Below are 113,509 nucleotides of genomic sequence, written 5' to 3' on the forward strand. Positions count from 1 at the left end.
TTTCTGACATACGCGTTTCTTGTGCCTCAATCTTCGATGTTATACGGTTCTCCTGTGATTCTAGTTGTTTTTCCATCTTGGATGTTATGCGTGTCTCCTGCGATTCCAGTTGAGATGTTATATCTGTCTTTTGCACTTCGAGCTGTGTTGACATATCGGTTGATATTTGTGACGACATTTGCTTCAGCACTGCTAGTATCGCGTTAGTGTCTACACTCGCCAATGGATTCGGTGTCTATATCTTCTCTTCCAATTTAGTCGCTGGCTCTTCCACATCGGGGTAAAAGACATACTCGTCCACATCAATTCCTTCCAACTCCATTACCTCTCGTAGCCGTGCTTGAAGTTCGATCTTATTGCCGGTTGTATTCAATCCACGGCTCTCCAGCTCGTTCTTCAGTTGCTGGATCTTCAATTCACTGAATTTTGCCATGTCCTTGTAGTCCTCTGGAATTTATTCAACAATTCCTCTTCTGACACCAATTGTAACGATTTTACTGCAAATTCCTCTTATTTGCCCTTTTGCTAGGTTCGTATCGCTAAACTGTTGAATAAATAACTCCAATATTGAATAATGGAAAAATGGCCTTTATTAAAATACTTCACAATAACACTCAAACTGTGCAACGAATAGTTTAATAACCAAACTGATAGCTCAAATGAAACTCCACTATTCAAAATAATACTGCTATTGCTCGCTAGATATCGTCTTAGTCGTAACTGCTTGACAACTCAAATCAAACTCAAACTCCTCGCCTTTACTGTCGCGCCTTTTATACTTTTTGATTTCTAATTGCATACTTCTAGGCTTTTCCATTCCAGAACTTACTAGTTAGTTTCGGCTACAAAATCGCCAGCCACAACTACGTGCACAAATTATTGCCCTCTCTTGTGACAACTCAGATAAGATATATGCATGTGTTTGTGCATTGCCGCTCCACTGCTCGTATACGTACATATGTGTAGACGCAATTATTTATTCGTTTATGTAGATACATAATGATTGAATTATTGATGTGAATGTTTGTAGTTTACAGTCTCTCGAGTACACATAGGCGTATAAGTAAATGCATCTGTGTGTAACATCTCTCTGGGTTGCCTTATATATGTGTATACTTGATTTGATTATTGACGTAAATACTGCTTGGCATGGCCTTAGCATCGCCTTAGTGATGGTATAGCTTAGTGATGCTAATATCCGTGACTGTATCCAATATAAGCACCTAAGTATGTATTTCTTGGGGGTTGTACACATATGTGTAACTTTACGCAGGGATATGCTTATATATACATATAACCATATTTACTATAAGCACCTAAGTATATATTTTTATGTTGTTGTACACATATGTGTAATTTTACGTATGTATATGCTTATATATGTATATAACTATATTTAATATAAGCAACTAAGTATATAATTCAAGGGGGTTGTACACATACGGACTTAACCCTTAAATGTGGTTCCGGTTGCGGTGACCGGGCTCTGCAGAAGACCTATGTGCACGGTCCTGCTGTTGTTGTAGCTGGTGTTGTTGTGCGTACGGTAGGCGCTATTGGTCGTGGTGGTCGGGTGCGGTTTTGGCGCGCAATGTTGGTGGTGGTGGCCTGGTTCGGCGCGCGATGACGGTACGTTGTTCCGAGCTACTGGCTACCGATTTAGCTTTCGATTTTGTTGTGCAGGTGGTTGTTGCTGAGTTCGTTCAACCCCCATATTGGCTCATGTCCCTGTCACACCTACCATGTTCCGATTTTAAAGTCGAATTCAGAGAACGTAACTTTCGCGTCGTGAGGGAATTGTGCGAGTCCAGAATTAACTGGACTTACCAATCGAAGTCGCTTTAAGCGCTGAAAAAAAAAACAATATTCACTATCATGCAGCAGTAATTAGCACGTGTTGATTATGTTTGCTTTCGTTATCCTTTTTGACAGTCTCTATACCAGCGAAATGGAAGAAAAAAATCAGCTGATGGGATAAAATTCTCGGAGATGCCACCTGCACTAAATTAGTAAAGAGGGTGTGTAACCACCCCAGGCAACTATTTTTCCCTATCACTATCCAAGGTTGACTCTCCCAAGTGGACTATAACAGCTTGTTGGGTATATTCGACGCCATTTCGAACGAACGCGAATAACTGATAGGTTACATAGAGTTTAACCCTAACAGATCGGCCGCTTAAGCTTAGCTTAAACTTGAGTGAAAGTAAACTGAAAAACTGCAGAATAAGTTTAAGCGTAGTTTAACTGATAAAGTGAGTTGAACTTGTACTGCAAAACGGGGCCTTAAACTCGAATATAAATGCATAGTTGAAACTAGGCCTAACTATTTTTTTTATCACACAAGTTGTGAATCGGTCCTACCCGGTTTTAAAAACTTATAATTCTAAATTCTTTGAAGCACCCTGCATCTGTTCTACTTCATAAATTTTGCTGCCGACAACTTTATTACTCATGGTGTAGAATGCTTTGATGAAATTAATTAGTTCACTTAGGAAGTTCAATTTTTTTACAATGAACTTTTAGAAACTGAAGAAAAAATGTTACCTTCGCTTGGCCTATTCAAAGGATTCCCGTGCCCATATTACGCGGGAGCAAGTAATGCGAACATTGGTTCGATGTCATGCCATAGGCCCTACTGCCATTTTAAGCATGTCAGGAAAGGTAAGTTGGTCCTTTTTTTACTATATTCCGTTTTAATAATCCTTTGGACTACAGATGAAAATCAAGCATCGGAAAGTGTATCGGTACCGGAGTATAAGCCTACCCCCAAACTACTACCCTTACCACCCTTACCCTCGACCATGGCAAAGTCTAAACCGAAATTGGAATATCAGCCAGAAAAACCAGCATTGAATGCTAGCCCTTCAAAGCCTTATAAACCAATTGAAATACATGCACCAATTTATATACCAGGAACTTGCAAAAATGATAGCAATGCAATGTATAGTTTAAATTTGGACGATTGTGAAGAGGAATTAAATGAACTAAGCGAAATATTTGATGATGAAGTAGCTGACAAAAACGGTGAATCCGAGAACAAAAACCAAAGTGAAGTTGCAATGATTCTAAGCACTGATACAAATATAAAAAAGAAATCCAGAGATAAGGACTTAGAACACAATGTCAATAAAAAAAAAGCATTTATTAATAATAAAGAAAAAAATTCCTCGTGCGGTAGTAAGGAGGTTGAATTAGAACACTCCGCCGCCATAAAAAAGGAAGCAGTTGTTGAACAGCAACACCATAGATCTCAAGATAAAGTAGTTATACAAAAAGAGATTACAAAGGAAAAAACTAAAGATAAGCATAAGTCAGAAGGTAAAAAATACAAAGAGCATAAGCGAGATGAAAGTTCTAAAAGTGGAAAAGATAAAAAAAGAAGTCATCACGAAAGGAAAAATGAACATAAAACCATCTCCTCATCAAAATCAAAGACGTCGTCGTCATCGTCATATTCAAAAAAAGATCGCCCATCTTCTACTTCATCTGAAAGTAGAGAAAATTCTAACAAGCATCGTAGTAGTTCAAGTAAATCAGCACCATCATCAAAATCACAAGTTCACACCCAATCAAACAGTGTAAAACATGCACCCTCAACTAACTCTGCGCCATTAGAGAACTATAATATAGAAGTACTAAGCGAAAAGGTACCTGATATGTTACCAACGTCAGAAGAAATTGATAAGGAATGTCAGATGATTTATGAACAATTAGAAAAAGATTTTGCGTCAATGCACAAGGATAACAATGGAAGTAATAAAACAAATAATACAAATGCCTCAATAAATCCGCTGAAACGTAAGCACTCGCAGGATGATGAGACCGTTAATAGCGCTAATTTATCCAAAAAACGCGTCGCCTACGAAAACGCAGACAAGTTAAAGATACAATCTCCAATATTGTTGCGCAAGCCTAATCATATACGCAACGCTATGCAAGTCAGTATTCATTTTATTGTAAATGATTTAAAACGTGTATTTTAATGAGTGACATATTTTTGTTTTACCATTTATAATACCCCAAAAGACTGAGATAGGTTGAGTACCCATTTGAATAAGACTTATAGTCTGAGAATGCACTTGGATGTTGTTGGTTTTGTTGTAGCAATGCTCGCCCCACCTAATATCCGCAACCGATCACAAATTGTCATCAATATCCTCTAACGGGAGTCCAAGGAAACTTGCCGTTTCAACAGGGGTGGACCATAAGGAAAGGGGTGTTAGAGGCGTTGGTTCCACATTACAATTGAAGAGATGGTTGGTGTCATGTGGGGACACATTGCAAGCGGGGCATACATTTTGTATGTCGGGGTTGATTCTGAATAGGTAAGAGTTTAACCTGTTACAGTATCCAGAACGAAGTTGAGCAAGAGTGACACGCGTTTCCCTGGGGAGTATGCGTTCCTCTTCCGCAAGTTTTGGATAATTTTCGTTAAGTACTGGATTCACCGGGAAATTCCCGGCATAAAGGTCCGACGCCTGTTTATGGAGTTCACCAAGGACCTGCTTGTGTTTTTTCACTTCATACGGCTGGGTTCTCAGGTGCCGTATTTCCTCAAAATGCTTACGGAGATGACTCCTAAAGTCCCTAGGCGGTGTTGGCTCATCAATCAGATGTCTGTTGGGATGCCCAGGTTTCTGGGTATTCAACAGGAACTGTTTGGTTAGCATCTCATTTCTCTCCCTGATGGGGAGTATTCTCGCCTCATTATGCAGATGGTGTTCTGGGGACATAAGAAGACAGCCCGTGGCGATTCTGAGAGCAGTATTTGGGCAGGCCTGAAGTTTCTTCCAGTGGGTGATTTTTAGGCTTGGCGACCATATGGGTGACGCGTAGCACGTAATCGGCTGGCTAATTGCTTTGTATGTAGTCATGAGCGTTTCTTTATCTTTTCCCCAAGTACTGCCAGCGAGGGATTTGAGGATTTTGTTACGGCTCTGAATTCTCGGAACAATTGCGGCTGCGTGCTCACCAAAATGTAGATCCTGATCAAACATCACACCCAAGATTTTGGGGTGTCGGACAGTCGGTAGCGTAGTGCCATCGACGTGGATGTTCAAAATGGTCGACATTTGGGGCGTCCATGTTGTAAATAAGGTCGCGGAAGATTTGGTCGGTGATAATGCCAGGTTTCGCGAGGCGAAAAAACTGGAGAGATCAGGGAGGTAGCCGTTTATTTTATTGCATAGCGCATCGATCTTTGGGCCTGGCCCTGTGGCCATTATTGTGCAGTCATCGGCGTAGGAAACGATTGTGACTCCTTCCGGTGGTGAAGGTAGCTTAGATATGTAGAAATTAAAAAAAAGTGGGGATAGGACACCACCCTGTGGCACCCCCTGTTTAATTCTCCTTGGTTTTGATGTTTCGTAAATTGCACCGATGCCTGCCGACCACCCAGATAATTTGCGGTCCACCTTTTAAGACATGGGGGAAGGGTAGACCCTTCCAGGTCCTGCAGTAACGAGCCATGGTTGACCGTATCAAAAGCTTTTGATAGGTCTAGCGCTACGAGTACTGTTCTATGGTGGGGGTATTGATTTAAACCGCAATTTATCTGGGTGCTAATGGCATTTAGCGCGGTAGTGGTGCTATGGAGTTTTCTGAAGCCATGCTGATGAAGGGCTAGCTGCAAATTTGCTTGGAAATAAGGGAGCAAAATGGCTTCAAGCGTCTTTGCCACTGGCGATAGGAGAGATATCGGACGATACGACTCACCTATGTTAGCTGGTTTCCCAGGCTTTAGTAGCGGGACCACCTTGGCCATTTTCCATTTCTCAGGTATGACAAAGGTGGAAAGAGACAGATTGAAGACATGCGCTAAATATTTGAACCCCTCTTTCCCTAGGTTTTTAAGCATCGGCATGGCTATGCCGTCTGGGCCCACTGCTTTGGATGGTTTAGCACGACCAATGGCGTCCTCAACCTCTTTTGCGGTGATGGTGATTGGTGACGCGCTGAATTTGTGTTTATGTGCGTATTGGCTCTCCGTCTATCTTTGTCGACCGTAGGATGCATTATATATTGTCGGCAGAAAGCGCTCGCGCATTTTTTCGCGTCCGACAGCACTTTGTCGCCAAAGGCGATGGAAACTTTGTCTTTGTGCTTAGTCGGATTCGATAGGGACTTTACGGTGGACCAAAGTTTACCCACACCGGTAGAGAGGTTACAACCTCTTAGATGCTCCTCCCATTTCGCCCGCTTGTGTTCATCTACAAGCAATCTGATGCGTTGGTTTATATCCCTTATTTGGGGGTCGCCTGGGTCAAGCTGTCTTATAAGGTCACGTTCTCTCGCTAAGTTTGCGGCCTCCGCCGGGAAGTGATCCGGATTTCGGGAATTCTCCCGGCGGGAATGAAATGTGCCGAGGCGGATTTAATGACCTTACGGAAGGGACGCTCCCCTTGGCGGGCATCAGTCGGGATAGGGAGGGCAGCTAGGCGGCTGTCTGTGAAGGATTTATATTCTTCCCACTTTCCTTTTTTGAATTTTATGAAAGTGCGTTTTTCAGTGACGATGAAGTCGGCGTTACGCTCAAGCGAAATAAGTGGTGAAGGTAGCTTAGATATGTAGAAATTAAAAAAAAGTGGGGATAGGACACCACCCTGTGGCACCCCCTGTTTAATTCTCCTTGGTTTTGATGTTTCGTAAATTGCACCGATGCCTGCCGACCACCCAGATAATTTGCGGTCCACCTTTTAAGACATGGGGGAAGGGTAGACCTTTCCAGGTCCTGCAGTAACGAGCCATGGTTGACCGTATCAAAAGCTTTTGATAGGTCTAGCGCTACGAGTACTGTTCTATGGTGGGGGTATTGATTTAAACCGCATTTTATCTGGGTGCTAATGGCATTTAGCGCGGTGGTGGTGCTATGGAGTTTTCTGAAGCCATGCCGATGAGGGGCTAGCTGCAAATTTGCTTGGAAATAAGGGAGCAAAATGGCTTCAAGCGTCTTTGCCACTGGCGATAGGAGAGATATCGGACGATACGACTCACCTATTTTAGCTGGTTTCCCAGGCTTTAGTAGCGGGACCACCTTGGCCATTTTCCATTTCTCAGGTATGACAAAGGTGGAAAGAGACAGATTGAAGACATGCGCTAAATATTTGAACCCCTCTTTTCCTAGGTTTTTAAGCATCGCCATGGCTATGCCGTCTGGGCCCACTGCTTTGGATGGTTTAGCACGACCAATGGCGTCCTCAACCTCTTTTGCGGTGATTGTGATTGGTGACGCGCTGAATTTGTGTTTATGTGCGCGTCTATTGGCTCTCCGTCTATCTTTGTCGACCGTAGGATGCATTATATATTGTCGGCAGAAAGCGCTCGCGCATTTTTTCGCGTCCGACAGCACTTTGTCGCCAAAGGCGATGGAAACTTTGTCTTTGTGCTTAGTCGGATTCGATAGGGACTTTACGGTGGACCAAAGTTTACCCACACCGGTAGAGAGGTTACAACCTCTTAGATGCTCCTCCCATTTCGCACGCTTGTGTTCATCTACAAGCAATCTGATGCGTTGGTTTATATCCCTTATTTGGGGGTCGCCTGGGTCAAGCTGTCTTATAAGGTCACGTTCTCTCGCTAAGTTTGCGGCCTCCGCCGGGAAGTGATCCGGATTTCGGGAATTCTCCCGGCGGGAATGAAATGTGCCGAGGCGGATTTAATGACCTTACGGAAGGCACGCTCCCCTTGGCGGGCATCAGTCGGGATAGGGAGGGCAGCTAGGCGGCTGTCTATGAAGGATTTATATTCTTCCCACTTTCCTTTTTTGAATTTTATGAAAGTGCGTTTTTCAGTGACGATGAAGTCGGCGTTACGCTCAAGCGAAATAAGTATGGGCAGGTGGTCGGATGCCAATGTTACCATCGGCTGCCAGTTGACGCAGTTTACGAGTTCTGCGCTCACGATTGAGATATCTGGCGAGCTGTGACAGCTTCCTACCATACGTGTGGGGGCGTCTCCGTTTATTGTGCAGAACGTCGTTTCTTCTATTTGATCCGCCAACATCTCGCCCCTACTGTCCGCCCGCAAGTTTGAATGCCATAGATCATGATGGGCATTGATCTCGCCTAAGATAACGCGATTGTTGCCAGTGAGTAAGGCCCTGATATTAGGGCGGTATCCACTGGGGCAACAGGTGGCAGGAGGGATGTAGATGTTGATGATTTCTAGGTTTGCATCGCCTGACCGGACAGATAGGCCTTGACGTTCTAAGACATTGTCCCTGCGGTCGATGCCAGGATCAAATATATAATATTGCACAGAGTGGTGTATGATAAACGCGAGACCGCCTCCATTTCCGCTCTCGCGGTCTTTCCTGTGGACGTTATACCCAGAGCAGGTCTGCAATGCAGATCTTGCTGTGAGTTTAGTCTCTTGAATCGCAGCAATGCGGATGTTGTGCCGCTTCATGAAATCGACTATCTCCGTAATCTTCCCAGTTAGTCCATTACAATTTAACTGCAGAATTCTGAAGTGCATAAGGGGAGACGCCGCCACTCTGGGGGTAAGTGACGGGTGACTACTCCTGGGTTGGGGAAGGCCAGGACGCAATTGCTGTTGTGGCCCTAGGACTGGGCGTCCTTGGACAAGCATTGGGGTACCCGGATGATTTGGGTTTGCGACCTGGCAACATGGCGCGATGAAACCCGTCGGGGGGTTGCCGTCGCGGAGACCAGAACATCTAGGGAAGTGGCACCACCCAAGGCAGGAGCTGCATTGGGCGGATGTCGCAAACATATATATTCTGTGCTGGCAAACGGTGCAAACGGAGGTAGGGACTAAGAGTATGTTTCCCTCACCTACACGATTTCTGCCGGAAAAGAGGGGGGGAGAAGACGGGGGCAGGGGCTGTTGCTCAGCATTGCTTCCAACTCTACTACGAAGATTGTAGTTATGCGTGGTAGCAGCTGTTTGAGTTGTTGGCGCCGTGGGCGCGAGCAACAACAACAACAGCAGCAGCGGGTACTTGTTGTGGCTTGTTGAGCAGCGGGGCTGCTGGAAGGTAGTGGGGGGCGCTTAGACGTAGACTACGGGACGCCCTTGGGCGTGAACAGCAAGGAGCCACAAAAGATTTATAAAAGTTACGTGGACGTTGGGTTTTGGGATCAAGCCCAGAACAACCTGTCCGATGCAACCATCCCAACCGACCCAGTCCTTGGTCGGGAAAAATCCCGAGTCGCTCCGGTACATAGAACCGACTGCCTTGGATAGCGAATGCACTTGGATAACAGGGCCTTGTATAAACCATATTGTTTCAAGTTCCGTTGATTATCAGGAAAAAATTGACATACAAAAATGGCAATTATAGTGGTAAAATAATTACTTTTATTCAAATAATCCTAAAAACCCAGGAGAGTAAATATCTTTTTTGAATAGGGTGTGACACCACGAAGCCCCGATGTATACGATCTGAACGATATATTATTAACTTAGAACCCATGTCGACCTGTTTTTTTTTTTTATATAATCGCTCAAATTTCAATCAGTTTCTTCAACCCTTCTGTAATTTCAGACGTGTGTTTTTTTCCCCCCAGCGGGTCAGGGGGTTAGAATATATCCGCGGTAGGTGGGTCGTAAGAGGCGACTAAAATACCAGATTCAAGGGGTTGTGTAGCGCAACCTTTTCAGGTTGCCAGCGCAATATATAGGTTCTCCAAACCCAATTGTCAACCTGTTTCATTAACAGCCGAGGCTCTGGCGACCCCAAGCTCCTCATGGAACTTGGGGGTGGGGAGGGAGGGATGGCCTGAAGGTTTAATGTGGCCATATAAATCGTTCCCGAGATGGTCGGGCTAGCACCTTAATGGTGCTGTGTTACCGGAGCGTACCGGGTCTGCATCCGGCAAAGGACCATCGCATCGATAACACTCCCCAAAGCCTTCGTGGAGTAACCTTATCGCTACAACAACAACAACCTGTTTTTTATTGCTTTTTTGAACCTCAATTGGCCGGTCAGATCTTATTACTTAAGGTCATGTGGTGTACTGCTTTAGACTACCTGATGTAGTCTACGACGCTTGGCTCTATCTTCCTAGGCATATAGAAAAACTAGCCGAATTCGCTGGAATAGCAACTGACGGCTGCCCGAATCACTCTCGTTAGTATATAATAGCCAACAATTTCTTTTTAAATTTTCAAAGGCGCCAACCAATAAATAAATTATTATTATTGTTAATATTACTATTATTAAATGTATATTTAGCCTTAAAACAAAATTTAAGGCTTACACATCCTTTTCTCGTGGGAGTGGGATTTGGACCCACGCTCCTGCGATAATCGGACGGTTGACATACACATCCGACGCACCGCGTACTTCTGTTATACAAACTTTTTGCAATTAGCTCCTGATACGTTTTTTTGTTAGTGTTTGGTATTTATTAATTTGAATATTTTCGTAGCACAACAAATGGTGCTTGTAACCGGAACGTACCGGATCTATATCCGACAAAGGACCATCAACATTAATAACACTATCCAAAACCTCCGGGAAGTGTCCTTATCGCTACAACAACTTACTTACTTATGTACTTAATTGGCGCTTAACCGTCTAAACGGTTATGGCCGTCCAACAAGGCGCGCCAGTCGCTCCTTCGCTTCGCCAACCGGCACCAATTGGTCACACCAAGGAAATGTAAATCGTTTTCCACCTGGTCCTTCCAACGGAGTGGGGGCCGCCCACTACCTCTGCTTCCATAGGCGGGTTCCGATAGAAACACTTTCTTGGCCGGAGCATCATCTTTAATTCGCATAACATGGCCTAGCCAGCGCAGCCGCTGCGTTTTAATTCGCTAGACTATGTTGATATCTGCGTATAGCTCGTACAGCTCGTCATTAAATCTTCTTCGGTACTCGCCAACGCGTAGAGGTCCTTTAATCTTTCGAAGAACTTTTCTCTCGAAAACTCCCAAAGCCGCTTCATCTGCTGTTGTCATGGTCCATGCTTCTGCCCCATATAGCAGGACGGGTACGATAAGTGACTTGTAGAGTATGATTTTCGTTCGCCGAGAGAGGACTTTACTTTTCAATTGCCTACCTAGTCCAAAGTAGCATTTATTGGCAAGATTGATTCTTCGCTGGATTTCAGTGCTGATGTTGTTGCTAGTGTTGATGCTGGTTCCCATATAAACGAAGTCTTTTACTATTTCGAAGTTATGGCTGCCAACAGTAGCGTGGTTGCCAAGGCGCGTATGCGCTGACTCTTTGCTCGATGACAGCAGGTACTTCGTTTTGTCCTCATTCACCATCAAACCCATCTTTACCGCTTCTTTTTTCAGTTTTGAGTAAGCAGAACTAACAGCGCGGGTGTTTAAGCCGATGATATCAATGTCATCAGCATATGCCAGTAATTGCACGCTCTTATAGGAATATTGTTCCAGTGCGGTTAAGTTCTGCAGCTAGTATAATTTTCTCCAGCATCAAATTAAAGAAATCGCACGATAGGGGGTCACCCTGTCTGAAACCTCGTTTAGTTTCGAACGGCTCTGAGAGGTCCTTCCCAATTCTGACTGAGCTGATGGTGTTGCTCAACGTCATTTTGCACAGCCGTATAAGTTTTGCGGGGAAACCAAATTCAGACATAGCGGCATATAGGCAGCTCCTTTTCGTGCTGTCGAAGGCGGCTTTAAAGTAGACGAAGAGGTGATGTGTGTCGATTCTCTTTTCACGGGTTTTTTCCAAGATTTGGCGCATTGTGAAAATCTGGTCGATCCTAGATTTACCAGGTCTGAAGCCGCACTGATAAGGTCCAATCAGCCGGTTCGCGGTTAATCTTTCGCACAATACACTTGAAAGGACCTTATATGCGATATTAAGAAGACTGATTCCACGATAGTTGGTGCATTTTGCAGTATCCCCCTTCTTGTGGACTGGGCAAAGAACACTTAGATTCCAACCGTCGGGCATGCACTCGCCCGCCCATATTTTGCTAAGAAGCTGCTGCATGCGCCTTACCAACTCCTCGTCGCCGTACTTGAATAGCTCCGCAGGCAATCCATCAGCGCCCACGGCCTTGTTGTTTTTCAATCTGGTTATTGCTATTCTAACTTCGTCATAATCGGGCGGGGGACATATATTCCATCATCATCGATTGCCGGATCGGGTTCTTCATCTCTGCGAGGTGAATTGCTGCCTCCATTTAGGAGAGCAGAGAAGAGTCCCCTCCATAATCTAAGCATTCTGTGGACATCAGTTACAAGGTCGCCGTTTTCGTTCCTACAGGAGTTTGCCACGGTCTTAAAACCTTCCGCAACAACAACATATTACATTTTCATTAGTATGATTACAGAAAAAACTTCTGGCTTACAAAATGTTATAATAAGTGGTTAACTAAATTTTGAAGTGCAGATCATTTCCTAATTGGCTTAGTCTTGTTGGAAGGGAGTTCCAAAGGCGTATGGAAGTAACGAATTTGGTGGTTAACCAACTACTAAAAATATTTTTTTTTGTGTGCAAACAATAACAAAAAATTTAAAGAATCGACGTGATGAAAAAAACTTAAAACGCTCCAAATTTGCCGCTTGTCTGACAGCAGTGACGATAGACATATTTCAACAGTAAACAGTTGTTAGTGTGTAACAAATATTTTTGACCTTGGAATAAAAGTTTTAACATTAAAAAAACTAGTTACAAAATTAAAACAACGAAAATTACTCAGTTATAACAAAGAAAGAGTTCTCGACTAAAATTTGTTAAAAATGCGATAAGATAAAAACTCTACACTATCAAAGTGCGATTGAATTGATATTTATATCCATTCTTTGTGATCACAACAAATTTTTAATAAATTAAGAGCAAACAAAATAATAATTACTTAAAAATGCACATAATAAACTAAAAATTATAACAATTGTTTTTGTTTTTATCCGCCTATTTATAAATGATTCAAGGTTCGATTCGAGCTCAAGGCCAGAACAATAATTTTTTTCTAATGATAATTATTGTTATTTTTTAATTTTTCTAAATTTGAAAAATTGTATTTTGTTTTTGGAATAGTAAGTAGAAAATTTTTTAGACAACCTGCCATAGCTGCGCAGATAGATGCATTTCGAAGTGTGCTACGCCTTCATCATCAGCACGCTTTAGGCATGCTGCGCTAACCATTTAGCTATACAGCGGTGGTTTGTTTGACTGGCAAAGTTGCTACTTCTATTCCTTTTTACCAACTATATTTATTCAGTGTTGCGTCATCTGGTGCAAATCACTGATAATGCTGAATTTTTATTTATTGTCAATTACTTTGTTTGACATTCCCAAGTGCTCATGGTTTATTAACAATTGTTTTTGTTTTTATCGGCCTATTGATAAATGATTCAAGGTTCGATTCGAGCTCAAGGCCAGAACAATAATTTTTTTCTAATGATAATTATTGTTATTTTTTAATTTTTCTAAATTTGAAAAATTGTATTTTGTTTTTGGAATAGTAAGTAGAAAATTTTTCAGACAACCTGCCATAGCTGCGCAGATAGATCCATTTCGAAGGGTGCTAAGCCTTCATCATCAGTACGCTTTAGGCATGCTGCGCTAACCATTTAGCTATACAGCGGTAGTTTGTTTGACTGGCAAATTTGCTACTTCTATTCCTTTTTACCACGTTTATTTATTCAGTGTTGCGCCATCTGGTGCAAATCACTGATAATGCTGGATTTTTGTTTATTGTCAATTACTTTGTTTGCCATTCCCAAGTGCTCATGGTTTATTAACAATTGTTTTTGTTTTTATCGGCCTATTGATAAATGATTCAAGGTTCGATTCGAGCTCCAGGCCAGAACAATAATTTTTTTCTAATGATAATTATTGTTATTTTTTAATTTTTCTAAATTTGAAAAATTGTATTTTGTTTTTGGAATAGTAAGTAGAAAATTTTTCAGACAACCTGCCATAGCTGCGCAGATAGATCCATTTCGAAGGGTGCTAAGCCTTCATCATCAGTACGCTTTAGGCATGCTGCGCTAACCATTTAGCTATACAGCGGTGGTTTGTTTGACTGGCAAATTTGCTACTTCTATTCCTTTTTACCGACTATATTTATTCAGTGTTGCGCCATCTGGTGCAAATCACTGATAATGCTGGATTTTTATTTATTGTCAATTACTTTGTTTGACATTCCCAAGTTCTCATGGTTTATTAACAATTGTTTTTGTTTTTATCGGCCTATTGATAAATGATTCAAGGTTCGATTCGAGCTCAAGGCCAGAACAATAATTTTTTTCTAATGATAATTATTGTTATTTTTTAATTTTTCTAAATTTGAAAAATTGTATTTTGTTTTTGGAATAGTAAGTAGAAAATTTTTCAGACAACCTGCCATAGCTGCGCAGATAGATCCATTTCGAAGGGTGCTAAGCCTTCATCATCAGTACGCTTTAGGCATGTTGCGCTAACCATTTAGCTATACAGCGGTGGTTTGTTTGACTGGCAAATTTGCTACTTCTATTCCTTTTTACCAACTATATTTATTCAGTGTTGCGCCATCTGGTGCAAATCACTGATAATGCTGGATTTTTGTTTATTGTCAATTACTTTGTTTGACATTCCCAAGTGCTCATGGTTTATTAACAATTGTTTTTGTTTTTATCGGCCTATTGATAAATGATTCAATGTTCGATTCGAGCTCAAGGCCAGAACAATAATTTTTTTCTAATGATAACTATTGTTATTTTTTAATTTTTCTAAATTTGAAAAATTGTATTTTGTTTTTGGAATAGTAAGTAGAAAATTTTTCAGACAACCTGCCATAGCTGCGCAGATAGATCCATTTCGAAGGGTGCTAAGCCTTCATCATCAGTACGCTTTAGGCATGCTGCGCTAACCATTTAGCTATACAGCGGTGGTTTGTTTGACTGACAAGTTTGCTACTTCTATTCCTTTTTACCAGGCATGCTTAACGAACGAAACGATATCATTTCGTTACGATAATCAACGCTAATAAACGAAACGAAGTCACTTCGTTTCGTTTATTAACGTTAAGATCGTCAAATTAACGTTAATTTGTCGTTCTTAACGTTAATAAACGAAACGAAATGACTTCGTTTCGTTTATTAGCGTTGATTATCGTAACGAAATGATATCGTTTCGTTCGTTAAGCATGCCTGCTTTTTACCAACTATATTTATTCAGTGTTGCGCCATCTGGTGCAAATCACTGATAATGCTGGATTTTTGTTTATTGTCAACTAGCCTTTACCCGCGGCCCCGTCCGCAAGGAGATATTTAAATATATGGGCTATTCGCGTTAGCCTGCTTATCAAGTTATCTGTTTAAAATTTTGTTTTCTGTCTAATGCTTTTTATTTTTGTAATTGAGTAAAAAAAGAACTAAATGAGCTGATAAGCGGAGCCAGCTTAACGAGCTAGAAAGCAGCGCAGTCGCTACTGACATTATTATTAATGGTATCCCACTTGATTCCGAAGAGAGTTTGCCTGATATATTCGCCAACATATGCAAAGCTGTGAAACTCACCCCACCACCATTGCGTGATGCTTTTAGAATAAGAAAAGCAAAAAGCAAAACGCAAAACAACAGCAATAACATTAGTGTCATGCCTATTGTTGAAAAACTGTGCTCTACGCGCGCGAACGAAACCAGTTGTTTAAGTCTATTGCTGCATTTTGTAAACATAAACAGAGATCGCTTGTGCTGTCGGATATTAATATACCTGGCTATGGATCTGTTTATATACATGAGAGTTTGCCAAAGAGACTAAGAGAAGTTATGTCTTATACTACGAAGATGAAGAAAAAGAGGCTTTTAGCATCTGCGTTCTTAGTTCGTGGAAAAGTTTTTGTACGATTAAAGCCCAATGAAGAGCCTAAATTGATAGCTAGCAAAGAGGAAGTGGATTCTCTTTTGAGCACCGTAGATGGAAAAGGAGCAGCTGATTAATATGACCATACTTTTAGTTATATTTCTTTGTTCTTTTGCATTAGGAATATTTATTAATATGTTTAAGTTTTTATTTTATTCTTTAACCACTTTTCATATGTACTCTCCTGTTGACCCTTCTCTGTTATGCACTCTAGTATGTTGGCAATTTGAAACGCACACTTGTGGATTTATTTATGAAGGTAAATAGCTCAGCTGTTGGCTCTAATGAATGCAACAATAAGATAGTACTGAAGATTTTGAGTGATTGTCATCCTGGATTTCAGGTTTGTCATTTTAACTCGAGAAGTTTAAATCAAACAAAACTTGATTACTTAAATCACGTTTTTAGCTCTGCGTGTATTGATGTCTTGTGTATTACTGAAACTTGGTTTCAGAATGATATGGCTGATTATAATTACCAATTTCTTGATTACGGTATTGTAAGGAATGACAGACAGCAAGACAAGCGCGGTGGTGGTATTGCGATCTATTATAAAAAGGCATTGCAGGGAAGAGTAATTGACAGGTCGGATCAACTTGATCCTGTGGAGTTTTTGATGTTTGAGTTCTTCAATAATTTTGAGCGTTGCCTTGTTGTATGTGTATATAATCCGAAAAAGTCATATGATTTGGGTAACTTTTTTAAGAGTTTCGATAAATATAGTGCAATTTATGAACACATACTCTTGTGTGGAGACTTAAATATTGATTTGCTTGTGGAAAACGATCGGTCCAAACATTTTGTTGATAGCATTTCAGGCGTAGGATTGGAAGTTGTAAATAAACTTGCTACTCGTTTCGGACCCCATTGCAAACCTAGTTTACTTGATGTATTTTGTGTGGCTGACATGGGCAATGTCTTACATTTTGATCAGCTTTCTCTGGGAGGTATTAGCGACCATGACTTAATTTTTTTGAGTTATAATGTAGTTTTGCAATCTACGAATACTATCTCCATTAGCAACCAGTACGTTCGTGATTTCAGTAGAATCAATATCAGAGCTTTAGCTGCTGAAGCATCTTCACTCCCTTGAATGACAGTTGGTTTGAAGCAGACATAAATAAAAAAGTTGAAAATTTTTCCAATTTGGTTAACTACCTATTTGATAAATATGTCCCACTTAAGAAAATTAGAGTGAACAAAAATAAGCAACCATGGTTCAGTCGAGATGTACTTCAGGCAATAAAAGCAAGAAATAAAAGCTATTCACTTTGGAGGAAATCTCCTTGTGAAGAAAACTGGCAGGCTTATAAGATATTGCGAAACAGAGCTACGAAAATTACTAGGGATGCCAAAAGGGGTTATTTCCGAAGCAAACTTGATCTATGTCTACCACCAAAGATTCTCTGGAATAATCTAAAACAACTTGGTATTAAGAATGATTTAAAATCGGAATGCTCGATTGAGGCTGATGTAATGAATGATTTCTTTGCTACCAAGTTACCGAATGAGAGAGAGTCAAATATTTCCAGCGACGATTCTTTGCTTGACTGGTGCAGTAAATTTAACTTTTCTAATATTACTGAATCTGAAACAATACAATCCATATTTTCAATAAAATCAAATGCAACAGGGGAAGATAAAATAAGTCTAAGATTTATTAAACTTATATTACCATATGTGATTGCGCCATTAACGCATATTTTAAATTTTGCTTTAACATCTCTAAGTTTTCCTGATGCTTGGAAGGTGGCTAATATTATACCTATTCCAAAAAAGGTTAATGCTTCCCAACCATGTGATTTTCGGCCAATAAGTATTCTTCCCTGCTTATCAAAAGTTTTGGAAAAGCTCTTATCGAACCAGATTAGGAAATATCTGACTGAAGAAAATTTGCTTTCGGAAAATCAATCAGGTTATCGCATTGGACATAGTTGCTCAACCGCTATGCTCAAGGTTTTAGAAGACATATGACCAAAATTTGACAATGGCGAACTCACAATTCTTACGTTATTGGACTTCTCTAAGGCATTCGACACGGTCTGCCACAGAATTCTCCTGCATAAGCTAAAAAAATATTTTGGATTCAGTAGCGATGCTGTGAAGCTGCTTGAGAGCTATTTGACAAACAGGTACCAACGGGTAATATGTGGGGATCGTGGATCCAGGTTATTACCAGTAAAATCTGGGGTTCCACAGGGTTCTATTCTTGGTCCAATTTTATTTAGTTTGTACATTAATGACATAGAAAAATGCTGTCGTAAAGTATCCATTCACCTCTACGCGGATGATGCTCAGATATACCTTTCTGCCCCCCTTGGCTTAATAGAGGATTTAGTTTGCCGATTAAATGAAGATTTAGAAGCTATATTTCAATGGTCTAAAAAGAACAAGCTACACCTTAATGCATCCAAAATACAGGCGATCGCTATTTCACATTTTTCCTACAATCTGAATGGCATTTCTCCGCTAGTTATAAATGGAAGTGTTGTGAAATATGAGAAGAATGTCAAAACTCTTGGATTTATCTTAAATAAGCACCTAACTTGTGTTGATCATGTGAATTCCTCAATTAGTAGGTTATATTATATGTTAAGGCATTTATGGAAAACGGCTTATTTTATTCGAGAAGATATAAAACTTAAACTTGTCAAAAGTCTATTAATACCAATAATATCTTACCATGAATTGATATATGGTTGCCTGGATAAAGCTTCCATGAACAAATATCAACTACTGATTAATAATTGTGCCAGATATATCTATCTTAAACGGAAATATGATCATATTTCGAACTTCTCAAAAACTATTCTTGAATGCAGTTTTTCAGCATTCTTTGACCGTCGTTTACTAATATTTATACATAAGATTATCTTTTCTCGTACGCCGGAATGCCTTTTTGTAAAACTTACTTTCGCACAATCATCCCGTACTTGCAATCTAATTGTACTGTATTTTAAGTATTCAGTAACATCGAGAATGTTTTTCGTTAGGGCTGTGCAGTTGTGGAATGCTTTGCCTAATAAAGTAAAATTAGAATCAAATCCTAAGTGCTTCAAATTAGCTGTACATCGCACCCTTTGTTCTTGAACATTCTTTTGTATTTTACTTTTTCTTTTTCTTTTTTACTTACCTCCATGGAACATATGCTGTATGGTTTGAATGTTACTTCTATTTTTGTTTCTAGCTTTTAAACTTACTTTGTACTAGTAATAAGAATAATAGCAAATATGGCACTGTAAAAGACTATGTCTTATATGTGTATTTTAAATAAATAAATAAATAAATAACCTGATAGGATCCCAAATATCCAGAAAACGCTACGAAATGACCCCCACGCTATCGCGGACGGATCCCGAAAACCATCAAGAAATGCCCCGGAAGGGTCTCCAAAAGTTCCCGGAATAGCCCCAAAAAACCCGAAATGACAGCGACACGATTCTAGACGTATCCAGAGAACCACACAGAAATGATCCCTGAAGGTGTTCCAAAATGATCCCGAAAAGGTTCCGAAATGACCCTGACGGGCTCCCGGGCGGATCTCAAAAACCATCCAGAAAATATCCAGGAAGGGTCCTTAAATTATCCCGACATACTCCAGAAAAAGTTCCGAAATGGCTCCGAGGGGATCCCCGACGGATCGCGAAAACCATACAGAAATGATTCCGGAAGGATACCAAAATGATCCCGAAAGGGTCCGGAAATGACCCAGATGGGATCCCGCACAGATCCAGAAATGATCCCGCAAGGGTCCAAAAACTATCCCGGAAAAGTAACGAAAAATCCCGAAATGGCTCCTACGGCATCCCGGACGGATCCAGAAATGATCTCGGAAGGGTCCCCAAATGATCCCAAAATGGTCCCGAAATGACCCTGATGGATCCGGCAAACCATCAAGAAATTATGCCGGAAGGGTCCCCAAATGATCCAAAAATAATACAGAAAAAGTTACGAAACGACCCCTAGAGGATCCCCAAATGATCCCGTATTAGTCAAGAAAAAGTCCCGAAATGACCCCGACGGGATGCCGGACGAATCCCAAAAACCATTCAGAAATGATACCGGAAGGGACCCCAAATGATCCAGAAAAAGTCCCGCAATTATTCCGACGGGATCCTGAACGGATACCGAAAACCATTCAGAAGTGATGGCGGAAAGGTCCCCAAATGATCACCTAATAGTCCCAAAATGACCCTGACGGCATCCCGGACAGATCCCGAAATCCATCCAGAAATGATCTTGGGAAGATCCCAAAATGATCCCGAAATAGTCTCGGAAAAGTCCAGAAATTACCCTGACGGGTTCCCGGACGAATCCAGAAAGCCATCCTTAAATGATACCGAAAAAGTCCCGAAATGACCCTGACGGGATCCCGACAGAATTCCGAAAACTATCCAGAAATGATGCCGGAAAGGTCCTCAAATGGTACCCTAATAGTCCCGAAATGACCGTGACGGGATCCCGAACGGATCCCGACAACTATCCAGAAATGATGCCGAAGGGTCCGCAAATGATCCCGTATTAGTCGAGAAAAAGTCCCGAAATGACCCCGACGGGATCCCGGACGAATCCCAAAGACCATCCAGAAATGATGCCGGTAGGTATCCCAAATGATCCCGAAATAGTCCCAAAATGACCTCGTCGGCATCCCGGACGGATTCCGAAAATTATCCAGAAATGATGCCGGAAAGGTCCCCTAATAGTCCCGAAATTACCCTGATGGGATCCCGGGCGGATCCCGAAAACCATCCAGAAATGATGCCGAAAGGGTTCCCAAATGATCCCGTATTAGTCGCGAGAAAGTCCCGAAATGACCCCGACGGGATCCCGGACGGATCCCGAAAAACCATCCAGAAATGATGCCGGTAGGTACCCCAAAAGATCCCGAAATAGTCCCGAAATGACCCCGTCCGGATCCCGAAAACTATCCAGAAATGATGCCGAAAGGGTCCCCAAATGATCCCGTATTAGTCGAGAAAAAGTCCCGAAATGACCCCGACGGGATCCCGGACGGATCCCGAAAACCATCCAGAAATGATACCGGAAGAGCCCCCAAATGATCCCGAAAAAGTCCCCAAATTACCTCGACATACTCCAGAAAAAGTTCCGAAATGGCTCCGAGGGGATCCACGACGGATCGCGAAAACCATACAGAAATGATGCCGAAAGGGTTCCCAAATGATCCCGTATTAGTCGCGAAAAAGTCCCGAAATGACCCCGACCTGATCCCGAAAACCATCCAGAAATGATGCCGGAAGAGCCCCTAAATGATCCGGAAATGACCCAGATGGGATCCCGCACAGATCCAGAAATGATCCCGGAAGGGTCCAAAAACTATCCCGGAAAAGTAACAATCCCGAAAACCATCCAGAAATGATGCCGGAAGGGATCCCAAATGATTCCGAAAAAGTCCCGCAATGATTCCGACGGGATACCGAACGGATACCGAAAATCATCCAGAAGTGATGCCGGAAAGGTCCTCAAATGATCACCTAATAGTCCCGAAATGACCCTTAAGGGGTCCTGGACGGATCCCGTAAACCATCCAGAAATGATCCCAATATAGACCCAAAGAAGTCCCGAAATGACCCTGACGGGACCCCGAAAGGATCCCAAAAACTATCCAGAAATGATGCCGGAAAGGTCCTCAAATGATCTCCTAATAGTTCCGAAAAGACCCTGACGGGATCCCGAACGGATCCCGACAACTATCTAGAAATGATGCCGAAAGGGCCCGCAAATGATCCGGTATTAGTCGAGAAAAAGTCCCGAAATGACCCCGACGGGATGCCGGACGAATCCCAAAAAACATCCAGAATGATGCCGGAAGGGACCCCAAATGATCCGGAAAAAGTCCCGCAATTATTCCGACGGGATCCTGAACGGATACCTAAAACCATCCAGAAGTAATGCCGGAAAGGTCCTCAAATGACCACCTAATAGTCCCAAAATGACCCTGACGGCATCCCGGACAGATCCCGAATTCCATCCAGAAATGATCTTGGGAAGGTCCCAAAATGATCCCGAAATAGTCTCGGAAAAGTCCAGAAATTACCCTGACGGGTTCCCGGACGAATCCTGAAAGCCATCCTTAAATGATCCGGAAAAAATACCGAAATGACCCTGACGGGATCCCGAAAGGATTCCGAAAACTATCCAGAAATGATACCGGAAAGGTACTCAAATGATCCCCTAATAGTCCCGAAATGACCGTAAGAGGATCCCGAACGGATCCCGACAACTATCCAGAAATGATGCCGAAAGCGTCCGCAAAGGATCCCGTATTAGTCGAGAAAAAGTCCCGAAATGACCCCGACGGGATCCTGGACGAATCCCAAAAACCATCCAGAAATGATGCCGGTAGGTATCCCAAATGATCCCGAAATAGTTCCGAAATAACCTCGTCTGCATCCCGGACGGATCCCGAAAATTATCCAGAAATGATGCCGGAAAGGTCCCCAGATGATCCCCTAATAGTCCCGAAATTACCCTGATGGGATCCCGAACGAATCCCAAAAACCATCCAGAAATGATGCCGAAAGGGTTCCCAAATGATCCCGTATTAGTCGCGAAAAAGTCCCGAAATGACCCCGACTTGATCCCGGACGGATCCCGAAAACCATCCAGAAATGATGCCGAAAGGGTTCCGAAATGATCTCGTATTAGTCGCGAAAAAGTCCCGAAATTACCCCGACGGGATCCCGGACGGATCCCGAAAACCATCCAGAAATGATGCCGGAAGAGCCCCCAAATAATCCCGAAAAAGTCCCGTAATGATCCCGGAAACCATCAATAATTTATCTCTCGAAGGTACGCAAATGATCCCGAAAAAGTCCCCAAATTACCCCGACGAGATCCCGGACGGATCCCGAAAACCATACAGAAATGATGCCGGAAGGGTCCCCAAATGATCGCGAAATAGTCCCGAAATGATTCCGGAATAGTCCCGAAAAAGTTCCGAAATTACGCCGACGGGATCCCGAAAACTATATAGAAATGATCCCGGAAGGGTCCCAAAATTATCCCGAAATAGTCCCAAAAAAGTCCCGAAATTACCCCGGCGGGATCCCGGGCCGGTCCCGAAAACCATCCAGAAATGATCCCGGAAGGGTCTCGATATGACCCTTACGGGATTACAAATAAGGTGAAGCTAATTATAAAACCATGTTAATAAGGCAGCAGGCGCATTGGAGCGAATGAAAAGTTACATAGAAACATACAGGTAAAGCTAATAAAAGCGTGCTAATAAAAACAATTGAAGGAGGGCGGATGGCGGGAGTAGAAGGAGAGGACCACTGATCGTTCCTCTAAAATTGTCTAGATCTCGATCTGTATGTGCCAGATACCAAAAGCTATTGATTTAGGAGAAAATTTATATTGAGTTATAACAATTTATAGATTTTACACCAGAGGGGGAGATAAAGGGAGGGGGGGGGGGGCGGAGGGTGTCACTGCTTACTTTGTAAGCCCTCGACTTATTTGACCCCTTGAGTCTGTGATATTGGTGAAAGCCAATATACGTAAAGTTATAATGTGTAAAAATTATTAAAAAGTAATTGCTCGAAGGGGTCGTGGGACCCCCACCCCTCTTTCCATGTTCGAAAAAAATTTCGCTAGTAGACTATTGTCTGTGTCCCAAATTTCATCAAAATCCGTGTAGCCATTCTGGCGTGATTCAGTCGCAAAGACGAAAAAATATAATAATTAAATTATAACTGTTCCTAGGGGGCGGGGACCACGCCCCTTTTGAAAAATATATAGCTAGTAGATCCTTCTAGACTATTGGCTATATGTGTGCAAAATTTCATCCAAATCGGTCCAGCCGTTCTTGAGTGATTCAGTCACAAAGACAAACGTCTGGACAAACATCCAAACATCCAAACTTTCCCATTTGTAATATATATTAGATTACTTTGTTTGACATTCCCAAGTGCTCATGGTTTATTAACAATTGTTTTTGTTTTTATCGGCCTATTGATAAATGATTCAAGGTTCGATTCGAGCTCAAGGCTAGAACAATAATTTTTTTCTAATGATAATTATTGTAATTTTTTAATTTTTCTAAATTTGAAAAATTGTATTTTGTTTTTGGAATAGTAAGTAGAAAATTTTTCAGACAACCTGCCATAGCTGCGCAGATAGATCCATTTCGAAGGGTGCTAAGCCTTCATCATCAGTACGCTTTAGGCATGTTGCGCTAACCATTTAGCTATACAGCGTTGGTTTGTTTGACTGGCAAATTTGCTACTTCTATTCCTTTTTACCAACTATATTTATTCAGTGTTGCGCCATCTGGTGCAAATCACTGATAATGCTGGATTTTTGTTTATTGTCAATTACTTTGTTTGACATTCCCAAGTGCTCATGGTTTATTAACAATTGTTTTTGTTTTTATCGGCCTATTGATAAATGATTCAAGGTTCGATTCTAGCTCAAGGCCAGAACAATAATTTTTTTCTAATGATAATTATTGTTATTTTTTAATTTTTCTAAAATTGAAAAATTGTATTTTGTTTTTAGAATAGTAAGTAGAAAATTTTTCAGACAACCTGCCATAGCTGCGCAGATAGATCCATTTCGAAGGGTGCTAAGCCTTCATCATCAGTACGCTTTAGGTATGCTGCGCTAACCATTTAGCTATGCAGCGGTGATTTGTTTGACTGGCAAGAAAGCTTAGAAAAAAATTATTGTTCTGGCCTTGAGCTCGAATCGAACCTTGAATCATTTATCAATAGGCCGATAAAAACAAAAACAATTGTTAATAAACCATGAGCACTTGGGAATATCAAACAAAGTAATTGACAATAAACAAAAATCCAGCATTATCAGTGATTTGCACCAGATGGCGCAACACTGAATAAATATAGTTGGTAAAAAGGAATAGAAGTAGCAAATTTGCCAGTCAAAAGAACCACCGCTGTCTAGCTAAATGGTTAGCGCAGCATGCCTAAAGCGTACTGATGATGAAGGCTTAGCACCCTTCGAAATGGATCTATCTGCGCAGCTATGGCAGGTTGTCTGAAAAATTTTCTACTTACTATTCCAAAAAAAAAAATACAATTTTTCAAATTTAGAAAAATTAAAAATTAAAAAATAACAATAATTATCATTAGAAAAAAATTATTGTTCTGGCCTTGAGCTCGAATCGAACCTGAATCATTTATCAATAGGCCGATAAAAACAAAAACAATTGTTAATAAACCATGAGCACTTGGGAATGTCAAACAAAGTAATTGACAATAAACAAAAATCCAGCATTATCAGTGATTTGCACCAGATGGCGCAACACTGAATAAATATAGTTGGTAAAAAGGAATAGAAGTAGCAAATTTGCCAGTCAAACAAACCACCGCTGTATAGCTAAATGGTTAGCGCAGCATGCCTAAAGCGTACTGATGAGGAAGGCTTAGCACCCTTCGAAATGGATCTATCTGCGCAGCTATGGCAGGTTGTCTGAAACATTTTCTACTTACTATTCCAAAAAAAAATACAATTTTTCAAATTTAGAAAAATTAAAAATTAAAAAATAACAATAATTATCATTAGAAAAAAATTATTGTTCTGGCCTTGAGCTCGAATCGAACCAGAATCATTTATCAATAGGCCGATATAAACAAAAACAATTGTTAATAAACCATGAGCACTTGTGAATGTCAAACAAAGTAATTGACAAAGTAATAAACAAAAATTAAGCATTATCAGTGATTTGCACCAGATGGCGCAACACTGAATAAATATAGTTGGTAAAAAGGAATAGAAGTAGCAAATTTGCCAGTCAAACAAACCACCGCTATATAGCTAAATGGTTAGCGCAGCATGCCTAAAGCGTACTGATGATGAAGGCTTAGCACCCTTCGAAATGGATCTATCTGCGCAGCTATGGCAGGTTGTCTGAAAAATTTTCTACTTACTATTCCAAAAACAAAATACAATTTTTCAAATTTAGAGAAATTTAAAAAATAACAATAATTATCATTAGAAAAAAATTATTGTTCTGGCCTTGAGCTCGAATCGAACCTTGAAAAATTATAACAAAATATATTTTTATTCAGAAATTAAAACAATAAATTTCTACAAAAGCGTAATACCAGGTGCTACAAGCCACAGTAATTATCTTATCAGCTCACCTACATAAATTCATTAAATGCCTATCATTAAATATACACTGCGTCAACCTTTCGTCAAACAACATCGTAATATTGTATGCCATTTGTTGAAATCATTCGTAACCTTTAACGTCCTCTTCACTAATTAGAACACCATTGCAACATAAAGCAATTTTATTCATCAATTAACTCTTCAATAGTAATAAAGTTATAAATATTAATTTTAAATAATTACAACTTTTTCTAAATACAATTTTTATTTTAATATTGAATTAAAATTTTTTTATTTTTTTTTACAATTTTAAATCTTTTTAAGTTTTAAAATTTATTTTAAAATAATTTTTATATTTTAATTATTTTTATATTCATATTAACTCCCTTTCCAAACAAATTTTAAAATATTTTCTAGTTTTCCAAATATTTTAAAATAAATTGATATCTTTCAAATATATTTACATGCTTTCCCGTTCACCCATACGCACTCGTACATTCACGCATTCTGAAAATCAAAACAATAATAATACAAACAGCTCAATGAATCAAGAGGCAACACAAAATTCAATTACAATACCAAATACAAACACGAATCAAAATTTACCACATAATTCAAACATTCATACACAAAACCTTATTTCAAACATAACACATGAAGATAACTTTAAAAATATTTATTCTATTAAATCGATTAAATTACCCCAGTTTTGGCAAGATTGTCCTGATGCCTGGTTTTTACTTGTTGAAGGACAATTTGAAATTAATAATATCACTGATGATAATTAAAAATTTCAAAATGTTCTAGTTACCATTCAACGAGATACTATTTCTAAAATTTTTGACATTATTAACCCTCCTCCTCTTTTCAATAAATATAATACAATTAAAAAGATTTTATGCGAAAGATTTTCACTTAGTGAAGAAAAAAGATTAGAAGAATTATTTTTAAAAACTGAACTTGGTGATCGTTCACCATCTGAATTTTTTAGATTTATGAAATCACTTATAGGTTCTGACTCCATTGTTAGCCAAGAATTACTCTTTAAATTGTGGATTCGTAAATTGCCACAAGAAATACAAATCCATTCAACTTCTAGTAACAATCAAAATAACGATGAAGTAATTTTTTTGGCTGACAAACTTTTAGATTTAATCAACAAACCTCATTCTTCCAAATCTCCTGCAGTTTCGAGTATAAATAATAATATTTTAGAACAATGCGTTAAAAATTTAACTGAATGAACTACGGCTATTTATCAAAATTTAAATAAAATTTCTAATGATATTAATCAATTACAAATTCGTTCTAGATCTAAAGAAAGAAATAGACCTAAATCTCGCAATTTTCCAAGATCCAGAAATTTTAATTCACAAAATATTTGTTGGTATCACAAAAAATTTAAGAATAACGCTTTAAATGTATACCCCCCTGTAATTTTATTCAAAATCATAATTCAAATTTTGAACAAAATTTAAACTGAAACAATCCATTATGACAGTGACGGATAATGGAACTGTTACTAAACCTACCCGTCGCCTATTCATATTTGATAAATTCAATAAACTTAATTTTCTTATCGACACCGCAGCAGTTGTATCAGTTATTCCTTTTTCTAAAATTAAAATTTATAAAAGAAATTCGGATCTTGCTTTGACTGCAGCAAATGGTTCTTCAATTGCAACTTTCGGCACAAAACTACTTAAAATTGATTTAGGTTTAAGAAGAGACTTTGAATTTCCATTCATTATTGCAAACATAGATACACCCATTTTAGGAGCAAACATTTTAGAAAAATTCGGTATTATTGTCAAAATAAAAAATAAAGAAATAATGGATTCTACTACAAAAATTAAAGTTGCTGGATCTTCTGGATTTTCTGATATTTTCTCACTCAAAATTCCTATTGTCGAAATGAGTTTTCAAAATTACTTAATGAATTTCCATCTATTACCTGTGAACCAGATTATACTAAAAAAGTTAAATACCATACGGTTCACAGGATAGAAACAAAAGGTGCCAGTGATAATGAAGATCAACATATAAATCGTTTAAAATCAGTTTTCAAAAGAATTGAATAATATAATTTAAATATCAAACCTTCAAAATGTACTCTCGGTATAAATAAATTAAATTTCTTAAGTAACGAAATTTCAGGCGAATGTATTAAACCATCTTTAGATCGAATTGAAATCATAACAAATTTTGAAAAACCGATTTCTATAAATAAGTTACAAAAATGTTTAGGTATGGTAAATTACTATCACAGATATATTAAAATGTTAGCAACAGAACTTAGTCCTCTGCATGAAATGTTAACACATGCAATTAAAAAGAAACTCAAATTAAATTGGACAAATGACACCACAACAGCTTTCGAAAATGTTAAAAGACTTATTGCTAAAAATACTTTACTTACACATTTCGACAAAAATGGTACCTTATCTTTAGCAGTAGATGCATCAAATGTTGCTATTGGAGCAGTTCTTCAACAAACTAGCAATAATATACTAGAACCCTTAGCTTATTTTTCAAGAAAATTAACTACAACAGAATCTAAATATTCAACATTTGATCGTGAACTTTTGGCAATTTGTAATTCAATTAAACATATTAAACATTTTCTTGAAGGTAGAACTTTTACAATTTATACGGATCATAAACCTTTAACTCATGTTCTAAATTCTAAAGTAGATAGATCTCCTCGTCAACTACGTCATCTTGAATATATTGCTCAATTTACAAATGATATTCAATATATACGTGGAAAAGACAACATAGTTGCCGACACACTTTCCCGTATTCCAGAAGTAAATACAATTTCAACTCAAGATATAAATTAAAAACTTTATATAAAGAACAACAAACTGATACATTTTTACAAAAAACCATTTCTGATGAAAATTCTAAAAATAATTTAAAAGAAATTCATATTCCAGTTATTAATTTAAATATAAAGTGTGATGTTTCCCTACAACCTTTTCGACCTTATGTTCCACATTCTATGAGAAGAATTATATTTGACAAAATTCACTCATTATCTCAAATAAATATTATTGGCCTAACATGCGTAAAGAATTTAATGCTTTGACTTCATATTGTATCAATTGTCAAAAATCCTAAATTTCAAGACCTACTAAATCTCCTATTCAAAAAATTCAAATACCATCAAGTCGTTTTGAATATATTCATGTGGATATTGTTGGACCTCTTCCAGTTTCAAATGAAAACTGTTATAAATAATTTTGTAGGGCCAAGTATTTTAGTTAAACTTTTTGTTGTTTTATTTGGAGCTTTTCGGCCGGTTTATCTCAATAAAATCTACTTTTTTATTTCAATCAACGCGTTTCGACGCATATTCGCGTCTTCATCAGGATTCAAATTTATTTTTTAGAAAATACGAAAAACAAAGTTATTAAATACAGGCAAATTAATATGTTACATATACAACTGATTTTACATTTCACAAAACTTACATTATTGACAAAATTAAATTCGTCTAGTTGTTGAGCACATATAAACATATATACACATAACATTAACAAACAGATACATTTTCTAAAAAGTCAAACCGCACAGCACGTCTTTATTCGTCAATCTTTTGCACTGACCGTGATCGTTGTAGCATAAGCTCAGTTTATGTTGTCGACGTCTTCTTTGAAGTTCATCGCTGTATGTATTTGTTGCTGTATGCGCAACCCTTCTAATGTCATCCTTCTTCTGGTTCTGTTCTCCACGTCTAATACTTTTGTTTCATCAAAATTGGCTGTGTGTTTACTTTCCGTCAAGTGTTGTGATAGTGCCGTGGAGCTTTTGTTGTTTTTAGCATCTTGCTTATGCTCGTATATTCTCGTTCCTAACGATCTTTTCGTTGTTCCAATGTACACTTTATTGCATTTTTCTCCCTCTTTTCCATTGCACTTTATTTCATATACTACATTATGTAGTTGTTCCTTATGAATTTTGCCTTTTGTTCTAAAAATAATGTTTTGTATAAATGTATTGTGTGATGTGGTTTGCATGCATATCCAATATTGGTATTTTTTATTATCTTCCTCAAAGTGTTGTTGTCCATTAGCTTTGGTATATGTATATGTAAGTCCGATGTATATTTTCTTATTGTTTTCGTTTACTTGAGCATTATCATTAGTATGTTTTTTATTTTCACCTCGTTGTCTTTCATGAACTCCTGATCACTCAGGGAGTAAACTTTATTTAAAAAGTTAATAGCCGTGTTCCTTTTTTGAGTCCATGGGTGATTTGATTGAAAATGTATCATTCTTGATGATGCTACGGCTTTTTTGTACCAGTTGGTTTTTATATTGTTATCTGGGGAATTGTGACTCTCCATATCTAAAAAGCTAATTTCCTGGACTTTTCTGTTTCGAGGGTGAATTGAATTTTCGTATGTTGTCCATGGAATGTATTTAGAATTTCTTCCACGTCTTTAATCTTAACTATAGCGAACCTATCATCTGCATATTTGGTTATGTATTTGATATGTACGTCTTTGGATCTCAGTTCCGTGAGGCTGTCGTCTATAATTGTATCTAAAACTATGTCAGCTATAGTCGGTGACAAGGGATTGCCCATCGGCATGCCATAAATTTGTTTCATCGTATAAAAAGTAATTATTTTCTCTCAAACAGAACTCTAAAATTTTAAGAAACTGGGTTTTGGGTATTTTGGTTTGTGTTTGGAGAATTGGCCACTTCTTCATTATTGTGATATTTGCCAGGTGTATCGGTAGGTTGGTAAAAAGAGATACAACGTCTAGGGATATAAGGATTTCATCGTCATCAATGACTGTATTCCTTAGGTGTTCTTTTAGTTGCAGAGAATTGTTTATGTTGTATTCTTCGGATATAATAAAATTGTGCATTTTGATAACTTCGAGCAGGGTACATTTAACGACGAGGATATCGGTCGAAGTGGAGTGTGCTCTTTATGCACTTTTGGTAACCCGTATAGGACATGTCAAATATTGCTTTTCCTTCTGATTTATGTTTTGAGCTTGGTAGAGGCCATTCACAATTTTGTTGTTCTTTCTTAATAGGGTTTGTGTGGGATCAGTTTTAATAGTTTTGTATGTGGTTTTGTCGCTCATTAGGTCTTTCATTTTTCCCCTATAGTCAGATCTGTAAATCATGACTGTCTTTTGTCTGCATTTGTAATTATGATAGATTCTTGGTGCCGCTTTATGAATTGCTTGGTTTTTTTGTATATTTTAAGTATGAATTTTTCTTTGGGGCTCAGCTGAGCAGAGCTCACAGGGTATATTAACTTTGTTCGCATAACGGTAATCCGTAACGGCATAAACTAATCGAGATAGATATAGACTTCTATATACCAAAATGATCTGAGTGAAAAAAGAAATTCATTTAGCCATGTCCGTCCGTACGTCCGTCCGTCTGTAAACACGATAACTTGAGTAAATTTTGAGATATCTTGATAAAATTTGGTATGTAGGTTCCTGGGCGCTCATCTCAGATAGCTATTTAAAATTAACGAAATCGGACTACAACCAAGACCACTTTTTCGATATCGAAAATTTCGAAAAACCGAAAAAGTGCGATAATTCATTAACAAAGACGGATAAGGCGATGAAACTTGGTAAGTGCGTTGACCTTTTGACGCAAAATAGAAAATTAGAAAAATTTTGGACAATGGGCGTGGCACCGCCCACTTTTAAAAGAAGGTAATTTAAAAGTTTTGCAAGCTGTAATTTGGCAGTCGTTGAAGATATCATGATGAAATTTGGTAGGCACGTTACTCCTATTTCTATATGTGTGCTAAATAAAAATCGGATGACGAACACGCCCACTTTAAACAAAAAAAATTTTTTTTAAAGTCAAATTTTAACAAAAACTTTAATATCTTCACAGTATAAAAGTAAATTATGTCAACATTCGACTCCAGTAATGATATGGTGCAACGGAATACAAATATAAAAGAAAATTTCAAAATGGGCGTAACTCCGCCCTTTTTCATTTAATTCGTCTAGAATACTTTTAATGCCATAAGTCGAACAAAAATTTACCAATCCTTGTGAAATTTGGTAGGGACATAGATCCTATGACGATAACTGTTTTCTGTGAAAATGGGCGAAATCGGTTGAAGCCACGCCCAGTTTTTATACACAGTCGACCTTCTGTCCTTCCGCTCGGCCGTTAACACGATAACTTGCGCAAAAAACCATATATATCTTAACTAAACTTAGTTCACGTACTTATCTGAAGTCACTTTATCTTGTTATAAAATATGGCCGAAATCCGCCTATGACCACGCCCACTTTTCCGATATCGAAAATTACGAAAAATGAAAAAAATGCCATAATTTTGTATTGGTTTATTGACGCAAAATATAACTTTAGAAAAAACTTTGTAAAATGGGTGTGACACCTACCATATTAAGTAGAAGAAAATGAAAAAGTTCTGCAGGGCGAAATCAAAAGCCCTTGGAATCTTGGCAGGAATACTGTTCGTGGTATGACATATATAAATAACTTAGCGGTACCCGACAGAAGATGTTATGGGTCACCCTGGTCCACATTTTGGTCGATATCTCGAAAACGCCTTCACATATACAACTAAGGGCTACTCCCTTTTAAAACCCTCATTAATACTTTTAATTTGATACCCATATCGTACAAACACATTCTAGAGTCACCCCTGGTCCACCCTTATTGCGATATCTCGAAAAGGCGTCCACCTATAGAACTAAGGCCCACTACGTTTTAAATAATCATTAACACCTTTCGTTTGATACACATGTCATACAAACACATTCCAGGGTTACCCTAAGTTCATTTTGCTAAATGGTGATTTTCCCTTATTTTGTCTCCAAAGCTCTCAGCTGAGTATGTAATGTTCGGTTACACCCGAACTTAGCCTTCCTTACTTGTCTATGTTGTATTCTTCGGATATAATATTTTTTAGGATCTTTCCTGAAATAAATTCGCTCTCCCAATTTCTGGAAAAAGTTTTTCCCCCATACTCCTCATAGCAGACATCGAACAAGGTATACAAACAATAGAAAATGACAAAGAAAAAGACATGGTCAGATGCAAATTCGCAACGAGGGTAAATACGTATTAAGAAAGAACAACAAAATTGTTAATTGTAAATTCACTCTCCCAATTTCTGGAAAAAGTTTTTCCCCCATACACCTCATAGCAGACATCGAACAAGGTATACAAACAACAGAAAATGACAAAGCAAAAGACATGGTCAGATGCAAATTCGCAACGAGGGTAAATACGTATAAAAACAAACCAAAAAACAGCCCCAAAGAAAAATTCATACTTAAAATACACGAAAAAACCAAGCAATTCATAAAGCGGCACCAAGAATCTATCATAATTACAAATGCAGACAAAGGTAATAGGACAGTCATGATGTACAGATCTGACTACCAGGGAAAAATGAAAGACTTACTGAGCGACAAAACCACATACAAAACTATTAAGACTGATCCCACACAAACCCTATTAAGAAAGAACAACAAAATTGTGAATGGCATCTACCAAGCTCAAAACATAAATCAGAAGGAAAAGCAATATTTGACATGTCCAGCCGGTAGAGCACCAAGACTATACGGGTTACCAAAAGTGCATAAAGAGCACACTCCACTTCGACCGATATCCTCGTCGTTAAATGTACCCTGCTCGAAGTTATCAAAATGCATAGGAAAGATCCTAAAAAATATTATATCCGAAGAATACAACATAAACAATTCTCTGCAACTAAAAGACCACCTAAGGAATACAGTCATTGATGACGATGAAATCCTTATATCCCTAGACGTTGTATCTCTTTTTACCAACCTACCGATACACCTGCCAATTATCACAATAATGAAGAAGTGGCCACAGACCAAAATACCCAAAACCCAGTTTCTTAAAATTTTAGCGATCTGTTTGAGAGAAAATAATTACTTTTTATACGATGAAACGTACTACCAACAAATTTATGGCATGCCGATGGGCAATCGTTTGTCACCGACTATAGCTGACATAGTTTTAAATAAAATTATAGACAACAGCCTCACGGAACTGAGATTCAAAGACGTACATATCAAATACATAACCAAATATGTAGATGATAGGTTCGCTATAGTTAAGATTAAAGACGTGGAAGAAATTCTAAATACATTCAATGGACAACATACGAAAATTCAATTCACCCTCGTAACAGAAAAGTCCAGGAAATTAGCTTTTTTAAATATGGAGACTCACAATTCCCCAGATAACAATATAAAAACCAACTGGTACAAAAAAGCCGTAGCATCATCAAGAATGATACATTTTCAATCAAATCACCCATGGACTCAAAAAAGGAACACGGCTATTAACTTTTTAAATAAAGTTTACTCCCTGAGTGATCAGGAGTTCATGAAAGACAACGAGGTGAAAATAAAAAACATACTAAGAAAAAATAGGTACCCTAATAATGTAATTGACGCACTAACAACAACAGCAAGAAACAAAACTAAACTTAAAATTGATCATGGTCAAGTAAACGAAAACAATAAGAAAATATACATCGGACTTACATATATACCAAAGCTAACGGACAACAACACTTTGAGGAAGATAATAAAAAATACCAATATTGGATATGCACACAAACCACATCACACAATCCAAAACATTTATACAAGAAAAAAGGCAAAATTCATAAGGAACAACTACATAATGTAGTATATGAAATAAAGTGCAATGGAAAAGTGGGAGACAAAATCCAATAAAGTGAACATTAGAACAACGAAAAGATCGTTAGGAACGAGAATATACGAGCATAAGCAAGATGCTAAAAACAACAAAAGCTCCACGGCACTATCACAACAGCTGACGGAAAGTAAACACACAGTCAATTTTGATTTAACAAAAGTATTAGACGTGGAGAACAGATCCAGAAGAAGGATGACATTAGAAGTGTTGCTCATACAGCAACAAATACATACAGCGATGAACTTCAAATAAGACGTCGACAACTTAAACTGCGCTTATGCTACAACGATCACGGTCAATGCAAAAGATTGACGAATAAAGACGTGCTGTGCGGTTTGACTTTTTAGAAAATGTATCTGTTTGTTAATGTTATGTGTATATATGTTTATATGTGCTCAACAACTAGACGAATTTAATTTTGTCAATAATGTAAGTTTAGTGAAATGTAAAATAAGTTTTATATGATATTAATTTGCCTTTATTTAATAACTTTGTTTTTCGTATTTTCTAAAAAATAAATCAGAATCCTGATGAAGACGCGAATATGCGTCGAAACGCGTTGATTGAAATAAAAAAGTAGATTTTATTGAGATAAACCGGCCGAAAAGCCCCAAATAAAACAGCAATAAGAAAACTGTTATATTTTAACAATTATTGACAGATTTTCACGTTGGCCTGAAGCTTATCCATTCAACATTTCAACAAATACTATAGTAAAAACTTTTATTCAAAATTATATACCACGATTCGGTATACCTTTGAATATTATAGTAAATCAAGGTTCACAATTCACTTGAACATTTTTTACGGAATTAACTAAACTATTAGGTTCTCATAAAATTCATACATCTCCTTACCATCCGCAAGCAAATGGCATGATAGAGAGATTCACATAGACTGAATGTGTCCATAGTGTTACAAGAATTAGTTTGAAGACCAAACGGAAGAACCCCCATCAGGTGTCAGGACTTACATACGTTATAGAATAACTACGTCCTCTTGACAAATACTACAAGTTTTCTAGGACCTAGCCTATTTGATCGAGATCTGGCAACTCTGCCACCCCTAATAGCTGGGGCCTTGACCTGGCGAGCGCAGGACACGAACACAGAACGTGGTAGGCTTTGCATATGATCTTAGCAATTTTGCAGCTCCGCGCTTCTGTCCACGCCTTTTCTGATTGGTGGATCATATGTCCCCTGTCTCCTTTTGATTCCTCCAAAACAGAATTGGATGTCTATCGTCGATTCAGCGAGTGTTTCAACCTCCTTTGCCATCTCATAGGCCTTTTCGTTACCTTTTATCCCTTTATTACCGGGAACCTAGTACAGATGGATAGTCCGGACTGAGCAAAGTTTTTGCAATGCTTTGCATTCCAGAACAGTTTCTAATGAAATACTGTGTGAAATTATTGCCTTAATCGCCGCCCGGCTATAAATGTATATATTGACGCCACTGCAGCTAAAGCACGCTTCCTCCAAAATTTCTCCTGCTTTCTTCACGGCTGTAATTTTCACCTGAAAGACGCTGCAGTAATCTGTCAGCCTGTAGGATTTACTTAGATCTCTTTACCCGTTTGTACGATATTAGATGACGCTATACTGCTATTGCTATAAGGCCTGCACTCAGTGTTCCCCGAAGGTTTAAGCATTGTTGCATACAAATACTACCCACGCCCCAGGACATTTTCCCAAGCTGTGAGTGCAGCAGATCCTCCCATTCCACGGGTCGGGATACATGAAGTGTCTTCCAATCCCGTGTTGGTATATTCGAGTTCTGCCGCTGCAGCATGATAAACGTGTCCTTCGCCGGTACCCAAACCTTAGCCTTCGTGAGGATCAGTGCTCTATCCACCACCTTCAACCTTGCGTCTTCTTGTTTTTGATGGTCTGGAACAACTCTCTGCAGCCATTCTAAAGTCGTGTTATTGGTGCAGTTTATCAGTTTAACTGCATTGTGCCATCCTGCTGTTTGGAAGGCTGGTAACGGTTAGTTGGATCATCATGCACCATTTTGATCATGATACTTATCAACTCCCCTTCTACGGATTTCCACCTTTCGATTGACCTGTAATAAAGGAGCGTAGGTATTGGTACGCTTTCCCTAGAAGTAGTCTTATATGTAGAGTGTAAGGTCTAGTAATTTCGTGAACTTCATGCTTGGTTACCAACCATATACATGTATATTTGTAGTCTGTAGCTATATGCGTGTGTATATGTGAGTACTACGTCGCTGATGATGACATGCGTTTGTGAGTATCTCTCCGCTGCCTTGTATCCATGTGTGTTAATGATGATTGATTTGTTTACGTACATACGAGTGGCTGCTTAGTATCGGCTTAGTGATGATAGTATCGCTTAGTGATGATAATATTCGTCACAGTATGTATACAATTGCACATCATCAGCATAAATATGGACATTACAAAACTTAAGAATATTTGGCAAGTCACAGAACAAATAAAAGAGGGCTCAAAACAAAGCTTTGTGGGATGCTTCTTAAAACGTGTAGCAAGTTAGACTTTTTAAACTTACCGCCTGAGTCCTGTAGCTAAGATACGATTTAATAAGTAAAGTTGCATGACTCGAAAGTTAAAAAAAGGTCAGCTTTTTACAGAGTAAAGTGCGGTCGTCAGAGTCAAAGGCTTTAGAAGGGTTAGAAGAGATATATATTTATCATCAACTCGCTCTCGAATGTCTTCTATCACAGCTGTCGTTGTACAGCGTCTCTTTGACCTGAAGCCGGACTGACTGTCAGTAATGAGCTTATTTTCGCGAAACATGCCTCATAATCTGTCCATGCAAAAAACGTTCAACAACCTTTGAAAGAAAAGGTAGTATGGCTATATGCCGATACTCGATATTTTGCTTATTAATAGGGGTAACCTTGGCAGCTTTCCAGCATTTAGTTTTACTGGAACGTGATCAATAAATAGCCTTTTTATGGTGTCTGTCTGTTCGTCAACCGATGTCAAAGTACGAATCGTGTTCGTTTATTCTTCCATATACACCTTTTCCAGTTTAATTTAGAAAACTACAATTCAAGTTCAGAATTTCCAATTTAAATTCAGAAATTTGGCCGGAGCGTCCCCTTGCACTTGTTGGAAATAGTTATCCTCCGTTTGATTTCTTAGCTCGGGATGTACACGCCTTGGAGAAAATTTGGAGTACAGTATATCCAACCTACCATTGCCAACGAAGCATCAACACTTCCGCAAAGAGTATATTACATTACGTAGTATGAATTGGAATTACTTTTGAAAAATAACACCCTACTTATAATTTTCTGAATTTGAATTGTAATTTTCTGAACTTGAAATGCAATTTTCTGAAATGTAACTTTCTGATTGAATTGCAATTTTCTGAACTTGAATTGTAATTTTCTGAATTTAAATTGGAATTTCTGAACTTGAATTGGAAATTCTGCTCAAGAATTGTAATTTTCTGGACTTGAATTGTAATTTTCTGAACATGAATTGGAAATTCTGAACTTGAATTGTAATTTTCTGAACTTGAATTGTTAATTTCTGAACTTAAATTGGAAAAGATGTAGACATAATTTTTTTATGTTTGATTCAGAACATGTTTTTATACTCGGCGTGCTTTGCACACAGAGTATATTAACTTTGATTGGATAACGGTTAGTTGTACAGGTATAAAGGAATCAAGATAGATATAGACTTCCATATATCAAAACATCAGTGTCGAAAAAAAATTTGATTGAGCCATGTCCGTCCGTCCGTCTGTCCGTTAACACGATAACTTGAGTAAATATTGTGATATCTCCAAATTTGGTACACGAGCTTATCTGGACCCAGAATAGATTGGTATTGAAAATGAGCGAAATCGGATGACAACCACGCCCACTTTTTATATATATAACATTTTGGAAAACACAAAAAAACCGATTATTTAGTAAATAATACACCTAGAATGTTGAAATTTGACGTGTGGACTGATATTAAGACTCTTGATAAAAATTGAAAAAAAAATTTTAAAATGGGCCTGGCACCGCCCACTTGTGATAAAATCAATTTTACAAATATTATTAATCATAAATCGAAAATCGTTAAACCTATCGTAACAAAATTCGGCAGAGAGCTTGCCTTTACTATAAGGAATGCATCGAAGAAAAATTAACGAAATCGGTTAAGGACCACGCCCACTTTTATATAAAATATTTTTAAAAGGGTCGTGGACGAATAAAATAAGCTATATCTTTGCAAAAAAGAGCTTTATATCAATGGTATTTCATTTCCCAAGTGGATTTATAACAACAAATAGGAAAAACTTCATTCCCCGGGAGAAAAGGCTTTAAATCCCATCCCCGGGAGAAAAGGCTTTAAAGATATTTACAAGGTATAATTGTCTTTGTTGTTGTTATAACGATAAAGACATTCCCCGAGGTTTTTGGGGAGTGCTATCGATGTTGATGGTCCTTTGCCGGGCACAGATCCGGTACGTGAAGGTACAAGCCCGGTCATCTCGGAAGTGATGTAATAGGACTACATTTAACCTTCTAGGCCATCCGCTCTATCCCCTAGTTATATGAGAAGCTTGGGGTCGGCAGAGCCTCGCTTGCTGAAGAAACATGATTCGCCACAGGTATGTGAGCATGCTATGAATGTGCTACACAAGTCTTTAAATCATTTGGGTGTTTTAGTAGCCTCTTACAACAGGCATACCTGTCGCGGGTATACTCTAATCTCCCTAACCATACAAGGTAAAATCGAAACAGCTGTTACCTTGTCTGTCCTGATGTCACGTTGTTTCAAAATTTTCCCAAACATTTAATATAGTTCCTATACAACTTAAATAGAATTATCAGTTAACTACTAACTTATTGTTGTGCAAGGCAATTTTTTGTTTCAGCCCCTCATGCCAGGTTAAGTCCTACTTAAAAAGATTGTGGGTCTTCAAGTAGGCCTTTTTAAGGTATCAAAATGAAGGAAATATTAGAGTACGCGATATTTTCCTTAGATTTAGAGCAAATCTACGAAAAGTTACATATAGATGGCGCTGTATACCAATCAGGTTTTCATCTTATAATTAAGAAAGAATGCAAAAATTAGTGAAATCGCACTTTCTAAATGATTTAAGAGGTTTCACTTAAAGCTGCTGTTGTTGTATTCACGATGTAGGCACTCTCGAAGATTTAATGTACTTGCCCGACATATACATTAGACTGGTTCGATTTATTAACCGATATCGCGCCATCGATTTTTCGATAGGATTTGGGCTCAGGAAAAAAAGTTCCACTACGCATACCCAAAAAAACAATTTTCGAGCCTGCGAAATTTCATTTTTTTTTTACTTTTTTCGACGCTGATTTTTAACGTTTTTTTCATGACCTACTAAAAAAATTTTCATTTGATTGTAAAATTTTTTTAGTAGGTCATGAAAAAACCTTAAAAATCAAAGTTGAAAAAAAGTCAAAAAAATTAAATTTCGCAGGCTCGAAAATTATTTTTTTGGGTATGCGTAGTAGAAATTTTTTTCCTGAGCCCAAATCCTACCGAAAAATCGATGGCGCGATATCGGTTAACTTTCGTTCATACAAATCGACCCACCCTAATATACATACCCTTATTTTCAACAACGTGGGAAAGGTGTATCGAATATTCCGTTGTTGTTGTTTTTGTTGCTGTTGTTGTATTAACGATATACACACTCCCCGGATACAAATCGGGTACGTTCCGGTAACAAGCACCTTGAAGATACTACCCCACCATCGCGGGAACGACTAATATAACCATATTAAACCTTCGTGGCCATCGCGCACCCTCAACCCCTAGTTCCATGAGGAACTTGGGGTCGCCAGAGCCTCGCCTGCTAAATATTTGTATGATAGATTAATGTATGCAACAGTATTCCCATCACGTAGATGAGGTTGACAATTGGGTTGCGATAGCTCTGAAGCTATAAAGCTTTGTATTGCGCTTATCAACCATCGAATGCTCCGTAAAGCGTTGAGCGTATCCAATACCCACGTCTCTCTTCAAAAAAACTTAATTCGTTCCCAAGTTATTTGAGTTCAAGACAAATTTATCTGAAATCCCGTGGCTTTGAACACAACTTAAATTTAATTTTACTAACGAGTTCATTTTTAAATTATAGGCTATTTTCGAAAGACAATCGGCTATGCATCGCAAAAGGGAAGAGCAAGCATCAGTGGTGGAAGCAACGGTACGTGAAGCTGAAGAGAAAGTACGTGAAGCAACCGAAGCACTTCGCAAAGCCAAAGAGAAATGTCAATTAACACCACTCGTACCAAAAAGTTATTTAATGCCACCATCACGTCGTAGGTTTTCTGTGTTTTAGCCTGGTTTTTCAGTGCAAGTTCAACTCAGTTTGTCAGTTAAAATACGCTTAAACTTATTCTGCAGTTTTTCAGTATAATTTAACTGAAGTTTAAGCTAAGCTTAAGCGGCCGATCTGCTAGGGTTAAACTTTAGTTAACATATCAGTTATTTGCGTTCGTACGAAATGGCGTCGAATATACCCAATACGCGTTTGGGCTTGCGTACCATTAGACCTCATGTTGATATTTAGGCATACTTCATAAATCTCAAGAGTAGTTTCAAAACAGTAGCTCAACTCGAGAATCATAGCGTACTCAGCAAAAGAGGGAACTTTTTATAAAGCAAAAAATGCTATTACTTAAGTTGAAAAAATGTAATTAACAACTTGGGGTTCTCTAACTGGACTCAAATGTAAAATTCCATACTACAGTATTTTCACGAAAATAAAATAAAATATATGTGACCCGGTCTATGAAACGTGGCTTATGACTCAAAAAAGAAATTACGAGAAACAGCTGTTAACAGCTGTTTCTTTTAGTCATAAGCCACCTCTTCATAGACCGGGTCACATATATAATTTATTATACTCAGTTGAGCAGAGCTCACAGAGTATATTAAGTTTGATTGGATAACGGTTGGTTGTACATATATAAAGGAATCGAGATAGATATAGACTTCCATATATCAAAATAATCAGGATCGAAAAAAAATTTGATTGAGCCATGTCCGTCCGTCCGTCCGTTAACACGATAACTTGAGTAAATTTTGAGGTATCTTGATGAAATTTGGTATGTAGGTTCCTGAGCACTCATCTCAGATCGCTATTTAAAATGAACGATATCGGACTATAACCACGCGCACTTTTTCGATATCGAAAATTTCGAAAAACAGAAAAAGTGCGATAATTCATTACAAAAGACAGATAAAGCGACGAAACTTGGTAGTTGAGTTGAACTTATGACGCAGAATAGAAAATTAGTAAAATTTTGGACAACGGGCGTGGCACCGCCCACTTTTAAAAGTAGGTAATTTAAAAGTTTTTCAAGCTGTAATTTCGCAGTCGTTGAAGATATCATGATGAAATTTGGCAGGAACGTTACTCCTATTACTATATGTACGCAGAAATCGGAGAAGGACCACGCCCACTTTAAAAAAAAAAAAAATTTTAACAAAAAATTTAATATCTTTACAGTATATAAGTAAATTATGTCAACATTCAACTCCAGTAATGATGTGGTGCAATAAAATACAAAAATAAAAGAAAATTTCAAAATGGGCGTGGCTCCGCCCTTTGTCATTTAATTTGTCTAGGATACTTTTAACGCCATAAGTCGAACAAAAATTAACCAATCCTGTTGAAATTTGGCAGGGGCATAGATTTTATGACGTTAACTGTTTTCTGTGAAAATGGGCGGAATCGGTTGATGCCACGCCCAGTTTTTATACACAGTCGTCCGTCTGTCCTTCCGCATGGCCGTTAACACGATAACTTGAGCAAAAATCGACATAGCTTTAATGAACTTAGTTCACGTGCTTACTTGAACTCACTTTATCTTGGTATGAAAAATGAACGAAATCCGACTATGACCACGCCCACTTTTTCGATATCGAAAATTACGAAAAATGAAAAAAATGCCATAATTCTATACCAAATACGAAAAAAGGGATGAAACATGGTAAGGTAATTGGATTGTTTTATTGACGCGAAATATAACTTTAGAAAAAACTTTATAAAATGGTTGTGACACGTACCATATTAAGTAGAAGAAAATGAAAAAGTTCTGCAGGGCGAAATAAAAAACCCTTAAAATCTTGGCAGGTATTACATATATAAATAAATTAGCAGTATCCAACAGATAATGTTCTGGGTCACCCTGGTCCACATTTTGGTCGATATCTGGAAAACGCCTACACATATACAACTACCACCACTCCCTTTTAAAACTCTCATTAATACCTTTAATTTGATACCCATATCGTACAAACTCATTCTAGAGTCACCCCTGGTCCACCTTTATGGCGATATCTCGAAAAGGCGTCCACCTGTAGAACTAAGCCCCACGCCCTTTTAAAATACTCATTAACACCTTTCATTTGATACCCATATCGTACAAACATATTCTAAAGTCACACTTGGTCCACCTTTATGGCGATATCTCGAAAAGACGAACACCTATAGAACGAAGGCCCACTCCCTTTTAAAAATACTCATTAACACCTTTCATTTGATACCCATATCGCACAAACCCCTGGTCACCCCTGGTCCACCCTTATTGCGATACCTCGAAAAGGCGTCCACCTATAGAACGAAGGCCCACTCCCTTTTAAAATACTCATTAACTCCTGTCGTTTGATACCCATATTGCACAAACGAATTCTAGAGTCACCCCTGGCCCACCTTTATGGCGATATTTCGAAACGGCGTCCACCTATGGAACTAAGGATTACTCCCTTTTAAAAAACTCATTAACACCTTTCTTTTGATACCCATATTGTACAAACAAATTCTAGGGTCACCCCTGCTCCACCTTTATGGCGATATCTCGAAACGGCGTCCACCTATGGAACTAAGGATTACTCCCTTTTAAAATACTCATTAACACCTTTCTTTTGATACCCATATTGTACAAACAAATTCTAGTGTCACCCCTGGTCCACCTTTATGGCGATATCTCGAAAATGCGACCACCTATACAACAACCACCACTCCCTTTTAAAACCCTCATTAATACCTTTAATTTGGTACCCATATCGTACAAACACATTCTTTAGTCACCCCTGGTCCACCTTTGAGGAGATATTTCGAAACGGCGTCCACCTATAGAACTAAGGCCCACTCCCTTTTAAAATACTCATTAACACCTTTCGTTTGATGGCCATATTGTACAAACAAATTCTAGGGTCACTCCTGGTCCACCTTTATGGCGATATCTCAAAACGGCGTCCACCTATGGAACTAAGGATTACTCCCTTTTAAAATACTCATTAACACCTTTCTTTTGATACCCATATTGTACAAACAAATTCTAGGGTCACCCCTGGTCCACCTTTATGGCGATATCTCGAAACGGCGTCCACCTATGGAACTAAGGATTACTCCCTTTTAAAATACTCATTAACACCTTTTATTTGATACCCATATCGTACAAACGCATTCTAGAGTCACCCCTGGTCCACCTTTATGGCGATATCTCGAAAAGGCGACCACCTATACAACAACCACCACTCCCTTTTAAAACCCTCATTTATACCTTTAATTTGATACCCATATCGTACAAACACATTCTAGAGTCACCCCTCGTCCACTTTTATGGCGATATTTCGAAACGGCATCCACCTATAGAACTAAGGCCCACTCCCTTTTAAAATACTCATTAACACCATTCGTTTGATACCCATATTGTACAAACAAATTCTAGGGTCACCCCTGGTCCACCTTTATGGCGATATCTCGAAACGGCCTCCACCTATGGAACTAAGGATTACTCCCTTTTAAAATACTCATTAACGCCTTTCATTTGATACCCATATCGTTCAAACGCATTCTAGAGTCAACCCTGATCCACCTTTATGGCTATATCCCTAAATGGCGTCCACCTATAGAACTATGGCCCACTCCCTCATAAAATACTCTTTAATGCCTTTCATTTGATACGCATGTCATACAAACACATTCCAGGGTTTCCCTCGGTTCATTTTCCTACTTGGTTATTTTCCCTTATGTTGTCACCATAGCTCTCAACTGAGTATGTAATGTTCGGTTACACTCGAACTTAACCTTCCTTACTTGTTTTTGATTATTTACGCTTCATTACTGCTATCAACCAGGTGTTCATTTCTCCAATAAACAGCTGGCGGTTTTGGTGGTACCACCGTGGAGGTTCTTTTTCAACTCCACCTCAACTCCATGTGCAATGTAGGATATCAACTGGAGAAATGTGTTGCATATTCATTTGAGAACTGTACATTTCTCAAAATCTCTCGAGAGTTGGATAATAATTGGAAAATATTAATGACGTTGGAGATCAACTCGAAAACTCTTAATTTTACAAAATTTCTCAAAGGTTGGTAGTGATTCGATAATGAAGTTGGATATCAACTCGAGCACTATCTGGTTTAAAAATAATTAAATAATGATGTTGGATATCACTTCCGGAACTAGATATATATTTCGCCGGAGAATTTTTTTCCATGTTTATTGGCTAAACAAAATCCAGCTGTTGCCGTATCTACAAACTATCTAGATAATAAAAAAAACCAATGTTGCCGCACAAGAAAGCATATCCCAAAGGCGGCCTTAAACTGTGACTGAAAAACTGCTCTCTAGTTTAACTGACTATAGTTTAAACAAACTTAGTTTAAGCTTAGCTTGGCCAACAACTGCTGGAAAATCGGGTCTTATTTGTCAGTGAAAACATTACTTTGCAATTGAAATTTTTTTGTTATAATTTGTAATAGCACGCCCTATTGCCCCTGTTGCCAATATGTTGGCGTTGGAACGTGCAAAGAAAAAAGTGGAAGAGCTTAAAGCTGAAAAACAGCCTGCATTTACACCGGCACAAACAACCAAAAAAGGGGGACGGGTTGCACATATAGTCACCACAGCTTTAGCTGTTAAAGAAACGGTACTTGCATTATTTATTGTTATTAACTTATATTATTACAGTTAGTAAATGTTATAAATATTTGCTTAGGTAACACCTGCAAAACCACCCGTGCTAGAAGCAAACTCATCAAAAATTTCCTTCAACATACGTATGCAGTATTATGAAATGATGGTAAAGCACTGCTTAGCCATATATCCAACCATGGCTGATGCATGGGAACGGGTAAATATATACTAAATATGGATACAAAGTACATAATATTATAGGCTCATTCCATTCCAAGACACCCGGTCCGCGCAGGACATGATTTTTGATTTCGATGAAATTTCAATATGTTGTTCTTTGGTCAAAATAATGAAATGATTTATCGGCAATTGAGATCGATAAAATGCAATTGATATTTTATTCACCTATTTTTTCAACTGTCAATAACTTTGTCAAAAATTTACCGATTATTATGATTTTTTCTTTGAAATGTTCGTTATTACTTTTACTTTTATATAAATTTATAACCAATAGCATATACATAGTTTAAAAACAATTTTTTGTTTAATATTTAGTAAAAATTTATGACTTCAAAAATTAATTTCTCAAAAAAGGTAATTTTTTTTTTGGTTGTTTGTTTTAATGGTGTGTTCAATTTATACTTATTATTAAGAATTCATGAACTTAACACCGGCTTATAATAATTGAATATTCAATTATTATGTTTTTCTAAAAGAAACTGAAAAGAAAGAAAGAAACATTTACTGGCATTTTGCGATAGTACTATTTCGAAAACCGCCACGTCAGGCAATTTCGTAAAGTTATCAAAGGTTTCACCGAGATTCGAACCGCGAATCACACGATGAAACTGCAGCTGCCTTAACCACTAAGCTATCCTGCTTATATTTTTTGTTTACACTTTTTCTATATTGAGTGAACAGTTCATATTTCAACTTGGCCAAATGCCTATTAGCCAAAACTCGTTGTTCTCGAGATATGGATTTTTGAATATTAAAAATTTGTTTCCCCCATTTATTGATGCAATGCATATCAGCATACAAGGCGATCAATGCCAAATGCTTAAAATTAATTAAAATATCACATTTATTATTGAAAACATTCATTTGTTATTATTTTTCAGAATATGGCAAAATATTTCACTAAACCTCCAATACCGTCACAAGAGCCTTTGCCATGTCTTGTTACAAAATCACTGTAATTCTGAAAAACAACAACAAATGAATGTCTTCAATAATAAATGTGATATTTTAATTAATTTTAAGCATTTGGCATTGATCGCCTTGTATGCTGATATGTATTGCATGAATATATGGCGAAAAAAAGTTTAATATTCAAAAATTCATATTTCGAAAATATCGAGCTTTGGCTAATGGATATTTACCCAAGTTGAAATATAAACCGCTCACTCGATGTAGAAAAAGTTTAAACAAAAAACAATAACCGTTATTTGAAGTATTAATTTTTGAAAAAAAAAGTCATAAATTTTTACTAAATACTAAAAAAATAATTTTTTGTAACTATATGCAATTGTTTATAAATGTATATAAAATTAAAAATAATAACGAACATTTCAAACAAAAAAACATCAGAATCGGTCAATTTTTGACAAAGTTATTGACAGTTGAAAAAAATAGGTGAATAAAATATCAATTGCATTTTATTGAATTCAATTGTCGATAAATCCGAACAAAAAAGTTTGAGGCAAAAAGAAAAAACACGTGTTTCATTATTTTGACCAAAGAACAACATATTAAAATTTCATCGAAATCCTGCGCGGACCGGGTGTCTTGAAATGGAATGAGCCTATAGCTATGACAAACGCTGGGAAAACTTAAAAAAAATTGTTTTAAATATTTAGAGAAAATACAGAAACTAGAAACTACAGAATGTTTCTATTAAGAATACTTATTTAAAACTTTTATTTATTCAAATTATAGGCGCAAACGGAAGAGCTCGCAGTATTTAAAAAGTGCAATACGCCAGTAATTTATAAAAGTAGCGCTTTACTTACTATTAATAAACTGCGAAAGGAAGCATTGGGTATGCATTCATTTATATAAACTCAACGTACCATAGTGTCACGTAATATTTTTTGTTAGATTCCGGTAATAAACCAGCACACACAAACAAAATGGTTTCTCATGAAGTTATATTGGCTGGAAAGCTTGCACAAAGCAACACATGGAGTGTTCAAAAGAAAATGTGAGTGTATGTTAAGTAACACGATATATGTATATTTTGACCCTTGTATTTTTAAAGTATTTGTATATATATGCTAAACTAGGATCAGATATAGATTTTTATACTCAGCGTGCTTTGCACACAGAGTATATTAACTTTTATTGGATAACGGTTGGTTGTACAGGTATAAAGGAATCGAGATAGATATAGACTTCCTTATAGCAAAATCATCAGTATCGAAAAACACTTGATTGAGCCATGTCCGTCCGTCCGTCTGTATGTCCGTTAACAAGATAACTTGAGTAAATATTGAGATATCTTCACAAAATTTGGTACATGAGCTTATCTGGACCCAGAATAGATTGGTATTGGAAATAAGCGAAATCGGATGATAACTGCGCCCACTTTTTATATACATATATAACATTTTGGAAAACACAAAAAACCTGATTATTTAGTAAATAATACACATAAAATGTTGAAATTTGACATGTGGGCTCATATAGAGAACCTTGATAAGAATTGTTTAAAATGGGCGTGGCACCCCCAACTTGTCATAAAATCAATTTTACAAATATTATTAATCGTAAATCAAACATTGTTAAATCTATCCTAACAAAATTCGGCAGAGAGGTTGCCTTTACTATAAGGAATGCTTTGAAGAAAAATTAACGAAATTGGTTAAGACCTACGCCCACTTTTATATAAAAGATTTTTAAAAGGGTCGTGGACGAATAAAATAAGTCATAAATTTGCAAAAAAGAGCTTTATATCAATGCTATTTCATTTCCCAAGTGGATTTATAACAATAAATAGGAGAAAATTCAAATTTTGAAAATTGGGCGTGGCACCGCCCCTTTTATGGCTAAGCAATTTTCTATGTTTCGGGAGCCATAGCTCGAAGAAAAATTAACGGATCGTAATAAAATTTGGTACAAAAATGTTCCCTATAGCAGAAAATATTTCTAGTAAAAATCGACGAGGTTAAAGACCACGGCAACTTAGATGTAAAACAATTTTAAAAGGATCGTAGACTAGAATAATCAGGGCTGTCATGGAATCCAATTGTTGTCGGAATCGGATTTAAAAACGACAAAAAAATTACTTTGGTGTCATCAAATCCAATGTTATCGGTTGTAGTTCGAATTGGAATTAGTGTCGGTTTTAGGTGTCACAGAATCCGATAATATCGATTTTGCTATCGGAAACAAACCAATCAGTTAAATGCCGTTGGATTTCATTTTTTCATAGTTGTTTTTCTCTTGCAGTTGAATATTTTCTAAAAATGTAAATAAATAAAAGTTTATTTTATAAAAATAAATTTAAATGAACATATATTTTCATTCATAACAGGGAAAGCATAAAAATTCAATGCAAAATAGTATTTTGATAGAATTTATGGAGAAACATCCAGATATTGCGAAGGGCTTCACGAAGCATCTAAATTGTTGACACCGTGCTTCTACCTACACTCATGCTAGAATCCTTGCCAACTGATCTTTGATAGGATCCTTCAGCTAAAAATCGTAACGTACCTGCTAATTGCAGCATTGACAGATCTTTCGAGCAAGTTAAGCGTCCTTCAATGGTGTCCAATATCATTCGGAAAGCCTCTTTGCTTATGCGATAGTATGCAATTCAACTGCAAATACACTTTAAATACATATTTAGAAACTCACATTAAGAAATATTTCTGGCAACTCAAATGGATTGCTGCGATCCCTCAAAACTTTCCTTTTGACCTTCTCGCAACTTTCTTCTGCCAATAACATAAATGCTACAACTGCTGATGCCATTTTGATGTCAATAAATTTGTTTATTTCTGTATCGATGCACAAAACAATTATTTTACAAAAAATTTTCCAAAAAAATTAATATCAAAATTGCCGGTGCACCGATAACACTGCAAAACAGCTGATTCCAACATCGCTTTTATTTACATTCGAAAAGAGCAAAACCAATACGGTTTTATGACACCAATTTAAATCAATATTGATTTGTAATTCCGACAAAACGCAAAACCGACTTAGATTCCATGACAGCCCTGAATAAGCTATAACTTAGCAAAAAATAGTTTTGAATCAATGATATTTCACTTATCAAGTTTTATTGTAAGAGGAAATGGGGAGACATTTTTTTTAAATGGGCGGTGCCACGTGTTATGAAGAAAAGTAATTTATCTGAAATGAAATGTGCAATTGAATTGAATATAATGTTCGGTTACACCCGAACTCAGACACCTTTACTTGTTTTCTGTTAGATTCGATATTTTGCTATAGACGAAAGCTGAAGCTTAGCCAATAAGGAAATGTCAGTTCGTCCCTCCCACAAATTGTCATCCTCCCAGCAGCTCCTTGCAGCAGGACTGCTCCATATTCTCTTGCTCCGGGAAGGTATCGAATCCAATCCGGGTCCGTCTCCTGACCCCGGTCCTGAAAAATGGTTTTGCTGCATCTGCCGGAAAAGAATCTTTTTAGGACGGTCATACTCTGTTCAGTGTGTCTCGTGTAAGGGATGGTTGCATCGGACAGGTTGTTCTGGGCTTGATCCCAAAACCCGACGTCCACGTAACTTTTATAAATCTTTTGTGGCTCCTTGCTGTTCACGCCCAAGGGCGCCCCGTAGTCTACGTCTAAGCGCCCCCCATTACCTTCCAGCAGCCCCGCTGCTCAGCAAGCCACAACAAGTACCCGCTGCTGCTCGCGCCTTACGGCGCCAACAACTCAAACAGCTGCTACCACTCATAACTACAATCTTCGTAGTAGAGTCGGAAGCAATGCTGAGCAACAGCCCCTGCCCCCGTCTTCTCCCCCCCTGTTGTTGTTGTTGTAGCGATTAGTTACTCCCCGAAGGCTTTGGGGAGTGTTATCGATGTGATGGTCCTTTGTCGGATACAGATCCGATACGCTCCGGTAACACAGCACCATTAAGGTGCTGGCCCGACCATCTCGGGAACGATTTATATGGCCACATTAAACCTTCAGGCCATCCCTCCCTCCCCACCCCCAAGTTCCATGAGGAGCTTGGGGTCGCCAGAGCCTCGTCTGTTAGTGAAACGGGATTCGCCGCTCGAAGGTGAGGTTGACAATTGGGTTGGAGAAGCTATATATTGCGCTACACACCCCCCTCTTTTCCGGCAGCAATCGTGTAGATCAGGGAACCAGACTCTTAGTCCCTACCTCCGTTTGCACCGTTTGCCAGCACAGAATATATATGTTTGCGACATCCGCCCAATGCAGCTCCTGCCTTGGGTGGTGCCACTTTCCTAGATGTTCTGGTCTCCGCGACGGCAACCCCTCGACGGGTTTCATCGCGCCATGTTGCCAGGTTGCAAACCCAAATCATCCGGGTACCCCAATGCTTGCCCAAGGACGCCCAGTCCCAGGGCCACAACAGCAATTGCGTCCTGGCCTTCCTCAACCCAGGCGTAGTCACCCGTCACTTACCCCCAGAGTGGCGACGTCTCCCCTCATGCACTTCAGAATTCTGCAGTTAAACTGTAATGGACTAACTGGGAAGATTACGGAGATAGTCAATTTCATGAAGCGGCACAACATCCGCATTGCTGCGATTCAAGAGACTAAACTCACAGCACGATCTGCATTGCAGACCTGCTCTGGGTATAATGTCCACAGAAAAGATCGCGAGAGCGGAAATGGAGGCGGCCTCGCCACTCTGTGCAATATCACATATTTGATCCTGGCATCGACCGCAGGGACAACGTCTTAGAACGTCAAGGCCTATCTGTCCGGTCAGGCGATGCAAACCTAGAAATCATCAACATCTACATCCCCCCTGCCACCTGTTGCCCCGGTGGATACCGCCCTAATATCAGAGCCTTACTCACTGGAAACAATCGCATTATTTTAGGCGACTTCAATGCCCATCATGATCTATGGCATTCAAATTTGCGGGCGGACAGTAGGGGCGAGATGTTGGCGGATCAAATAGAAGAAACGACGTTCTGCACAATAAACGGAGACGCCCCCACACGTATGGTAGGAAGCTGTCACAGTTCGCCAGATATCTCAATCGTGAGCGCAGAACTCGTAAACTGCGTCAACTGGCAGCCGATGGTATCATTGGCATCCGACCACCTGCCTATACTTGTTTCGCTCGAGCGTACCGCCGACTTCATCGTCACCGAAAAACGCACTTTCATAAACTTTAAAAAAGGAAAGTGGGAAGAATATAAATCCTTTACAGACAACCTCTTTGCTGCCCTCCCTATCCCGACTGATGCCCGCCAAGGGGAGCGTGCCTTCCGCAAGGTCATTGAATCCGCCTCGGCACGTTTCATTCCCGCCGGGAGAATTCCCGAAATCCGGCCCCACTTCCCGGCGGAGGCCGCAAACTTAGCGAGAGAACGTGACCTTATAAGGCAGCTTGATCCAGGCGACCCCCAAATAAGGGATATAAACCAACGCATCAGATTGCTTGTGGATGAACACAAGCGGGCGAAATGGGAGGAGCACCTAAGAGGTTGTAACCTCTCTACCGGTGTGGGTAAACTTTGGTCCACCGTAAAGTCCCTATCGAATCCGACTAAGCACAAAGACAAAGTTTCCATCGCCTTTGGCGACAAAGTGCTGTCGGATGCGAAAAAATGCGCGAGCGCTTTCTGCCGACAATATATAATGCATTCTACGGTCGACAAAGTTAGACGGAGGGCCAACAGACACGCACATAAACACAAATTCAGCGCGTCACCAATCACCATCACCGCTAAAGAGGTTGAGGACGCCATTGGTCGCGCTAAACCATCCAAAGCAGTGGGCCCAGACGGCATAGCCATGCCGATGCTTAAAAGCCTAGGGAAAGAGGGTTTCAAATATTTAGCGCAGGTCTTCAACCTGTCTCTTTCCACCTTTGTCATACCCGAGAAATGGAGAATGGCCAAGGTGGTCCCGCTACTAAAGCCTGGTAGACCAGCTAACATAGGAGAGTCGTATCGTCCGATATCTCTCCTATCGCCAGTAGCAAAGACGCTCGAAGCCATTTTGCTCCCTTATTTCCAAGCAAATTTGCAACTAGCCTCCCATCAGCATGGCTTCAGAAAACTCCATAGCACTACCTCCGCGCTAAATGCCATTAGCACCCAGATAAATTGCGGTTTAAATCAAAACCCCCACCATAGAACAGTAGTCGTAGCGCTAGACCTATCAAAAGCTTTTGATACGGTCAACCATGGCTCGTTACTGCAAGACCTGGAAGGGTCTACCCTTCCCCCATGTCTTACAAGGTGGACCGCAAATTATCTGGGTGGTCGGCAGGCATCGGTGCTATTTAGAAACGAAACATCAAAACCAAGGAGAATTAAACAAGGGGTGCCACAGGGTGGTGTCCTATCCCCACTTTTGTTTTATTTCTACATATCTAAGCTACCTTCACCACCGGAAGGAGTCACAATCGTTTCCTACGCCGATGATAAATAAAATAAACGGCTACCTCCCTGGTCTCTCCAGTTTTTTCGCCTCGCGAAACCTGGCATTATCACCGACTAAAACTTCCGCGACCTTATTTACAACATGGACGTCCCAAATGTCGACCATTTTGAACATCCACGTCGATGGCTCTACTTTACCGACTGTCCTACACCCCAAAATCTTGGGTGTGACGTTTGATCAGGACCTACATTTTGGTGAGCACGCAGCCGCAATTGTTCCGAGAATTCAGAGCCGTAACAAAATCCTCAAATCCCTTGCTGGCAGTACCTGGGGAAAAGATAAAGAAACGCTCATGACTACATACAAAGCAATTAGCCAGCCGATTACGTGCTACGCGTCACCCATATGGTCGCCAAGCCTAAAAATTACCCACTGGAAGAAGCTACAGGCCTGCCAAAATACTGCTCTCAGAATTGCCACGGGCTGTCTTCTTATGTCCCCAGAACACCATCTACATAATGAGGCGAGAATACTCCCCATCAGGGAAAGAAACGAGATGCTGACCAAACAGTTCCTGTTGAATACCCAGAAACCTGGGCATCCCAACAGACATCTGATTGACGAGCCAGCACCTCCTAGGGGCTTAAGGAGTCATCTCCGTAAGCATTTTGAGGAAATACGGCATCTGAGAACGCAGCCGTATGAAGCGAAAAAACACAAGCAGGTCCTTGGTGAACTCCACAAACAGGCGTCGGACCTTTATGCCGGGAATTGCCCGGTGAACCCAGTACTCAAAGTAAAGTATCCAAAACTTGCGGAAGAGGAACGCATACTCCCCAGGGAAACGAGTGTCACTCTGGCTCAACTTCGTTCTGGATACTGTAACAGGTTAAACTCTTACCTATCCAGAATCAACCCCGACATACAAAATGTATGCCCCGCTTGCAATGTGTCCCCACATGACACCAACCATCTCTTTAATTGTAATGTGGAACCAACGCCTATAACACCCCTTTCCCTATGGTCCACCCCTGTTGAAACAGCAAGTTTCCTTGGACTCCCGTTAGAGGATATTGATGACAGTTTGTGATCGGTCGCGTCTGTTAGGTGGGGCGAAGCACTGCTACAACAACAACAACAACAGTTCGTATGAGGCCCAGATAAGCCTTTATACTAGATAAATACGGAAGAATTTATATTATTAGCAACAGTTCGGATTGACATTCGTTAATCATAACCCTTTTCGGGACTGATAAACTTGATACATCGAGTCTAAAGCCTAACGTTATTCGGTTAAATATATAGGCAATTTTATTCATATAAAATCACGAGCTAGCGTCCTTTTAACGTTTGGGGAAGTCGGTGTCGCATCTGCGCCAATATTCATCTTGTGATACATTTCTTTTTCATTTCTATCTGATCTTGTGCCGGAATAACGGTTGGTTGTACAGGTATAAAGTCGAGATAGATATAGACTTCCTTATATCAAAATCATCAATATCGAAAAAAACTTGATTGAGCCATGTCCGTCCGTCCGTCTGTATGTCCGTTAACAAGATAACTTGAGTAAATATTGAGATATCTTCACAAAATTTGGTACATGAGCTTATCTGGACCCAGAATAGATTAGTATTGGAAATAAGCGAAATCGGATGATAACCTCGCCCACTTTTTATATACATATATAACATTTTGGAAAACACAAAAACCTGATTATTTTGTAAATAATACACATAAAATGTTGAAATTTGACATGTGGGCTCATATAGAGAACCTTGATAAAAATTGTTTAAAATGGGCGTGACACCTCCAACTTGTGATAAAATCAATTTTACAAATATTATTAATCGTAAATCAAACATTGTTAAATCTATCCTAACAAAATTCGGCAGAGAGGTTGCCTTTACTATAAGGAATGCTTTGAAGAAAAATTAACGAAATTGGTTAAGGACTACGCCCACTTTTATATAAAAGATTTTTAAAAGGGTCGTGGACGAATAAAATAAGTCATAAATTTGCAAAAAAGAGCTGTATATCAATGCTATTTCATTTTCCAAGTGGATTTATAACAATAAATAGGAAAAAATTCAAATTTTGAAAATTGGGCGTGGCACCGTCCCTTTTATGGCTAAGCAATTTTCTATGTTTCGGGAGCCATAGCTCGAAGAAAAATTAACGGATCGTAATAAAATTTGGTACAAAAATGTTCCCTATAGCAGAAAATATTTCTAGTAAAAATCGACGAGGTCGGTTAAAGACCACGGCAACTTTGATGTAAAACAATTTTAAAAGGATCGTAGACTAGAATAATCAGGGCTGTCATGGAATCCAATTGTTGTCGGAATCGGATTTAAAAACGACAAAAAAATTACTTTGGTGTCATCAAATCCAATGTTATCGGTTGTAGTTCGAATTGGAATTAGTGTCGGTTTTAGGTGTCACAGAATCCGATAATATCGATTTTGATATCGGAAACAAACCAATCAGTTAAATGCCGTTGGATTTCATTTTTTCATAGTTGTTTTTCTCTTGCAGTTGAATATTTTCTAAAAATGTAAATAAATAAAAGTTTATTTTATAAAAATAAACTTAAATGAACATATATTTTCATTCATAACAGGGGAAAGCATAAAAATTCAATGCAAAATAGTATTTTGATAGAATTTATGGAGAAACATCCAGATATTGCGAAGGGCTTCACGAAGCATCTAAATTGTTGACACCGTGCTTCTACCTACACTCATACTAGAATCCTTGCCAACTGATCTTTGATAGGATCCTTCAGCTAAAAATCGTAACGTACCTGCTAATTGCAGCATTGACAGAACTTTCGAGCAAGTTAAGCGTCCTTCAATGGTGTCCAATATCATTCGGAAAGCCTCTTTGCTTATGCGATAGTATGCAATTCAACTGCAAATACACTTTAAATACATATTTAGAAACTCACATTAAGAAATATTTCTGGCAACTCAAATGGATTGCTGCGATCCCTCAAAACTTTCCTTTTGACCTTCTCGCAACTTTCTTCTGCCAATAACATAAATGCTACAACTGCTGATGCCATTTTGATGTCAATAAATTTGTTTATTTCTGTATAGATGCACAAAACAATTATTTTACAAAAATTTTTCCAAAAAAATTAATATCAAAATTGCCGGTGCACCGATAACACTGCAAAACAGCTGATTCCAACATCGCTTTTATTTACATTCGAAAAGAGCAAAACCAATACGGTTTTATGACACCAATTTAAATCAATATTGATTTGTAATTCCGACAAAACCGACTTAGATTCCATGACAGCCCTGAATAAGCTATAACTTAGCAAAAAATAGTTTTGAATCAATGATATTTCACTTATCAAGTTTTATTGTAAGAGGAAATGGGGAGACATTTTTTTTTAAATGGGCGGTGCCACGTGTTATGAAGAAAAGTAATTTATCTGAAATGAAATGTGCAATTGAATTGAATATAATGTTCGGTTACACCCGAACTCAGACACCTTTACTTGTTTTCTGTTAGATTCGATATTTTGCTATAGACGAACGCTGAAGCTTAGCCAATAAGGAAATGTCAGTTCGTATGAGGCCCAGATAAGCCTTTATACTAGATAAATACGGAAGAATTTATATTATTAGCAACAGTTCGGATTGACATTCGTTAATCATAACCCTTTTCGGGACTGATAAACTTGATACATCGAGTCTAAAGCCTAACGTTATTCGGTTAAATATATAGGCAATTTTATTCACATAAAATCACGAGCTAGCGTCCTTTTAACGTTTGGGGAAGTCGGTGTCGCATCTGCGCCAATATTCATAAATCTTGTGATACATTTCTTTTTCATTTCTATCTGATCTTGTGCTGGAAATCGCCTTCATACTACGCGCATTTGCCAATACGAGTATATAACAAGCAGGTAATTGTTCATCACCAGGGCAACTCAAAATAAGCAAAAAAAAACATATTTTAGGCGCTTACAATATGCTATTAAAATCTGAATATATGCTTAAAAATATGCATTCAAGGTACTTACAAGCCCCAAAATATGCTTTTATACTTCAAAAGTATGTAGTACAAGTTTGGCAAAAAAGGCTTACAATTTATGTTTGGCATGTAAAACGATCTAGATATCGTACACGTAACTGCCTATCCGAATGGACTCTTCAAAAGCTTTATGAAGGTTTATGCCATAACAACAATAAGAACAACCATAAAAACCGTACATATATAAGAGTTAAAAATTCACATTTATTCAAGCTACATATATTCAAAATATGTGTATATGCTTAGGTACAAGGAATCTAGTGTTACATATAGGTACTAATGTTACATTCTTCTTGTTTTATGTGGTGTTCACTTTTTTTAATAAGTACTAGGAAATAAAAGGTTAAAGTGGAAATTTTTCAGGTAATATTCATTCCTTCAATATAAACAAAAAACACGTATTATAACTTACTTAATTGGCGCTTAACCGTCTAAACGGTTATGGCCGTCCAACAAGGCGCGCCAGTCGCTCCTTCGCTCCGCCAACCGGCGCCAATTGGTCACACCAAGGGAGTTTAAATCGTTTTCCACGTGGTCCTTCCAACGGAGTGGGGGCCGCCCTCTACCTCTGCTTCCATAAGCGGGTTCCTATAGAAAACCTTTCTTGGCCGCAGCATCATCTTTCATTCGCATAACATGACCTAGCCAGCGCAGCTATTGCGTTTTAATTCGCTGGACTATGTGGATGTCTGCGTATAGCTCCTACAGCTCATCATTAAATTTTCTTCGGTACTAGCCATCGCCAACGCGTAGGACGCGTAGGTCCATAAATCTTTCGAAGAACCTTTCTCTCGAACACTCCCAACGCCGCTTTGTCTGCTGTTGTCATAGTCCATGCTTCTGCCCCATATAGCAGGACGGGTACGATAAGTGACTTGTAGAGTATGATTTTCGTTCGCCGAGAGAGGACTTTTCAATTGTCTACCTAGTCCAAAGTAGCATTTAGCATGTTGCTAGTGTTGATGCTGGTTCCCAAAAAAACAAAGTCTTCTACTATTTCGAAATAATGGCTGCCAACAGTAGCGTGGGTGCCAAGGCGCGTATGCGCTGACTCTTTGCTCGATGACAGCAGGTACTTCGTTTTGTCCTCATTCACCTTCAAACCGATAACCCACGTATTATAAGCATTATTTAAATAGATTCAGGCTGGGTGCGAGTTCGCCTAAATTTTAGGTACCTAAACTAATATTCCACTGGAACTTTCCAGCACTGCAATAATTTAGGAAAAAGCTGTCAAAACTGTGCGAGTTGATTTGAAAACCTAAATTGTTTATTTCTGCTAAGAAAATAATAACAATACGGGGAATTTGGTATTTTTGATGCGTTTTCACGCTTAAGAAGAACAGAGGTCAATTAGGGTCCGCGGTAAGTACCTATCCCAAGATAGCAGTTCAAGAAAATGTAGTTGCTCCGTTTTATAAGGCTTTTTTTCGGACATAGTGGAGCACGTGCACAATGACCTTTTCCACAAACTCGAATTCAATACTGTGATGTTGGTACGCCTCCAATAACTTCTTTAGTCCAATTAGTGCACTTGGTGCAAAATATGTTCAGATTCCGGTCCATATTTGAGAAGGATCCAATTCTTATATCGCCAACATCAGCTTGAACAAAATTGAGCTCACCATCACGTACAATCGATCGGACCTTAATCGCAGCAGGGATCATCGCTCTTGATCTACGAGTATGATTTACTTAAATTGAATGGACAAGAGCCATTTATTTGCATATACAATATTGAAAAATCAATATTTTTGTTTTTGAAATTTGACATTTGAATTTAGGTTGAAAAGTATGCTCATAAAAATTCTAAATTTTTGTTTTGCACTGCCTAGGTAGAAATTTAGGCCAACTCGCACAGCCTTAAAAATGAATTTGTAAAAAATTCAGGTTCACGAATTTGTAAAAAATTCAAGTTTTCAAAACTAAAGTTTTGTCTGTTGTCCTGGAACAAGTTTTTATACGATGAAAAACTCCGCTCTACATCAACCGGTAATCGGTGCATACTTAAAAGCTAAATTTTCATCAACTGCATACTTTTCAAAAACATTGTTTAAGTTATTTACTTGATCTACAGAAAATATTTCCCCTATTTTCTGCAACACTGTAAAACCTTTATTTTTTTTGTAATACCTCTGTGAATTTGGTTTGCACTGTTGTAACATCAACGGCATCAATTAACTCCTTGGCAGGTAGGACTATTTCTATTTGTTCGCAGAGTGACAAACCGGTCGTTTGGAGTTTTGTAATTGAACTGGCCAGGAATGCAAAATTTTATTGAATAAAAATTATTTGATGTCGCACCGTAGCATCAGATAGCAATTCTTCGGCAACTTTAATGCACTGAGACCCCTCATAATTTAAAGCACTAACAACTCGTTTGATATTTCAAAGTTTTCCACATAATATTTAACAGCTTGCAGCCAAGTTCCCTAACGTGTAACCATAGGATGCGGAGGTACTGGCAAATCTGACTCCATTTCTTTGAAAAGTGTTAAGCGTGAAGGCGCGTTTAGAAATATATTTTTCACATTAGAAATTAACTTGTCAACTTCAGGGTACTTATCCCTAATTTTCTCACAAACACGATATAGTGCGTGGGCTAAACATGTTAAGTGCGTAAGCTTTGGGTAGAATACTGAGGTAACCTTGCCTGCTTTGGTCATGTACGGTGCTGCATCAGTTATACAGAGCAAAATTTTGTCTGTACTCATCCAAGAGCTTAACGGAATCATCGAACAGACATGCAATCCCAGCATGATCTGCTTTTTCAAGTTTAACTGTGTTCAGCAACATCTGTTTCGATGATTTTTCTATATCCAAGATACCAATTAACACATTTGCTACGCAGCGGCCAACACTGTCAGTAGTTTCATCAACAGAACCGCATAAAAACTTATTTTTCACTTCTTTCTTGATATTAGAAATTGTTGATCTTTAAATCCGATCAATATTACATCCATTGTGGATAAAACAAGTGTGATATCTTATCCGTCAAGTGCTGACAGGATGTTCAATATGGCTGCTTTTAAGCGTTTTGACAGGATGTTAAATATGGCGGCGCATATGATCGGCTATTTTCAGCGGGTGATAGAGATACAGAATGAGACCACGATAGTAATTAAAAATCAGGTGATCCATTCTATTTGTAATTTTGACGTTTATGCAGAAGTTATCACACTTGTCTTATCCACAATGATTACATTGTAATGTTGTTTCCGATGGTATAGTTTTCTCCACATATTTTTCAAAAAACATTTTTAGACTATTATTTCCCATTTTGTGCATGGGAATGTCAGCAGACAAAAAAACTTTATACATATCTTTCGCGAACTGTTCACTCTGTGAAACAGTTGTATTTTGTGTAAACATTTGCTGAATTTCGTTCGTTTTCTTGGCCTGGAGAGTCTTATGTAGCTTCCCTTCCAAATGCTGTTTAACAGAATATAATTTATCTAACGCAACAGCTTTGTTGCACACCTTATACAAGAGCTCGACCATCAGTCTGAAAATCTGGGAAACGCTGTACATATAAGGAAAGGTTCATTGCATGTTTAACTTTGGGTCCTCCCATGTTCTAAAATATAAAAACTTTGATGAAAAATTAACTTTCATAACAAAAATTATGTACATACAGTCTCTGATGCTGAATTCGCCTTGGTTATTTCATTTTTGATAAAGTGTTACCTAATTGTAGTTATTACTCATGATTCAATCACAAGAGGTTTGCTCGACAGCCACATTTTTTGACAATTGCAGCCATTTTGCTCCCAAATCGAATTGACAACCGTTAACTGTGTTGTTTCTTTGCGAATTTTCGAAAAATATTAGTAGTAGAAATAGGAAGCAATCAGTTTACAAATACCCGATAAGTTCTTAACTGCATGATTCCTTAGAACATTTATTTTAATTTTATGATGAATTTATTAACTATGCCATGATCTATTAGTGTGGCTGAACATAGGTTTTATGAAAAGTACGGACACCAAGGTATCGTGCACTTTCGTAAACCTGTGAACATACGAAACCTAAACCAATTCAAAATTCATTGTTCAACGTCAAAACCTCGACTATTAAATCGATTCTCGTAAAAATGTCATTAGTAAATAATGGAGATGCCATAACGAAATGTACTCATTGGGCATGTTAACTTATTCAGGTAAAAGTCTAGAACAGGACTGCTAATACGCGTCCAAAAATATCGAGATAGGTGACCTCGACAACAATAATCCTAAGGCGGAAAAGAAAAATTGTATCTCTGTCCCGAGATATGTGCAGTTGAAGTTAGCAATTTTCATGTGTTTGTTGTAATGTTTTTGGGCACTGAAAAAGATTTTGTGTACAAAGGGAATTTGCACGCATTTAATTTTCATCCGACCTCATTGGTGGACCGGCCAGGGTAATTTTTTATAAGCTCGGCTGAAGGCCGTCAACGAAACCCGGGTAATTTTCGGTTTTTCGAAACGTTTTCTTTTGAACGAGCTAGAATATTTATTTCCGCCCTCGAATTATTGTTATCGAGGTCAATACGCGTCTTTGACACTTCTCTCGATATTTTTGGGCGCGTATTAAAAGTCGACCTTCTGATCTATTAATTCCGTATGTTCGGAACATCCGTCTCCATTTAAGAGGAGAATCTGTTTATATTTGGAATATTATGTATATTCGGACCTCGTGAGGTAGTATCAAATGAGCATATTCCGAATATTCTAAATTAACGGTTTGTCCGGAAAGCTTCCATGAATACTTAACGGAAAAGAGCTTTCCGAAATTTTAGAATAAAAAGGTGAATACTCCCTGTGTAGCGGCAGGACCGCACAAAAGCTTAACTCTTCTGTCAAAGTCAAGGTAGGAATATAAAGTTCTAAGACAATTAGCCATTTTCTTTTACTTTTGTTTTTGTCAGTTCATTGCGGCTGCTGAGTAGTGTATCACCGCATGTGGGCTGCCTGTTCAAAATCATGCTATCCCAAAATATTTTTCAAAAATTTCACTATTCAGGATTTGTCACAAAACCGCCCTATATTAGAGTTAAATTGAAGAACGCTTCATCTCAGAATGCTTTTCATTAACTCCCTCTTATAACAAAATGCATTGAACTTATGCTCATGTAGGGAGTTTTGGAAACAAATTTTGAGATAGTGCATTATTGAATAAAATTCTAACGTACGGCATTGTTCAAACAATTTCTGAAAGAATGATCAAACCAACATAACTTTATCAATTCACGAAATATTTCGTAGGAAATGAATTATTTTCCCAAAAAATTTTGGCATTTACAAATTTATTATCACTACTATTATCTACCAAAGATACTTGTCTACTACAATTTCACTGAAGGGGATTGAATTATTTCCCGTTTTCCTTACTTCGTAAAAGCAACCCGTCCAGATTTTTCAAGTTGGGAGTGTCAAAGATCTGTCATCATTGAAGAACAAACCTCTAGTAATTGAATCATGGTTATTACTCAAATTTATATCATTAGGGTTGGCATTCAAAAATTAATACGATATATAATGCTCATAAATAAGCATTTTTTGCGAAATATGCAAAAATATACTCTTTGGAATATAGCTCAAACTTCATGTTTCGTCGAGAAATGTATACACATTTGATTGGTTTGTTGCTTACTTGCCTGATAAATAATATGCGTTTGCATACTTTGGGTTGCCCTGTTCACCACGAATTGTCTTCACTTCCCAATTGATTGCTGAATTTAGAAATAATATTTCCTCTTTACCCGTTTTAACAGCACCAATAAAAGGGTGCGTTTTGATTAGTTTTTTCTTTTTCTATAATTTTTTTTATTTCGATGTTTTGGCGTTTCAAACCTTATATGTACACTAGATAACAATTTCAGCTTTAATGCTTTAATTAACTAATTTACTGCTAAATAAGCGCATATTTCAGCTGTGTAGAGAACCAAAAAACTTACATACTATTATTGTGGCGCGGTTTTTTAGTACAAGTTAAACTGAGTTTGTCAGTTAAACTACGCTTAAACTCCATCTGCTGTTTTGCAGTCTACTTTAAATGAAGTTTAAGATGAGCTTAAGCGACCGATCTGGCAGGGTTAAACTCTAGTTAACCTATCACTTATATCGCGTTCGTTCGAATATACCCAACAAGCATTTGGGCTTAAGTACCAATAGCTCAACTTGGGAATCATGGTGCTGAGCACGCCATACATAATGGAGCAAAGTTGAAAAAAAGATAGGTCCCAACTTATACCCAAACGTCTTCTGTAACTGGACGCGAATGTAAGATTCCAATACTACAATCTTCACGAATATAAAATAAAACATGTGTAATTTTTTTAAATTTATAACGCTTAATTACTGCTACCAAGCAGGCCAAGCTGGGCAAATTTTATTCGAATAACGATTAAGGCTGGGTGCGAGTTGACCTAAATTTTAGGTACCTAAACTAATATTCCACTGGAACTTTCCAGCACTGCAACAATTTAGGAAAAAAACTATCAAAACTGTGCGAGTGCATTTGACAACTAATTGTTGGTTGTCAAACAATACAATCATGCCTTTTGTAACTAATTGTTGTTTGTCAAACAATACATTCATGCCTTTTGTTTATACAAACAATACCACAATGCCTCAAATAACTAATTTGACATTTCAATTTTGGTTGAAAAGTATGCTCAAAAAATCAAAATTTTCTAAATTGCACCTGCCTTGCCGACAGTTTCCAGTGATTCAGGTTTTTTGTGTATTTAGGTAGCAATTTAGGTCAACTCGCACACGGCCTAAGGTTTTTTGTCGGTTATACACGAATAAAGACATTTTTTTTTCTTTAAAGAAATTTTTTTTGCGTGTCGAGTGAATTATTTTCTTTATTATTCGAATAATTAGGCAATTCATAAGCTGTCTTATTCGATTTATCTATAAATCTTATAAAATAAAGTCGCTAAATGCCATGTATGCACATAACTTCACACAGAATACTCCGATTTTAAAACGGTTTTTTGCATTTGAAAGCTTAGCTACGTGAGATGGTACAGTTAATATAATTTGAAGATATATATTATAGGGGCGTGGCAAATTGCCAAAATGTAGCAAAAAATCATAAAATTTTTGTTTACACAGCTATAACTCATAAACGGATGGATAGATTTAAAAAATTCTACTTTTCCGTAAAACTTTGAAATATTTACCTTCGATCTGCATCCACAAAAATACTTGATTCCTTTCTTATATCAGCCAAATTGTTTAAACAAAAGTAACATTTTTTATCAAAAAATGCGTATGTGTGTTTGTTCGCTGTGAACTGTCCGCGCTAATTGCTTTTGAGTGAGGCTTGATGCGACACATTCATACGTACATATATAGCATTCGCTGCGTTATTTAACTTCGGGCGTAGGTTTATAGGTATGTATGGATGTACATATGTATGTATTTTCATATCATATCAGCTTGACATAGTTATGTACATACATATTTATGCAAAATATATGGTTAATTGTTAATGCAACATAAATGGTTAAGAATGCATACATCTATTGAAAAATAATCTTTCGTTAAAAATATTAAACATTTCCTTAAAATTCTTCAAAAAAGTTTTATTTTTGGTATTTTTGCATGTATCACACCATATTATAAAACAAAGTCGCTTTTGCTGCCTCATGTCCCTTTGAATGCGTAAACCTTTAAAACTACGCAACGGATTTTGATGGGCTTTTTTAAATAGATGAAGAACCAGGAGACAGACATCGGCTAATTTTTATCCCGTTCTGGATAGGGTCTTGAGATCAAAACGTGTACCTGAGTAATCCTGGGATATGTTTGTACAATATGGGTATCGAATGTAAGCTGTTTATGAGTACTTTGATGCGGGGTATTTTTCGTACCCGCGGGTAACTACGGTCTCGAGATATAAGCGAAAACGTGGACGCCTACCCCTAGAATGTGGTTATTAAATATGGATAACGAATGAAAGCTGTTTAATAAGTGCTTTAGTACAGAGTAATTTTTATACCGCTGGTGACTAGGGTCTCAAGATATGGGCAAAACCTGGACCCGGATACCCCTAGAATGTGTGTGTAATATGGATATCAAATGAAAGGGTTTGCTGAGAGCTTTAAAGTAATTTTCATTGTGATATTCGATTTAGTTGCATTAAACTGGCAAAACTGATAAGAGTTAGACGGAAAAAGCTTATTAAAATGTATGGAGATAGACCAAATTTAGGGCAGAACAACGTCTGACGGGTCTGCTAGTATGCTATAATATTAAACCTTTCATGTGTGCTTTTTTGTTGTTCCACATACACTTCAGCAGCCTATGTATATCGGGTGCGCTAAGTTATTACCAAACAAATGATTTATTTATATTTATAATTTCAAAGCATTTTCGTAACAAAATGAAAAAAAAACCTCACAAAGATGGTAGATATCAATAAATAGATTAGCGGTTGCATGAATTGAGATTTTTTTAATGCTTTTGACCGATGGCTCTTCTTACGGAGCATTTTAATACGACATACAACTCATTGTAGTGGTCAGAAGGGACGTGTTGAAAAACATTCCATAAAACCATAGAAGGCCTCTTGAATTGCCTAAGCCCGCTTGCAGAACGGCAAGTTATTTTTTTTTAGCTCAGAGTTAATTTAAAATCTTTGTCAAAAATGTATGACTTTCACATCTCATGTCAGGTTAACCCTGAGTTAAAAAGTTAACCTGCAGTTCTGAAAGTGGGCCTAAGTAAATAACAAACAAAATATTCATATTTAAATAAGTATATATAATTGAACAATTATTCAAACATAAAAGTATCCATAGCGGAACCATACAAGGTGGCAGCACGGTGACATACCTACAAACATAAATAAAACTTTCCATGTCTTTGTTTTTGTAAATAGATGGACTAATGTCAAAATCGTACTGCGCAGGAAGTTAATGTATCAAATCATATTAAAAAAGTACAAATGAGCTGTCACCGTGCTGCCACCTTGTATAGTTCCGTCATGAAAGTAATATATCAACAAGTAAGGAAGGCTAAGTTCGGGTGTAACAGAACATTACATACTCGGCTGAGAGCTTTGGAGACAAAATAAGGGAAAATCACCATATAGGAAAATTAATATAGGGTAACCCTGAAATGTGTTTGTATGACATGGGTATCAAATGGAAGGTATTAAAGAGTATTTTAAAAGGGAGTGTACCATAGTTCTATAGGTGGACGACATTTCGGGATATCGCCATAAAGGTGGGCCAGGGGTGACTCTAGAATGTGTTTGTACGATATGGATATCAAATTAAAGGTATTAATGAGGGTTTTAAAAGGGAGATATCGAACAAAATGTGGACCAGGGTGGCCCAGAATATCATCTGTCGGGTATCGCTAATTTATTTATATATGTATGTAATACCACGAACAGTATTCCTGCCATGATTCCAAGGGCTTTTGATTTCCCCTGTAAAACTTTTTCTTTTTCTTCTACTTAATATGGTAGGTGTCACACCCATTTTATAAAGTTTTTTCATAAGTTAATTTTTGCGTCAAAAAACCAATCCAATTACCATGTTTCATCCTTTTTTTCATATTTGGTATAGAATTATGGCATTTTTTTCATTTTTCGAAATTTTCAATATCGAAGGAGTGGACGTGGTCATAGTCGGATTTCGCCCATTTTTAATACCAAGATAAAGTGAGTTCAGATAAGTTTAGTAAAGATATACCGATTTTTGCTCAAGTTATCGTGTTAACGGCCAAGAGGCAGGACGGTCGACTGTGTATAAAAACTGGGCGTGACTTCAACCGAAAACAGTTATCGTCATAGAAGCTATGCCCTTACCAACTTTCAATAGGATTGGTGAATTTTTGTTCGACTTATGGCATTAAAAGTATTCTAAACAAATTAAATGAAAAAGGCCGGAGCCACGCCCATTTTGAAATTTTCTTTAATTTTTGTATTTTCTTGCACCATATCATAACTGGAGTTGAATGTTGACATAATTTACTTACATACTGTAAAGATATTACATTTTTTTTTTAAATTTGACTTAAAATTTTTTTTTTTAAGTGGGTATGTTCGTCATCCGATTTTGCAAATTTTTATTTAGCACACATATAGTAATAGGAGTAACGTTCCTGCCAAATTTCATCATGATATCTTCATCGACTGCCAAATTACAGCTTGGAAAACTTTTAAATTACCTTCTTTTAAAAGTGGGCGGTGCCACGCCCATTGTCCAAAATTTTACTAATTTTCTATTCTGTGTCATAAGATGAACCCACATACCAAGTTTTATCGCTTTATCCGCCTTGGTAATGAATTATCGCACTTTTTCGGTTTTTCGAAATTTTCGATATCGAAAAAGTGGACGTGGTTATCGTCCGATCTGGCATGAATGCCTAGGAACTTACATACCAAATTTTATTAATATACCTCAAAATTTACTCAAGTTATCGTCTTTACAGACGGACGGACGGACGGACATGGCTAAATGAATTTCTTTTTTCGCCCAGATCATTTTGATACAGAAGTCTATATCTATCTCGCTTAGTTTATGCCGTTACGGATTACCTTTATGCTAACAAAATTAACATTCTTTGTGAGCTCTGCTCAGCTGAGTATAAAAATTTATTCATGAATAAATAAACTTTGAATTATTTTCTTAAGATAAGTTTTCATTCGAATAATTATCTAAATAAATATTTTTTCGAATAATGCCCAACTCTGCAACCAGGCAGTGACTACAAACAATTGTCACTAAAAAAATTATAATAACCTATGGATCTAGCGAGTACTATTGGTCGCTAGTTCATATTTCCCATTAATCAGGTCAACCATTTCTGAGCTATAGTGGTTTAAAAAATAAGTTTCGTAAAACGTAATACAGGTCCAGATGTGTATTTCTCACAATAAACATCCGCTTGCTGTGGTGGTACCACCTTGGAGACGATTTTTTTTTTTCAACTCCACCTCAACTTGATATCCAATATAGGATATCAGCTAGAGAAACGTGATAGATATTCGTTTGAGAACTAAACGTTTCTCAAAACCTCTCAAAGGTTGGAGAATAATTCGAGAATTACGTTGAAGATCAATTCGAAAATTATAACTTTTACAAAAGTTCTCAAAGGCTGGATAGTGATTGGAGAATGATGTTTGATGTCAACTTGAGAGCTATCAGATTTAGAGAATGATGTTGGAGATAAACTACAGTACTAGATATGTACATATATATTTCTCTAAGAATAGAGAACTATTTTTTCATGTTGGGTAGACAAAATCCAGCCTTTGCCGTGTCTACAAATCATCTAGATAATCAAAAATCAATATTGCCGTACAAAAAATCTCACCAAAAGCCGGCCTTAAACAGTGACTGAAAAACTGCTCTGTAGTTTAACTGGAGTTTAAATTTGACTAGAGTTTAAGCTAGGCTTAACCAACTACTGAAAAACCGGGCCTATCATGTAAATATAAATTAGTAGCACCTTTAGAAAAGTATAAGATGGGGTCTGAAAAAATATACATATATTACACTGTGCAACGGCCGGCTGGGTATTGGACCAAACCCACTTTTTTGTAGAGATTGAGGCTTAAGTAGAGAAAGTACTATCTCCGTTTTTCGAAGTTAGCCTCCAAAAAATAGATATCGGCTTTCGAAATTTTATTTTTTTTTTGTTAACGCGTTCAGCAAATTAAAAAAGTAAAAATGTGGTCGTGGTCCGCCTTTTTCTTTTATTTGAATGGCTGAATTCTTTTTTTGAAAAATTACAGTACGAGCCATTCCAGTGGAGAATATGTATATGCAGACATGAAAGTAGTAGCCACTATCATGGGACTATCTGACTTTTCATCTCGTATAACAGCTGTTAAACTAAATTTCTCAAAAAAAGAATTCAGCCCTTCAAATAAGGGAAAAGAGCGGACCACGACCACATTATTCCTTTTTTTATTTTATGAACGCGTTAACAAAAAAATAATAAAATTTCGAAATGTAGAATTTCGAACTTCGAAAGCCGATATCTATTTTTTGGAGGCTAACTTCGAAAAACGGAGATAGTACTTTGTCTACTTAAGCCTCAATCTCTACAAACAAGTGGGTTTGGTCCAATACCCAGAAAAAAAATTTGATTTTGTCGCATAGTGTTATTATTCCGTCAAAGTATTTCGATATACATATATATATTCATAAAATGTGTGTTGTTTACAAATTAAATGCATACAATTATTGAGCAGGAGAAAAGATTACAATGACGGAAGTGAGCCATTCGATAAACTGCCAGGAAATAAAGCATACGATATGGTATACGAATTATGTCTCACAGAAGAGCAATTGATATCAAATGGTTATCCACGTCCGGGAAAAGCCCCTGGTAATGCAATCATAAGCAGTACAAGACCTTCAAGACGCCCAAATGCTGACGAACGTTATTGTAGTCGCTGCGGAAAGATGTTTAGTATGTCAATTTATGATGAGGAATGCGTGGATGAATGTAATTATCATCCGAAAAATGCTGGTTATCGTAGAGGTTTGTTTATGTCTTCTTCTTATCATGATAAGTCAATTAAAATGTAATAATTTTATTTTGAAACTTCTCCACAAGGTTTCGCCGACAATCATCATCGTTGTTGTCAGCAACCAGCTGGTACGCCAGGTTGTTCTTACGCCAATTATCATGTTACAGAAAATTTAGATGGTGAAAATCTTACTGGTTATATTACAACGATTGATAAGGATGACGATTATATACCGACAAAAAAAGATATATATGCTGTAGATTGTGAAATGTGTTACACTACAATGGGAATTGAACTGACTAGAGTGACTGTTGTTGATATAAATGGACGCACAGTGTATGATGCACTTGTAAAACCAGAAAATAAAATTGTAGATTATAATACGGTGTAAGTATATAAATAATTAAAAAAAAACAAGTTAGAAGGTCGTGCGCAACCCAACATTATATAGCCAGCATGTAGAGATGGGAAAGGGGTAAATATCCAATTAGTAAATACCCGGCAAATTAAATATAACGGTAAAAATGGGTAAATAGCCAAATATTTACCCAAAAGAAGGGTAAAAATAATCTTTTGGAAAATATGGGAAACAAACACACAAATTCAATCCAAACTGTATCCAATTTGTCCTATATTGGTGGGTAGTTATCCATTACGATATCGGCTGAATTAGTTTTAATCTGTAATCCAGCGTTTTTCAAAAATATTTTGCCAATAATGCATGCCGTTGCAAAAATTCAAGTTTACCCAGTAAACATTTTAAGTCATAAAGTAGTCGGCAAAATATCTAAATTGGAGCGTTTACAGTCGGTATGTGCTCATTTGGGAGGCCGATACCGATGTATTTCCTTCTTGCAATGGTCGTCCTATATGAGCCTATTAACGTATATCATTTGAGCCTAAATAAGAGTGAAATTTCAAAAAACGTGAGGTTCAATAGAAATTTGACGCGTCCAACACTTTTATTTAATTGTCTGATCAACGCCCTAGATTAATGAGGGGTACGATGACTAGTACCTAGGTCCTACCTAATTATTTTCTAGCTTTTAGTATTATTATTACTTCATGTAAATATTGTTTTCAATAAAACCGTTTAACTTGAAACATTTTTTTTTTATTTTTGTTTTCAAGTTTTTAATCTTTATTTAATTGCCTATTATTTCTCATTCTATTAAGTTCATTTAGTGACTCATTATTACACGGACTCTTTCGGACTTGTTACAATATAAGTCCTCAATACAAAATCCTTCCAAAGACTTTACTCGAGTGTGCGCCACGTATGCTTGTCCCTCCTCGAACTCCAAAATATTTTGATGTCACTTCTACCGGACTATGTCGCTCATTTACTTCAATAGTGTCATAACTCAAAAAACATAATTTCCAACCAATCAGCCAACCGGCCAAGTCAAGCTAATTAAAGCCGTTTAAAAACCATTTACCTCAAACAAATTACGAACACTTATAGACTATAGTGGAGTTTTATTTATCATGTATCTCTTTTAAATTAAAACACAGATAGCATCTGATAATTTTATTTTATATGAAATTGGAGTAAAAATTTATTTAAATTTTTTATTCTGTTATGTCTTTTATGAAAAAAATTAATAAAAGCAAAGAAAGTTGCCTTAAACTTTTAGCGTTTTTTCTTAGCCTTAAACAATTTTTATTTAGCCTTTTTTAGTATTTTTTCTAAAAAAAGTTCTGGTAACACTGGTGGTTATCGTTCGATTTCGCACATTTTCTGGGTCAAGGTAAGCCAGTTTACCAAATTTTGCAAAGATATCTCAATGTTTACTCATGTTATCCTGCTAACGGACGGACAGACGGACATGGCTTTATCAAAATATGCCGTTACTTACTACCGTTATACAACCAAAATTATAATACCTTTGTGCAATTTGGATTGGGGATTAGTAAACACAATTCGTGACCACCAATACAAAAACAAAAATATAGTACATTCTTATATGGTGCTCAGGACATGTTGGCATAACAGGAAATGAATGCGCTGCTAAGCTGGCTTGCATCTCACCAACAACACTTAATTCTTTAACTGAGAAAATTGATTTACAGCATTACATTTACCACCAGATAAAGACCGATTACTCACGACTAGCTTCCCTCAATCAACAAGCACACTACCAACACATAAACCTTAACCTTATGCCACTAAGATATCCAATTAACATTGAAAAGCACAAAGTCATAATTTTTTCCCTTCTACGGCTCGGGCACACTAACTACAGGCACTCACACCTATTGGACAAAAATAGAAACAACTGCCAAAATTGTCATCTATCATTCTACCACTTCTGTCATACATATTCACGCGGAATGCACAGCAGTACTTAGCACCCGACTTAGTATATTTGGAACCCAAAACATTATGACATTATTGCAAAACCCAACAATCGAAAACATCAGTAACATCTACAAATACATAAAAGCAATTAACGTTTACGCTTAAACTTTATATGGACTGCTAAGCTCCAAACTTTAAATACATCTCTGAAATTGTTACGCATAAAATTAGTACTACTAAATTTCAATACGCATTATACTCAGGTGTAACTGAAATATGTGTCTATGTTTCACTAATTCTATGTATTCTATGCGCGTCCACTATTTATCACCACTGATTCAGCTATATGTTATACACAGAAATACAACAGAGGGTTGTGTCTCCGCTTTTCGGTACACCCTGTGCTGTAGATAGATGCCGCTAGATGGGTCTCCTAAGCATTATCTAAGCGAGGATAGGCGTTTTTTTTCACGCGCAAACGAAACGTATACGCGTGTAAAAAAAAACACGGCTAATATCAAATTATAGCTATACCATAACACCACGCCACACTAACTACAAAAGAGTCATAACTTAAAATTTTTCAAAATCGGGTTTTTTCCATAACACAATTCACAGTACACATCTCTAACTGCCCCTTAAATTTCGTTGTCATTATTTTCTTCTTTAACTGGAAAATTACCGTTATGCCAGTTTTGGTGTTGATTGCATCGCTTGCGCTGTATCAACAGTACTATTTTTAGTTGTGTCAATGTGCTTAAGAACAAATGAACAGTTTTTTACGCATAAAGCGTATTATTTTAAATTCTGACTATCTTGTTGCAAAAAAGTTAGTTGTGTATTAATTGAAATTGTGTCTTTTTTTACGTAAAGAGTAAGTAAATTTGTATTATGGTGAAATGTGCCTTTTTTGATGAAACAATTGTCATATATATTTGTCATAAATAGTCATAATTCAAAATTGCTATATATTTTGACCGTAAACAAATAATTACAACAAAATTTCGTCAATTCATTTTATAATGAAGGTCTCCTTCTTTGTAAAACTGGATTTCAGTATAACATTACAGACGTTTTCACATAAACCGTTTTTCTTCTCTCGTGAACATTTAAATTTTTCAAGTTGACTCTTTTGTAGTTAGTGTGCTATATGTATGTACTTGCAATCGATACGTACATATGTACAAATCCTTTTTTTATACCCGCTGTACATATACACAGGGTATTATAACTTTGATTGGATAACGGTTGGTTGTACAGGTATAAAGGAATCGAGATAGATATAGACTTCCATATATCAAAATCATCAGTATCGAAAAAAAATTTGATTGAGCCATGCCCGTCCGTCCGTCTGTCCGTTAACACGACAACTTGAGTAAATATTGAGATATCTTCACAAAATTGGTACACGAGCTTACCTGAACCCAGAATAGATGGGTATTGAAAATGAGCGAAATCGGATGATAACCACGCCCACTTTTTATATATATAACATATTGGAAAACACAAAAAACCTGATTATTTAGTAAATAATACACCTAGAATGTTGAAATTTGACATGTGGACTGATATTGAGACTCTTGGTAAAAATTTGAAAAAAAAATTTAAATGCGCGTGGCACCGCCCACTTGTGATAAAATCAATTTTACCAATATTATTAATCGTAAATCAAAAATCGTTAAACCTATCCTAACAAAATTCGGCAGAGAGCTTGCCTAAGTAATGCTTTGAAGAAATTAACGAAATCGGTTGAGGACCACGCCCACTTTTATATAAAAGATTTTTAAAAGGGTCGTGGACGAATAAAATAAGCTATATCCTTGCAAAAAAGAGCTTATATCAATGGTATTTCATTTTCCAAGTGGATTTATAACAATAAATATGAAAAACTTCAAATTTTAAAAAACGGGCGTGGCACCGCTCCTTTTATGACTAAGCAATTTTTAATGTTCCGGGAGCCATAACTCGAAGAACAATTAACGGATTGTAATAAAATTGGGTACACAAATTTTCCCAATAGCAGGAAATATTTCTAGAGAAAATGGACGAGATCGGTTAAAGACCACGCCCACTTTTTTATATAAATATTTATGAAAGGGTCGTAGACAAAAATAATAAGCTATGTCTTAGCAAAAAGGAGCTTTGTATCAATAGAATTTTACTTTCTAAATTGAATCATAACATTAAATTCGAAAACACTAAAATTTTTGAAAATGGGGTTGGCACCGCCCCTTTTATGACTAAGCAATTTTCAATGTTTCGGGAGACATAACTCGAAGAAAAATTTACATATCGTAACAAAATTGGGTACACATATTTTCCTTATAGCAGGAAATATTTCTAGTAAAAATGGATAAGATTGGTTAAAGACCACGCCCACTTGTATTTAACAGATTTTTAAAGGGGCCGCGGACGAATAAAATAAGCTATATCTTTGCAAAAAAGAGCTTTATATCAATGGTATTTCATTTCCCAAGTGGATTTATAACAATAAATAGGACAATTTTTTTAAAAATGGGCATGGCACCGCCCCTTTTATGACTAAGCAATTTTCTATGCTTCGGGAGCCATAACTCGAAGAAAAATTAACGGATCGTAATAAAATTGGGTACACATATTTTCCTTATAGCAGGAAATATTTGTAGTAAAAATGGATAAGAGTGGTTAAGGACCACGCCCACTTTTATATGAATGACTTTCAAAAGGGTCGTATGCAAAAATAATATGTTAAATCTTAGCGAAAAATAGTTTTGTACCAATCGTATTTTTATTGTTCTGTTATATCTACAACAACAGCATTTCAAGTGTACAGTTGGGTTTTTTTTTCGGGAGGGTGAAAAATGCCTAATGCACCATAATTGCTGTCGTCGCAGCAACCGTGTGTCCGCAGACTAAAAAAAGAGCCCCGTTTCGGAACCGTCGCCCATCCCGGTACCACTTTCGCATTACTTCAGGGTGGCGTTCCATATTTCTAATTTTTTAAGAGCCTACTGTTGTCCCTGCGTCCAGGTTCCCGCTATTTGCTCTGAGTGTCGATTTAATCGCCACTGCTTCGCATGCGCATTTGTCTGCGCTCCCTCTCAGCATCCATCAGGCGTGTCATTACTATAAATGCCATTTTTCTCACTGCAGTCCAGCACTCTTTCCTGTTGCACATATGTGATACTAAATTTCTCGTGGTAGGTTCCTCCCCAAAGACTCCACGCAAGGCGAGTCTTTCCTCGTGGAAACGGGGGCAGTGGAACATGACGTGTTCTGCGTTTTCTAACTCCGTGGTACACATTGGGCAATGAGGATCTTCCTCTATCCTACGCTTCCATAAATACTCTTTGAAACCGTCATGTCCACTCATTATCTGCGTGAGATGGTAGTTCAGTTTGCTGTGCTTCCGCTCATTCCATTGAGCTACGTTCCAATTTAGCATGAAGATCCAACGCCCTTTACTCGAGGCCTCCCACCATTCTTGCCACTTAGCTATTGTTTGTGTCCTTGCTCTTTTCTTGTCTTCTTCAGATGGTCGCTCGATATTAGTGTTATACAGATCGGTCATTTCGCTTGCCAGTAAGTCCACTGGGATTTTCCGATTTTCCGGGTTAGAACCAGGATCGCGTCGTCGGAAACCGTCCGATAAGCACTTGCTATTCTTAAAGCAGCAAGTCGGTACGCTGCTACTATATATTTTTAATGGGTCCGTTTAGATCCATACCACACTGGTGCTGCGTATAGTATTATTGAGCTGGTTACTGTGGACAAAAGCTGACGTGTAGCTTCGCTCGGACGACCAATGTTAGGCATTATTCGTGCTCTTTGAGGGTTAACTTAGAATCAATGTGCACTCCTAAGTACAGCTGGGTATGTAATATTCGGTTTCACCCGAACTTAGTCTTCCTTACTTCTTACATTTGACTACCTAGCCGATAGCCTCAGCAGCTAGTGCTAAAAAAGTTTTAAATTTATAATTTTATTATTAATTTATTATATTATAAATTTAATTGATCAAATAAATAAATAAATAATAATACCTTTGTATACAAGTACACGCTGTGTATAAAACTATGATCTCAAAATTATTTTTACATTTTTCTGTTGTTGTTTTTATTTTTTTTACAGCTATTCTGGAATAACTGAGACGATGTTAAAAAATGAGACTCGCACACTACGCGATGTCCAAGCAATTCTTATGTCAATGTTTCATTCAAAAACTATATTAGTTGGCCATAGTTTGGATAGCGATCTAAAAGCATTAAAGATAATACATAGCGTTGTAGTAGATACGTCGGTATTGTTTCCACATAAGATGGGACCGCCCAAGAAGCGTGCACTCAAAACTTTATGCGTAGAAAATTTAAAACGTATCATACAAGAAAATGGTATCAATTTGTTTAAAACGCGTTCAATATTATCCATATATTAATGTTTAATTAATAATATTTTTTTACAGATGCCGGTCACGACAGCGCAGAAGATGCTGAAGTGTGTATACAACTAATCAAATTTTATCTACGTAATAAAATCAGTTGAGCAATTAATTGTGTTAAGAACATCGAAGAGAGAGATCATATTACATCACTAATATCAAGTATGAACAAAGTAGCCCTTACATTTTTTACTTATTCCTTAGCTATTTGTAAATTTTTTCTACAAGTATGTACACACTTCAAAATGTAAAAATTTTGTTAACAAGTAATAAGGCCCGGTTTTTCAGTACAAGTTCAACTCAGTTTGTCAGTTAAACTACGCTTAAACTTATTCTGCAGTTTTTCAATCTACTTTAACTGAAGTTTAAGCTAGGCTTAAGCGGCCGATCTGCCAGGGTTAAACTCTACTTAACATATCAGTTATTTGCGTTCATTAGAAATGGCGTCGAATATACCCAACAAGCATTTGGGCTTGAGTACCATTAGAGCTCATGTTGATAGCTAGGCATACTTCTAAAATCTCAAGAGTTGTTTCGAAACAGTGGCTCAACTCGAGAAGCATATCGTAGTCAGCAAAAGTGGGACTTATAAAGCAAAATATGCTATTACTTAAGTTGAAAAAATGTATTTAACAACTTGCGGTTCTCTAACTGGACTCAAAATAAGATTCCGTGATGTTAATGTTGGATCTTCGGTTTGGCAGGCCGAGCACGCTACCATCACACCACGGCGGCCGCCTATATAATTTATTCTTGATTAATTACGCTTCATTACTGCTATCAACTAGGTGTTTATTTCTCACAATAAACAGCTGTTGGTTTTGGTGGTACCACCTTGGAGATTTTTTTCAACTCCACCTCAACTCGATATGTGACCCGGCCTATGAAAAGGTGGCTTATGATTCTAAAAAGAAATTGCGGGAAACAGCTGTTAAAGATAAACAATGCATTTCTTCAGTTTCTTAGTAGTATTTTTTTTTTTTTAGTTATAAGCCACCTTTTCATAGGCCGGGTCACATATACTGTAAGATATCAACTGGAGAAATGGGTTGAATATTCCATTGAGAACTGTACATTTCTCAAAACCTCTCGAACTTAGGATAATAATTGGAAAATATTAATGACGTTGGAAACTGGAAACTGGATATGAATGTTGGAGATTCGAGTTCAACGCTCAGCTCCTGAAAAGCTAGCTGATGAAGAAGTGAAATTCAGAAACATGTCCTAGTAACCATCGCCGTTTGTAAACTTACAATTTTTCTCTAATATCAATTACAAAAACCATTGTATAAAGCAATATGAGCAAAGCTCGCTAATTAAATACGGAAAACTTTTAATTTTACAAAATTTCTCAAAGGTTGGATAGTGATTGGAGAATGAATTTGGATATCAACTCGAGAACTATCTGGTTTAAGAATAATTAAATAATGATGTTGGATATCACTTCCGGAACTAGATAGATATATATTTCGCTGGAGAATTTTTTTCCATGTTTGTTGGGTAAACAAAATCCAGCTGTTGCCGTATCTAAAAGCCATCATCCCGTCGCAAAGAGCCTGAGCCAGATAAATAATTGTGCATGTAAATGCAACAACAACGATTTGAGCCAGATAAATCCAGATAGAAGTCTGGTTCTACTTGTGAGCCAGATAATTTGTTAATTACTTGTCTTTAGTTTGGCAACGCTGCTAATAATAAACCTACTGCTTCAAAAATAGATGTCGCCGCTTAGCCTTTCGCCGTATGAGTTAAATGAAAAACAGCGGCGACATCTGCCTATCGCATTTCGCGTGTGCAAAAATATCACGACCTCTGCTTCTCAAATCTCTCAATGATGCAGAGCATTCCCGTGAAAATTGAGAGAGATACGGAGCTAGAAAACTAATTGAATGGTGGCTACAAATTATGTAGATAATAAAAAATCCAATGTTGCCGCACAAAACAGCATACCCCAAAGGCGGCCATAAACTGTGACTGAAAAACTACTCAGTGGTTTAACTGGACTTTAAATTTGACTAGAGTTTAAGCAAACTTTGTTTAAGCTTAGCTTAACCAACTACTGAAAAACCGGGCCTAAGTATTTCAGACATTTTGTTAAAAGGTCAAATCACAGCGGAACTGTTTATGGATTTTTGTCAAAAAATTTAATTTTTGAGTTAAAACCTTTTTAACCGTCATTCGAAGATACGTCTGAGATACATCTTCATGAGCAATATTTTTTCTATTAGTATAGGTCGTATGTATATATTCTGGCAATGAAAAGTGAGTGCATAGTTTTTCGTTTGTAATATTCATTATGTTGTATGTGTTAAATTATTTTCAATGGTTTGGTGTGAAAAAATGGAGTTATGGGGTAAGGAAAGTCACATGTCTTTCGAAGAGACTTTTGTATAAAATGAAAGGAAGATAGTCACAATTTTTAAATTTTCATCCAAACTCCTTAGATAAATTCTGAACATGCTCTTGCTGACCTATACAATTATAATACCGACTAACATTAAATAAGTAGATTAACTGCATATCTAGAATGTCTCAAATAGTTTTTATTAAACAGTTTCAAATTTTTTGCAAAATTAGTTTGCTACAGCGTTACACAAGTAAAACTATTGCAAGGCGCGATAACCTCCGAAGAAATTTTAGGCCGAGCTTCTCTTCCAATTTGCTCCTTTTTGAAATGCTCGCTATAAGTTGGCGAGACGGGACCTACATGTTCTTACGCAACCTCCGAACGGCATCTGCAAGGCATATAAGTTTTCACTGAGAAACTTTTCATGGTAGAAATACAGTCGGAGTGCTTACCAAATTGCAGAGGGGCGACTCCACTTAGAAAAACTGTGTTTTCTAATTGAAAAAAACTTGTTTCTAACTTTTTGATATTGTTTTGTCCAAAGCTTGAACCCAAAGTCTTCAGTGTGGTAGGCGGAGCACGCTACCATCACCACCAAGGCGGCATTACACACATTCTATTAGCAAATTATCGAAAGCAAGTTGTTGTAACAAACATATACAAAATTGCTTACTCATTTTTAATGCCAGTATATGTATTATCTTTTTAGAACAAGTATTTTGGTTAAATTGATGATATTCCAATTTATATTTATTTAATATTATTTTCGTTACTTAAGCTATTTAGTTTTCAAATAAATATGTAAGAAAAAATCAGGCACTTGGAAGTAAATATGTTCACTTCTAATTTATTTGAGGTGTAAATAATGTCATATACATAGAAATAGTACATATGTAACACATAAACTAAAGGGAAATAAATTCGAAAGGAAAAAAAAGTTAGCATTATTTGCCCTTTAATTTGTTTATTAAATTTATGATGGATACATACAATATGCAAAGCGGCACTATTTTTTACACAGCAAGCTAACGCAATCAGATCGACCACGTTGTAATAGACTCACGGCATGCCGCCAGTGTTTTATATATGCGCGCGATCCGACGACCTAACATCGAATAGGACCATTATCTCGTCGCAGCCAAAATACGCTCCGCTACTACGAGGTGCTTGAGCTGCTGGCCGCCAGGAATAACACCCGCAAAATCTAAATAAGAACTAAGAACGACAACGGCGACCTTGTAACCGATGTCCAGAACACTTCTCTGCTCTTCTAAATGAAGACAAAGCTGTACCGCACAGGGATGATGAACCCGATCCCGCAATCGATTATTATGGAATCTATGTCCCCCATCCGATTATGAAGAAGTCAGAATAGCAATAACCAGATTAAAAACAAGTAAGGAAGGCTAAGTTCGGGTGTAACCGAATATTACATACTCAGCTGTGAGCTTTGGAGACAAAATAAGGGAAAATCACCATGTAGGAAAATGAACCTAGGGTAACCATGGAATGTGTTTGTATGACATGGGCATCAAATGGAAGGTATTAAAGAGTATTTTAAAAGGGAGTGGGCCATAGTTCTATAGTTGGACGCCATTTCGGAATATCGCCATAAAGGTGGACCAGGGTGACTCTACAATGTGTTTGTACGATATGGGTATCAAATGAAAGGTGTTAGTGAGTATTTTAAAAGGGAGTGGGCCTTAGTTCTATAGGTGGACGCCTTTTCGAGATATCGCCATAAAGGTGGACCAGGGGTGCCTCTGTTGTTGTTGTAGCGATTAGGTTACTCCCCGAAGGCTTTGGGGAGTGTTATCGATGTGATGGTCCTTTGTCGGATACAGATCCGATACGCTCCGGTAACAGCACCATTAAGGTGCTGGCCCGACCATCTCGGGAACGATTTATATGGCCACATTGAACCTTCAGGCCATCCCTCCCTCCCCACCTCCAAGTTCCATGAGGAGCTTGGGGTCGCCAGAGCCTCGTCTGTTAGTGAAACGGGATTCGCCGCTCGAAGGTGAGGTTGACAATTGGGTTGGAGAAGCTATATATTGCGCTACACAACCCCTTGAATCCCTAGGGGTGACTCTAGAATTCGTTTGTACGATATGGGTATCAAATGAAAGGTGTTAATGATTATTTAAAAGGGAGTGGGCCTTAGTTCTATAGGTGGACGCCTTTTCGAAACGCCATAAAGGTGGACCATGTGTAATGTATAATGTGTTTGTACGATATGGGTATCAAATTTTTTTTTTCTTGGACGTTGTGGCAGCGCACGATAAAACCAGGCTAATCCTATTATTATTATTATTATTTTGATTCATAGATCATTTTGTTCATCCTAATTCTTATTTATGTTTTATTTATAATATATAATTTTTATTGTTACCGAGTCTTTGGCAGTGGCTTCTTAAGCGCCGAGATCTGAAACCGCTCAGCTACAGAGAAACTCATCAGCTGAGAAATATAGATATAAATATAATTTTTTTAATTATTAATACCGTTTTTTTATGGCAAAGAGCGAGTCCGAAGCATCAATTATTCTCTAGTGAGAGTTATAATCTTCACACAAACATAGAAAAGGTTCGTTTAGTTGGAAATTGCTTCTGCTTTGTTTAAGAATTATAGGTTTATATTAGGGGGACTCATGGAAGCATATAAACTTATAAGGTGTAAAATTATATCCATTTACACACACTGTTATATGAACGCACCTAGCAATATTCTTGATAAACTTGATTGTTTATCAGTTGTATTATTGCCAAACAAAAATTTTTTGATTGTTATACAAATTAAAAAATGCCAAGAATAAGTGAAAAATCAAAACTAAAACGTCTTTACTTGCTGATGTTGGAGATTTCTGATGAAAATGCCTGCTGTAATGTCTGCAAGGTTGCATTCCTTTGAGTTTACCGCGTTTACACAATGAAATGTGCGCGTAAATTTATACAAATTGTGTAAATGATTTTTCATACAAAATTTGATAGCTCGTTTACGCACTAGATAAATTTATACGTTTACACACTTTATAAGGCATTTATAAGGTTACATGAGTCCCTCTAATGCCTTGAAGCTCCGCATGGAACATTCAAGTTTACTTCGTTCAAAAGAAATGGGCTTGAAATCGATCCATTTAAAAGTCTAGCCATAAATAGTACACCTAGCATTTCTGTACGACATGCAAGGGTAGGAAGATTTATTAGTTTTAATCTATGAGTGTAAGGAGGAAGATTATACGGAGAGTCCCATTGAAGATTTCTCAAGGCGAAAGGTAAAAATTGTTTTTGAATTGATTCTAGCCTATCCACATGAACTTGATAACGCGGATTCCAAATTATCGATCCATATTCTAATATCGGCCTCACCAATGATGTAAAAAGGGTTTTTGTAACGTAAGGATCACTAAACTCTTTTGCCCATCTTTTAACAAATGCTAAAACTCCTCTCACTTTATTGACTGTGGCATTAATATGAGGGTTGAAACTAAGTTTTCAATTCATTGTAACTCCCAAGTCGACAGAAACAACGCTTTCCAGAGTTTGGCCATTAATTGTGTAAGAAGTTGGCTGTATGTTCCCACGTGAAAAACACATGAATTTACATTTTTCTATGTTGAGCGGCATAAAATTCGCATTACACCAAGTAACTAAACAATTTAAATCCGCTTGGAGTACAGAACGTAGTTCAAACGACGCGTGTGACTTATAAAGTTTTACGTCGCACTATGGCGCCTCTGCCCGAAAAGCCTGGCAAAAATCAAAGATTTCATGAAAGCGTTCGATAAACTTAAAACATGTATTTAATAGAGAAATTTCCAGGCATTCCCAATATATAACTCTTATTAAACAGAAGATAATATTTTAGGAGGTAGACCCGCTCAAAGTTGATTAATTTTTAAGACTTTGAAAAATTTGTGTTTTTTGTTCTTTTTTGTTGCATTAAAAATTGTTTTGTCTCGAAACAAAATGGCCTGCTACTGCTTTCTTGTATTATAACGAAAGGATATTTAATTCTAGGTTGAAGCAAACATAAAATTTGTTTTTTTATAAAAGTTGTCAGATCTACCTATTTTTCGAAAAGCCTATTTTTAGGACCTTTTCCGAACTTTGATGGAAAATAAAAAAAAGGTAAAAAAGGTCTCCGTGAAATTTACAGTAGGTATTTGCTGAATATTCAGTTACCCGAATTCATAAGGCCTACCTGCGTCCAGCTGCGATTTCACTTTTTACATCAAATAAAGTGAAGCAACCTTGGGTATAAATACGCGCCTGAGCAGGTATAAGTAAAAAGGAGGCGAATTTAGTACGGTCACTTTTGTTGTTGGAATTTGTTAATAAAACCAAATTTTTCGGTTACAAGCTGCATAATATACGTGGAAATCATTTTGAGTATATAAAGCAATGGTCAATACAACGCCCAAAATCAGTGGTTTTATGGAGTCTATAGAATAAAGTATTCTGTTTGTTTAAATAAACACAAATATAGCTCAATATTTTTTTATTAAGATATACTCGATGGCAAATTTTAATATGTCTCTAGAAAACTCCAAGCTATTTGAGGTGTTCAAAGCTTCAAAGACAAAAGCGGAGTTCGTTGAGTCTATTATGACAGAATTACCAAATGAAGCATGCAATAAAGAAGACGAAGACTTGAAAGAAAAAATTGGCTCCGTCTACATTCCAATACATACAAAGAAAATGGCAAGCAGTCGGTCGTTCTGCTTCAAGGTTTATAAGTAAACATGAAATCTGGCTGGCATTTCGCGTGTGCAAAAATATCACGACCTCTGCTTCTCAAATCTCTCAATGATGCAGAGCATTCCCGTGAAAATTGAGAGAGATACGGAGCTAGAAAACTAATTGAATGGTGGCTACAAATTATGTAGATAATAAAAAATCCAATGTTGCCGCACAAAACAGCATACCCCAAAGGCGGCCATAAACTGTGACTGAAAAACTACTCAGTGGTTTAACTGGACTTTAAATTTGACTAGAGTTTAAGCAAACTTTGTTTAAGCTTAGCTTAACCAACTACTGAAAAACCGGGCCTAAGTATTTCAGACATTTTGTTAAAAGGTCAAATCACAGCGGAACTGTTTATGGATTTTTGTCAAAAAATTTAATTTTTGAGTTAAAACCTTTTTAACCGTCATTCGAAGATACGTCTGAGATACATCTTCATGAGCAATATTTTTTCTATTAGTATAGGTCGTATGTATATATTCTGGCAATGAAAAGTGAGTGCATAGTTTTTCGTTTGTAATATTCATTATGTTGTATGTGTTAAATTATTTTCAATGGTTTGGTGTGAAAAAATGGAGTTATGGGGTAAGGAAAGTCACATGTCTTTCGAAGAGACTTTTGTATAAAATGAAAGGAAGATAGTCACAATTTTTAAATTTTCATCCAAACTCCTTAGATAAATTCTGAACATGCTCTTGCTGACCTATACAATTATAATACCGACTAACATTAAATAAGTAGATTAACTGCATATCTAGAATGTCTCAAATAGTTTTTATTAAACAGTTTCAAATTTTTTGCAAAATTAGTTTGCTACAGCGTTACACAAGTAAAACTATTGCAAGGCGCGATAACCTCCGAAGAAATTTTAGGCCGAGCTTCTCTTCCAATTTGCTCCTTTTTGAAATGCTCGCTATAAGTTGGCGAGACGGGACCTACATGTTCTTACGCAACCTCCGAACGGCATCTGCAAGGCATATAAGTTTTCACTGAGAAACTTTTCATGGTAGAAATACAGTCGGAGTGCTTACCAAACTGCAGAGGGGCGACTCCACTTAGAAAAACTGTGTTTTCTAATTGAAAAAAACTTGTTTCTAACTTTTTGATATTGTTTTGTCCAAAGCTTGAACCCAAAGTCTTCAGTGTGGTAGGCGGAGCACGCTACCATCACCACCAAGGCGGCATTACACACATTCTATTAGCAAATTATCGAAAGCAAGTTGTTGTAACAAACATATACAAAATTGCTTACTCATTTTTAATGCCAGTATATGTATTATCTTTTTAGAACAAGTATTTTGGTTAAATTGATGATATTCCAATTTATATTTATTTAATATTATTTTCGTTACTTAAGCTATTTAGTTTTCAAATAAATATGTAAGAAAAAATCAGGCACTTGGAAGTAAATATGTTCACTTCTAATTTATTTGAGGTGTAAATAATGTCATATACATAGAAATAGTACATATGTAACACATAAACTAAAGGGAAATAAATTCGAAAGGAAAAAAAAGTTAGCATTATTTGCCCTTTAATTTGTTTATTAAATTTATGATGGATACATACAATATGCAAAGCGGCACTATTTTTTACACAGCAAGCTAACGCAATCAGATCGACCACGTTGTAATAGACTCACGGCATGCCGCCAGTGTTTTATATATGCGCGCGATCCGACGACCTAACATCGAATAGGACCATTATCTCGTCGCAGCCAAAATACGCTCCGCTACTACGAGGTGCTTGAGCTGCTGGCCGCCAGGAATAACACCCGCAAAATCTAAATAAGAACTAAGAACGACAACGGCGACCTTGTAACCGATGTCCAGAACACTTCTCTGCTCTTCTAAATGAAGACAAAGCTGTACCGCACAGGGATGATGAACCCGATCCCGCAATCGATTATTATGGAATCTATGTCCCCCATCCGATTATGAAGAAGTCAGAATAGCAATAACCAGATTAAAAACCAGTAAGGAAGGCTAAGTTCGGGTGTAACCGAATATTACATACTCAGCTGTGAGCTTTGGAGACAAAATAAGGGAAAATCACCATGTAGGAAAATGAACCTAGGGTAACCATGGAATGTGTTTGTATGACATGGGCATCAAATGGAAGGTATTAAAGAGTATTTTAAAAGGGAGTGGGCCATAGTTCTATAGTTGGACGCCATTTCGGAATATCGCCATAAAGGTGGACCAGGGTGACTCTGCAATGTGTTTGTACGATATGGGTATCAAATGAAAGGTGTTAGTGAGTATTTTAAAAGGGAGTGGGCCTTAGTTCTATAGGTGGACGCCTTTTCGAGATATCGCCATAAAGGTGGACCAGGGGTGCCTCTGTTGTTGTTGTAGCGATTAGGTTACTCCCCGAAGGCTTTGGGGAGTGTTATCGATGTGATGGTCCTTTGTCGGATACAGATCCGATACGCTCCGGTAACAGCACCATTAAGGTGCTGGCCCGACCATCTCGGGAACGATTTATATGGCCACATTGAACCTTCAGGCCATCCCTCCCTCCCCACCTCCAAGTTCCATGAGGAGCTTGGGGTCGCCAGAGCCTCGTCTGTTAGTGAAACGGGATTCGCCGCTCGAAGGTGAGGTTGACAATTGGGTTGGAGAAGCTATATATTGCGCTACACAACCCCTTGAATCCCTAGGGGTGACTCTAGAATTCGTTTGTACGATATGGGTATCAAATGAAAGGTGTTAATGATTATTTAAAAGGGAGTGGGCCTTAGTTCTATAGGTGGACGCCTTTTCGAAACGCCATAAAGGTGGACCATGTGTAATGTATAATGTGTTTGTACGATATGGGTATCAAATTTTTTTTTTCTTGGACGTTGTGGCAGCGCACGATAAAACCAGGCTAATCCTATTATTATTATTATTATTTTGATTCATAGATCATTTTGTTCATCCTAATTCTTATTTATGTTTTATTTATAATATATAATTTTTATTGTTACCGAGTCTTTGGCAGTGGCTTCTTAAGCGCCGAGATCTGAAACCGCTCAGCTACAGAGAAACTCATCAGCTGAGAAATATAGATATAAATATAATTTTTTTAATTATTAATGCCGTTTTTTTATGGCAAAGAGCGAGTCCGAAGCATCAATTATTCTCTAGTGAGAGTTATAATCTTCACACAAACATAGAAAAGGTTCGTTTAGTTGGAAATTGCTTCTGCTTTGTTTAAGAATTATAGGTTTATATTAGGGGGACTCATGGAAGCATATAAACTTATAAGGTGTAAAATTATATCCATTTACACACACTGTTATATGAACGCACCTAGCAATATTCTTGATAAACTTGATTGTTTATCAGTTGTATTATTGCCAAACAAAAATTTTTTGATTGTTATACAAATTAAAAAATGCCAAGAATAAGTGAAAAATCAAAACTAAAACGTCTTTACTTGCTGATGTTGGAGATTTCTGATGAAAATGCCTGCTGTAATGTCTGCAAGGTTGCATTCCTTTGAGTTTACCGCGTTTACACAATGAAATGTGCGCGTAAATTTATACAAATTGTGTAAATGATTTTTCATACAAAATTTGATAGCTCGTTTACGCACTAGATAAATTTATACGTTTACACACTTTATAAGGCATTTATAAGGTTACATGAGTCCCTCTAATGCCTTGAAGCTCCGCATGGAACATTCAAGTTTACTTCGTTCAAAAGAAATGGGCTTGAAATCGATCCATTTAAAAGTCTAGCCATAAATAGTACACCTAGCATTTCTGTACGACATGCAAGGGTAGGAAGATTTATTAGTTTTAATCTATGAGTGTAAGGAGGAAGATTATACGGAGAGTCCCATTGAAGATTTCTCAAGGCGAAAGGTAAAAATTGTTTTTGAATTGATTCTAGCCTATCCACATGAACTTGATAACGCGGATTCCAAATTATCGATCCATATTCTAATATCGGCCTCACCAATGATGTAAAAAGGGTTTTTGTAACGTAAGGATCACTAAACTCTTTTAACAAATTCTAAAACTCCTCCCACTTTATTGACTGTGGCATTAATATGAGGGTTGAAACTAAGTTTTCAATTCATTGTAACTCCCAAGTCGACAGAAACAACGCTTTCCAGAGTTTGGCCATTAATTGTGTAAGAAGTTGGCTGTATGTTCCCACGTGAAAAACACATGAATTTACATTTTTCTATGTTGAGCGGCATAAAATTCGCATTACACCAAGTAACTAAACAATTTAAATCCGCTTGGAGTACAGAACGTAGTTCAAACGACGCGTATGACTTATAAAGTTTTACGTCGCACTATGGCGCCTCTGCCCGAAAAGCCTGGCAAAAATCAAAGATTTCATGAAAGCGTTCGATAAACTTAAAACATGTATTTAATAGAGAAATTTCCAGGCATTCCCAATATATAACTCTTATTAAACAGAAGATAATATTTTAGGAGGTAGACCCGCTCAAAGTTGATTAATTTTTAAGACTTTGAAAAATTTGTGTTTTTTGTTCTTTTTTGTTGCATTAAAAATTGTTTTGTCTCGAAACAAAATGGCCTGCTACTGCTTTCTTGTATTATAACGAAAGGATATTTAATTCTAGGTTGAAGCAAACATAAAATTTGTTTTTTTATAAAAGTTGTCAGATCTACCTATTTTTCGAAAAGCCTATTTTTAGGACCTTTTCCGAACTTTGATGGAAAATAAAAAAAAGGTAAAAAAGGTCTCCGTGAAATTTACAGTAGGTATTTGCTGAATATTCAGTTACCCGAATTCATAAGGCCTACCTGCGTCCAGCTGCGATTTCACTTTTTACATCAAATAAAGTGAAGCAACCTTGGGTATAAATACGCGCCTGAGCAGGTATAAGTAAAAAGGAGGCGAATTTAGTACGGTCACTTTTGTTGTTGGAATTTGTTAATAAAACCAAATTTTTCGGTTACAAGCTGCATAATATACGTGGAAATCATTTTGAGTATATAAAGCAATGGTCAATACAACGCCCAAAATCAGTGGTTTTATGGAGTCTATAGAATAAAGTATTCTGTTTGTTTAAATAAACACAAATATAGCTCAATATTTTTTTATTAAGATATACTCGATGGCAAATTTTAATATGTCTCTAGAAAACTCCAAGCTATTTGAGGTGTTCAAAGCTTCAAAGACAAAAGCGGAGTTCGTTGAGTCTATTATGACAGAATTACCAAATGAAGCATGCAATAAAGAAGACGAAGACTTGAAAGAAAAAATTGGCTCCGTCTACATTCCAATACATACAAAGAAAATGGCAAGCAGTCGGTCGTTCTGCTTCAAGGTTTATAAGTAAACATGAAATCTGGCTGGCTGGTTAAAAGTTTTTTGGACGAATAAATGCCTAGCACATCAACCAATCGAACTAGAGGAAGATCAACAAAACCCATAGAAGAATGTTCGACCTACACAAAGAAAAGGAAGCTGTCAGATTATACTAGAACTATCGCCACGACTCATCTTTCATTAAATATAAAAATGACGAAGAAAACACCAAGTCTCATATCATAGGAGCAGTTACGTTAGCAAGTCCAGTGCGACTGGGAAGGATCAACAACAGCATTCCCACACCCCCAAGTGCGCTACCTAAGGATGCACTCCTGAAGAGTCTTTGGAGCTGTTTATCTCGGGTTATCGAAGGATAAATATAATATATTGCGTGAGTCATTATTGCAACATAATGCCGATCTTTTCCCTGAATACAAACAAATCACTCAAGCCAAGAAAGAAGCAGTTCATCCAACAGACAAAATAACCGAAGTATCAGCTGAAGTTGAGCTCCAAATCTTAATGGATTATACGTCTATGCGACTCTTGAAAAGTTTTTCTGAAGAAAAGTTGAAATCACTGCCAAAAAGGCTAACGTTGATAAATAAATGGGGCTGTGATGGATCATCAGGACAAAGCGCATATAATAAAATAAAAAAAAAAAGCGCATATAAACAGAATAAATGTAGAAGATGGAACAATTACAGATGGTAATATGTTTATGGCGTCTATTGTTCCTCTCTGTTTAAAAGTTGAAGCTTCGGAATATTGGAAAAATCGACGGCCGTCCTCGGTTAAATTGTGCCGGCCGATATTATTTAAATATGAGAAGGAGTCTTCGGAACTTATAAAAGCTACAGTGAGTGATATAAAAAATCAAATAGCAAAATTAGAACCAACAATAATTGAAATCGAAGACGGGAATGTTATTACCATAAAGCATGATTTTCTTCACACAATGGTCGATGGAAAAGTTTTAAACTTACTAACAAACACATCATCTACATTGAAATGTTCAATCTGTAAGAAGAGCCAAAAAGACTTTGAAAATCTTGATGATTCTGTTCAAATAATAAGATTAATATTTGTCCTGTGTGGCAACATTGCATATAAAATGTCAATTTGAGTTTTACACCACAGTAGCTGTGGTACGCAACATTCATTACTTTGTACATATTGAAGTTATCAGTTTGAATTAAACCTTTTGTACATTCACTTGCGCGTTTTATTTAAGAGCTTACTACTGATTCTCTGTAACAATGGTTATGGGCCCAGAAGAACGTAAAAGGGGCTTTTAAATACAAGATATATAAAATAAATTTTTGAATAAGTTTGTGACGCGAAATACCGTTTTTTAATTTGCGAAAAAATGAGTCTCGCACTGCAAATAGAAAAACTTGCAGAAGACAATTACGACGTGTGGTCGGTATCGGTGCGTAGTGTGCTAATTACAACGGACTTATGGAGCGCTGTTTGCGACAAATTGCCGGAAGGAGCAACTGGTGAATTGGAGCAAAAGTGGAAAGTAACAGACCAGAAGGCGCTGGCATGCATATTTTTAAATGTAAAACCTACGCAGTTAATGCATATCAAAGCATGCAAAACTGCAGCAGAAGCATGGCAAAAGTTACGCCAAATTCATATGCCAGTCGGTCCTGTTAGAAAAGTTCAGCTGTACCAGAAACTATTACGTTTAAACATGCATCAAGATGATAATGTACCAAAGTATGTACACTCATTTGTTGAGACGAACGAGAGGGCATGCAAGCAGTATATGTATGTGCAAATAAAACTAAAAATACAAGCATTGCACCAAAGCATACAAACACGGATAACACAAACAACGATAAGCAAAGTGAGGTGAATTCAAAGGCGACAAAGAAACCGAAGAAATCTCAATTTAAGGGGAAATGCTTCGTTTGTCAACAAACAGGTCATCGGGCTAATGATTGCCGAAATAAAAGAAAGAACATTCAAACAAAAGAAGAAGCGCTAGAAACGTCAAATTGTTTGATGTATAGTAGTAGCGATTATATGCAAAAGAAAAATATTTGGTACATAGACAGTGGTGCTACGTCACATATGTGTTGTGATAGAAGTGCGTTTGTTTCTTTTATTGCCAATGAAATTAAAGTAATGTTGGCAGCAGATAAATTTGTTGATTCGCCCGGTATAGGTACTGTAGTGTTACAAAATAGTAATAAAAAAATAACCCTTCAAAACGTTTTGTATGTGCCATCGTTGCGTATGAATTTTTTGTCTGTGAGTAAAGCAGCAGAATTTGGTAATTTCACGACGTTTGAAAAACAATTGGCCACAGTGAGAGATAAAAAGAATGCAATAGTATTGCAAGCAAAACAAACAAATAACTTGTATTTGTACACTGAAAACAAAATAGCTAGTGTAAGTATGTTAAATGTTGATTCAATGACAACGATGTGGCATAATAGGTATGGACATTTGAATTTTCAAAGCCTAAAAGAACTTTGTGAGAAAGGTCTGGTTTGTGGTATAAATTTAAAAAATATGCCGAGGCAGGTAAATTGCGATACATGCAATAAAGCGAAAATTTGTGCATTGCCATTTACACGAAAAGTTGAACGTTCAACAAAGAAAGTGCTTGAACTCATACACACAGATGTGTGTGGGCCTATGAATATAAAATCATTGGGTGGCAATCGCTATTTTGTCACATTCATAGACGATTTTTCTCGAAAAATATTTGTATATTTTGTGAGGGCCAAAAATGAAGTTTTTGAAAAATTCAAAGAATTTAAAAGCTATGTTGAATGTCAAATGGACTGTAAAATTAAGACTGTGCGAAGCGATAACGGCACAGAATATGTTAATGGTGATTTTGAAAATTATTTAAAAAAATGTGGCATAAAAAGCGAATTGACTGTACCGTATACACCTCAACAAAACGGTGTAGCGGAGCGAGCAAATAGAACCATAATTGAAATGGCGAAAAGTTTATTGATTCATGCGAACCTTGAAGAGTTTTTGTGGGCTGAAGCAGTACAAACTGCAGTGTATTTGCGCAATAGATGTCCTACTCAAATACTAAATCAAGTTACTCCATTTGAAATATGGAAAAAGCGCAAACCTTCAGTGAAACATCTCCGTATTTTCAGGTCAAGAGCATATGCAGTTAATAAAACAAGTAAGAAGAAATTTGAAGCAAAAGGCCATGAGTATATATTTGTCGGATATTCAAAAACAGCAAAAGCATATCGCTTATATGACAGGCAAAAACGTGCTATTATAGAGCGGCGTGATGTTAAATTTGTAGAAGGCGATTTTTGTAAGAGTACTACGTCAGAAAGTGTTTTGTCAGATATAAATGATGATTTTGCGACAAACATTATACGTCTGGAATCTACTGAAATTAAAGAAAATGAACAATTAGCAGATGAAGTAGTCGAGCATGTAATAAAAAGTGACTCCGGCGGAGAAGAAGAGTATGCAACTCCTGAAGAAGCTGAAAGTGATGAGCAAGAAATACAAAAACACGAAATACAAAAACGCGGACCTGGACGACCAGCATATGTTTATACAGGTCAACGAGGCAGGCCAAGGAAACAGTATCAAACACTTAATAACATAAATGGTTTAGAAGACAGCGAGACACCAGAAACTCCTGAAGAAGCATTAAATGGTCAATATGCTGATGAATGGCGAAGTTCCATGCAATCAGAGTACGACGCGCTTATAGCAAACAATACGTGGAATATGGTTGATTTGCCAAAGGGGCAAAAAGTCATAGGGTCGAAATGGGTTTTTCGAATAAAAAGAGACGAGCATGGTGAGATCGAGAGATTCAAATCAAGGTTAGTTGCTAAAGGTTGTGGGCAACAACTGGGAGTCAATTACTGGGAGACATTCTCTCCAGTAATTCGATATGAAACTATACGCATGCTTTTTGCGATAGCTGCGGAAAAACAGATGTTTATGCACCAGGTGGACATATCTAATGCGTATTTAAATGGAAAGCTATACGAAAATGTTTATATGAAACAACCAAAGGGTTTCATTAGCAAAGAGTATCCTAACAAAGTTTTGAAACTTCAGAAAGCGATTTATGGATTAAAGCAGTCCGGCCGTGTATGGAATAGTACTTTGGATGCAGTTTTAAACGACATTGGCTTCAAAAAATGCAAATATGAACCGTGTTTATATGTGAGAAAAGACAAACAGCAGTTTTGTTACGTGGATGATTTACTTATAGTTTGTTCCAGTGAGATCGAAATATCAGCAATTAAAATGAAGATAGCGTCGAAATTTCAAATGCATGATGGCGGTGCTGTAAGGTATTTTCTTGGCTTAGAAATTCAGCGACAAGGGGAAATAGGTACAATTTCTCTAAATCAGAAGAAGTACATTAAATCTGTGCTTGAAACATACGGAATGCAGGAGTGTAGAGAAGTTGCAACACCACTTGATCCAGGTTTTCAAGTTGGATGCAGAGACGAGAAATGTGTTAAGGTAAATGTCACTGAATACCAATCTTTAATAGGTTCTCTGATGTATTTAGCAGTCTTGAGTCGCCCAGATATTTTACACGCTGTTAGTAAGCTTTCTAGGCGTAATACTGATCCACATAAAGAACACGAAACAGCGGCTAAACACGTATTGCGTTATCTTTCGGCTACAATGAATTTAAGTATTGTATATCGTAAGACTGGTGAATATGTGAAAGGGTTCGCTGACGCAGATTGGGCTAACGATCCATACGACAGAAAGTCATATTCCGGTTATGCGTTCTATTTGGGAAGCAGTGCATTTTCATGGGCTTCAACAAAACAAAATGTGACAGCTTTAAGCAGCACTGAAGCCGAGTATGTGGCTTTAGCAACAGCAACGAAGGAAGCGGTTTTTATCCAAAGATTATTAAATGAAATAGGTTGGTCGAATACAGCTCCAATGGTTCTCTATGGTGACAATGTCAGTGCGCAGCATATAGCACGTAATCCAGTTCATCATAAATGGACCAAACACATAGATATTAAGTACCATTTCATTCGTGAAAAAGTAGAAAATAATGAAATTGATTTAAAGTATATTTCTACCAATGAAAATGTTGCCGATATTTTAACCAAATGTTTGAACAAGAAAAAACATTGTCATTTTGTAAATTTGCTTGGGTTAAAATAAATTAAAGTTAGTTTTTTGAAACAAATATTTAACCTTAAGAAGAAGTGTTCAAATAATAAGATTAATATTTGTCCTGTGTGGCAACATTGCATATAAAATGTCAATTTGAGTTTTACACCACAGTAGCTGTGGTACGCAACATTCATTACTTTGTACATATTGAAGTTATCAGTTTGAATTAAACCTTTTGTACATTCACTTGCGCGTTTTATTTAAGAGCTTACTACTGATTCTCTGTAACAGATTCAATTATTGACGAACTGAATTATGAGTATGGAATATCTCCTTTGCATGCGAGGATAAGGTGCATGGAATTCGTCTTGAAACTGGCTTATACACTACCACAATAAGGAAAAACAAAACATTGGAAAAAAAATAATTCAAGATGCATTCTATAAAGAGCTTGGCCTGAGAGTTGACTGACCAAAGTATGGATACGGCAACACAAATGATGGAAACTCCTCAAGAAGGTTTTTTGAACACGATGAAATGACTGCTCGCATTACTGGAGTCGATAGAGATATTGTCAAACGATTGGGAGTAATTTTAAATATTTTAAATTGCCATGAAAAAATTAATGGATCTAAATTTGGAGAATATGCATCGAAAACTGCAGAGCTGCTGCTACAAAAGTATCCTGAGAAAAAGCTCACACCAACGGTACATAAAATTTTGGCCCATCGAAAAGATTTAATAGAATACCAGTGTTTACCATTAGGAAAATTGTCTGAAGAAGCTAAAGAATCTAAAAAAAGGACTACAAAAGATATAGAAGTACTAACGCTTGCAAAATCTCACGAGTCAGGAAAAAACGAGGACCTTTTCAACATGTTGGCCGTCTCTTCTGATCCAGTCATATCATTCATGAGGCATGTAAGATCACAAATAGATCTTACAGACACCTATAGCTCAGAAATGGTTTCCTTGTTAGATATATTTTCAAGTGACGAAGACTACGTTAGGATTAAATAAATGATCCACCTTTTTCTATCACAACAAAAAAATTATTTAGTATCTAGTTTTGTTATTTTATTGAAAAAATAAAAGAAATCAATAAATATAAGTTTATTTGCTTTTTTTTGCAAGCGAGCTTGAAAAAAACGCTTCAATTAGCTAAACAGTTTTATTATGGCAAAACCATACAGATGGTTACTTTTTTTTAGCCGCTTTGACATTTCTACTTCTAGCGCAGTATGTTTTTGACACTCAACCAGAGAATTACAAAAACAAAATACATGAAATGCGTGTGTTTGTTTGTATATATGTCACCCTGCCGCCATGCTGTTAATTTGTTATTTTTGTTAGCCAACTCAACTCGATTACTTTTTATTGTTGCTTTCCATGCAATTCGGTAAGCTAGCTAGTGTTTTAATTGTATTAGTTTGCAACGAAATACAACTTTTATTATTTATTATAAATAATAAAGTTATTTCATTTAGTAATTATAATCATATAATTTTCGTTTTTACATCTTTTTAAAATTTATCAAATTTTAAGATGAGTTTTGAAGCACCATTTATGTATATTTATTTTAAAGCTTAGGCTTTGGCTATCAGAAGAGTAATAAATTTTTACAGAAATCAATAAAATTGGTAAAGCGGTTATTAAGATAAAACTGTTTATCATAAGTGGGCAGTGCTCAAAAATTTATTAGTTGTTCATCTTTGGCTCAAATACAATAATATTGAACAAATTTTAATAATTTTTCTTAGTTAAGTATTAATAAAATATTTGGTTTTTGAATTTTTCAAAATAATGAAGTAAATTTATTCAATGAATTTTCAAGCAATGTTTATATACTTATCCCCTAGCGTGCACATTTCACTTTTATAAGAATATAACATCTTAAAACAAGTAATGTGTTCATCAAGTTTGGTGGAGATTGATAACCTTGCTACTATGACAAAACTTTTAATCATAAGTGGGTAGAGCCACACCCCTTCACACAAATCATAAGTTTATCTGATTGCATGTTCAAATACATCCCCATAAAAAAATTTTCAAAGTTTGTCCTTAAGTTTTTAACATTTTTGTTTTTTTTTTTTACAATTTTTCAATTATGACGAATTATTGTGAGGCACCGTGTTACTCTGACACCCTGTATTTTAAACTGTCCAAAGTCTAAATAATTAGCTTTCAGGTGCAGTATAAATCTCTAAAATATCTTCATTAGTTTAAAAGTAATGATTTTTGCAAAGAAAAAACTCAAAAGGCGCCATAGTGCGTCGTCGGCATACATTAAAATTGTAGAATATTTTATAGTTGTGGAAATATCGTTTATAAAGAGCAAAAACAGAATAGGACCGAGATGACTGCCTTGAGGCACACCGGAGGAACATCGATGACATTCAAACAAATGTTTTTAAAAATGACTCTTTGAGTTCTACCGCAAAGATAGGAGAAGATCCAGCGAGTTAAGCCAGGTTGAAAACCAAGCAATTCGAGTTTATAAACAAGTAATGAGTGGCGTACTTTGTCGAGTTCTTTGCTGAAATCAGTGTATATAACGTCGGTATGATGATTATTTCTAAACCCATTAAAGAGGTGAGTTGTGAATTCAAGCAAATTGGTTGTGGTCGATTTGGCTCTACAAAAACCATGCTGAGAAGTATCTATCAATGTAGAAATCGAAAAGCTTAGGGATAGCGGAGGGCTTTGCTATTCCACGATAGTTTTCAATAAACGACTTGCTTCGTTTTTTATGGTGTGGGATAAGAAAAGATTCCTTCCAAGCCGTCGGGAAAATGCCCATTTTTAAAGAGAGGTTAAACATATCAGTAAGTTGTTGTATTCCGCACATTTTTTAAGAAAACATGTTGGGATCAAATTGGGACCGTATTTGAAGGGTTCTTTTAGGGTCTTTATTTGTAATAGAACATCTTCAGGCAACAAATGTGGAGCATATATTGAGTTCTGCGTTTAGAATTTACGAAATCATAAAAAGACTTCGGGTTGCAAATAATGTTTCTTTTAATTTTTCATGTGTAAGCTTTTTAACACTTTTTATTAAGTTCAAAATACTTATGACGGAAAATAAGGTACTGTGCATAATCGGAATGTAAACCGGTTCTCTTATATAATTTGAATAAACGTGATTTCTTATATTTAAAAGCTTTTAGCTCTTTAGTAAACCAGGTTTGCACTGGTTCAGTGTACGAGCATGTGCGTTTGGGCACATGTTTTTCAAATAAAGTATAAATGGTTTTATTAAAATGTAAAACGTTTTACTCTACATCCTCTTCATATCGAGGCCACGTTATCTTTATTTAAATTGTTAAAATTAGTTTTGGAAAAATCAAAGCACCAGGTAGAGACACGTGTTTTGTTAGTGCAGCTGGTTTCGTTGCTTATGATTTCGTAAGTTATCTCAAGAGAAGGATGGTAAACGTCTTCTGGCAAAACAAGAAGTTCACACCGATTTATAAAGAATTTAGTTATGTCGTCAACAAATGCTAAGTCTAAGAATTGTCCATACTTATTCGGAAAGAAGTTGATCTGATTAAGGCAAAGATCAGTAATTCCATCCTTTTGTATATGTATATTTACTCAGTTTATTTAATATGAGCGAATATGAACATTTCAATATAAAATGTGTTGAGTTAATACTAAAGAATAAAAAAGAACAAAAAAGAATAAGCATAAACAGAGTTGCCAAAATGATAGTAAATTAATTCAGTGTGTGGCGTTACCACTTCGTTTCATACATAACATTTTTCCTTCCTCTGCAGGAGTTAAGGTGAGAATGGAACTCTCGGTTTCCTTTGTCTGGTCGACCGCCGAGGGGCTGCCGGCGTCTCGCTTAGTTCCGGCTATCTTTCCGGTGTCGCCTGCCGTGCTGGTGTTGAATGCGATGGCGGTGTATCGACCTGTATTATTGTAGTGTTGGGAGTAGAGAACCCTTCCAAATCTTCTTCTGATCCCAATGATATATTTTGTGGTGATTCTATGGGTGCTTCGACTTCTTCGTGGTTTTCTACTATACCCGATGCAGCTGTGCCGTTCTCTTTAGCTGCAACCCTCGTTTCATGATGATTCACTTCCGGTGTTGCTTTATCGGGCCCCGCGTGTGACTTCCGTATTTGGTCTACATGTCTTTTTATCATTTTCCCATTGAATTGTATTTGATAGTGAAGATCCCCTAGACGGGCGTGTATTGTTCCTTTGAGCCACTTAGCAATTCGCGGGTTACCCGACAGGAAGTATATGTTTTGATTTACCTTGAACTCTTTTCCCTTTTTCTTGAGATGCATGTATTGTTTTTCCTCTACTTTCCTCGAGATTTCCTCTGGTCGAATCAAGTCCAATCGTGTTCGTAGCTGCCGCCCCATAAACAATAGTGCTGGCGAGGTGCCTGTTGTCGAATGTGGTGCATTTTTGTACTGTCTCAAGAATTCGTTTATGTTTTCCTGCAAAGAACTATTCGTGGTACCCATTGCTTTCAATGCGTTCTTGACCGTCTGTACGCTTCGCTCTGCTTGTCCATTAGTTGCCGGGTGATACGGTGCTGAGTATTTGTGATATTTAATACCGACTGTAGTCAGGAAGTTGTTAAATTCCGCGGACGTGAAATTTGTTTCATTATCAGATACAACCGTTTGAGGAACGCCATAAGCCGCAAATACGTCGTTTAGCAAAGTAATTGTCGCGGCCGCCGTAATTGATTTAGTGATTTTCACCTCTAACAACTTGCTATACGCATCCGAGATTATCAGTAGCATTGCTCCTTCGAACGGCCCCGCATAGTCAATATGAATGCGTTCCCACGGTCCCTTGGGATACTCCCAATGATGATCGCCACTTTTCCCGGGTTGTTTGCCTGTTTTCCACATGATTCGCATTTGTTCGCCATGTTCTCGATATCATTGTCAATGCCCGGCCAGTATATGAATGAGCGGGCGATTCCTTTCATCTTGACAATCCCTAGGTGTGATGTGTGTAAATTGTCAAACAGTTTGGCTCTGTACTTTGGTGGAATGACGACGCGATGCTCGAACATCAAACATCCTGACGATAGCTTGTAACTCACTTCTGGGGACTTGTATCCTGTTCTCTTCAAGCATTGACCTGTTTCCAGCAGTTTAATTATTTTACCCAGTCGCTCGTCTTTTCTGGATTCGTTTGCAATTTTGTCGGATCTTAATGGTAATTGGTTGATTTGGCGAATCACAAAGTTGTCGAACTCGTCGCATTCGTCTGGATTATCCGTATATGCCTGCCGCACATGTCCCACCTGTAATGGTTGCTGGCGTAGAGGGTGGGTCCGTGAAAGATAGTCGGCGTTAGCGTTTGCCTTTGAATTTTTATACACCACTTCGAAATCGAATCTACTCAGAAAGTCTGCGTAATTAGCCATTCTGCTAATGCAAAGTACTGGTAGAGACTTGTCTGGTTGTAAAATTTGTGACAACGGTTTATGATCTGTGATTAGCGTGAAATGACGCGCGTACAAATATTTGAAAAATTTCTGAACTGCCCATACTATTGCCAGTGCCTCTTTGTTCATCTGTGGGTATCGCTGTTCTGCAGTATTCAGTGTTCGACTTGCGTATGCAATGGGTCGTTCAGTTCCGTTCTCTAAGCGATGTGATAGTACCGCTCCCAACCCTGTTTGACTCGCGTCCGTCGCTAGTAGAACCGGTAGTGCCGGGTTGTAGGGTATCAAGACTTGTGGAGAAACCAGCGCCTGTTTTAGATACTCAAAGGCTGAATTTGCCTCTTTGGACCAGTGAAATTTTTCGCTTTTCAGCATATCGCGCAATGGTCGCGCTTTCGTCGCCAGGTCTGGGATAAATGCACTATACTAAGTAGCTTTTCCTAAAAACAGCTGAAGCTCCTCCACATTCATTGGTTTGGGGCTATTCAGTACAGCTTCAATGTGTTTGTCAGATTTATGCACCCCCTGTGCGTCGATGCGATGGCCTAAAAACTCCACCGATGGAGTAGCAAAAACACACTTTGACTTATTTAAGCGTAGACCTTGCATTTGATGCGATTTAGCGTTGTCGCCAAAACCCTCAGCAGCTCTTCAAAATTTTCCGCGAACACCAAGATGTCATCAAAGAAATTTAAAACGTTTGGCACTCCTTGCAGAAGCGTCTCCATTTTTCTTTGCCAAATAGCTGGAATATTTGCTGCCCCATATACCGCACGAGTCGGTCGTACTAGTCCGTGTGTAGCTGTGTTTAATGTCAAAACATGTGCAAAATCATCGTCGATCGTAAGGTGTGTATATGCGTCGGTTATATCCAAGTGACAAAATATCGCCGCTTTTTCATTTTATTGAACAAGTCTTCCGCTTTAGGAATCGGATGTTCGTCAATAATCATTCTTGGATTAACCGTTGGCTTGTAATTGCCAGTGATGCGAATATCTCCATTTTTTCGCGACTACATGTGTTGCTGAAGCCCATTCCGAATGCTCTACTCTCACGTAAAAGCCAGACTGGATTTTGCGATCTATTTCCTTGGCATACGCCTCTCTCAATGCCATTGGTATTTCGCGTGCTCGTGTGAACACTGGTGTGGCTCCCGCCTTCAGCTTCACTTTTGCAGGCGGCCCTCTCAACTTACCCGCTGTCGTGTCAAAGACTTCTTCGTAACTTGCAAGGAGATTTTGCAGCCGTTCTCGTTGATTTTCTGAAAGTTTTGGCGCGGTTGAACTTATAGAGTTAATTTGCCTGGCTGACGAAAATAGCTCCGAAAAGTTAATTTCACGTGCGAATTGTGAGATCCATTCTCTGCCGCAAAGTGTATCGAAATCTTCTTGGACAACATACAGATTCAGGCGCCGCTTAGTCCTCCCCATTGATGTGGTTACTACAACCCTACCCATGCAGTTCACTCTATGCCCCGTGTAGCTTGTAAATCGTCTATCTGTTTTTAATTATCTAAAATTCGGTTTTATAATGCGAAGAGTTTTATAATTAATAATGGCGCATGGGGCACCCGTATCAAGCTCCATCTGTATTTGCTTTCCATCGATATTTACGTGAAGCATTTTTCTGTCTACTGCTTTACATACATTAATGCTGTTCAGCTGCTGAACTGGTTCGAGTTCATACTCTGAAATCTGGTCTAGATTTGCCTTGCACACTTTTGCATGTGGCCCAATTTTCCGCACGAAAAACTTTTTGAGCTACTGAATTTGCAGTATTTTCTGCTGTGTTGGCCCCCACATCAGTAACAATTTGCGGATTTTTCTTTTGGCTTCTTGGTCCACTTTTCAGCATTTGCATTTCTTTTTGTTTTGACTGGTTCGTATCCCAGTTTAAACGTTGGTTCACTTGGTTGTTCCCACTCTGTACACTTCAGATCTGTTGTTGCACTTTGTGTTAGTTCGATTGTGTGCGCAATTTCGTATGCCTCAGTAAAATTGTTTGGTTTTTTACTTATAACCTCATTGCAAATATAGCGTGTTTCCACGCCATACAGTAACTGCTCTGTTAACATCCTATCCAAAAAGTCGCCATATTGACAATATGCAGCGCCCTTTTTTAAACGAAGTGCGTACTCGGCAATCGATTCGCCTTTTTCTTGCTTACTTTGTCTAAATTTGATACTTTCAGCATACTTGTTCCGTGAGCCACCAAAATGGCGAATTAACACGGTTTTTATTTCATTGTATTTCAGCGAGTCAGGCGTCTTTGGGCTAACAAGTATTTTTAGTGCGGCGTTCAGCTCTGCCCGCATATGCACGAGTACGAATTTGTGTTGTTCCTCTTCTGGAACTTTGCTCAGCTGTAAGGCCCAATCTACGCGTTCACGCACACACGCGTCACACGCACAGTTCTCGACTCAGTTTCAAAAACAAACTTTAGATTATTTAACTCAAATTTTAAAGTGAGACAACCCTTACGAATTTTGTGTATATAGAATATATAAGGCGTTTTTATTGTTATTAAAACAATAATTTTATTTTTATTAAAGCTTTTATCATTTTTTTTTTAACTTTGAAAAGACTCCGAACACCATTCTTTCCATTGTAAATTTTACCAAGTAGCGCAACTAACAGCTGATCGGTGAAAATTCGCCCATTCACACGCACAGTTCTCGACTCAGTTTCAAAACAAAACTTTAGATTATTTAATTCAAATTTTAAAGTGAGATAATCCTTACAAATTTATGTATACAGAATATATATGGCGTTTTTGTTGTTATTAAAACAATAGTTTTATTTATATTAAAGCTTTTATCATTTTTTTTTTTAACTTTGAAAAATCTCCGAACACCATTCCTTCATTATATGACATTCGACTGCCTAGTCCACTGCCTTCCACTCTATTCGCAACATAACCTCTACTTAAGCTGCCAAACTATATAGTAAACAATGATTCTTTCATTATATGACATTCGACTGCCTAGTCCACTGTCTTCCACTCTATTCGCAACAAAACCTCTATTTAAGTTGCCAAACTATATAGTAAACAATGGTTAATACTAAAGAATAAAAAAGAACAAAAAAGAATAAGCAAAAACAGAGTTGCCAAAATGATAGTAAATTAATTCAGTATGTGGCGTTACCACTTCGTTTCATACATAACACATCCAAAAAGTCATTATTATGTATCTTGGATGATACGGGGACAATATTGTGATCAACGATATTCCAAGATATATGTGGCAGGTTAAAGTCGCCTAATACAATCACTGAGTCCGTGGGCTTTATCATCGAATTGACTGTTTGTAACAGTGAAATATGGTGCATATACACTGATAGATCAGAAGACGTTGGAACCCCAGCGGGCTACGGGGTCAGTATATACCCGCGGTAGGTATGCCTGTCGTAAGAGGCGACTAAAATACCAGATTCAAAGGGGCTATGTAGCGAAACCCTTCAGGTTGCCAGCGCAATATATAGCTTCTCCAAACCCAATTTTCAACCTCACCTATCCGCGGCGAATCCAGTTTCACTAACAGACGAGGCTCTGGCGACCCCAAGCTCCTCATCGAACTTGGGGGTGGGGAGGGAGGGATGGCCTGAAGGTTTAATCCATCCCGAGATGGTCGGGCTAGCACCTTAATGGTGCTGTGTTACCGGAGCGTACCGGATATTTATCCGGCAAAGGACCATCACATCGATAACACTCCCCAAAGCCTTCGGGGAGCAACCTTATCGCTACAAAAACAACAGCAACAACAACAAGAATATAACAAACGGCTAAGTAAATATGACCCCGGCCTAGTAAGATTCAGATGCATTTAAACTCGATGGAATCAACTTCGAGTAAATTAACATCCTCAGATGGAATTGAGGAATGTACAGCTAGCAAGACACCACCTCCGGTCCTACTATAGGTCTGGTACTCACAGCAAAAAATTTCGGAATTTAAAGCATTGGGTTTCAGCCATGTTTCGGTAAAAGCAATAATATTATAGTTATAGTTACAGTGAATGGTTTTCAAATATAAGTCAGTTAATTTAGTATTTAAGCCTCTAACGTTTTGATAGTAAATGCTTTAGCAAGATGTTAAATTAAGTTATTTGGATTAAATTAAAGGTATTAATGAGGGTTTTAAAACGGAGTGTCCCTTAGTTGTATATGTGAAAGCGTTTTCGAGATATCGCCCAAAATGTGGACCAGGGTGACCCAGAACATCATCTGTCGGGTACCGCTAATTTATTTATATATGTAATACCACGAACAGTATTCCTGCCAAGATTCCAAGGGCTTTTGATTTCGTCCTGCAGAACTTTTTCATTTTCTTTTACTTAATATGGAAGGTGTCACATCCATTTTACAAAGCTTTTTCTAAAGTTATATTACGTGAACTAAGTTTAGTAAAGATATATCGATTTTTGCTCAAGTTATCGTGTTAACAGCCGAGTGGAAGGACAGACGGTCGACTGTGCATAAAAACTGGGCGATTTCGCCCATTTTCACAGAAAAAAGTTATCGTCATAGAATCTATGCCCTTACCAAATTTCACAAGGATTGGTAAATTTTTGTTCGACTTATGGCAATAAAAGTATTCTAGACAAATTAAATTAAAAAGGGCGGAGCCACGCCCATTTTGAAATTTTCTTTTATTTTTGTATTTATTTGCACCATATCATTACTGGAGTTGAATGTTGACATAATTTACTTATATTCTGTAAAGATATTAAATTTTTTGTAAATTTGACTTTTTTTAAGTGGGCGTGTTCTTCATCCGATTTTGCTAATTTTTATTTAGCACATATATAGTAATAGTAGTAACGTTCCTGCCAAATTTCATGATGATATCTTCAACGACTGCTTACTCCAAACTGGAAAAAAAGCGGTAAAGACGGGTTTGATGGTGAATGAGGACAAAATGAAGTACCTGCTGTCATCGAGCAAAGAGTCAGCGCATACGCGTCTTGGCAACCATGCTATTTGGGAACCAGCATCAACACTAGCAACAACATCAGCATGAAATCCAGCGAAGAATCAATCTTGCCAATAAATGCTACTTTTGACTAGGTAGGCAATTGAAAAGTAAAGTCCTCTCTCGGCGAACGAAAATCATACTCTACAAGTCACTTATCGTACCCGTCCTGCTATATGGGGCAGAATCATGGACCATGACAACAGCAGATGAAGCGTCTTTGGGAGTGTTCGGGAGAAAAGTTCTTCGAAAGATTTATGGACCTCTACGCGTTGGCGATGGCGAGTACCGAAGAAGATTTAATGAGGAGCTGTACAAGTTATACGGAGACATCAACATAGTCCAGCGAATTAAAACGCAGCGGCTGCGCTGGCTAGGCCATGTTATGCGAATGAAAGATGATGCTCCGGCCAAGAAAGTGTTTCCATCGGAACCCGCCTATGGAAGCAGAGGTAGAGGGCGGCCCCCACTCCGTTGGAAGGACCAAGTGGAAAACGATTTAAACTCCCTTGGTGTGACCAATTGGCGCCGGTTGGCGGAGCGAAGGAGCGACTGGCACGCCTTGTTGGACGGCCATAACCGTTTAGACGGTTAAGCGCCAATTAAGTAAGTAAGTAATCTTCAACGACTGCCAAATTACAGCTTGCAAAACTTTTAAATTACCTTCTTTTAAAAGTGGGCGGGCCACGCCCATTGTCCTAAACTTTACTAATTTTCTATTCTGCGCCATAAGGTCAACCCACCTACCAAGTTTCATCGCATTATCCGTCGTTGGTAATGAATTATCGCATTTTTCGGTTTTTCGAAATTTTCGATATCGAAAAAGTGGGCGTGGTTATAGTCCGATATCGTTCATTTTAAATAGCGATCTAGGATGAGTGCCCAGGAACCTACATACCAAATTTCATCAAGATACCTCAAAATTTACTCAAGTTATCGTGTTAACGGACAGACGGACGGACGGGCATAGCTCAATCAAATTTTTTTTCGATACTGATGATTTTGATATACGGAAGTCTATATCTATATCGATTCCTTTATACCTGTACAACCAACCGTTATCCAATCAAAGTTAATATACTCTGTGTGCAAAGCACGCTGAGTATAGCAACAAAGCCGCGGGCGCTGATGGATTACCTGCGAAGATTTTCAAATACAGCGGCGAGGAGTTGGTAAGATGCATGCATCAACTTCTTTACAAAATATGGTCGGACGTGTGCATACGGGACGCTTGGAATGTTGTTGTTGTTGTCGTAGTGATAAGGTTACTCCCCGAAGGCTTTGGGGAGCGCTCTGGTAACACAGCACCATTAAGGTGCTAGCCCACCATCCCGGGAACGATTTATATGGCCACATTAAACCTCCAGGCCATCCCTCCCTCCCCACCCCCAAGTTCCAGGAGGAGCTTGGGGTCTCCAGAGCCTCGTCTGTTAGTGAAACGGGATTCGCCACTCGAAGGTGAGGTTGACAATTGGATTTGGAGAAGCTATATATTGCGCTGGCAACCTGAAAAGGTTACGCTACACAACCCCTTGAATCTGGCATTTTAGTCGCCTCTTACGACAGGCATACCTACCGCGGATATATTCTAACCCCCTAACCCGCTGGGTCGGACGATTGGAATCTAAGTGTTCTTTGCACAGTTCACAAAAAAGGGGATCCTACAAACTGCGCCAACTATCACGGAGTCAGCCTTCTTCATATCGCATATAAGGTGCTGTCAAGTGTATCGTGCGAAAGATATAAGCCCACTGTGTATCGGCTGGTTGGACCTTATCAATGCGGTTTCAGATGTACCATCAACCAGATTTTCACAATGCACCAAATCTTGGAAAAAAACCGCGAAAAAAGAGTTGGAACACATCACCTCTTCGTCGATTTTAAAGCCGCCTTTAACAACACGAAAAGGAGTTGCCTATATGCCGCTATGTCTGAATTTGGTTTTTCCCGCAAAACTTATACGGCTTTGCAAAATGACGTTGAGCAACAACATCATTCATGCAACTACAACAACATCAGCTCAGTCAGAATCAGGAGGGACCTCTAATAGCCGTTCGAAACTAAACGAGGTTTCAAACGCGGTAACGCTTATCGCGCGATTTCTTTAATTTGAAGCAGGAGAAAATTATACTAGTTGCAGAACTTAAACGCTCTGAAACAATACTTTATGCGTGTAATTACTGGCATATGATGACGACATTAATATTGCACAACAACAGTAAAGCAGCCACTCTTATGTAGAAGGCGACGAAGAGATATCTCACACATACAAATATGTAGTCATCAGCCAAAGTAGTTACTCATACATACACACGCATATGGCTATGGGAGAGGCGTGGACTACAGATATACATGTATATAGCTGGTAACTAACCAAGCATTAGCTACAACTGTTCGCGAAATTACTATACCTTAGGAGAAATGGGTGAACGAGGAAACCGAGAGTATAAAAGCAGCGCAAGCTGAGTAATAACGATTCAGTTTTGATTTAAGCACGCTATTGGTTGTGAAGTATAATTGTGAAGCACTTCTAATTTAGCAGTTTTCTCCGAATACTGCATTGAAGCCTTTAGTAACCGCGCCCAAGTTGACACAGTGTATACGGATTTTTCGAAAGCGTTTGATAAAGTTAACCATCGTATTTTGTTATCAAAGTTACAAAGTTTTGGTTTTCATTCAAATTTTTTAAATTGGATTAAATCGTATCTTTCTAATAGATCATGTGAAGTTGTAGTTGATGGGGTGTCCTCGTATTCTTTTATTGCCTCCTCTGGGGTTCCTCAGGGAAGTATATTGGGTCCGATTCTTTTTGTGATGTTCATCAATGATATTACTACTTGTTTTAAATATTCTAAATTTCTCTTGTATGCTGATGACATGAAGATTTTTAGCAAAATAACGTGTTCCTCTGACTCGACGAAACTTCAGAGTGATCTTGACAATGTTGTAGCTTGGTGTCAGAAAAATATGCTTCCCTTAAATATTAAAAAATGCTCCCATGTCTCCTATTCCAAGTCCCGTACTCTTATCCCTACTTCATATTTTATTGGTGGCTCACAACTAGACATTGTTTCTAAAATCACTGATCTTGGGGTGGTCTTTGATTCCAAGTTTACTTTTCATAGCCATCTTAACTATACCATAGCTAAGTCGTACTCTATGCTGGCTTTTGTCAGACGTTTCAGTTCAGATTTCTCCGATCCGTATACTTTAAAGACACTCTTCACTTCACTGGTACGCTCGAAACTAGAATATGCTGCTTTTATTTGGCGTCCGTATTATTCTTGTCATATTAGTCGATTGGAGAGAGTTCAGAAAATCTTTATTAAGTATGCTCTGCGACCCCTTCATTTTGAACTTCCGGTTCCCGCTTATGAGTCTAGATGTTTGCTTATCGGTCTTAAGACACTAGATTGTAGGAGAACCTTCTTATCTCTAACTTTCATTTTTAATTTGATATCTGGGGTGGTGGACTGCCCCTTTTTACTTGAACGTATTTTCTTTGTTATTCCTAATATTTGTTTAAGGAATCATGCCACATTTTATGTGGGGCTGGCGAGGACTAATTATGCTGCCAATGCTCCTGTTGTCAGAGCTCTTAAAGAGTTTAATTTGCTTCCGAAGTCTTCAGTTTTGGATTTCTCCTTTTGTGAAAATAGGTTTAAAATGCTACTTAATGACCAGTTAAGTTAGTTGGTATTTGCCTACATTTGTAATTAGTCTGTAAGAAATGTAACAATTTCAAGATTAAATAAATATATCTAAATACTACACCCAAAGTAACCTAAATAAATACCAGTTTGCAATACTAAATAGTGGAGTGATTTATTCAACACATTAGCGATTCGAACGTTAGCAGAAGTTTTCAAAGAAGCGGAGGTTACCAAAATTCGTTACAATATCATCTGGAAAAGTAAGCGGAAAAGTGGGTTTGATGGTGAATGAGGACAAAACCATGTATCTGCTGTCATCAAGCAAAGAGTCAGCGCATTTGCGAATTGGCAACCACGCCAATGTTGACAGCCATAATTTCGAAATAGTAAAATACTTCGTTTATTTGAGAACCAACATTAAGACAAATAACAACATCAGTTTAGAACTCCAGCGAATAGTCCATTGTACAGGTCTACAAGTAGGATATGTAGCAGCACGCACATACACAGCCACGCTCACCTGATAAAATGCTTGTTCTTGTTCGTTTTTTTTGTGGATGCCATTTGGCACTGTTGTACTTCTTAGGACCAAAAAAAGTTTAGAAGCTGCTATCGAAAACTGCTTAAAATTTTTTTTCTTATATTACAAAGAAATATACTTATTTACTTTCAAACGAACACTTAATTACATCTCTCTTTAATAGCCATATATTTTGGACAATTTTAATTAACAAATTGTGATACTTTATTACCGGGGACGTTTGTAAAACACGACCAAAACCGTCGGGGGAGGTATTAATAGACGCGTTTTGGCCTCGCTTCAAATAATTCGAATACTTTTTCTCTTCGGACTATTGACAACAGGACAAAACGCGTCTATTCATTTTTCTTTCCGCTTTTTTGGACGGGTTATTGCAGTCGACCTCGGTTTCAAACTGTTTTTCGCGGAGAACTTTTGAACGGGTAGAAAAACTTAACTAACGTGTTTGTATTCTTAATACTGAAATAACTACGCGCCCTCAGATACCCCAATTGAAGACTTTTTTATAATTTTCTGAAGGACCCATATGGGTGCACTTAAAATTTCCTACTAAATTCGTTCAAAAAAATTTACCATCACAGCAACCCATATCTGATATTCCGATCCCTTTTTTGCTTCCCTGTGTCGCTTTCGACGAAGCAACCCCGGTAATTTTGACACTTCGTTCAGTGTCAAAACTCATGTTCCACGCAGGTTCCACTGGGTTCCACGCTAGTTTGACACTGACCGAAGTGTCAAACTGCCGTGTGTTAGAAAGGGAAAGAAATTGTTTCCCTCTCATACATATCATACTTGTAAACCTGTACAATGGAATAGTCCCTTTTGCCAATAAATGCTACTTTGGACAAGGTAAGCAATTAAAAGGTAAGCTCCTCTCTCGCAAACGAAAATAATATCCTACAAGCAGTGGCGGATTTACGGGGGGTTTGCCAAAATCGGTCAGTAAAATATGGCTGTATATTCAAGCTTTAAACACATACAGCATAAAGAAACTAATTTTTCCCATAACTATTTTATATATAGGTTTTTTGAAAAACTCCTCTAGTACTTCGTTTACAGAAAGTGGTATATCAATTGGGATATTCAATGAAGCGAGTCCATTCAAACGTTCTTGACTGATTGTACTCCGCAAGTATGATTTTAACCTTTTGAGGGCAGAAAATGTGCGTTCTGGTGTTGCTGTCGAAACTGGTAGAACGGCTAATATGCGCAATATCTTATTTACATTTTCGAAAGCATTTGGATTCACCATCTGAAAAAATAAGATAAATAAGAAATATAGCATACAAATTTTGTAGGTAAGCAAACACGTTTTTAAAATTCTGACCATCGACTCGCCTTCTCCACATTTTGACTTCCATTGCAAACTCGGTTTTGGAACAATTCACAACACTTTCATAAAATTCATGCAGTTTATTGCATTTTTCAGCGTTGCATTAATTTTTGGGGAACAAAACACCGAAATTTTCGAAAATTAGTTGGTGTTTCATGTAACGGCTCTTGATATGAGTTATGAATGCATCAAGCAATGGAATATAGAATGCGATTCTATAATAATCTTGATATTTACTGATGCGTGGTTTCTTGTGCAGCGCAACTCTCTCAAGTGGTTGCCAGCGCATTATATAACTTATCCAACCCAATTTTCAACCTCACCTACCCGTGGCGAATCCTGTTTCATTAACAGCCGAGGCTCTGGCGGCCCCGAACTCCTGATGGATTAAGGGTGTGGGAGGGCGGTATGGCCCAGAAGGTTTCATGTGGTCATAACAAATCGTTTCCCGAGATGGTCGGGCTGGTACCTTTATTGTGCTTGTTACCGGAACGTATCGGATCTGCATCCGGCAAAGGACCATCAACATCGATAAAATTTCCAAGGCCTTCGGGGAGTGTCCTTATCGCTACAACAACAACTGTAACGTTTGGCATTGCACGCTAGAAATAGCAGATTGAAACTGAGAAGCTTGTGCTGAAGTTTTGTCGATTTTCCCTTCTGCTATCTCTTCAAAGGCTTCAAATATTGCTCGCTGAAGTTCAATGTAAGTGGATACCGCTTCATGCCATTGGCCCATCTTGTTGGGCAGACGCTTTGTAATTTTTGTCTTCGACTTTCTTTTTATACCCAGCTGTACTTGTACACAGGGTATTATAACTTTGATTGGATAACGGTTGGTTGTACAGGTATAAAGGAATCGAGATAGATATAGACTTCCATATATCAAAATCATCAGTATCGAAAAAAAAATTTGATTGGTCCATGTCCGTCCGTCCGTCTGTCCATTAATAACTCGAGTAAATATTGAGACCAAATTTGGTACACGAGCTTATCTGGACCCAGAATGGATTGGTATTGAAAATGAGCGAAATCGGATGATAACCACGCGCACTTTTTATATATATAACATTTTGGAAAACACAAAAAACCTGATTTAGTAAATAATTCACCTAGAATGTCGAAATTTGACGTGTGGACTAATATTGAGACTCTTGATAAAAATTTGAAAAAGTGTTTTAAAATGGGCGTGGCACCGTCCACTTGTGTTTAAATCAATTTTACAAATATAATTAATCATAAATCAAAAATCGTTAAACCTATCGTAACAAAATTCGGCAGAGAGATAGCCTTTACTATAAGGAATGCTTTGAAGAAAAATTAACGAAATCGGTTAAGTACCACGCCCACTTTTATATAAAAGATTTTTAAAAGGGCCGTGGACGAAGAAAATAAGCTATATCTTTGCAAAAAAGAGCTTTATATCAATGGTATTTCATTTCCCAAGTGGATTTACAACAATAAATAGGAAAAAATTCAAATTTAAAAAAATGGGAGTGGCACCGCCCCTTTTATGACTAAGCAATTTTCTATGTTTCGGGAGCCATAACTCGAAGAAAAATTAGTTCAGAATAGAACCATATGTATATGTATTATTGCGCAGCCTTGTAACACTATTAAGCACGCAAAACAAACAACAGCATTTCAAGTGTACAGCTGGGTATTTAAGGTTCGGTTCCACCCGAACTTCCTTACTTGTTGTATAATCGAAATTTTTTTTTGAAGTATCGAATCAACGAGTGTCGACTATCGAATTACGGAAAGCCACCCCAGTCTGAAGTATTTTTTCATGGGCTCAACCTTTGCATCAACCTAGATTAGAGATTAGTTGGCCCGCAGGAGAGACCGGGCTCAACTAGCGCTCTGGTATCATTCTCCTGGAACCAAACCATTTGGTTTTATCGAACCTGCTAATGTTCTATAGTGCTGAGCACTCGCAGAGAAAATGGCTGACTGTTGTTGGTGTTGTAATAGCGATAAAGATACTCGATGTTGATGGTCCTTTGCCGGATATAGACCCGGTAACAAAGCACCATTAAGGTACTAGCCCAACCATCTCGGGAACCCGGCATCCCGCCCTAGCCAGAGCCAGGCCTGCTAAATATGTACATATATGATACATTCATATTTGTAACAGGATTCCCCTCGCGTGGGTGAGTTTGACAATTGGTTTGCGGAAGCTTTGAAGCTATGAAGCTTTGTATTGCGCTTATTACCTGTCGTTGAGGGGGATTCCCATTATTTTTCCGTGTGTAGGTCAAACGGCCAGGGTCCTGTAATTTGTGTAGACGACCCTGATTCTCCTCCTAATTCCAACAATCGCTAACGCTAAAACTCCATTGCCAAAAAAATCTAAAACAGTATCAATGCGCAGAATGGTATGCAACATTTATAACCATATGGTCTTAAGGAATATCCGCCCAAGTCCTGTGCAGGCTGTTATTCCTTGTGACCATATGGTACTATCTATTGCATACTTTTTTGCGCACTTGATACTCTTTTAGATTTTTTTGGCAATAGAGTTTTAGCATTAGCGAAGGTTGGAATTTGGAGGCTCTTCTTGAAATATATGTTTTTGTGTGTGACAAATCCCAAATAAGCATCACCGGATTTTGCGGTTACAGTCGGTTGAAATTTCAACGAAACAATATTTAAAAAAACGCATACCACCTTCGGTTAAAATAACAAAAAAATTATTCGAAAAAAACTTTTGTTAAAAATAAAATTTTTTCACGGGACACGTACGAAATTCAGATATAAATTTCGATTTTACATATTCTAGGGACAGGCTAGACTCTTTCAAGAAATGAATATTCAGCTATTTAATATGAAGGAATAAAAAACGGTTGCTTAGGAAACTAGGATGCTTATTTGATTTTGAATTTTTTTGTTTTCCATACCAATTTTTTTTCTCAAGTTGATACTAATTTTAAATCTTACTTTCTTGAAACATTGAGGTGTTAGGTTAGGTTGAACTGGCCGGTCCATGAGGATCTCACATTAGACTGAATGAGTCCGTGGTGTTACCAGAAGTTTGTTTTAACGACCAAACTGAAAAACCCTATCAAAAACAAGGACCTATGTTATAAAATAACTCCGTCCTCTTGGCAAATACTAGAAGCTTCCTAGGACTTAAGCCACTTGCTGCTTCTATATCTGACAGCTGTATCACTCCTAATAGCTGGAGTCTTAGCCTGGCAAGCGCTGGGCACGAGCAGAAAACGTGCTCGATCGTTTCTTCCTCCAGCCCGCACTTCCTACATCTGGGATGGCTTTTCGTAATTCGATATCGATCAAGAACGAGTATAAAATAATCGTTTTCGCTTTCCGTAACACAAATTGTCGACGCGTCGTATCGAACGTTTGATACAAACTGTTCGATACCAAATTAAGTGTCGAATTGCCTTTTTTGACAGTTATAATTTTATGCTTTGGTGATTATTTAGGGAATGATTTTTTCTTCAGAGATTACGAAACAAACGCTATTTATAGAAGAAAATATTTTGGTAGCTCCAAAAAGCTTTCTAAACACCCTTTGAAATGTGCAAACGAAAGAGATCATACCAAGATACGGGAATGACAGAATATCCGTCATGAGTCTTCCGTCCTCTCTTTTTAATGATAGAAGCAACTTTGTTAGTCTAAGATTGTGAGATCTACACATAATCTTCGACACTTTACAGCCCCGCGCTTGAACCCACACCTTTCCTGCTTGATCGATGATGTGCCCCTCTCGCCTTCGCTTAATCTC

At 37.6% G+C, this 113,509-nt stretch overlaps 1 protein-coding gene across 1 annotated transcript; it reads left to right on the forward strand.

Annotated features, from left to right (window-relative positions):
• The first annotated feature begins 2,423 nt into the window (after positions 1-2,423).
• On the forward strand, positions 2,424-79,660 carry LOC137237569 (RNA exonuclease 1 homolog). The gene is made up of 11 exons (XM_067761340.1): positions 2,424-2,661; positions 2,716-3,938; positions 40,744-40,927; positions 45,387-45,553; positions 45,623-45,757; positions 47,479-47,581; positions 47,641-47,743; positions 69,358-69,650; positions 69,726-70,026; positions 76,052-76,311; positions 76,383-79,660. Exons 1-11 carry the CDS (start codon positions 2,538-2,540, stop codon positions 76,460-76,462), a joined length of 2,973 nt encoding a protein of 990 aa, XP_067617441.1. The 5' UTR covers positions 2,424-2,537; the 3' UTR covers positions 76,463-79,660.
• Positions 79,661-113,509: the final 33,849 nt, after the last annotated feature.

This window comes from Eurosta solidaginis, chromosome 1, assembly GCF_040869045.1.
Source record: "Eurosta solidaginis isolate ZX-2024a chromosome 1, ASM4086904v1, whole genome shotgun sequence".
Lineage (NCBI taxonomy): Eukaryota > Metazoa > Arthropoda > Insecta > Diptera > Tephritidae > Eurosta > Eurosta solidaginis.

What these genes read in the sequence shown, in the direction of transcription:
- LOC137237569 (XM_067761340.1), top strand. Translation starts at nt 2,538, where the DNA reads ATGTTACCTTCGCTTGGCCTATTCAAAGGATTCCCGTGCCCATATTAC. An exon ending in ATATACGCAACGCTATGCAA is followed by an intron (nt 3,939 to 40,743) that starts GTCAGTATTCAT and finishes TTTAAATTATAG; the next exon opens with GCTATTTTCGAAAGACAATC. An exon ending in TGGAGTGTTCAAAAGAAAAT is followed by an intron (nt 47,744 to 69,357) that starts GTGAGTGTATGT and finishes ATTATTGAGCAG; the next exon opens with GAGAAAAGATTACAATGACG.